This window comes from Saccopteryx leptura, chromosome 5 (genome assembly GCF_036850995.1).
Source record: "Saccopteryx leptura isolate mSacLep1 chromosome 5, mSacLep1_pri_phased_curated, whole genome shotgun sequence".
In the NCBI taxonomy this organism is placed as follows: domain Eukaryota; kingdom Metazoa; phylum Chordata; class Mammalia; order Chiroptera; family Emballonuridae; genus Saccopteryx; species Saccopteryx leptura.
This window is the reverse complement of record NC_089507.1, coordinates 86547480-86691658: the sequence shown is the minus strand read 5'-3', so window position 1 is coordinate 86691658 and position 144179 is coordinate 86547480. Positions and strand designations below refer to the sequence as shown.

At 35.9% G+C, this 144179-nt stretch overlaps 1 protein-coding gene across 1 annotated transcript; it reads left to right on the top strand.

The window, feature by feature from the left end:
• Nucleotides 1–53335: 53335 nt before the first annotated feature.
• TACR3 (tachykinin receptor 3) lies at nucleotides 53336–115783 on the top strand. The gene is made up of 5 exons (XM_066385096.1): nucleotides 53336–53891; nucleotides 76610–76798; nucleotides 79861–80011; nucleotides 112869–113065; nucleotides 115451–115783. The coding sequence occupies exons 1-5, from the start codon at nucleotides 53347–53349 to the stop codon at nucleotides 115761–115763; spliced, it is 1395 nt and encodes a 464-aa protein (XP_066241193.1). The 5' UTR covers nucleotides 53336–53346; the 3' UTR covers nucleotides 115764–115783.
• Nucleotides 115784–144179: the final 28396 nt, after the last annotated feature.

The window sequence follows — 144179 nt, the reverse complement described above, 5'->3', positions numbered from 1 at the left end:
AAGTGGAGAAGCCCTGAATCAGAACCCAGAACTATGTGACTTTAAAGGCTATGATGAGTGGCAAAACTTTGGATGACCTAAATCATCTGTGGGTTTCATAAGGATGTACATACCTGAACTTCATCCAGGGAATGTTGCCTTAGTGGGCCTGGATTGAAGCTCCATAGATCAATCTGGTAAGCAAACAACATTATATTTGTACTAGAATAATAAAAATGTGGGATAGACAGATCATGTTTACTTTGTTCTTTCTAAAAATAATTATTTTACTACTGTAATGTACCTAATTTGTTGAGATAATTGGTGCATATATCAAAGCCACATGTATGCAGGAAGAAAATTGTTCTGTATCAAAATAACAACTACAAATATAATAGTAAAAGCATTAATAGTAAAGTAGTAATATGTACACACATACACATACACATACTTTTCTGTTTTTGTACCAAGAATAATAAATACTATTACCTGTATGCATATGATAATATATTACATATATGTCAACATAGTAACTATAATTATATATAATATAATATTGTATATCTATAATATGCACATATGTAATAGGAAATATAAAATATATACATATATAAGTGTATATATACAAAACATATATAATTAGATACATATGTAACTGTTGGCATATATGTAATAGTATAAATATATAGTGTTACTAATGCATATATAATAGTGTAAATATATGTAATATTACACATTTTATGTATATAATAGTATATATACTATATCATATAAATATTATTCATTTAATATTCACAATAATCTTTATTATATCCCTTTGTTGAATTTCTATTTTAAAGTATATTTTTATCTGGAAATAAAGTGAGACATCTAAGAATTTAAATAAAAAGAGGTTTTTATCCAATTCAGAAGAAAAATAACATCTCATTTTGGACATACCAAAAATTAGCTCCTCTTGACAGTGTTTTTAAAAGTCAGCAGCTGAAAATAAGCACAAAATAAACATATAGTTTTTAAGGGATTTTCAGACCAGAGACTGGATTCTCATAGCCAGCCAAAAAACCATAGAGAGCCTATCACTAAAGGTGCTACTAAATAGAGGTGACAGATATTGACCATTCAGAGCAGCAGCCAATTACCTTTAGGCTAGCAACTACAGAGATAATTGGCTGTACAGAAGCAAGTTGAGAGTGGAACAATCTATTACAAATAAACTAAGACTGCACAAAAGAGACACTATATGGGCCCCAGACCTTCCCTGGATCCTGAATAGCCTCCCAAACCCTTCCACCAATATTCTACCTTTTCTCTGTATAGTCTTAAGAAAATCTACTTTCCTTGCAATGAATGAATTCTTGACATGGTATTGTGAAGAACTGGATACAAATTCTGGTTCTGTCACTTACTAGATAAGTGTCTTTAGTCAACTTGTTGAACTTTCTTGAATTTGATTTCCTAAATTGTAAAAGAGGAAAAATGTAAATTACCTGGTCCCAAAATTAAAAAGTTAATGTGAAAAAATAAAAAGAATTTCAGAAAAAGTTGTATCCACTAGAGACAAAAATTAATAGGATTAATAGCTTACTTTCAAACTAAGTGGAAGTAAACATAAATGTTTACTTTGGGAAGCCAAATGTGCCAGATTCCAGCCCCAGGGGGAATCCAGGGGACCCACAGGAAGAGACCACGTTGGCATGAAATGAATGAGAGAGCCAAATTCTTTTTCAGCATTCACTGCCAGGCATCTCTGCCAATCGCTAGTCTAGCTTTATTTTTATACGCACACACTAAGTTACAATCACATGGTATTCAGAATACATTGATTAATAATTGTTTTTGTTTCACTATGGTTACATATTTCTAGGCAACAGTTAATTCATTTCTATAAGCTATAAATCAGGTGGTAAGTCATTCTAAGTATAGTTATACAATAACTTGAGCAGCAACAACAATATTGGTGCAAACTTCTAAAAGGTCAGTATTGATTAATAACTCTATTTTATCTAAGGGTCTATTGTCTAGTCAAATTTTATTTGTCTACCATATTCATATACTAGTTAAGTTCTAACTTTATTTTTCTCAGAGTGTTCCACCACCTGCAGGTCAGGTATGCAAGAAAAAAGGAAAGTTTCTCTACTCTACCACATGAAAAGGCTAGGGAGGTAAAGTAATGAATTAAGTGAAGCCTGAAAGGTGCTTCTGTGTATAGTTACTGTTTCCTACCTATTCATAAGTCACTATCTATTTTTTCTAACATGATTAATAGGAAGGAATTCTCCTACAAACTTAACCCTTTTTGAGGGATATCATAGCTAGCCCCTTATGTTTACAGGCTTTTCTGTGGAATTCACACCCTCTGTCTCATTTCCAAAGAAATTACTATGAATCTACAGGGAAAGCATGGTGCTATTATCCCTGTGCCATAAATGATAGCACACACACCCAGAAAAAGGGGGATAAAATGCCAAATTAATTCAAAAAGTTAAAGGGGGAAGAATCGTTGCACCTTTTCTCTGCTGTGACTGTGTCAACCAGCAGCTGTTGATCAGCTTCTGACACAAATGTATAGTGGTAAACTATTCTGCAACTTGCTACTTATTTTATCTTGGGTAATTGCTCCATTTCTCTATATCTGAGGTTTGCCTAACTCAAGATTTTTTTGAATATTGATTAATATATGTAAAGTGCTTAGAAAAATACTTCATGAACAGTAAGCACTATGTGAAAGTTTGCCATTTTAATATTAACAGGCTTCATTTCTGGAGAAGTTATATCCCCAGAATAAATTAAATAAATAAATAAACATTCTTCCTTGGGGAGTATTAGTTTCTATACACCTAATTTTCTTAATATATCATCATTGGTATTTAGGATGAGCTATATATTTTTTTTATTTATTAAAGAAAATACTTTACTAAGAGAAATAATCAAATAAAGATAGTCCACCAAATGTCTTTTAGTGTATATATAAACATGGTTGAGTGAGGTTGTATGATTTCTCTTTTTAGGTTTATTTGTATTATGAATTATGGAAATGCCTTTCCACTTCTAAAATAAATTTCACTTTTTTGAGTTATATTACACTGGATTATGTTGTTAAGATATACATTTGGGATTTCAGTATCAATAAACATACTGAGTCTAATCTGAAATTTTCTTTTGGACTGTCTTTGTCAGTCTTTTGTATGAACATTGTGTTCCCAAGAGAAAATAACGTGGAAGGTTTTCTTCTATATACTTCTGTGCTCTATAAGTATTTTATTCACAGTGTAGTTACCAATTTTTAACAGTTTCAATGAACTCCCCTGTGAAGCTTTCTTCACATGCCTGTTTTGGGAGACTAGAGAGCTGAATATTTGATAATTTTCTTTACATTTTAAAATTTCTAGTGCTTTGTAATTGACTCATTTATTTATTTGATTTTCTGGGTTAAGGTTTAGTAACTTAAAATCCCCTGATACTTCCTCTATTGAATTCAGTTTTTAAATATATATTAGTAGAAGTAATTTCATTCTCTACACCATCCCTTTTTGTCATGCCATGCTCATACCACTTAGCTCCTATTCCTATACATTGTTTTATACACATAACTCAGAAACTTGAAATCTCCCAAGATGTGCAGTGTGGTCTACATTATGGATATTTTTTCTCATTAGAGTGACCTCTGCAATCTGTGAGATTGTATTTTTCATCTTATCTATATAAATAAAAATGTAAATGTTCGTTCGTTCAAAGTCTTAAATCTCCAAAAGTTCTTCACTGATTGGTTTGAAATTTTACAGCACCGCATAGCCTAGTACAGCTAGTTATAAATATATGTGATTATGCAATGCCAGCATGCACAGCATTAGTTAGATTCTCAAAGGAGTTCATGACCCAGGAAAATTTATAGCTGAGGGTTTTAATCTAGTTAAAGACATGGGTCATTCATTGCGTTAGTCCATTATTCAAGGCCTGTGTTTAGCTCATCTTTCCCATTATTCTCCACTCAGCCACTAGAGTTTTATCATCACACTCCATTTTTTAGCAGTCCTCAATGATTTTTTTATTGCTATGAACTTCTTAGTTCAGCACACAAGTTATATACTAATGTGATTCCTTTCTACATTTTTCTAGCTCTGACTCTTCACATGTAACCTTCTCTCTAAGAGAAACTATCCCATTTCATGGGTATGAGACTTTATATATGGTATTTTCTCTCTTAAAATATCTTCCCCACTAACTCATTCCCAAGTTAGTATTACTCATCTTCCCAAAGTTCAATTCTCTAAAAAGAATTTCCTCTTCCAAGTCTGAATAAGTTTCTTCCTTCAACATTTCCAAAGAAGTCTCTGCATATCCCAAACACAGCACCTCTCACACTAACATCGATTTGCTATGCATTTAATGCATTATACTCTGAGCTCTTCAAGGAATATCATATAATATATTTCACATTTTTTTCAGATACATAACATTACCTCATTAACTTTGGTTAAGTAAATGAGTAACTTTATTATAAACAACATATCTAATAGGAATTCTGAAAGTGAAGATTGCTCCTTTAGCTGAGGTGATCTGTAATGATTTCAAGAGACTAAAAAGCATGCCTCAGAAATTTTAAATTGTATCTAAGAGCCTGTCTACTACTAGCACATTCCCAGGCAGAAGCAATCTTGACCAGTGCTTTAGCAATGATAGTACTTCTCTTTTTAATTGCTAATACCTGGCTATAATGCAATAGATATGATCCTGCAGGAACCAGAAAAACTGAGAGTATGTCTTATTTTTTAATATATTGAAGAATATTCATGACATATGCTTTTCCTTGATTCTAATCTTCCAATTAAGAGTTTATTCCAAGAGTACTCATACTTGGTGGTATATAGTCATCAAATAGATGTCATTTTCCTATTGGCATAACCCTATGTAAATCAAATTGAATATTCTGTATGATTATTTTTCTCTGCTGTGCTCTATTTTACTTACATTAGTATGGCCTCTGAATTGGTAATATACTCACAGAGAAACAGCAATATCTTGTAATATATAGGAAACACTGGTCTTATTTAATGTTTGATATAAATTATATAGAAAGAAGGGAGGAGAGAAATGAAAAGCATTAACTCATAGTTGCTTCACTTTTAGTTTTTTTTTGTTTTGTTTTTTTTATCGATTGCTTCTCATCTGTGCCTTGATGTGAGGGTAGGGAGCTCAAGCCGAGCCAGTGATCTCTTGTTTAAGCCAGAGACCTTTAGGCTCAAGCCAGTGACCTTGAGATCATGTTGACGACCCCTCACTCAAGCTGGCAACCCTGCAGCAAGCTGGCACTCAAGCGAGGAGCCGGCACTATAGCAGGGACCTTGGAGTTTCCAACCAGGGCCCTAGGCTTCCCAGGCCAATTCAATCCACACTGTTCCTCCGGTCAAGTGCAAATTATTTTTCTTAAATTTTGAATATAAGATGACCCCTAAGAACATAGAATATATAATGTTTCATTGCTCATTTAATAATTGCTCACATTGTTGCAGGAACAAAGGAGCGACTCCTGGAGGACAAAGATGCTCGGACAAGTGCTGGAGGAAAGGGGGTGGAGCAGCATGGCCCAAATTAATGGCACAGAAGTAGTACTCATATTCCCCTAGTGGAAACCCTTTATGATTATAATTAAATAATCATAATTCGACCACCATTTATCATATTATAAATTTCAAAGATACCACAAACATGGATTATGAAGACATCACACACTGTAGGTAAATATTTTAAAACTCTACATTGCAAAGATACCGGAAGAAGAAAAACATACAAAATCTTCAGTTGATAAAACCACAAATTCAGATGATAGACCATCTTTCTTTACCAGTTTTAAAGAATTTAAGAATTTTCTCTTAAGTCTTTCATAGCATTTTATATGAATTATAAAAAATACTCTTTTCTTATTTTTCTTTTTGTGAGATTCCTGTTATGTTACTGTTTGTTCATTAACACTTAGAGAATCTACATTAACTAATACTTTTATTAGATGTGTTAACTAAATGATTTAAAGAAAATATCCTAATTTTTTCCTCTAATTTTCTTCTGTCATTCCCTACAGCCCAATTTACCTTTTCCATAATTATCAGCTTTTTAAAATTATTAAAACATAAATTTAATAGTATCACTCCATCTCTTAAGTTCCTCCCCAATCCTTTTAGAATAAAAGTCAAAATTTATGGCATAAAATTCAAAGCCCTTTATGTATTTAACTCTAGTCTACATTTTCTACCAGATCATATTACTTTCCAACCCACTCAGTGCTCCAATAATACCCTTGCTTCCATGAGTCTATACTCATCATATTTATTTTGCTGGGAATAACCTTCTTCATTACTTATCTGGGTAAATTCTAGTCATTTTCAAGCCTCAGTTCCAGTTTTCTGTCTCTAAAGAGAACCTCTCTGTTAACCAAAATAAAAGGCCAAATTGAGAGGCACAAATGTTTATTTGGGATCCAAAAAAAAACCGATCTATATAGGAAGCACTGATTCATGCAGAAACCCAGCTAGTATTCTGATTAGGAAGTGAATGCAAGGTATATTTATGAGAAAGAGAAAGAGACTAATCATGTGAATGGAAGGAATTTCTAAGGGTGTCAATAAGCTAAAGAAGAAATTTCTGTAGATGCTGATAAACTAACATAGCAAAGCTAATTCTAAAAAGAGTCTTTAAATTTCAGTTCAGTAGTCATAAAGTCTGCTTTCTTATTATCTTTGCAGTTATTTTCATACAATGCTGCTTTAGGTCCAGTGCATTTATAACATTCCAAAAGTTTTAGGAGTAAGATGTATAAGGTATCTTGTTTAAGTATTTTGAAGTGGATCTATTTATATTATATCCCCAGAAGTTAGTCATTTTTCATTTTTCATCTTCTTTGCTTTTCAACTCACAGTGCGTACTTCTATTACAATATTTTTACTGATGATTTGTAACTTTTATTGGGTCTATGTATCCCAATAAATATGAATGCATTGGTAAGCAAAAATATTAACTGCCACTGCCAAAAGCCTTTTTAAAAAGAAACAGTTTAATGAGCTTTGTGCAGGCTAGAAAGGGACCAGGTCCTGAAACCTAAAGTTAACCCACCAGCAGCAGTGCTAGGTGGAGAAGGAAACATGTTCGCCATCCTGGAGTTGACAGGAGTGTTATTATATTATGATTCAGGGAAAAAATTGTAAACTGTTTTGAATTTACATTGGCTTATGATAAGGGGAATAGGGTGGAAAGATGAAGTGGAGGCAGTGCTAGGTAGGCACACAGTCTGAATGAAGGGAATATTCACTCATTTTGATTGGTGTGGGCAATAGTCCTACAAGTGTATGCACCTGCAGGATGAGGTAGCATCGAGTGGTTAGCTAGTAGATGTTTAGAAGTTGATTCTAAACCCCAACATATATTTAAGATTGTGAGTATTCTTTCATCAGTTTGGCTCACAGTATTAAATGATTAAGTATCCTTCTTTCTTTTTCTCACTCTCTAGTCTCTGTGATTTAACATAAAATACCTCAAAATTGTTTCCTTGTCAGCTTCTAAAATAAGTATTTTGGCCTGTGTAAAACATACAGAGTGGGTGTTTTTTTTACTATAATAAGCACCATTAATATATATTGAATTAATTACTCTACCACCATGAAGCAATTCTTAGAATATTGGTGGCCTTAAAAACAAATTAGTAACTAAATCTATGTACCTGTCTTCTCTGACAAAACCCATCCTCAAAGATTATCAGACATAAAATATTATAGAGCTCAATTTATGAATTTTATTTTAGTTAGCCAATATAAAACTCTTAGGGTAAAATAGAAATATAACTTTCCTTATAGACAAAAGCCTTTGTAAGAGGAGAAAAATATTATAAAATTAATTTAAATGGTTTATGAATCTTATGAAGTATATTTTCTGTTTGAATTTAAAAATTTTTTTTTTCTAAAATCTTTTCCAAGGCCCTGGCCGGTTGGCTCAGAGGTAGAGCGTCGGCCTGGCGTCAGAAGTCCCGGGTTCGATTCCCGGCCAGGGCACACAAGAGAAGCGCCCATTTGCTTCTCCACCCCTCCCCTTCTCCTTCCTCTCTGTCTCTCTCTTCCCCTCCCGCAGCCAAGGCTCCATTGGAGCAAAGATGGCCCGGTCGCTGGGGATGGCTCCTTGGCCTATGCCCCAGGCGCTAGAGCGGCTCTGGTCGCAACAGAGCGACGCCCCGGAGGGCAGAGCATCGCCCCCTGGTGGGCAGAGCTTCGCCCCTGGTGGGAGTGCTGGGTGGATCCCAGTCGGGCGCATGTGGGAGTCTGTCTGACTGTCTCTCCCCGTTTCCAGCTTCAGAAAAATACAAAAAAAAAAATCTTTGCCAAGATGTGCGATATCATGGGATTTGTTTTACTCACCCTGTGGGAGTCATAGACTATACCCCTATTCAACTTTACATGCACACTGTGATGATATTTCTAACTGTGAATATCTGCTTCATGTTCACCTTTTCTATGCCTTGTTCACCACTGTACGTTTACCACAGCATGCAAGAGACATTAAATAAATACCAGCTGAATGAATGCAATATTTCAATGAATGAATGCATTGTGAGACTCACACTGGATCAATGCAAAACCGTTTTTTTCATTATTACCTTTAAAATTTGCTCTCTAAAAGTCTAAGATTTGCAGAACTACCACTGTCAGAACATTGTAGTTATTTAAATTGTGTTCAATGTCTGTAAAAAAAAAAAGAATAACTATGCAAATAACTTCATATTAATTTGAGATATAAAGTTCCTAATTCAGCAGTGTTTAATGAAACATTAACTAGAGCTTTATCAAATTTTTAAGTGCTTTAAATTATGATTTATTGTAAGTATACTAAATGATGACTCGCTTATTCACTATTATCAATACTGTGTTATTCCTGAAGGCCAAAGACATATTACCTAGTCTACAGTTTGGAATTCTCTCACTGCCCTGAGCTCCTTTTTCTTTCACCAGCTATCTCTAATGATTGATAGTAATAATCATTTTTGTTGATATTAGTCCACATGCAATACTAAGTAATAATTATGTTCTTCCCTTTTATAAAAGTATTTATAAAATAGTATTTGAAATGCTTCATTATAATGAGTTATTACTGCAAGAGGAGATAAAATTATACCCTAGAAAGCAAAGCATTAAGGAAATAGAGTTGCCATGGAGTGGGAAGAGGCTGAAGAAGACTGATAAATGAGTTCCCTGTTTTAATTTTCCAGACACAGCTAGACTAAAGCTTTCCACTTAAAAAGCAAGACTATTCTCACATGCATACCAAGGGGTACAACTACTTCTTCTTCACCCCCTACCTTGAACTTAAAATCCAAATGATATCCTTATTATCAGATCTAGAGAAAATGGGAGCAGAGAAGTTAATTTAAAATTGGTTATTCAAACAAATGTTTTTTTGGGTTTTTTTTGTTTTTTGTTTTTTAGGTGAGAGGAAGGAAGATAGTGAGGCACACTCCCACATGCACCCTGTCCAGGATCCATCTGGCAATCCTGTCCAGGACCAAGCTCGAATCAGTTGAGCTATCTTCAGCACCTGAGGCTGATGTGCTCCAAGGGAGCTGTCCTCACAAGCTCGAACAATTGAGCCACTGGTTGCCGGGCGGGGGTGGGGGGGGGGGAGCAGGTGATTGCTTTCCTGTGTGCCCTGAGCAGTAATTGAACCCATGACATCCATACACCAGCCAATGCACTATCCACCAAGACACCGGCCAAAGCCCAAACAAATGATCCTGTTGAAACTTCACAACTATGGATAACCACTATTTTCATTTATTGCTTGTCTGGTGGAAATAATCAAAGGATAAATTAATAATATTCTTTGTTTAAAATTTCTTAAATACGCATTGCTTAAAATGAAGTAAATGTAAGTGAATTTGTCACGCTATTAAAAATATGTAATTAAAAATGTAATTGTGTACTCTGATTTTTATTGCAAAAATGTATATCAGTATTCTTTCAAAACTTTGTCTTTGAATATAATTTCAATTTTTATTCTTTAGGTATCTACTAAGTCCTTGAATTGATGTTACTTATAAATAAAATATTCTAATTATATTTTTCCTCTTAAATATGTATATGATAATCGTTTCTCAGATTTTTCTTGAAACCATGTAGGAATACTAATAGTCAAAAAATGTAAAGAAAACTTGTAAACATATTCATGTTTTAGAAAAATAATACTAAAATATCTCACAGTCTCTGAAACAATATCACTTAATGCTTAGTGACAATTTTAAATTAATTTATGAGACAAAATAGCTACATGACATAAAACAGCCTTTTATAATCAGTGGTCAACATATTGTGTCATGTTGCAATATTTACTGTTGGAAAAGGAGCCAAAAATATAATCACATGATATCTTTTATCGGGCACTTCAGCTTAATCTATCAGAAATTTAATCAGGGCTAACTGTATTATTGCAGTGAATGACTGCATTTGATATTGTTTTCTTCTGTCTCCAACTTGCTTCATTTTTATGTTCTGTATTTAAATTCCCTTAACTTTATCCTTAGACTATATGAAAAATATTATCTTTATGATGAGGCTATTTTTGCTAAGTCAATCAAAGGTACTAATACCCGTGTAAGGAAACATTAGCTCACACACCAAAAGATATAATCAACTAATGGGTCAAAAAATTGGGCTTATACTAAATAAATGGTTTTATGCATAGCCTGATCTAGGTAAACACCTTTATGTGGTAAAATGTTATAATACACTTTGTACTGAAATTTTTAAATCTGAGCCTATAGTACTTTTATCAGTACTTCATAAATGAAAATATTTTCTTACTCCATGATTTAGTCTTCCAGTGGGATAAGTCTCTAGTCCCATAAATGTGCTTGAAAATGTAAATAAAAAGCAAATCAAAAAAATCAAATCTTTCCAAGCAATCTTCTCCCAGTTTCAGCCTAAAGTAGGTTGAAGAAGTAATTTCTTCTGGTCAGATAGCCTGGGTTTTATCCTGATGTTGCTATCCACTATCTATGTGATCTGAAACAAATTATTTTTCCTTAGTTTCTTATGCCCAAAATAGAAATAGTCCCTTTGAAATATTGTTTAATGTATACCTCATAAGTCTGATTGAGCTAATAAAAAAAACATGCAAAAAGTTTGGAAAGAGACTGGCACATACAAAGTTACCAATAAATTCTAGGTGTTATTATTTTTGTTTTTATTATTATTACCAATTTTTTATGTAATATATTTTGGTTGCTCATGATTAACTAATTTACCAGTATTTTGTGAGTTCTACAATTAGAAGTTAATGGATCATCTCTGCTTACTCTTGAAAATTACAATTAGTAAGTAGTACTGATTAATACTTTTTAGGCTCTGACCTTCATACTTCTTTCCTCAAGAGAGGGAAGGTTTCAAGGAAGTTGAAAGCACAGGATAATGGAAGACAAAAGAAAACAAAGTACAATCTAGTTGGATTTGAGCATCAATCCCTAAACTTAAGAATAATGTAGAGATGGGCTGGTTTTCAACCTTTTTACACTTGGGGACCAGTGAAAATAGAATTATTTGGGGGACCACTAAGGCAAAAATCACTGAGCATAAGCAAATTTGACTGAGATCATTGGGTTTATAATCTTCATACAACATGAGGAGGTTAACTCTTCTATGGACTGGCACGAAATTTCTGGCAGACCAGGCAGCAAATTGGCAGTTGAAAAACACTGGAGTACTGTCCTAAATTGGGAATTTAAGGAAATTCTCTCCCTTCTAAGCCTTGACCTGAATCTTTGAAAGTTAACTCTGAAGAAGAGGGTAGAAGGTGAGATGGTGAGGTATTATTATCCTAGGTGGAAGCAGCCTGGGCACTTTAACCGCAAAAGAAAGCTCTACTCTTCTGTGCATGACCTAACTCACAAGTTCCGCCCACTTAACATCGTGGCCTAATTAGAGCCTTCAAATCTGAACAATTTGTAACATTTCCTTTTGGCTAACAGCAGGGCTTGTGAGATGGGAAAGTAAATGTCCTTCATAGGCAACAGAAGACTATATACGAATAAAAGAATCATAATACATTTCCTGTTCCTTCCCTCCCAAGTTTACTATATAATTTAAGATTGTTTAAATTATTATTGCTGTGTAACAAAGTGCCTAAAAATTTGCTTATTTAAAACAATTAATTTTCATTTTCATGGATTCTATGGATGAGGAATTTGGACAAGCCACAGCAACTGTGGGTTCCTTTGTTGAGAGGACTAGATAACAGACTCAACAGCCTACTGCTGGAATCAACCTAAGGCTTATTTACGCTTATGGCTAGCACTTGATTCTGGATGACCCAGGGGACTTCAGCTGAGATTTCTATGTGCTTTCTTTTTTTTAATTGAATTTATAAAGGTTTCATTGGTTAATAAAATTATATAGGTTTCAATTGTACAATTCTATAATACATCATCTGTATATTGTATTGTGTCTTCACCATCCAAAGATTAGTCTCCTTCCATTACCATTTAAGCCCTGTTTACCCTTGTGTATGTGCCCTTACCCCCTCTTACCTCTGGCAATAATCATACTGTTGTTGTGTCTATAAGTGTTTTTGGGGGAGGTTTTTTGGCATTTTTGTTTGTTTGTTTGTTTGTTTTTGCTTAATACCTTCATCTACCTCACTCAGCTCTCCTCCCCTCTGACAGTTGTCAGTCTTTTCTCTGTATTTATGAGTCTGTTTCTATTTTATTTGTTTATTTTGTTCATTGGATTCCACATGTAAGTGAAATCATATGGTATTTGACTTTCTCTGACTGGCTTCTTTCACTTAGCATAATACCCTCTAGGCCTATCCATGCTATTCCAAAACTTAAGATTCTCTTCTTTTTTATGGCTGAGTAGTATTCCACCATGTAAATGTACCACAGATTTTTTTTATCCATTCATCTACTGATGGGGACTTGAGCTGTTTCCAAATCTTAGCCATTGAAAATAATGCTGCAATGAACATAAAGCTGCATATATTCTTTTAAATCACTATTTCAGTTTTCTTTGGATATAGTTCTAGAAATGGAATTGATGGGTCATAAGGCAGTTCTTTTTTAAATTATGGAGGAAAATTGACTGTTTTTACAGTGGCTGCACCAATTTCCATTCCTACCAACAGTGTACAAAGGTTCTCTCTTCTCTACATCCATGCCAACACTTGTTAATTGTTGATGTGTTGATGATAACCATTCTGACAGGAGGGAGGTGATATCTCATTGTGGTTTTAATTTTCATCTCTCTAATGATTAGTGACATTGAGCACCTTTTTATATGTCTATTGGCCATCTATCTGTATGTCCTCTTCGGAGAAGTGTCTATTCAGATCTTAGCTTATTTTTTAATTGGGTTGTTTGTTTTTTTGTGTGTTCAGTTTTATAAGTTCTTTATAAAATTTTTATAGTAACCTTTTATAAGATGTATCATTGGTGAATATGTTCTCCCATTCAGTGGATTGTTTTTTTTATTTTATTTTATTTGCTATGCAAAAACATTTTAGTTTAATGTGGTCCGATTTGTTTATTTTATCTTTTGTCTTTATTACCTGAGGAGATAGATCAGAAAACATATGATCACTTCATGAAGTCTTGACATTCTCACAACATGGTTGCCTCAGAGTGATCAAACTTCTTAAATAATATTTTAGTGCTCCAAAAGCAAATGTTCTAGTGACAACTTCATTATCTCTTCTAATATAACCTCTATAGTCATGCCGCATTGCTTCCATCATATCCTATTGATTGTAATTGACCCACTAGCTTACCCAGAATTCAATGGGAGGGGATGAGTAGAATGTCAAAGTCACATTGTAAAAGAACATGTAGAATAAGAAATATTACTCTAGGCACCTTGGTAAAATATAATCTGTCACAAACATACAACATTACAATGTAACAATAATAAGAATCATGTTAAAAAAACAAATTAATTATCAAATTTTGGATAATATACTCAGTGCATAAAGAAAGTTCAGAAATTGCCAATATTAGTGAAAACTATTCTAGCGGTAAGCTACCTTATGGAAGAGTCTGGGACTGATCTGAGCTTTAAAAGATATGTAATATGCTTTAACAATTCCTACTTTAGAAAAGAACATATTGCTGCCCAACTGATCTCCATTTTCTATTTAGAACTATTATGGTCTGCCAATTTTATTAGAATTAATATTTAATGGGTATAGAAGGAAAATATCTCAACATGATAAAGGCAATATATGATAAACCACCAGCAAACATCATATTAAATGGCACAAAACTGAAAGCTTTCCCCCTTAAATCAGGAACAAGACAGGGTTGTCCACTCTCTCCACTCTTATTTAATGTGGTACTAGAGGTTCTAGCCAGAGCAATCAGACAAGACAAAGAAATAAAAGGCATCCATATCAGAAAAGAAGAAGTAAAGGTATCACTTTTTGCAGATGATATGATCCTATACATCAAAAACCTCAAAGAATCCACAAAAAGACTACTAGAAAAAATAAGCCAATACAGTAAGGTCACAGGATACAAAATTAACATACAGAAGTCAATAGCCTTTCTATATGCCAACAATGAAACATTTGAGAACGAACTCAAAAGAATAATCCCCTTTACAATTGCAACCAAAAAATAAAATACTTAGGAATAAACATAACAAAGAATATAAAGGACTTATATAATGAAAACTATAAACCATTGTTAAGGGAAATCGAAAAAGATATAATGAGATGGAAGAATATTCCTTGTTCTTGGTTAGGAAGAATAAATATAATCAAGATGGGCATATTACCCAAAGCAATATACAAATTTAATGCAATTCCCATCAAAATTCCAATGACATTTTTTAAAGAAATAGAGCAAAAAATTATCAGATTTATATGGAACTATAAAAAACCCTGAATAGCCAAAGCAATCCTAAAGAAAAAGAATGAAGCTGGGGGCATTACAATACCTGACCTCAAACTATATTATAGGGCCACGACAATCAAAACAGCATGGTATTGGCAGAAAAATAGACACTCAGACCAATGGAACAGAATAGAAAACCCAGAAATAAAACCACATATATATAGTCAAATAATTTTTGATTAAGGGGCCAAGAACACACAATGGAGAAAAGAAAGCCTCTTCAATAAATGGTGCTGGGAAAACTGGAAAGCCACATACAAAAGAATGAAACTCGACTACAGTTTGTCCCCCTGTACTAAAATTAACTCAAAATGGATCAAAGATCTAAACATAAGACCTGAAACAATTAAGTACATAGAAGAAGACATAGATACTAAACTCATGGACCTGGGTTTTAAAGAGCATTTTATGAATTTGACTCCAAAGGCAAGAGAAGTGAAGGCAAAAATTAATGAATAGGACTACATCAGACTAAGAAGTTTTTGCTCAGCAAGAGAAACTGATAACAAAATAAACAGAAAGCCAACTAAATGGGAAATGATATTTTCAAACAACAGCTCAGATAAGGGCTTAATATCCAAAATATACAAGGAACTCATAAAACTCAACAACAAACAAACAATCCAATAAAAAAATGGGAAGAGGACATGAACAGACACTTCTCCCAGGAAGAAATACAAATGGCCAACAGACATATGAAAAGATGCTCATCTTCTTTAGTTATTAAAGAAATGCAAATCAAAACTGCAATGAGATACCACCTTACACCTGTTAGATTAGCTATTATTAACAAGACAGGTAATAGCAAATTTTGGAGAGGCTGTGGAGAAAAAGGAACCCTCATACACTGTTGGTGGGAATGTAAAGTAGTACAACCATTATGGAAGAAAGTATGGTGGTTCCTCAAAAAACTGAAAATAGAACTACCTTATGACCCAGCAATCCCTCTACTGGGTATATATCCCCAAAACTCAGAAACATTGATACGAAAAGACACATGCAGCCCCATGTTTTTTGCAGCATTGTTCACAGTGGCCAGGACATGGAAACAACCAAAAAGCCCATCAATAGATGACTGGATAAAGAAGATGTGGCACATATACACTATGGAATACTACTCAGCCATAAGAAATGATGACATCGGATCATTTACAGCAAAATGGTGGGATCTTCATAACATGATACGAAGTGAAATAAGTAAATCAGAAAAAACCAGGAACTGCATTATTCCATACGTAGGTGGGACATAAAAGTGAGACTAAGAGACATTGATAAGAGTGTGGTGGTTACAGGGGGAGGGGGGAATGGGAGAGGGAAAGGGGAGGGGGAGGGGCACAAAGAAAACTAGATAGAAGGTGACAGAGGACAATCTGACTTTGGGTGATGGGTATGCAACATAATTGATTGACAAGATAACCTGGACATGTTATCTTTGAATATATGTATCCTGATTTATTGTTGTTGCCCCATTAAAATTAAAATTATTAAAAAAAAGAATTAATATTTAAAAGAAAAAGAAAACGTTGATAATATTGACATTGTCAAATATAAGAGTAAGAACTTCTAAAATAGGCTAGGACATAGCTACTGATATAATGGGCATTTTTCCTAATATAGTTAGTGCAAAATTTTGTTTAATTATGAAAAGGAAAAAAATTATAAGTAGTTACCAAGTCCTGGGTTAAAGGGGAAAAAAAAGTGAAAACTATAAAGACTCCTCATTACAAAAACAATGAATGGATTTTTCCAATTTTTTGTTAAATACCTTTTGAACAATACCTTTTGAGTGTCTTTAAGTAACTTGGAAGGTAAGAGAAAAACATCCTGCCAACCTGGTCTGATTCAAAACAAATAATTCACTTAAAAAAGATAATTTTCTGGATATCAGTGCTAGAAATAGTATTCTTTCTTTAGAAACTTGATTTTATTTTCAAAAATTAATTTACTTTCAAAAAACCAACTTGTAATAAAGAAAACTATTGTGTGAAAAATTTTAAATATATTCAGTGCAGTGGCAAGTGTGTCATGAATTAGTAAAGTAGTAGTAAAATAAACATATTTTTTAGGTCACCAAAGGAGGGATGCATAAGGCCTGATGAATCTTATAAAAATTTATTTATGCATCTGCAAACAGAATGGGCTGAATTCAAAACGGCATCAGCCTTGAAGTTCTGGGGACTTAAGCTCTTATAGGGTGAGTGAGCAAGGCTAATCCAGGAGGTTAGTTTTGGCATGAAATTTTGGGGCAGGGTGAAGGGATATGCTCAGCTGGGAGGCTGGGTCAGGGAATGTGGGATATCCATCACGTTTGCTCAAGTTGAACATCACAGGCACTGCCCTGGTGCCAAATTACTTAAAGTTTAACCTGGCATAGTAGATTCTTTTTAGTAAGGGGCCCTGGACCTGAACCTAACATAGCATATAAAATAAAAATTGAAATTATATTTAACTTCTTACAAATCAAAATGCCTTACATTATAAATTGATATTTGTGTTTTGAATGGTTATGTTGTTTGCTGAACACGCATAAGCCACTGATAAAATGACTAGTCAATAGGTCATTTTGAAACATTGACTCTTCAACAGTCTGAGATTCATCCACCAAGATCTGATATAATTTTCTCTTGACCATTATAATCTTTGTTTATATGGTCAGTTCTGTTTTGCTCTTAACCTTCTGTCTTCCTTGTGCAATTACATCTTGCACTCTTCTACCTGGCATGTCTTGCAGCTATAAGTTTCAGCTATAAGTACTAGAGGCTTTGAATTCCTTTATTTTTTATTACCCAAATAATAGACTATTCACATCTGCAAACTCTCCTTATCTTTCTCACTAAGCAACCTCTTCTCATTCTCTTTCTTGTCTAGCAAGTACAGCAAAGTATTAAAATACACACTACCTTTTCTATTTCCTTTTTAAGTTTATAAAATTCTACATAAACTCTCTGGAAGCTATTTTTTAATTTTTAATAATCATATATAAAATGTAGTCCATTCTAATTTCATTCAGTCATTTCATGCATGACAGCCTTATATAATAAATTATAAAATGCTTCAATATTGATATATGGCATTCCTTTAACAATAATACTTAGCAAGTCATTACTTTGAACAGCGCACAAAAACATGGCAGAAATACATAAAATATACATTCTAAAAATTCATTGGAAAACGTTTAGTTTTAGCTCTGAATATAAAGCTCTTGAAAGTCTTTACTCCGATCTTTATAATAAAAAAAAGTTGGACAAACTAAAAAATAAATGACTTTGTTTTAATCCATCATAGAATTTGATGTCATAAGGAAATTGCCACCCCAAAACCTGGAGAGAGAGGAGCATCTAGAGAGATCTAGCAACCAAGATTAATTTACCTGAAGTAAAAGTTTATAGAAGCATAAAGTTGAAGAAACATATGGTAATTTTGATGAATTTTTGGAAACTGAGGATGGAGTAGCATAAGTGTAGAGATGTATATTTTGAGAAACACACTTTCACGGGCTTCCCCTCCAAAGAATCCTATCAGATATTTTTTGTATGGACCGAGAAAAGATCCCCTTGTGACTTTGTCAGGGTGAGAGGAAGAGTAACCATTGTGAAACGCCTTTAAAGCCTTTTCCAGAATAAAGCTGAGCGTCCAGAGGAAAGAACTTTGCCTGAGCACAATTCTGAAACCCTCCTACCTTCTTGTCTGATTTGTAGGGGGAAACTGCAGCAGACAGGGCTTTATGCTGCAGACAAGGAAAGGAGCAGGGGACAGAGTAAAAAGAAAAAGCTATCAACTAAGGAAGGTCATGAACACTTGTGAAGGCCACAGCCTGAGGCAAAGTCCCACTAAAAGACTGAAATTTAATCAAAAGATTATAAAAGGTTTTCCCTCCCTACTATGTGGCTATAGTTTACCATGATAGCAGATGGACTCCAGCATAATAAGAGTGATTAAAACTGAAAGAGTCGCAGAGCGCAGGCTCTCTCTGAGGAACAATACCAGAGACATGCCCCAGGACAAGGAAAATGACATAAACAAGAAGAGTAAAGGAATTCAAAGCCTCTACTACTTACAGCTGCAACAAACATCAACCACAGTTCAACTACAACAGGTGAACATAAATCCTCTCATTAGCAGCCAATTTATTTTATTTCCTGTTACTCAATACAACAAGTATAACTCTCAACAATCACAAAGTATTCAAAAATACAAAAAGAAACAATTGGAAAAAAAACACAACTATCTGAACTATATAGATTCAAGTATGACACACAATATGCTGTAGCTATCAGAGAAAAAGTACCAAATAATTATGATTAATATATTAAGGGTATGGGAGAGAGTCCCCTCCATCATCTCCAGGCTCAGTGATTCAAATGCACGGGCCTCAGAAAAAAAACTGTTATACCATGATTAAAGTTAGTTACAGTGAATTAAATCAGCAAAAGAAACGGTACATAGGCAAAGTTCAGGAAAAAATACAAACATGCCTCCAGGCGTATTCCCCCAAGAAGCCACACAGAAATGATATGTGAGAGCACATGACCATATTGCCAAACAGGGAATCTCACCTGAACCTTAATGTCTAGGTTTTTATTGGAGGTTATTCACTCAAGCATGCAACACCCACATGACTTAGCTATTCAGAGTCCCAATCCCCTTTCCCCAAAATGAACCACTACATATATATTAGAGCAGCTACAATACAAAAAGTTAACAATACACAATTGCTGGCAAGGATACAGAATGACAAAACCTTTCATTCATTGCTGGTTGGAATGTAAAATGGTACAGCAAGTTTGAGAAATAGTTTGATAATCTCTTAAAAAGCTGAACATAGTAATACCATGATCCACCAATGACACTCTTACGTACTTACATAACTGATTTGAGAACTCATGTTCACATAAAACCAACACATAAAGGTTTATAGCAGCTTTATTCATAATCAGCAAATACTGGAAGCAACCAAGATGCCCTTTTATAAGAAAATAAATCAACAAATTGTGAGACATCTACACAATAAACTAATATTCAATGATAAAAAAGAATAAGCTATCAAGCCCCACAAAAACATGGTTGAATGTAAATGCATACTGCTAAGTGAAGGAAATCAGTCTCAAACTGTCATGAAATTCCACTTCTATGATACTCTGGAAAACATGAACTGTAAAGGTGGTAACAGATCAGTGGTTGCCAAGGTTTTGTGGAAGGGAGATATTGTTATACTGTTTAGGCTATGATATGTAATGCTCCAATGCTGAACATGGGACACTCTGCATTTGTCTAAATTATGATAATTTACAACCATAGGATAAATCTTAATGTGTGCAAGTTTAAATTTAAAAATCATTTATAAGGTTAGAAGAATCCCAGAATGGAATTTAGACTGTGACAAAAAGAAATATAACTGTATTCAAAATATATTAAAGCCTCATTTATGATGTAGAAGAGAAAGTTCTGCACTAAGTAACTTTGGAAATAATTGAAGAGTGTATGTTTAAAGGCAAAAGAAACTACATATTAGCATTATACTCTAATTGGTACAAGCATTTTCTCACAAGGTCCAAGTTAACATTTCTGAAATTACTATACATGTATAATGGAATCAAATGGTTGAGTAAATTGATGGCTGATGCTTTATCATAGTTGGAATGGAACATTATAAACGAGCAAAGGGAAGGCTAAAAAAGACCTATTTAGTACTAGATTAGAGCTAAAAATATTAATATTAATACATGCTAAACCTAATAGAGGAAAATATGGATACATATAAAAATATTTGCAGATGTGGGTATATACATAGGCTAGTATTATATATACTACACACATGCTTCTTTTCTCTTTGCTTTGTGAGGGCCTAGAAAAACTAACAGCCCAATAGCAATGAATGAATTTAGAGCCTAGATTTCAGTTTCTAATACCATTCTCCAATCAAAAAAACAAGGCCCTTTGAATAAATGCTGATTCTTGAGCTGGGACAGAAATAATACTACATGAAGCTATAATATCCTATAGTGCTAGAAAGCTTTAAAAAATACTAAAAATAATAACAAAACAATGGCAATTTGTCAAAGGGATGCAGAAGCCAGCTGAAAGAAATCCCAAGGGCTGAAGCTGGAATAATCTGAGCAAGAAAATAAAAATAAAGTACATTATAACTCAAAGTACAAAATAAATATCCATGAGTCTATACTGATAAATGAGTAAATTTAAAGTGGTTAAACTTGACAAACAGGACCTTACTTAGTCAAATGATCACGGCCAACATCAACAATAATGTCATATTGATAACACGTAGCCTGGAGATTAGATGATGAGAATAGCCTTTATTTCTGTGGTCTTCTTCCCCAAAATACGTAACTTCAGTTTAATTATGGGAGAAGTATCCAATAAACCCACATTATGGGGCATTTTATAAAATACATTATCAGTAGCACTCAAAGCTGTCAAGGTCATCCAACAACAACAACAATAAAATCAAAGTCTGAGAAACTGTTGCAACCTAAAGAAGCCTACAGGGTATAATGCTTAACTGTATTATGGTAACCTGCATGGCACTCTGGAACAGAAGGAAAAAAACAGTCTTTAAATAAAAACTAAGGGAATATGAGTAAAATATCTACTTTAGTTTATAATAGTGTATCAGTAGTATTGCTTGACTAGTTTTGACAAATGTATCATTCTCTGGTAAGATTTTAATAGTAAAGAAGTGGTTATGAGATATATGTGAAATCTCTGCATTATCTTTGCAACTTTCCAGTTAATTTTAAACTATTCTAGGGAAAAATATTATTTTTAAATATTTACAATTATGAATTGATTATAGTTTAAAGGGAAGAAGAGGTAAATTCTTGTTTTAAACAAAGGTATTTTTTCTAGAGTGTCTTAAGAATAATCAGTATTTATTTTCATCAATATATTTATTGCCAAATGTATTTATTGTCAAAATGTGTATTCTTTATATCCTCTTGTGCTTACTTATAGATGTAGGTAAATTTAGGTACTAAAACTCCATCTTTGCTGTAATAATTCAGTGCATATCATTGATCCCATGATTAGTTTATTTTACCTCCGTTCGGGATGAGTGGTAGTTCATTCATACACTATTCAGGCTATCTATATTTAAAGCTAAGACAACTGATATCACAGCATGTGGCATTACCTAAAATTATACACCCATAGAGAAATCACATAAAATTAAAATTATATAACTTATTCTTAATTTGGTTAGGGAAACCATTTCTTATCTATAAAAAAATATATTAGTAGTCCTTATAAATTTGGATTTTATATATACTGATAGGAGTATCAATATATAGAGGACGAATCTTCTGGATTCTACAAACTATTTTTCACATCTTTTAAGCTAGTGGTCCCCAACCCCCGGGCTGTGGACCGGTACCGGTTCACAGAGAAAGAATAAATAACTTACATTATTTCTGTTTTATTTATATTTAAGTTTGAACGATGTTTTATTTTTTTAAAATGACCAGATAACCTCTGTTACATCCATCTAAGACTCACTCTTGACGCTTGTCTCAGTCCCGTGATACATTTATCTGTCCCACCCTAAAGGCCGGTCAGTGAAAATATTTTCTGACATTAAACCAGTCCGTGGCCCAAAAAAGGTTGAGAACCACTGTTTTAAGCTAATCACTATGTTGTAACAAACAAATGAAAGAGAAGCCACAGAAATTCATGAGGGAAATAGAATAGATGAACAAAGAGCAACCAATTGTTGAAAGAGAAAATGTACCTAAATCTAAGAAATAAGTCTAGAGAAAATTTTTTTTTAATCTTTTTGACACTCTTTCTCATCTCTTACCCTTATATTAAGTCAAGATTATAATAACACTGAGCCCTAAATATGTTCCTAACACAAGATCTGTGTGATTATAAATATAGTATCGCTTCTAACTCAACAATCTTAAAAAACAGGTAAGAGTAATGGCTCCTTTATACAAATTAAGAAATTGGAGCAAAAAGAGATTGAGTGATTTACCCAGAGGTATACAACTAATAAATAAGAATACTGAAATGTAACTGAGGAAGATTATATCAAATACTTTACATCTCTAAATGTGGGGAAATTGTTATGGCTTGCTATCTCTGTCTTCTCAGTAGTTTTTTCAATCTATACCCTACACGCTGTTTCCAACACTCTCTATCCACTGCCATTTACTGAGCTCAGGGCCCAATACCTTTCCTCCAGATTTATAATAATTTATCATCAGCTTTTCTCCACTCATCTCAACCTCCTTAAAATAAATGATTTGAGTTTATAAATATGATAAAAAATACTTGCAAGAATTATTTAATTTTTGATCTATTAAATATAATGTTCTTCAATATTTATTTCATTACAGCAATAATTATTTAAAGAATACACTATAGCTTTTGATCTTTTAATAACTTAATGATCAGTTATCTTGGTTACTGGCTCACATATTTAAAAGTGCAGTAAGTTTGTATGGTGCAAAAGGGACTCAGCTAATTGTCTAATGAACACATTACTTATGTGAACATAACCATTTGTTCTATAAAATTTCTAAACTGTCTTTCTGTTTCTTAAAATATAGCTCTGTTTGAGGTTCTTTCCTTTGAAATAAATAAATGCAATGAAAGAATATAATTGTCATATTTCATTAGGCAATTTGACATTAATCATTTTGTGTTTTTATTTTTGAGTTTGAATATATTTATTGTCCTGGTTTATCATATCTCCCTCCAAGAGCTGAATGAAGTAATTAAATAACACCTCTTTTAAGTCATATAGGTCCTAAGGAATCAATTTTATGATAAAGTAAACTAAAAATACCCTGGATATAAGAAATTATTTTTTTGGCCCTGGCTGGTTGTTTCAGTGGATAGAGTGTTGGCTGGCATGCAGATATTCCAGGTTTGATTCCCAGTCAGGGCACACAAGAGAAGTGACCATCTGCTTTTCTCCCTTTTTTCTCCTTGTTTCCTTCTTCCCCTGCTGCAGTCAGTGGCCCCAGTTGCTGAGGATAGGTCGGTTGGTCTGAGCGCAGAAGCTTCAGGCAGTAAAAATAGATTGGTACTCGAACATTGGCCCCAGATGGGGTTGCTAGGTAGATCTCAGCCAGGGTGCATTCAGGAGTCTGTCTCACTATCTCCCCTCCTCAAAAAGAAGGAATATTATTTTTTAAACTATGTGGTTTTGAAAGAATACTGACATGTGAATAGAGGCATTAAATAATGTGTACATTTTGTTTTTTGTGTGCATTTGAGCATCCTCTGATAATAGTTCCCTAAATTAAATATTACTTTGTGATATCAAAATGGTGATTTTTCTAACTACATTCTTTCTTATAATATGTGTTATTGGCATTTTTCTGTAAAGAAGAGTGTCCTGTCTCCCACCACTTTTTTTTTAGTATTAAAATGAATTTATGATTTAATATACATACTGTTTATTATTATTATTTATTTTTATTATTATTTTGATGTTGTCTTGGTCTAATTTGACCCCTCCAAGCTGACTCTCTGCCCTTTTGCTGATTCTATAATTTATTTATTTATTTATTTACTTAGGGAGAGAGACAGAAAGAGGTACAGACAGACTGGAAGGCATAGAGATGAGAAGTACCAGCTCAAAGTTGTTGACTGATTTTTTTCTCATATGTACTTTGACCAGGGGGCTTCAGCCATGCCAGTGACCCCTTGCTCAAGCCAGTGACCTTGAACTCAAGCCAACAACCATGGGCTTCAAGCCAATGACCTTTGGGCCCATGTCAGAGACCTTTGGGTTCAAGCCAGTGACCGCGGGATTTCAAAACTGGGTCCTCAGTATCCCAGGCCAACTCTCTATCCACTGCACTACTGCCTGGTCAAGCTAATTCTATAATCTTTGAACACTTTTCTTTCATCATGATAAGGTAGAAGTTTCACCTTGTAGTTTCTCTGTCCCAGTTCCGCAAGCTGTTAATTCTCTATTAACTTCTGTTTTTTGTTGGTTGGTTGATTGGTTGGTTGGTCTGTTTGTTTTTAGTGGAGAATGGTGTTTAGAAACTTGACCGTTATTTGTGTATGTTGATAGTAGAATATCATTGTTTCTTGGCTCCTTCAGTGAGCAGAGTTAGGAAATTAAGTCATAACCTCATACTGATACCACCAATTCAAACCCAACATTCTGAGTTCCCTCAAACTTTCTATCCTTTAATATTTGTACTTCTCATCTCTTACTATGAGAACCTTACTTATAAATATATTCAATCTTACAGTTTCCTGAAAATATATTTTTATAATTACACACCTAATACCACTAGTAAGAACAAATCTACTACAGTATATACAGTTTGAAATTTATTTGGTGTTGTTTTTTTTTTCAGTTCTTTTAGTTTATCTCACAAGGGTTTCCAGAGTCCAAAACTTTGAATCTTTATTGTTACTGATTCAGAGTTATTGGAGTAATGCCAGGGAGAAAACTGATAGAGTATATTTCTGAGTCTTATTTTCAAGATTTTCTATTAATGTTGTGAACTCAGTAGGCTCCCAAAACAAACAAATGAAGAAACAAAACAAAAAAGCCTTGCTTAAGTAAGCAAAAGTTGACTTCGTTAGAACCGAAGAATTTAAGTCAGGTTGAAACAAACCAAGTACCCATTGCAAAGCCAGTTAATATTCCCTAGTTACTCACATGCTTTTTTTGTTGTTCTAGTCACACAAACTGTTTTCTTCATTGTAAATTTCTTTCTCCTAATATCTAAAGTTAAATTTATGATGCTGAAGCCAGACTGCTGAGTTTGGACTATTCTCCTTTCACTGAAACAACTATGAGTTTTGTCACTTACCCACTTTTAGCCTGAATTTTCTCATCTATAAAATACTGATGAATGTACTTAATTCATAAAGTTGTTATGATGATAACAAGTTAATAAATGTAAAGCTTTAGAATAGTACTTGACACATAGTAAGTACTTCATAAATGTCACAAAGTATATTGTAAGCCACAGAAATGCTTGTGCTTTTCCATTTCCCTGATTCCTATTGAGCCCTCTCCTGGCATTTAATATATTTGTCTTTTAATATTATATTTCCTAACACAGTGTAGCTGCACCAAAAATATATATTGCAAAATTAAATTGTGTATTTGTCGATACAATATTTAATTTTCACTTCCTTTTGGACAGATTCTGGGTAATATTATTTTCAATAATACTGTTAAACTTAATTTAATTAATAACTAGACACAAAAGTGCTGTATATTGCTCTGGTGTTAGCCGTTAAAATTCTGTATCCTTGTAAACAGGAAAGGGTCTCATTTTGACAAATATATGACTGTAAATTGCTTACATCATTTGGTCTCTTCTAGGCTTGAAAAAGATGGCGCTAATAATCAGGTAGTTTTTACTCAGTTCAGTATCTAAAAGATGCCTTTTATGGAGAGAATTAAAATATTTTTATTGAAAATGACTGAACCAAATTTTAGTGTTTCACTTATATAGTTTCTATTGTGTATATTAAAATTAACTATGATGGGGTTCTTACATATTTTTTCTAGTCCCATAAACAGATTATAAGTCATTACCAATTATGTTCTTATCATTTTTATATATAATCAATGTAAAATTACACAGGGGAACAAAATTTTTGTTGCATCCACAAAAACACTTGTTCTTACCTAATTCAAGTGTGCTGATCTCAAATCTGACATTAGTTTTTCTCTGTAAGCTACATATTTTTTGCAATTCAAGATTTTATGTTTTCATCTTATTGTAAAATTTTCAACATTTAGTTTAACATAATGAAATAGAATGTCTTCTTGGGTATCATCTTTGTGAAAATATAATAATTTATATAATGCAGTATATACACTAAAATATATTATTGCATTATAATTTGTCTACAATTTCAAAATAAAACATATTAAAACACTTATTTTAATCATACAATTTGTGCAAAACTTATTTAAATTCTATTCAAGCAAACATTTGCATTTGTAGCTCTTGCGTTTGTGTACTTGCTGAGGACAATCTCGTTTGATGCTCCAGCAGTACCCTGCTCATCACTAACAGCTCCAAGATTTTCGGGAAACTTATTAAGGTGACTGTTCAGGAAGTGAATCTTATTGCTCATGTTACATGCAATGTCGCAAAAAGCCAACAGCATCCTTTGAACCAGAAGTTCATAGTTTTCTGCTTTTTTGTTGCCAAGGAAGTTCTTTGTAACTGCCACAAAAAACTGCCATGCTGCTTTCTTCTCCTTATTCATCTTCCTGGCAAATTCTTCATCACCTATGAGGATTCGAATTTGAGGTCCATTGAATACACCTTTTATCTTCTCAAAAGACAAGGCAGGAAAGGCAGAAATAATATGTTGAAAGCATTCACTTTCTCTATTCAAAGCCTGAACAAACTGCTTCATTGAGCTATGTTTGATGTGAAGTGGGGGGAAAAATGATCCTGTCTCAATTAACTACAGGTTCATTCACAATATTTTGCATCCCTACTTCCAGAGCTTCACATTTCAGCCACTCCTTCTGTGTCCAGTGTTTCTCCTGAGCTCAGCTGTCCCACAAACATAGAAAGCAAGGATACTTTGTGAAACCTCTCTGTTGTCCTAGCAGGAAATTTACCATTTTAAGATCCACACAAATGATCCAGTTATGCTCCTCATACTTCAGAAAGTTGAGGACAATTTTTAAGTCATTATAATCTTCTCACAGATGAGTTGAATAACCAATTGGAACAGCTGAAAATAGGCAATATATGCATGTCACAAATGATGAAATATTGTGCCTTTGACGTTGAAGTGTGTAACAGCCACATATATAAGAGAAGGTATCAGGACTATTCTTACATTTACGCCTACTCAAAGAAGCCATGATTCAATCTTAAAACAAAATAAGAGGATGTTTTTATCAGATAATAATTTTTTACACTTAAAAACAACTACAAGTATGTAAAAGTGATGTTTGTATAACATTAGTTGCCTTGTGGTTATGTCCAATCCAAGAGTCATTGCCTTTTAACTCCAATTTAAAAACCAATGCATGCCATTAACTATAACAAAAAGAAATTAATATTGTATAAAAACTAGAGCATGTACCAAAAACCGGATTTCAGATTTGGAATCAACGATGCAGAAATATATAGAAACAGTTTTAAAACCTCATACAACAGAAAATGAGAAAAAAATTGTTCCCAATGTTATCAATAAGATACTTTTATTTATTTTATCAAAGTGTTTGAATTCTAGTGTGTATTGTACACTTATTGCACATCTCAGTGTGGACTGACCACATTTTAGTTGAACAGTACAGATTTAGGGTCCTAATATTTGCCTAGCTTCTTACTCAAAATAAAGCCTTTAAGTACTGTTTTTTGTTTGTTTGCTTGTTCTGCCTATCTTTATTTACTAAAGTTTTGCTGCAGACTAAGAAATTATCCAATTCAAGATAGTTAATAAAATTATCTTTGTTGTGCTGAAGTTCTCTGCCTTCCTACACTTGAGAGTTCTGTCTAATACGTGCGATATCTGTGCTAATATTCAGTGGATGTTGTATTCTCTGTAAATTTTTTTTCCTGAATTTTTTGGAAAGAATTGATTTAAATAATTTTTAGTGGAAAACATAATGGCCCAATTCTAAAATGATCCTAAGAAATCCTTCTAAATAACACCATTAAATATTCTCCTAGTCCCTGGCCAGTTTGCTCAGTGAACAAGGCGTCAGTCCAGCATGTGGACATCCCAGTTTTAATCACCAGTCAGGGCACACATGAGAAGCGTCCATCTGCTTCTTTTCCTCTACCTCTCCCCCTTCTCTCTCTGTTCCCCTCCCACAGCCAGTTGCTCAATTGGTCTGAGTGTAGGCTCCACTGAGGACAGCTCAGTTAATCTGAGAGTTGTCCTCAGGTGCTAAGGATAACTCAGTTGATTCAGGCATTGGCCTCAGACAGGGGTTGGTGGGTAGATCCGGGTCAGGGCACATGCAGGAGTCTGTCTCTTTATCTCCCTTCCTCTAACTTAAAAAATTATCCTAGAAGAAAGTTAATTGGTATCATCTTGTAATAATTTTCTAAGAAGAATAAATTTGATTCAGTTTGAGCTCATGCAACTTCCAAATGTAAATTAATAATTTAGCTTTGTCATAATTAATCAAAACCCCTGGGTTTTGCTATGTACTAAACAACACCTGGACAGCCTCTTATTAGAATTGGTCATCATGACCTCTCTCATTTGAGACTACCAGGCTTTCCTGAGCAGTTGTTTTTAAACTTTTTAATGATGGATTTTTTTTCTTTAAATAAAATCTCTAAATATGAAATCTAATTTTATTTAAGAGAAAAATAAAACCTCAATTAACTTTCTCCTACTTTTGCCCTTAGTCTTCAAAGAAGTTCTCTATGGCATCCCAATGGTGGTTGAAAAACACAGTGAGAAAATAAATAGTTTAGAGTAAATAATAGTATAATTACACTCAAATTGTGAGTTAAGTTTCTCTCTTCATCAACTTAAAATTTACTGCCCATAAAGAGAGAATATTCATCCAATAGAAAATCTCCCAATAGCATTTGTAGCCACAGATGGTATTCAAAATAGATTCTAGCCAATAAAATACAAGATTAACCTATAATGCATGCTATACTTACATTTTATTATGTAATATAGCCACAAAAATCTACACTGAAAATCCTGAGTCATTACAGAAATAGAGTTTACATGGCATTACCACAAATTTCTTTCTTCCTGCTTTCTTTCTTTCTTTCTTTCTTTCTTTCTTTCTTTCTTTCTTTCTTTCTTTCTTTCTTTCTTTATTTATTTTGAGAGAGAGAATGATTTCTTGTTATAATAAACCAGAAATAGAAGATTCCACTGGAACTGAAACAATTGACAGAACATGGTTGAACTTTTAAAACTTTAAGGGAAATAATGGGATAAACATCAGAATTACATTCAGCATGGCTATCTTTTGACCCTTCCCCTGCAGGTTTCTGCCATAGTTTTCCCATTCTTTCTGAAGCTTCTGCTTAACCAAATAATGTTTCCCTCCCTACTGCAAGTGTAAGCTAACCTAATAGCACCCCTTTGTATATGATGCAAAGCCAAGAAGAAAGTTTATAAATTTTATTCCAGGATAGAAAGTATGCACACACACAAAACAGCTCATATTATGTAATGTCAATACACATGGTAGCAACTTTAATCAAATCAGAGCTGCTATTATGCATAATCTATTATGTGACACTGTAACTAGGTCAATGTTACTGATTTACTGTAATAAAATAGCAGTGTAGCAGAATGTATTTTTGAGCTCCACATTTTCTCAACACATAAAAAGCTATTAAAGTGATATAGAACAGAACTGTATCTCAGAAACCTAGGCATTTTTGTGGTATAGTTCTTGTTATATTGCTTTTCTGTGTTGTGCTTCTGAAAACTAATGAGAAAATACTGCACCACTGGAAGCAAGCTACCGTTACACTCTTTGGTGGTTGCTAACTACAATAGAAGCCATCACACACAGTAGTTTTTAAAATACTGTAAAAAATGTGGAGACAAAGTTGACTATAACTAGTGGCAAAGATAGCATGCATTCTGAGGTCATAGACTTTCTGAGAGCTTCAGGGACATTTATTACTATTTCTTTTCTTCATTATTTGACAGATGATTCCATTCAGTAGAGCTATTCTAGTAAGTTAACAGAAATATAATTTTGTTCAAAATATTGTTTAGATCCAATTCCATGGATCAAATATATCTTTACATAAATACTATCAGATTTTTAAAAATATCATTTAAATTAGTTTAAAAAATGTATATTCAGTTCATTTCCCTAAGAAAATATTGGGGACTATTTTTTTTTTACATTATGATATGAATTTAAACACACAAAATACATTTAAAATACTTTGTATGTATATTTTTGTTGTTCTTTGAAGCAAAAAATTAGAATACAGATACTTTATGTATAAATATTATATGTACAAGTTTATTATATGAAATCAACTTCTTATAAAAATATGAAATGTTTGCCTCTATATTGAATATTTAGCTCTCCTACATTCCTTGATGAAGTAATTAAAAAATAGTACAAAGTTTGTTCTCTGCCCTCTGGAATAATAGAAGCATATTCCAAAATTTATATTTTACATTTCATAATAAGCATATATTTATAAACAGAAATAGAAAGCTTACCTACAAAAAAAAACAAATAACAACTTTATTTTAGAATTCTTCTTTTATAATACTGGCAGCTAAAAACAATAGAATAGTATCTACACTCATTCATTCAATTGTGCAGGCCATCCGTTATCTCCTCTTACTTCTCAGTACAGTAAGGAGTTGTTTCAATTGCCCACTCTAAATTTTCATTTTCCACTATTTTGTGGATGATAAGATATATGTTTTTCAGTGCATTATCTCACTACAACTGTAATAAAATGCATTCCTTGATTAAATGCTATGTAAGCAGAAGGTCCAAATGAACTATTTTCTGCTTTAGGCATTAAACAGTGTTACTTAATGGATAAGTAAATCTAAATTTAGAATAAGTATCTAATCGAATCAAGACTTTTTGGTATCCACCTAGTGTCATGGGTAATGTGCCAATGTGATCTATAAACTATGGGTCTGCTGCACCTGTATATAAAAAATATACTATGTTTTACATAGTGTATATAAAATATAAACTATTCAGCTTATGGCTTCTTTTAGCTTAGGATGTTGCTATTGACAAACAACCAAATATTGTAAGATTCAAGAGAGTGAGATACGTAAATTTTCTCTGCCAGTCAATGCAGTGCTTGATGTCACCATGCCCACTCAGCTCATGTGTCTAAGAGACCACTTTAGAGAAGCCATCATGAGTATCTACTGGTTGATTTCAATTTCCTTCTGAGTATGGATGGCATTTTTTTCTGATGGGCATCAATATACCCTACTTTGAGTTTTTCCTTCTAAATCTATAGCATTTTCCATAATATAACACCACTGAGAATTTTTTTTAATCTCCAAATTATATAAGGTTTATTTTCTAAATACATTTTCAGTTCATTGGCTATTGCAGTATAAATGTTAAAAATCTATACCATAGTAGCATCAACCAGTCACAGTGCACAAGCTTTTCGGATTCAGTGCCAACCCTCCATTCTTCAGACATCTGTAAGCCATGTTGCATATTTAGCATTCTCATTTAACTAATTATTCGGAAAGCCTTGTTTAGCCAGAACAGTAGATAATTCTTCAGAAAAGTTTAATGTGGGACCCAAAGAATGGCAGAAACATGTTTTTAACACACAGTGGTTTTTCATGTTGCATGTGCTTAAACATAATCTTTCTACTTACCGAGGAAAGCGTCTGAGTACTTCCCTCCTTCGTTGCACGATGAGCTGATAAAGCACAGACTATAATAGGTATCTAAGGTCTCAATTTGATGTAGAATACCACATTAGCCTCTTCGAATGACTTCCCAATTAAAATGAAGCCAGAGAGTGTGGTGATTAAGACTGTGGGCTTTGCTCTGAAAGCCCCTGGATTTAAATCTTGGCCCTGCCAGTTAAGTTTCATATTACTTCTCTGTTAGTTTCCTCACCCATAAAATGTAAATGTTAATGATAATTATGGTCCAGGCATTTATGCTATAATGTCAGTATATATGTTCCTGAAAGACTTCCATTCAAGAAAAATATAGTTACATTTCTATTTAATTTGATTTTTTAATTGAGTTTATTGGATAACACTGGTTAACATAATTATACTGGTTTCAGCTGCCCACTTCTACAACACATCTTTGCATATACCATATTATGTGTTCACCCCTGCCAAGTCAAGTCTTTGTCCATCACCATTTTTCTCCCTCTATAACCTCCTTTACTTAAAAAAAATGCATGGCCCTGGCCGGTTGGCTCAGTGGTAGAGCGTCGGCCTGGCGTGCAAAAGTCCAGGGTTCGATTCCCGGCCAGGGCACACAGGACAAGTGCCCATTTGCTTCTCCACCCCTCCCCCTCTCCTTCCTCTCTGTCTCTCTCTTCCCCTCCCACAGCCGAGGCTCCATTGGAGCAAAGATGGCCCGGGCGCTGGGGATGGCTCCTTGGCCTCTGCCCCAGGCGCTAGAGTGGCTCTGGTCGCGACAGAGCGACGCCCTGGAGGGGCAGAGCATCGCCCCCTGGTGGGCGTGCCGGGTGCATCCCGGTCGGGCACATGCGGGAGTCTGTCTGACTGTCTCTCCCCGTTTCCAGCTTCAGAAAAATACAAAAAAAAAATGCATATAGTGGAAAAGGGATTAAAGACACTTCAAAAATGTATACAATTTAGTTACAAGACAAACGCTAACAAAAGTTACAATCAATGCCAGGGTCAGAAATTTTGGACTGCTGAAGCAGGTGGTTAATCATGACTGGCAGCAGCCTCATCAGATATCAAAATGCACCAACTTCTCAATCATTGCGTTATCAATGATTTGCCAATTTCTTTTCTGAATTGCCAATCACATGTGATCACCTATAGTAACTAGTGTTCTCTTTAGTTGTTGCGATACTGAGGAACTCCAAAAGTTCTCAGAAAAGAGGATAGAACTTCATAGGAAGAAATATAGAAAATACCAATATTTTGATCAATTGTGAAGTATGTCAATACCGTGAAAGCTACGAGAGTCATTTCTGCACACAACTGCTGACTCTCTATTGTGCAGGCAACCATGTAAGTGGCAGGTTGATAACAATTTGTTTGTAGAGTAGAGGTTGTATGTGCCTATGCAGCATCATTAATACCACTTTAAAGAATTATGGAACAAAGGAGAATTTTCATATTTATGACCATAGCTACTTTGTGTAAGTGAAGATTACATAGAGATCTTTTATGTATATTTTTAAAACTTATTGTCAATGGTCTTATTTTTCTTTAAATGTTTTGTGTGTGTGTGTGGCAGAGACAGGGAGAGTCAGAGAGAGGGACAGATAGGAACAGACAGAAAGGGAGAGAGATGAGAAACATCAACACTTCGTTGAGGTTTCTTAGTTGTTCATTGATTGATTTCTCATATGTGCCCTGACTAGGGGCTACAGCAGACCGAGTGACCCCTTGCTCAAGCCAGGGACCTTGGACTCAAGCTGGTGAGCCTTGCTTAAATCGGATGAATCTGTGCTCAAGCTGGCAACCCCAGGGTCTTGAACCTGAGTCCTTCACATCCCAGTTTGATGCTCTATCCACTGCACCACTGCCTGGTCAGGCTCTTTTAATTTTTGAATATAGTGGTACCTCGAGATACAAGTAGATCAACACATGAATTTCTTTAAGATACAAGATGCAACTCGGTTCGTATTTTGTTCGAGATCCAAGCGAAATTCCAAGATTTAAGTCGTGATTTGGGAAGCTGCCACTAGTTGGTGCGTTGGTGCATGGGTCCAATATCGGCAGCACAACACCAGCATCTCGTTCTTTCTCATGTGTTACCCGCAGAATCAAGTCAAATCTCGTGTGCTGTACTCATTCTTGCATCATTTTTGCATTGTTTTACTTTTTTTCTGTGCTATCATGGGGCCAAAGAAAGTGAGTGTAAAATACAGTGGCAAAAAGAAGAAGAGAATGATGTCAGTAGAAGTAAAGCAAGAAATAATAGGAAAAACATGAGTGTGGTGCACGAGTGATTGAACTGGCAAGGCTGTACGCCCACAATACATCTATAATTTGTACCATCCTTAAACAAAAGGATGCCATCAAAAGTGCAAATCCAGTGAAAGGAACTACAATTCTGTCCCAATTAAGGACAAATATCCATGAAGAAATGGAGAAGCTTTTGCTGGTGTGGGTGAAAGAGAAAGAGCTGGCAGGAGATACAGTGACAGAGACTGTAATATGTGAAAAGGCACGTATTATTTAAGGGGACTTGAAGAAGAAAGAACCATCAACCTCAAAAGGGGCAGCAGAAGATACGTTTAAGACAAGTCATGGCTGGTTTGAAAATTTCAAGAAGAGATCTGGCATCCACTCAGTGGTGAGGCATGGTGAAGCTGCGAGTGCTGACATTAAGGCAGCTGAGGAGTACATTGCACGTTTTGCTGGCTTATCGCAAAGGAAGGCTACATCCCCCAACAAGTGTTCAACTGTGATGAAACAGGACTGTTTTGGGAAAAAATGCCCCAGAGAACTTTCATCACAGCTGAGGAGAAGAAGCTGCCAGGCCTTAAACCCATGAAGGACTATCTGTCCCTTGCATTGTGTGCAAATGGTAGCGGTGACTGTAAAGTAAAGCCACTGCTAGTGTATCATTCCAAAATCCTCGAGCCTTTAAGACACAAGATTCTTAAAAAAAAAAAAAAATGCGGGTTATGTGGCGCGCCAATGCTAGGGCATGGGTTACATGGCAGTTTTTTATTGAATGGGTAAATCTCATCTTTGGTCCTGCAGTGAAGAAATATCTTCAAGAAAATAAGCTCCCAAAGAAATCATTACTAATTCTTGAAAATGCTCTAGCCCTCCCACCTGGTCTTGAAGATGACATTCTCAATGAGTTCAAATTCGTGAAAGTCCTTTACCTCCCACCCAACATGATTTCCATCTTATAACCTATGGATCAGCAGGTCATTTCCAACTTTAAAAAGCTTTACACAAAGCACTTGTTCTGCCGCTGCTTTGAGGTGACTAAGAATATAATTCTAACCCTTTGAGAGTTTTGGAAAGATCACTACAACATCGTGATATGTTTACGCATTATTGACTTGGCATGACAAGAGGTTACAAGAAAAACCTTGAACTCAGCATGGTAAGAGTTATGCCCTGGTGTTGTTGCAGACAGGGACTTCAAAGGATTCAAACCAGAGACCGAGACTGAGGTAGAAGCATTGGAGGAGATTGTGTCCCTTGGAAAATTGATGGGTCCAGAGGTAGATGAGGGTGACTTAAACTCATTGAGGAACATGAGGAGAACTGAGGAGTTGAAGGAGCTACAGATGATGCAACATACAGAACTTCTGCAAAAGAGTAGTAGTGAAGAGGAGGTAGAGTCAGAGGAAGTGATTCCTACAAGTGAAATTAAAGACATGCTGGCAATGTGGGAGAAGCTTTTAAGTTTCATTAAAAAGAAACACCCAGAAAAAGTTTCAACTTGTTGTGCTTCAGCACTTTTTAATAACACTTGTCACATTTCCGTAACATTTTAAAAGGCAGGCAAAAGCAAACCTCTTCAGATAGATTTTTATTCAAAATTCCTGTAAGTGAAAGTGTCAAAAGTGCAACCAAAAAAGCAAAAACAGGTGATGATTAAATGAAAAATACATAATGTTAAGCTTAGGTTAAGTTTAAAGTTAAGAAAGTGCATTTTTTACAATTAAGTTTTTGTGGTTTCATTTTAAGTAAAGAAAGTGCAGTTTTAGTTTTGTTAAAGCAATGGTAGTCAACCTGGTCTCTACCGCCCACTAGTGGGCATTCCAGCTTTCATGGTGGGTGGTAGCAGAGCAACCAAAGTATAAATAAAAAGATAGATTTAACTATAATATGTTGTCTTATAAAGATTTATTCTGCCATAAAGTACTTGGTAAGTAATTATTATTATATGCTTTAACTTGCTGTAACTCTTCTTTATAAATTTTATAAAGTAAAGGTACTTCCCTACTTTATGAATCACCATTACTGTGGAACTGGTGGGCGGTTAGAAAATTTTACTACCAACAGAGATACAAAAGTGGGCAGTAGGTATAAAAAGGTTGACAACCCCTGGTTTAAAGTAAAGAAAATGCAGTTTTAATTTACATTTAGTGTTAAGAAAATGCAGTTTTAGTTTACATGTCTACAGTGCCTTCCTCCCTCTCCCCTCCTCTGCCATTCACCTGTTAGCTACACTCATCTGTTTCCAAGGTAAGAATACAGTACTAAATAACACTTTTTTCTTTTATTTCATATATTTTGTTATTCATTGGTAAAGTATACATGTGTGTTTCTTAATTAAAAACATGTCTTTTTCATAATTTAGGATGATTTGGGGATGTTTCACAGGGCTGGAATGGATTAAATCTATTTCAGTTATTTTCAATGGGAGAAATTGTTTGATATACGAGTTGACTGACTTATGAGCTCGGTTACAGAACGAATTAAACTCGTATCTCAAGGTACCACTGGATTTTAAATGTACATATATATTAGTACAATTATGAAATAGATATAATTTGTACATAAATAAAGACACATATATTGACAGTACATGCTTTTTTTTTCAGCTCTTGATCAATAACTTTGTAGAATACTATGCTAGCCAGCATATAATAGTATAAAGATTAGAATGTAATTTGTTCCTCAGAGAGTTGGCTATATTTGAATTTTTAATTTAAATCATATTTATATTAAACCATGCCAAATGCTGATTATAGATTATGCTCTTAGGCATCGTCTTAGACTTTGAAGAATATTTGGGAATAAATAATATCCACAAATATTTGTGCACAATTATGAGCAAGTTTTACCTATTTACTCTTTAATATATTTTCATTATTGTGCTTATGCAGTGATCAGATTTCAAATAAAAAATTATACTAACCATAAATGAAGCTAATATAAATAAAAATATCAGCACCTTTGTACACACTAATTTCTAATTCTCCCTTTAAATGAGACAAAAAAATGTGTAGCACAGAAATTATATATACCAATCTCAGAATCCTATAAATGTACTGATTAGCTTTGATTCAATTAACAGAGAAGTGCTCTCCCAGGATCTCTTATTTTAAGAACTAAAAAGAAAAACTATTTAACTACTGTGCCCCACTCCAACCCAATTCAATGATTTTTAAATATTAAGTAATAGATGCTTTAATTAGTCTTGAAAGATTAATTTCTCTTAATTATGTCACCTGTCTCCCTTGAGTCAACGTGACAAATCCTTGTTTTTGTATTTAATCAATAATAATATGTCTGACCTACTATCATTTTTATTATTAATCTTAATTTATTGTATTAACATGAATTCAAGTGTCCCACTCAATATAACTCCCTCACCCCATCCCCTTGTTCCCCATTGTCCCCTCTCCTTCACTTCCTTTGGGATTTGCTGTCCTGTAATCTGTATCTCTGTGTTACGTACATATAATTTCACTAATCCCTTCACCTTCTCTGATCCTATCCCCTCATTCCTGTTTCCTCTAACTGCTGTCCCTCTAGTCCCTGTGACCCCACCTCTGCCTCTATTCTGTTCACTTTGTTCATTAAATTCCACATATAAGTGAGATCATATGATAATTGTCTTTCTCTGCCTGGCTTATTTCACTTAGCATAATAATCTCCAAGTCCATCCATGCTATCACAAAAGGTAAGATTTCCTTCTTCACGGTTTTTTTTCTTTTTCATGGTCACGTAGCATTCCATTGTGTATATGTACCATTGCTTTTTAATCCACTTGCCCACTGATGGACACTTGGGCTGTTTCCAGATCTTGGCTCTTGTAAACAATGCTGCAATAAACATGGGAATGCATATCTTCTTTTGAATCAGTAATTTTATATTCTTAGGATATATTTCTAAAAGTGTGATAGCTGGGTCAAAAGGCATTTCCACAGTGGCTGCACAAATCTGCATTCCCACCAGCAGTGCAGGAGGGTTCCCTTTTCTCCACAACCTTGCTAGCATTTATCGTGTGTTGATTTGTTAATGAGTGCCATTCTGACAGGTGTGAGGTGGTATCTCATTGTGGTTTTAATTTGCATTTCTCTGATGACTAATAATATTGAACATTTCTTCACATGTCTATTGGCCATCTGTATGTCTTCTTTGGAGAAGTGTCTGTTTAGTTCTTTTGCCCATTTTTAATTAGATTGTTTACCTTCCTGGTGTTGAGCTTTAGAAGTTCTTTATAAATTTTTGTTATTGACCTCTTATCAGATGTATTGGCGAATATGATCTCCCATTGTGTGGGTTGTCTTTTTATTTTGTTCATGGTGTCTTTTGCTGTGCAAAAACTTTTTATTTTGATATAGTCCCATTTGTTTCTTTTGTCCTTTATTTCACTTGCTCATGGAGATAAATCGGCAAAAGTATTGTTACAAGAGATATTGGAGAGTTTAGTGCCTATGTTTTCTTCCAAGGTGTTTATAGTCTCAGGACTTACATTTAAGTCTTTTATCCATTTTGAGTTTATTTTTGTGAATGGTGTTAGTTGTTGGTCTAGTTTCATTTTTTTGCATGGACCTGTCCAATTTTCCCAACACCATTTATTAAAGAGACTATCTTTACTCCACTGTATGCTCTTACCTCCTTTGTCAAATATCAATTGACTATAAAGACATGGGTTTATTTCTGTGTCTCTGTTCTGTTCCATTGATCTATATGCCTGTTCTTATGCCAGTACCAAGCTGTTTTGGTTACAATGGCATTGTAGCATAACTTGATATTAGGAAGTGTGATACCTCCCACTTTATTCTTTATTTTCAAAATTGCTGAGGCTGTTCTTCCTATCCATGAATGTGGTATACACTTCCACTTGTTTATATCTTTCTTGATTTCTTTTTTCAATGTCTTATAATTTTCTGAGTACAAGTCTTTTACCTCCTGGTTAATTTTACTCCTCTGTACTTTAATTTTTGTTGTTGTTGCAATAATGAAGGGGATTGTTTCCTTAATTTCTCTTTCAGACAATTTATTGTTGGTGTATAAAAATGTTACTGATTTCTGAATATTAATTTTATATCCTGTCATATTGCCAAATTTATTTATCAGGTCTAGTAGTTTTCTGACTGAGTTTTTAGGATTTTCTATGTACAGTATCATGTCATCAGCAAATAGTGATCTACTATCATTTTTTACTTGAATAGAATCTCTTCTTCTCATACACAAAAAGTAAACAAAGGCTGTTACTAAAATTATTTTTAATTCATTTATGCAAATATGTTTTTGTTTCTTTGGAAAATTTTATTCAAAGTACTTGAGGGTAAAAATGCAAGTGACAAAATTATTATCACAATATAATTCTATGGAATTACATCATACATACATTCAATTTTTTAAAATTTTAATAACTACACTTAGGAAATAAATAAGGAAGGAAAAGGAATGAGAGGCAGGGTAAAAAATTAGAAAGTAGGATGAGAAATAATTTATGTTGTTTGAATAACACACTTCCCGTTTTCTTGACTTCACATAGCTCCAGAGGAGCAGGAGTTGGGAGACATAAATCTTTAATTCAGTTATCTTCAGCTCTCTCTTGAAAATTTTTTTCAAGAATAAGTATGATTCTAGTGTTTAAATGTGCATTTCACACAATTTAGACTCTGAATACAATCTAGTACTTTACCTAGTGCTAAACTGAAGAAACCACAATGTATTTCAGTTTAAAGACTAGCTAGTCAGTACCTTAGTGCAGTGGTCCCCAACCTCCTGGCCGCGAACCAGTACCTGTCCTTGGGCCATTTGGTAATGGTCCGCAGAGAAAGAATAAATAACATATTATTTCCGTTTTATTTATATTTAAGTCTGAATGATGTTTTATTTTTTAAAAATGACCAGATTCCCTCTGTTACATCCGTCTAAGACTCACTCTTGACGCTTGTCTCAGTCATGTGATACATTTATCCATCCCACCCTAAAGGCCAGTCTGTGAAAATATTTTCTGACATTAAACTGGTCTGTGGCCTAAAAAAGGTTAGGGACCACTGCCTTAGTGTGTGTGCATTATACAATACAGGTAATATAAAGAATTCTCAAGAGTAATTTTGTTGATCTGTTCTTTTGCATAAAACTATAATAGCTGATCCCCATGTAATCTGTGACTATGTTGAAATGTGTATGTTTAGAAACATCGATAGGATATTTATCACATCCGAGTCATCACTGTGGCTCACACCCAATTCTAGTCCATGACATCAGTATTTAAACCATAGCTACTTTTCTCTGTCTTTGTTGTCCGGGTTTTAATTCCAAAGAGATTATCTGTTTATTTGTTGGTTTGCTTGCTTGTTTGAAGGTTTGTTGAAGTATTGTTTTTCTACAAAACACTCATTAGTGCTACAAGATCTGCATACCCCCTCCATAATTGAAAATGTATTTCTGTTATCTTTATGTTTGAAAATGAGGTTAACGGTATAAAATGATTAGAACACACTTTTTTTTTCTATTCTTAGGGATTCCTCAACCTTCTTCTAGCAGGTAATGTTGCTATGTAAAATTCCAAGACAAGCCTTGGCCGCATAGCTTCATTGGTTAGAATGTCGTCCCAAAGTGTAGAGGTTGCTGGTTCAATCTCCTTTTGGGGCATATACAGAAACAGCTCCCATCTTTCTTTCTTGCTCCCTTTTTCTCTCACTGAAATCAATAAATACAAATTTAAAAATAAATAAATAAATAAAATTCCAAGACAAGATTGATTTATTAATCTTAAGATGATTTGATGTTTTTCGCCTATTACATATAATATATATTATTTTCATAGCCAGAGGTCCAGTGGTTGAGTAACTTCACTTGAATATATCTTGACTTGATTCTTTTAAATATATTTTGATTGTGGTATTGTAAATATTTCTGAACTTGTTTTTAAAAAAATGATTTCCTGTTTTAGGTACAATTCATATAACATAAAATTTCATGTTTTAAAATTTGGGGGCCCTGGCCAGTTGGCTAAGTGTAGAGCGTCAGTCTGGCATTTGGATATCCTGGCTTTGATTCTCAGTCAGGGCACACAGAAGAAGTGACCACCTGCTTCTCCATCCCACCTCCTCCCCTTTCTCTCTCTCTCTCTCTTCTACCACAGACATGGCTTGATTGGTTCAAGCACATCAGTCAGGCACTGAGGATAGCTCATGGAGCCTCTGCCTCAGGCTAAAAATAGCTCAGTTGCAAGCATGGCCCTAGATAGGCAAAGCATCAGCTCTAGATGGGGGTTGCCAGATGGACCCCATTTGAGGCACATGCAGGGGTTCATCTCTGTCTCCCCTCCTCTCACTTGAATAGAGAAAAAAATAATTTGGGGGTAAAATTCACCATTTTAATCTTTTTAATGTATATAATTTAGTGGCTTTTCATACATTCATACTATTGTGCAACCATCACCTCTATCTAATTTCAGAACATTTAAAACATATTCTTCAAAGAATGGGATAAAAGCCTATTTTGAAGATACCAGGATTCATATTTTGGTTATCTTCAAATCATTGACTTTTATGCCTTTATATTTATGATCTTCTAAATATACATACTATAGTTGCAATATACATCCTTGGACACAATGTACATCATTGGACACATACCTGAATTTCTGTTTACTTCCTCAGACCAAATCACTATGAGTGAGACTGTTGGACACAAAGAATAAGATCATTATTAAAATTCTAGATATATTAGCTTTTGTAGCTACTTCTACTTAGTAATTTACACCACATCATACAGGGCTATTATTTTAAGAATGCTTATTATTTTGAAGTGAGGAAGAGTGCACGGGAAATTTACCCATAATCTCTTTACTCATTGGCCCCCAGCCAGTGCTTGATTGTAATACCTATATACAACAGATTTGCTGTCATTTTCTAATAGTACTTAAGTTTTGTTTAAGGATGAAGTAATACCTATGTCAGTGTACTGCCTAGAACAGGGGTCCCCAAACATTTTACACAGGGGGCCAGTTCACTGTCCCTCCGACCGTTGGAGGGCCGGACTATAAAAAAAACTATGAACAAATCCCTATGCACACTGCACATACCTTATTTTAAAGTAAAAAAACAAAACAGGAACAAATACAATATTTAAAATAAAGAACAAGTAAATTTAAATCAACAAACTGACCAGTATTTCAATGGGAACTATGCTCCTCTCACTGACCACCAATGAAAGAGGTGCCCCTTCTGGAAATGCAGCTGGGGCCGGATAAATGGCCTCAGGGGGCCGCATGCAGCCCGCGGGCCGCAGTTTGGGGACCCCTGGCCTAGAAGAATAAATTTTACATAAGTAGCAGTTAGTGTTAATTAAATTAAATGTAACCACTTTTTAAAAGGTAGCCAATGAAATATTTTTATATTATCTGTTCCTAAGAAAAAGATAGAATATATTTAGAAAAACTCTATATTAGGTTGCATCAAAGCATGAGTTCTTTATCATTTTTAATCCTAGAACAGCACCTAGCATATAATAGGTGCTTAATAATTATTTTCTGATTGAGTACAATGTTGAGTAGCTTCTCTCCATGCTACTGCTGAAAGTCTCTCATCTTTATAAAAGACCCAGAAAAGAAATCTCATCTTTTCAACTAAAGCTTATAAAAAATATCTGTTTGAAAAAAAAAAAAAGATCTGTTTGTAAATACCTAAACTTTTAAACATTTATTATGTTTGCTTTTTCACAAAAGACAGAAATTACACCATAGGAATAAGTTATGCATTCAAAACATTTTTTTCATTTTATAAAGTTATCACTATCCTTTTTACCTAAGCTGTAGGTCATTGTGTCCATATGGAAGTAGTGAAAAGAGCAATAACTATATAGATGACAACTCATCCTATGTGATAGGAACATTGAAACTGAATCACAAAACAAAATGATAAAAATGAACCAAATAAGAAAGATTGATTTTAGGTTTTTTATTAAATTAGTATTTTTTAAGGAAAGATCATTGTGATATGAAATTAATTTATTTCTTTGTATCATCTACTAGAAATCTGTAAAGACCTTATTATAGACTCCCTTCCACAAGTGATTCATTTGGAGAAACCAGGAAATCAACTATATTGCCAGATGATTTAATTTCTTACAGTCCAGTGAATATATTAGAATTTTATACATTTTCTTTAGTAAGACTTTGTAAAACCCTCTCAGTTAACTGAACATAACAATCTTTTTAAAAGTCACTGCTTGAAACTTAACTATAAATATCTAAATTGCATTTCTTTGACTGAAATTTGTTAAATATATATAAAAATAGGATATTACTAGCAAAACTGGTAAATAAATTTTAGCATATATTTTTTCCATTAATATGTAACTAGAGAGGATGAGAGAAACATTTCTATTAAAGTTACCCAGTAATAAAAAGGAATTGCCATTCCCAATTATATACTTTATATAAAAGAGGAATTAAAATTGAAGTATTGTGGGTCTTTAATATGACATCTTATTACAAGAAATGAATGTGGTATTCAAATACTGTGTGGGTAAATCTAATGAATACATAAAATTCTGCCATTTTAGTAAGTAAATAAGAATATTTAAGCATCTGTAGGTAATTACAAACCTATGCTCAAAATAAAATCTAATATGATCTTCTGTGAATCCAGTAATAATAATGGAGAGTATTAACCTCAAGGTCTCTTCGGTAAGAAAAACAGACCAGTATATTTCTTCTTAACATAATTTAAAACACAAATTAACTTAAAAAATTACCATTTGCAGTACAACATAAATTACAAATAACAAACCAAATAAAATAAACTTTCTTTCTTAAAGGTCATACTTTAAAAATCAAATGTGCTCTAATTTAAGGTTATTAATTCTATATTTTATATAGAAAGAAGAATTGATCTTCTAAACATCTAATCATTCCACTAACATGCAATTGTTATAGGTTCTCTGCTAGCTGGCTGAATAAACCTCATATTCAGCTCTCAAGTGTCTCATAGTTTAATGGGAGAGACATACGGGTAAATCAGTAATTACAGTATGGTATAAAATGAGTTAAGCTAATGACATAAACACAGTACTATAATGAACAGCCTCATCATAAAAAACTTCTCCAAAAAGGCAATAATTAAAATAAAATATTTTTAAAAGGTAGTAAACATAAAACATTAAGAAGAGCAGGGTGTTTCAGGAAGAGGGACCATAATTGTGAAGACATAATGTATAATTGGAAGACTCATCAATAATTTCAGGTAGTTGAAGAGACCAACCATGCCAGGGGGAAGTAAAAGATAAAGAAGCAAGCAGGGTCCAATACTGATGAACCTTGTTGCTTTCACTGAAAAATTTTTGGCAGGGGAATCATTGATCTAATTTATGTTTAGAACAATCTCTCTAGCCCTGGCCAGATAGCTTGGTTAGAGCATTGTCCTGAAGAGCAGAGGTTGTCGGTTTGATCTCCAGCCAGAGCACATACAGGAACAGATCGATGTTTCTCTCTCTCTCTCTCTTCCTTCCTCTCTTGCTAAATTCAATAAATAAAAAATTTAAAAAAAAATCTCTCTAAAGCATTGTAAAAAATAATTGAAGTACAGTGCTGACTGAAATCCACAATGGTCTATTCATCAGCGTAATTCATTATGAGCCTGTCACAGAAACCACAGGAAAAGTAATAGAGATTTGATCTAAGAAAGTATCAGTGGGAATAGAAATGTGAAAATTTATATAAGAACTTATAAGAATGCTGAATCTATTCTATTGGAGTTGCTAAGTGTTTGGATTTGTGGAATAGGGGAGAGAGAAATGCAAATAAATCTAGAATAAATCTTAAGTTTCTAGTTTGGGTAACTAAATTCAGCCAGATTTATTTTCTTATCTACATGGGAAGAATGGAAAGAATGAGTTTAAAACTTTGAAGATTAATTGAATTTGGGGCTTGGAGAATCTGAAGTGAATGTAGGACATCTAACATGAAATATCCAGTGGGTAGTTGAGTATATGAGCCAGGGGAAGTAAATTTGGTAGACTTCATGACTAATGGTAGCGAAGACATAAATTCGCGTAAAGTGGCCATAACAGGGAGAATACACAGCGTAACAAAAGCAAAGGATCAAGAACGAAATCTTGGAAATACCAACTATAAATGGTATTTAGAAGTAGGGAAACCTCAAAATGCATTGTTTGGATGTAGGGAGAAAAGAGAAAGAAGCAGAGAGTTGTTCTTGGCCTGGCAGAGAGATAGAAGTTGAGAATGAAAAGTAAATAAAAATGTTGCAGGTAATATTGTGGGGTAATGCAGTGATGCTATAGCAAAAACTTAAAATGGGGAACTGGCTTTGAAACTGGGTAATGCATAGAGGCTGAAAGAATTTTGAGGCACATAATGGAAAAAAACAGATTGCTTTGAAGAAACTTTTAGAAGTCTGATTGTTAAAAAAGATCTGGTGAGAGCTCAGAAGAAATAGATTATTAGAAACTGAAAGAAAGGGTATCCTTGTTATAAATTTGACTAGTATTTTGCTTTGGAGTGGAAAGTAAAACTTGTAAATGATGAACTTGGATATTTAGCTGAGGTCATTTCTAAGCTAAGAATGGAAAGTGAGGTCTAGTTTCTCCTTGGGGCTGTAGTAAAATTCAGGAGGAAAGACATAACGTGAGGAAGAAACCGTTAAATAGAATACAAAAAATTTCTGAAGGTCTATAAATCCTCAGACTGTTCATTTTTCAAAAGATGAAAATGTTGTGTCTTGGAGAGAACACCAAGAGTATGGCTGAATGAACTATTGTTGGAGTGAGACACATGTGATGCCTTGATCCAATCATCCATTTCAGCAGAAACACTGCCATCCTGTCCTGAAGAAAACAGAGGCAATACAAAATAAATAAAGGTGGATATATTTCTGGAATTCTATAGGGAAGAAAAAGGAAATGAGACCCTAGGATGGTGTTCTTTCAAGAAAAGGGAAGAACAATCCTAAGTATGGCTAGGAGGTCATTAGGATGTCACTCCTTGGTTCTAGAGGATGGGACTACCACTTTCTTGAGCCAACAGTGTGGGGCCACTTTGGGCTAAGATGAAGGGACCACCACAAAGGACCCAGAAACAGAGGCAAGTGGGATCTTCACAGACCCAGAGAGGACAGACCATCCAGTCCTAGAAAATAATTTTCAAGCACTTAAATCTAAACAGTTTCTTCCTGTTTGGTTGTAAACTTACTTTAAACTAGTGACCCTTTTGTGTCTTACATTATCTTTGTTTTTGAGTGAAAATGTCTACTCTGTGCTGGTCCTACCATTGTGTTTTGGAAACAGATAGCTTATTTTCTAGTTTCATAGATCTATAGATAGAAAGAAATTTTGTGGCAGGATGGAATATGCCTATAGTCACACACGTATCTGATTTAAATGACGAGACTTGGGACTGTTTGAGTTGATATTTAAATAAGACTTTGGACTTAGACTTGATGCTGGAATGGGTTAAGACTGCTGGGAACACTGTTATAAAGTGAACATATATATTTTACATGTTGGAAGGACATGAATTTTGGGGTATCAGAGGGCAGACTTGTGAGTGCAATCTGCCCCTCTCAAAATATGTTCAAGCCTAAATCACTAGTCTCTGTGAATGTGACCTTATTTGAAAATTGGATTTTTAAAGATGTAACAAGTGAAGGTGAGGAATACTGGTTTGAAGTTGCCCTTAATTCAACGAAGATAGTCAGTAACCAACAAGAACTAACTATTAGAGAGACATGAAACAGATTCTTCTTCACAGTCTCCAAAAGGATCCAATCTTGTCTGCAGTGTGATTTCAGACTTTTAGCTTCCCAAACCATGAGAAAATAAATTTCTGTTGTTTTAAGCCACTCAATATATGGTAATTTTAATGACAGCCCTAGGAAACTAAGACATATGACAAATGCTAATGCTGCAGGGAGGTCAGGAAAGTTAAGTATGGAAAGTGGTTAGTTGGTTTAACATGCAGGTAATGGATAGGACAGTGAATTGACAGAAGAATATTAAATATTTAACTTAAGGATAATACTAAGAGTGAAGAAATAAAAATATTGAATTTATATATCTTATTAAAGAAGCTCATCTAGGAAAAGAAGAGAGATAAAAGTGGTAACTAAAGGGAATGTGGTCAGGAAAGGGCTATTTTAATATAAATTTTTAGATATGGTTAATCCTAGAAAAAAAGAATGGGATGTTGAAGAGAGAGAAAAAATAGACATGGTTGAAAAACCAAGTAGCACAGATGAAAGAATGGCTTTTAAGGAAAGATAAACCACTTTCACAGACACAATAACATGATTAAAAAATGAATGAAATATACAGAAATATGAATTTTTTGGCTTATGATCTTAATTGTGTCAGATAAATTGGAGACAACATAATATGCTGAGCATGAGAAGAAAGATGGAAAAAGGAAGAATATTAAGGAATAGTTGAAATTCTTGGAAATGGTAACTGACCGTAGACTCACGTGGATAAGGTGTCTACAAGAGAGTAAGAATTTTTAGGGAGCATCTGTCTACATGATTAATGGAGATGTGTAATTGTTGAATGATTGATTGATTGCCAACAATACTCAATAGCCAGATTGTAGTCACTCAAAACTACGAGGATGGAACTAATCCAATAAAATTGCAAAACAAGTATGATGGAATAATGAAGAAAAGAAGCACAAACAAAAGTCACAGTATAGACTATCGGTATATGAAACTGCTGAGAAAGAAAAAACTCTCAACATAATGGGAAACTACAAACATTGACACTAAGTGTGAAAGAACTGTCCAAAAAAATAAATAAATAAGGTTGTTTTTAGAGACTGGAATTTTGTCAAGCTCTTCTTTCCAAAAATAACTCCTCCACTGGCAAAACTACTTGAGATTCTGCTTTATTATGCTTATTTTGGGGAAGCCTGTTAAAATAAGAGTATAAAATATTCCAAACTGTTTCTCTGAGTTGTTAGAGAAGAAAAAAAAAATACATGACTAGTATCCATTTTATTATCATAAATTGCTAGCAAAATATTGGAGCACATTACTAGAATGTATTCTAAGAAGAAATATGAAGAGTGAATAAAATTTTGAAGAAATGTAATCTATTATGCATAAAAGATAGGTAAACACTTCTTGGTCACTAAGAAAAAAACAGCAAGCATTTACATAAATAATCATAATTTGCATTATACTTATGCTGTCAAACCAAGATTTAGTCACTATTATCTAAAACTGATTCAGTCTCCTGGGGTGGCACTCTTGGCTTACTTGCCAGCACCCTTACAGATTTACATAAGCGCATACCCTGGCACACTCCCAGCCTTTAAATGTGAGAGTATAGGATCTTCTCTTAGAAGCACTCGGTCAGTTACTATTTCCTCTGACCTTCTCTTTCTCTGCTCAGCAGTCCATGGCTAAGGCTTTCAGAGTTCTTATGAAAAGAGAAAGGGAATGAGAAAGAATAATTAAACCAGCAGAGTAGGCTCAAATAAGAGCAATACTCAGATTCTGAAGCCACAATGAGCAGTTATTTCTCAAATTCTCTTAGTCAGGAGCCCTTCTCCTTAGCCTTCCTGTATCTCTTTTTTTATTTATTTTTATTGATTTTAATTTATTGTGCTTACATAGACTCAAGTATCCCACCGAATATATCTCCCTCTCCCCAACCCCCATGTTACCCTTGTTACCCCCTCTGAACCCTCCCCCAATGCCTGGGTTCCCTTCAGGATTTGCTGTCCTGCTCTCTATAACGCTGTTATCTTTATTATATGTGGCTTGAGTGTCTGTTTGTCGCCGATAGCTTATTGGTTGCTTGCGTAACTGTACTAGCCAATGAGGTGAAGTTGCCACAGCATTCAAATAGTCCCACCTCCTGGCATGCCATCTCACAAATTGAGGTTAAAGATTGGAGCAATTATTATGCTGTTAAGAAATCTTAACACCAGAAGGGGTCTTTGCAATGGTACAAGACTAGAGGTTCTCCAATTGAAAAATAATGTCATAATAGCTAAGTCTTTGACTGGCTCCTCTAAAGGTGAAATGAATGTCATTCCAAGAATTGATTTGGCTCCATCTCAAACAGGGTTGCCATTTCAATTGAGACATAGACAATTTCCTGTAAAACTTGCCTTTGCTATGACCATCAATAAGTCTCAGGGCCAAATGCTTAAGCGTGTTGGCATTTTTTCACCTGAGCCTGCATTTGGACATGGTCAACTTTATGTTGCCTGTTCAAGAGTTCATGAAAGAATGGGCGTAAAGTTAAAAATAATTGATGGTCCTCTGCAAGGTGAGCTTAAAAATGATGGAAAGATTTACACAAGAACTGTTGTGTACAAAGAGATTTTTGACATGTGAATTAACATTTTATTATTTAAATTACCTTTATTTATTGAGCTAGCGGTGGCTCTTAAGAAATGTACGGCCAGTGGTTTCCTTCATTGCACTCTACTTTAAGCAATTAAGCAAGTAGAAGGGGGAAACCCCGTGGGGCAGTAAGCAAAGGGGCATCCTTGCTGCCTTCCCTGGGTAATTCAGTTTGAATTAGCAGACACCTTTGCACAAATCATTTTAATTACAATTTATAATATCTAGAACAGCGGTCATTTTGTATGACCGCCGGGCTTTCTAGTGTATATATAATTTCACTAATCTCTTTCCCTTCTCTGATCCCATCCTCTCCTTCCCTTTCCCTCTGATCTCTTTCCCTCTGGTCCCTTTCATCCTGCCTCTACCTCTATTCCATTCCCTAGTTCACATTGTTCATTACATTCCTCATATGAGTGAGGTCATATGATATTTTTCTTTCTTTGCCTGACTGTATTATACAAAGTGAAATAAGCCCTTATCTCTTAAACCTTCCCATTTTTTCAAGGTGTAAGCTTCTGGTAAGCCTGTCTGACTTTTTGGCACTTGATTTTATTCTCACAAAGAAATTTTTTAGAGAAGTTGACAGAATCTAGAATCTACTGACCACAGCATCCTTCCACTCAGTCACACACTACATTTTTCTCTTTACAATTCTATTATTCATAATACTTGCTTGAATGTCAAAAATACCACTATACTGCAGGCTCCAGGAGGACAGGGTTCATATCTGATTGGTTCATTGTCATGCACCTAGTGCTTGGCACAGCTCCTGGAAAGAAATATACTTAGTTTATACCTGAGGAATGACTGAAGCAATGAATGAACAGTGGCTACCGTTCACTACTACTCTGGGAGGCAGAGAGATTCTATATAAGGCAAATCTAAAAGAAAAAGCATGACTTGAATTCCTTTCTTCCCTAGCAAGGAGAGACCTCTTTAAGACCCTTGTATTGTAATTACTTCTAATTTCATCATTATCACTTATTTTTTGTCATATCATCCCCACTCATGTGTAAATCCAAAGAAAACACAATCACAGACTTATGATACTCTGTATGGATGAGTAAAGCAACAGTGTAAACTGAACGGATTTCTATACAACTGAGCAATTTCAAAACTTGAAACATTTGAGCAAGATATGCATAATTACCAAACTACTACAATGACCCATTTTATAATTTTGATAAATGGTGCATATCATACAAAATTTTTTTTTAATTTTCCCATGACTTCATTAGGGAAGAAAGAGGCTTTTATTTGTAACTTAAGTAATTTTTAGATGATGAATTGCCAAAAAGAAGTAATTTGCCTTTAAAAGAAAATGGTTTAATTTAAAATTAGTAAGCATAAAATGTAAAATATCTATTAACTCTACCTATGATTTATCATATACTTTCACAGGCTTCTTTAGGAAATAATAACCCTTGGTAATTATTACTTTCACATTCATTTACTTTGAAGCAGGGTTGTGTCAATGTAATTATCAGATTGCCTCAAATTTATTTATGTGCTACTGTTTTCATCATTAGAACTATAAAAAGGAAAACACTAGTCATTACCAGTTACCCAGGGTCTATTTGTGTAATAATCATTGCATTATTTTTAAAGAATATATTGTGAACTGGGAAACTGAACAATACAGAATATTCACAAATTAGAAGTTAAATAAGTAAATCAGAAAAAAACAAGAACTACATGATTCCATACATTGGTGGGACATAAAAAAAAAAGAGACTAAGAGACATGAACAAGAGTGTGGTGGTTACCAGGGGTGGGGGGAGGGAGGATGCAGGAGGGAAGGAGGAAGAGGGGAAGGGGGAGGGGGTGGGGCACAAAGAAAACTAGATAGAGGGTGACGGAGGACAATCTGACTCTGGGCAATGGGTATGCAACATAATTGAATGACAAGATAACCTGGACATGTTTTCTTTGAATATATGTACCCTGATTTATTGATGTCACCCCATTAACATTAATAAAAATTTATTTAAAAAAAAAAGAAGTTACCTTCTCTTGAAGAAAAAGAAAACCAAAAAATCCTTGCTGAGATTTATTTTACCTGAAAACATTTAAATAAAGTGTACAAAGATAACAAGAGAGAAGTAGCTAACATTTATTAAAGTCTCCATTTTGCCTGGTGTTATTGAAGAAATTCTGTTGAAACTACACATCCTTATAATTATCCTGTAACTTAGGTATTTAAAATTTTTTCATTTTCAAATGAAGAAACTGAGGTTCAAAGATTTCAAGTGTTTTCAGGAAATTGCTAAATTATGTTTAACGTGAAATTGCACACCTGCCCCTAAGAATTTAGGAGAGCATAGCCTTTGGAAAATACTGATTAATGACCTGTATGATCTAAGCACAGATACTTGCTCTAGCCCGCATTCCACAATGCACTGCAGCTCACCTGCCCGCCTGTTCAGGACACTAAGGATATCGTGCCCATCTTCATCAGTATGTCCTCATGGTCAAGCCCTGAGAACCAAAGAGCCAAATGTGCACATCTGTATAACCAAGTGTATGTAGTCAGATTGCTTAAAGGATATGTTTATCCCAGAGAAATAAAGAAATACAATTCTTGTCATTTTTCAAGAAAATACATCTCGGGATTTCTTTTTTACCCTCTGTGCCTTCCGGCCTTCCAACCGGAGCAGAGCCCTTCAGGAGCGATCATAGTGTCTCAGTGCGATAGAGATAAAGGAAGAGGGGGAGACACTGGAAGCAGGAGCGAGAGTAAAGGGATTTGAGAGGTGGTAACAGAAGCACACATGGAGAGAGTGAGTGAGATTCCACCGCGCGCGGCCAGCTGTGCCCACAGCCCGCCGCGGGCCACACCCACACACTTTCGGAAGAATCCCGGGAGATGTGCTTCCGATTTACCGGTGAGTGGTTTAATTGGTTTAGAAAAGAGCAGATAAATGTCCTCGGTAAATGTCTTGAGAGCAGAGACGTCAACAAAATATGTTGAAGTTAAAAGAAGAAAAACAATCTTGGAGAGATTTTAAATACCTCTGAGACAGTGCAGCCCTTCCTTGAGCACTTCCACCCGCCAAGCTCCAGCTGCTTGGCGAATGAATGAACTCAGAAGGGCGGAGTGTAGGAAAGGAGAGCAATCGCGGCCTGAGAAGGGGTTGGTCAGCTCCGCGGTCCCCCACGACGTCACCAAAGCAGGGAGCTATAAGAAACCATACAGTGCGCCGCAGCCCGAGAGCCTGTGTCTAGCTGGTGCGGGGAGCTCCCGCCCGGTCAGACCCAGAGGTCCCCGGGGGTGACAGCCCCTGACATCTCTCTTCCCAACGATATCACCCTGCCAGCCTACCAAAGGCGCAAACTTCTAGGGGCAAAAAAGTGGCGCTGCGCTCCCCATCCTTACTGGCTCAAAGCATCCCTTTACTATCAAGGGGAACAGCAGTTCCTGCGGCGCTTCCAGGCGCTGTTGAGAACCTCCCAGCAGCCAAGAAACGGGGAGGCAAGGAAGAACTTTAGGGGACGCGGCTAGGGCTGGCAGCGGTGCGCGGACAGATCCGAGGCTGCAGACCCAAGGCGATGGCCTCTCTCCCCGCAGTCACGAACTGGACGGCCGGTGCAGGAGACGCGGGCGCTGACGCCGGGAACCTGAGTGAGGCGCTCGCGGCTGGGGCCGCTGTGGGGGCTGAGGCTGGGTGGCTGCACCTGCTAGCCCAAGCCGGCAACCTGTCCACCTCGTCCTCCACGCTGGGACTGCCCGCGCCCTCCCCCGCGCCTTCGCAGCACGGGGCCAACCTCACCAACCAGTTCGTGCAGCCGTCCTGGCGCATCGCGCTCTGGTCCCTCGCGTACGGGGTGGTCGTGGCCGTGGCGGTCTTCGGGAATCTCATCGTCATCTGGATCATCCTGGCCCACAAGCGCATGAGGACCGTCACCAACTATTTCCTCGTGAACCTGGCTTTCTCCGACGCCTCCATGGCTGCTTTCAACACCTTGGTCAACTTCATCTATGCGCTTCACAGCGAGTGGTACTTCGGCGCCAACTACTGTCGCTTCCAGAATTTCTTTCCTATCACAGCGGTGTTCGCCAGCATCTACTCTATGACGGCCATCGCGGTGGACAGGTGAGGAGAAAACAGAGAGGAAGAAGGGAAAGGGAGAGAGAAGAGCCGGGCAGGGGGTAAGGTTATAAAGGAAATGGTGATAAGATGGGTTTGATGAAAGGAAAGGGTCTAGCTAGGAGTTCTTGGAGAAGAGAGGTCACAAACCCATTTGTAGTCCTCCAGGAACTAAACCAGCTTCTATTTCTATGGCCTCTCCCACTCCCACCCTAGCCTCCTGACCCCCACTAAGGGCATCTAAAGAGACTGAAAGAAGCGGACGAGAGAAATGGGAAAAGTCCAAGCAGGAGAAAGTTAGCCAGAAACACAATACTAGCAAATTTTCTCAAATAGCTTCAAACAACTGCAGTAAAATTTGTATCTCTGTAAAATATACCCTCTGGCTTTCCATCTCTCTGTCAGAACTTATTCTCTCAGAGGAATGGATGAACAGTCACCCTCCACCCTTCCTTCCTCTCTGGTTCACTGGTCCACATCCCCACCTACCGCATTCCCCGCCCATGTTCCAGGGGCAGCACTCGTGTGGCCTCCCAGATATGGAGAATCCTTCCATCAGAGATAACGAACTCCCCCCCCCCCCCCCCCCAAGATTGACAGCAGCCAAGAGCTTCCGTCTGGGCTTAGATTTCACTTCCAGTAATCTGCCAGGCTACGACCTGGGTAAATCCCACGCCTCAGAGATTGCATCCAAATCTTTCAGATAACGAGCAACAAAAAGACCAAGAAATAAATGTTTAGAAAGCAGACTGACAGCTGTTAGAGGGGAGGGCACCAGAGAGGTGAAAAGGTGAAGGGATTAAGAAAAATAATAATAATAACCTCAGACACAGTCAACAGTATGGTGATGACCAGAGGGAAGGGGAGTGGGAGGAGGAGCAGAGGGTAAAGGGGATAAACGGTGATGGAAGGAGAGGTGACCTGGGTGGTCAACACACAATACAATATGCCGACGTGTTATACAATTGTACACCTGGAATTATATAATTTTATTAACCAATGTCACCCCAATAAATTCCTAAAAAATTTAAAAAATGAGACTGATTTGTAGCTGTTTAAGGTAACTTTTTAGATTGTTCCCTCATCTACAGTGGAGATTCTGAGATGCTCAAACCACTTTTAAAATGCTGGATAGACCTCCAACATTTGTTCTCATAATTAAATTTACACTTTTCTGTGTGGGCTTGCTTTCTTACACTGAACATTATAAAATATACATGCTGTGTTAGGATAATTATAAATCCCCACTTATTATGGAAGCTGGTAACACTTTATTTCAACATTATGGTGGGGGAAAAAATGAATGACACCAGTTGATTCCAGTCCCAATTTTGTGACTGGCAGCAGCATGGAGGATACAGGGGGTGATTTCAATTTAACCGCAAGCCTCAATATTCTCACCTGTGGAAAGAAAGGAGCACTTTTTTGACATTAGCAAGCCCACTTCAAATGAAAATGAGGCTTAATATTAATTCTTTCTAAGTTAAGCCACAATTATAAGAGAAAAAATAAGTTCTTTCAGTAAGTCTATCCTTTGTGTTGACTATATTGAAATAGTGAGCACACAAGTATTGATAACATCTTTAGAAATTGTTTTGAATGCCAGACTCAAAGGGTTAAAATGAAAAGGCAGTGGTTAATTGCCACTAACTAGGAGAAATAAGCACAAAATCACAATCATCCTTTTACCCTTTTATCTCTGATCTTCCACATGTGTCTCAAACCTTCATTTTGTGGAGAGAGAAATAAGAAGACATATCAAAATCAGCCGAAAATTGAGGAACAGATAAAATTGCTTCTAACCTTGCTCTACCACATAGAAATAAATGTTGCTTTGGTCCAAGCATCTTCTTTTTATATTTTGTCTTTGTTTATTTCTCTTTTTGTGTGTGTGTCTTTTTTATTTCTTTTTAATGTTGTGATCAGGAAAGGCATTAATATATCATGTTATAAAGTTCTCACAATATTCTCAAAATTTTAATGATGTATTATGAAATGTGATGAAAATTTTGTAAGAAACACTTTCTGCTAGCATTTATACAAAATCTGAAATAGTCTTGGAGTTATTTTAATGGCTAATATAATGCTATTTCACTACACTCACTGGTTTGAAATTAATGAACACCACTTTACTAGAAAACATTCAATCACAAAAACTATGCACAATTTATGGAGCATATAATTTAAACAAAACCTGAAGCATACTCAATTCAGATACTGAAAATCTTTTTAAAAACTGTCATTTAAAGGATTTTATTTTAGCAGACAAAAAAAAACAGAAATAAAGAAAAGCTTGTTTAAGATATATCTTTTAGATTCAAATACTGTACAAATACAACATTTCTTAGAACTCTCAATAGTTTATCAATGCAAGGAATCTATCGGTATTGGTATCTTGTCAAAAATGAACTGAAAAAACTTGCAATTGCAGTTATTTTATAGATTTAAGTTTGCAAGGTTGACCCTTCTGACGATGTTCAGGTGAGTCATGGTGCCTTTGTTTATGACTGCCTGGGCTCCTTGCCCCATATAGAACACAGTTATCACTATGTTCACAGAAATGATATTTTCTTGTATAATTAATGCTTTATTGAAATAACCATAAAGATTATTTAGTCCTAATTAGTTTTTATTGATAAAGAAATATACCATGTCAACACTCAGCTTATTGAAATGTGAGTGTTTTCTGTCCCCATTTAATATAAACCGAATCCTCCCAGCTGGAAATGGAAATGGAAAGCACAGGTCACTCTGTCCCTCTACCTAAAGTTAAAAGATCCTCTGAGCTTAAAGACTACTTCCTCTTTGATTCAGACACATCTGGCTTTCCTTCAGCTGCAGCAAAATGCTTGCAAGTGCTTATGACCTTAGAAATTTTAGACTTGAGAGGATGGTAGATACTCCCTTCATGAACACCTGTATTTTACAAATGGAGAACTTCAAGCCAGTGCTTACACATTTTGTTGAGCAAAAGGCATTGACTTTTCCTTGAAGTGTTTGCTCTTCATCCTGTACTGGGAAAATTGCTCATGTTCTACTGCCACTTCTTAAAATACATACAATTTTGGTAACATTATAAAATATTTGAATGTGAGGTCACAGGTTCTGGTCTTATCCTGAAACGTGTTACCTTCTGCTTTCTTGGAAATTCTTGCAGAACTGTGTCTTTATCGGTTAAGAAACCATCTTTCAGTTCTCCATAGTTCCGTTCCTTCTTGCCTGATAGACTACTTCACCATCCCTACACACACACACATACACACAAACACACACACACACACACACACACACACACACACACTGGAACTGTTTGCCAATGAAGAATCACTTTTTCTTTCCACCATCCTCTCCAAATTTGCCATTTTGAAATGTAGCATTTAAATATAACATTTAAAAGATACTACACTTTCCAGGATCATGCAGTAGAGCCAAGATTCAAATCACTGCAATCTAATCCTAAATCCCTGCTCTCCTAAACATCTTCACTATTATGGCTCCTAAGAATTGTGATGAGTGCAGGGTTTAATTAGACAAAATTCTTCCTTCAACTAAAATAGAATTTAGGACTTTTAATGCTATATAACTTATATGAATATATAACATACCTTACATATATATTACCTATATCTTTTTTTTTCTTGACAGAGCCAGAGAGAGAGCCAGAGAAAGAGATAGATAGGGACAGACAGACAGGAAGGGGGGGAGATGAGAAGCATCAATTTTTCTTTTTTTTTTTAGGATTTTCTTAAAATTTTATTTTTTAATGGGGCAACATCAATAAATCAGGATACATATATTCAAAGATAACAAGTCCAGGTTATCTTGTCTTTCAATTTGTTGCATACCCATCACCCAAAGTCAGATTGTCCTCTGTCACCTTCTATCTAGTTTTCTTTGTGCACCTCCCCCTCCTCCTTTCCCTCTCCCTTTCCCCCCTCCCCCCGTAACCACCACACTCTTATCAATGTCTCTTAGTTTCACTTTTATGTCCCACCTACATATGGAATAATGCAGTTCCTGGTTTTTTCTGATATACTTATTTCACTTCATATAATGTTATCAAGATCCCACCATTTTGCTGTAAATGATCCGATGTCATCATTTCATATGGCTGAGTAGTATTCCATAGTGTATATGTGCCACATCTTCTTTATCCAGTCATCTATTGACGGGCTTTTTGGTTGTTTCCATGTTCTGGCCACTGTGAACAATGCTGCAATGAACATGGGGCTGCATGTGTCTTTACGTATCAATGTTTCTGAGTTTTTGGGGTATATACCCAGTAGAGGGATGAAGCATCAATTTTTCATTGCAGCACTTTAGTTGTTCATTGATTGCTTTCTCATATGTGCCTTGACCATGGGGCTACAGCAGACCGAGTAATCCCTTGCTCAAGCCAGTGACATTGGGTCCCAAGCTAATGAGTTTTGCTCAAACCAGATGAGCCCATGCTCATGCTGGCAACCTCAGGGTCTCCAACCTGTTTCCTCTGCGTCCCAGTCTGACACTCTATCCACTGAGCCACCATCTGGTCAGGCTATATGGTCAGGCTATATTACCCAAATCTTAATTGAGAATGTAGATGTTAGAAAATTATGAATAAAATAAATAATATAATAAAATATTGTCATTTTTATTCATTTATGATGTGTACCACTCAATATATGGGGATATTAGAAAATAAAAAATTTTCATTTCTAAGAACATTTTTGAGATTAAGTTAGAAAATCTAAGAAGTTTCATTAACATATAGTAAAGGTCCAGTATTGATTGGAATATTTAATTAAAATGTTTAAGCTGACACTTAACTATTTCTTACCTGAGAATCATAAGTAATTTAATGTTTTATTTGATAGTTCAAAAATATTAACAAAGATAACAAAAAATACTTTATAAACACAAGAACACACCTGACATGAATAATCACTAGGTGAATTACTTAATCTTATTGAAATAAGTTATACTTTTTAGCCAAATAGAAATTAATCTTATATACTACTCTTTGTTATTTAATTTCTTTAAGAAAATTCTTTTCTATAAATCTAACTATTATGCAAAGTAGTCACAGAACCTCTATTTCTTTTGCAATTTACCATGTTAAAATAAAAAAGAATACAGTCATAAAAAATTGTGAAGCCTGACTCTTTCTCCAACTAATTGCATACAAATGCATGGCTCCATTTTTCATTTTTGAATAAAGAGCTCCAATTTTCTTTTATCTAATTGGTTTTCTTCTGGATTATAAAGACACGTAATAATTTATACAATAAAGAAGGTAAATATAAATGAACGAAATTATGTAAATGTACTGTGATAAATGTTATAACACTGCTATAACTATATGAATATAAACGCTTTGGTCAATTTTTTGAACTACTTTATCAGTCTTTAGTTCTAGTACCCTGAGTCAATGTTCTCATTTCTTTCTACTTTAGAGAAAGCCACTGCCCATGTAGTTGATATTCATTGTTAGTGTTATAATAAGACTTGACTCATTTTTTAGCCCAGATGATGAACTGGATGAGTTTAGCCTAAGATCAATTACTTTCCTTTTCCTTTTTTTGCATAGTAGTAACTAAAACTATATTTTAGAAAACATTATTTTTAGGAAATTTATATGAATTATTGGTACTTTGTACAATTTGTAGCTCTTATTCAAGGATTGAAAAAATCAGGCCCTGGCCGGTTGGCTCAGCGGTAGAGCATTGGCCTGGCATGCGGGGGACCTGGGTTCGATTCCTGGCCAGGGCACATAGGAGAAGCGCCCATTTGCTTCTCCACCCCCCCTTCCTCTGTCTCTCTCTTCCCCTCCCGCAGCCAAGGCTCCATTGGAGCAAAGATGGCCCGGGCGCTGGGGATGGCTCCTTGGCCTCTGCCCCAGGCGCTAGAGTGGCTCTGGTCGCAGCAGAGCGACGCCCCAGAGGGGCAGAGCATCGCCCCCTAGTGGGCAGAGTGTCGCCCCTGGTGGGCGTGCCGGGTGGATCCCGGTTGGGCGCATGCGGGAGTCTGTCTGACTGTCTCTCCCCATTTCCAGCTTCAGAAAAATACAAAAAAAAAAAAAAAAAGAAAGAAAGAAAAAATCACATATTTGAACATAATATCAATTCTTCCAAGTCTCCAGGCATATACATATAAGTGTGGTAACATTAATATGAATATTCCATTATTTTAGTCTATAACTTTTACTTATAAACCATTTCTTTCTATTCTCCCAATTATTTTAAAGAGTCCCTATGGAAGTCTGATAAGAGTTTATCAGTATCTTTAGCACTCCCATTCTCCCCACCACACCCTGGCCAGAATAAGAGAGAAAGGGAGGGAGAGAAAGAGGGAAGAAGAGAGGAAAAAAGAGGAAAGAAAGAAAGAAAGAAAGAAAAAAAGAAAGAAAGAAAGAAAGAGAGAAAGAGAGAGAAAGAAAGAGAGAAAGAGAGAAAGAGAGAAAGAAAGAAAGAAAGAAAGAAAGAAAGAAAGAAAGAAAGAAAGAAAGAAAGAAAGAAAGAAAGAAAGAAAGAAGAAAGGGAGGGAAGAAGGAAGGAAGGAAGGAAGGAAGGAAGGAAGGAAGGAAGGAAGGAAGGAAGGAAGGAAGGGAGGAAGGAAGGGAGGGAGGAAGGAAGAAGAGAGGAAGAAAAGAAGGAAGGAGGAAGGAAGGAAGGAAGGAAGGAAGGAAGGGAGGAAGAAAAGAAGAAGGAAGGAAGAAGGAAGAAGGAAAAAAGGAAGGAGGGAAGGAAGGAAGGAAGGAAGGAAGGAAGGAAGGAAAGAAGGGAGGGAGGGAGGAAGGAAGGAAGGAAGGAAGGAAGGAAGGAAGGAAAGAAGGGAGGAAGAAAAGGAGGAAGGAAGAAGGAAGAAGGAAAAAAGGAAGGAGGGAAGGAAGGAAGGAAGGAAGGAAAGAAGGAAGGAAGGAAGGAAGGAAGGAAGGAAGGAAGGAAGGAAAGAAGGGAGGGGGGGAGGAAGGAAGGAAGGAAGGAAGGAAGGAAGGAAGGAAGGAAGGAAGGAAGGAAGGAAGGAAGGAAGGAAGGAAAGAAGGGAGGAAGAAAAGAAGGAAGGAAGAAGGAAGAAGGAAAAAAGGAAGGAGGGAAGGAAGGAAGGAAGGAAGGAAGGAAGGAAGGAAGGAAGGAAGGAAGGAAGGAAGGAAGGAAGGAAGGAAGAAAGGGAGGGAGGGAGGAAGGAAGGAAGGAAGGAAGGAAAAGCAATTTCAATGTTTTGGTACAGTTTCTTGAGAGGAAGAAGGCATATCCTATGCCATATTTTCGTTTTGGGCACATTGCATCCAAATCTGCAAAACTCAAAAGTTACAAACTTTTCCCTCTGCTTGAAATATTTATATTTGTGATGTCTATTTGTATTCCAAACAGAATTTGAAAAAATTATCTTGTGCCTTACTTTTACACAATTTCTCCTTTTCCAATAACACAATTTACAGAATCATTAACCTTTAAATTACAATAAATGGTAACCATACTAATAGATATTTAAAATGTTAGCCTTCTACTTGCAACTCTCACTCCCTGGGGCTCAGCTCTGAACCATCTGTCCAGAATGATGAACTATCCATACTTCTTCCTCACTGTGACTCATTACTCTGAGCATAAATCAATGAGCAACTTTTATTGAAAATTGCTCACTGGTTGATTAAACAAATGCTGCAAACCAGACAACTGGGTGTGTAGCTCCACCACTTCATTAGATATGGTCAGGGTCTGTATGCCATTCTAGACTCAGCAGTATCTCTAAAATATGAGGAATTTTTAGACCATGGATTTAAGTCTGATATAATTCTATATGTGCAATGAGGTTGATGTAGATTTGATTAGCTCTAAATTATGAAACTTTGGGTAATATTATTTTCTTTTATATTTTTCTTTTTATGATTATCTACAACAAAATGTATATTTTTTACTTGAAACAAAAAATAAATTTTTAATTAATTAAAGTTCTAAAGATGAATGGTGGTGATGATTGCACAATGTGAATGTACTTTCTACCACTAAACTGTACACTTAAAATAGTTAAAATGGTAATTCTTATGTTTTACTACAATAAATTTTTAAATATTAGTTAATTAAATAAATACTTTTTAAAATCCCAATAATGACTGAAATACATGCCAAACAGTTTGGACTTCAGAAGGGAAGAACTTGATTAAAATTTACATAGATATTTTTGTAGTAAATGTTTTGTAGCATAATTTTAAACACATTTTATATGCTGAATTAAAAATCATAAAGACAACTCTGACAAGAAAGTACTATTAACATGGCCTGACCAGGCAGTGGTGCAGTGGATAGAGCATTGGACTAGAATGCGGAGGATCCAGGTTTGAAACCCCAAGGTTGCCAGCTTCAGCATGGGCTCAGTCATCTTGAGCAGAGGCTCACCAGCTTGAGCAAGAATTGCTGACTTGAGCATGGGATCATAGACTTGACCCCATGGTCGCTGGCTTGAGCCCAAAGGTCGCTGTCTTGAAGCCCAAGGTCACTGGTTTGAGCTCAAGGTTGTTGGCTTGAGCCTAAGTCACTGGCTTGAGCAAGGGGTCACTCGCTCTGCTGTAGCCCCCTGAACAAGGCATATATGAGAAAGCAATCACTGAACTAAGGAGCTGCAATGAAGACTTGATGCTTCTCATCTTTCACCTTTCCTGTCTGTCCTTCTCTCTGACTCTGTCTCTGTCACAAAAAAAGAGAGAGAGTACTGTTAACATTATAATTATTTTATAAGCTATAAAATCTTTTTTCAGAAATTATAAAAAGATATTTCACCTATTTAGTTTGTAATATGACATAGATTTTTTGTGTGTGTGTGACAGAGACAGAGAGAGGAACAGACAGACTGGAAGGGAGAGAGATGAGAAGCATCAATTCTTTGTTGTGGCACCTTAGTCTCTCAGTGATTGCTTTCTCATATGTGCTTGACGGGGGGCTACAGCAGACCAGGTGACCCCTTGCTCAAGCCAGCGACCTTGGGTTCAAGCTGGTTAGCCTTGCTCAAACCAGATGAGCCCATGCTCAAACTAGCGACCTCGGGATTTCGAACCTGGGTCTTCAGCATCCCAGTCTGATGCTCTATCCACTGCGTCACCACCTGGTTAGGCTGACATAGACTTTTAAATGTTCACTTAAGTCTCCTATTTTGAACTTGTATTATCATCTGTGAGTATTTTATTTTATTTTACATAAGCCCACTTATCAAAGTTATTTAAAATTCTCTTTTATACATACTTGGAAGTAAGGAAAATACATATATGATTATAATACTAAGCAGTAATGGGCTCAATTATGTTTTGGAGCTGATTTTTACTGGCTAGAGGAAATCAATTGTGCACATTTCTTCCTATCTTTTTACCAACTGATGCTACTTCGTTAGCTTGAAATCATGGTAGTGGTACTTACACAACAGAAATTTGCTAACACTAAAAGTCAGGAGTTTTGTTTTGTTGGTTTTTGTCTGTTTTCCTCAGACTGCTTGTGGTTAAGACATTTACCAGCACATTACTCATTATTTGTAGTCATTCACTCAACAGATATTTAGTGAGTAGTACCTTTTGATTACTAAATATTGTATAGCTATGGAGCACACTGAAAAAAAAATAGATATAGCCCATATCCTAGTGATACTGTAATTAAGCTCTTTAGCTTGAACCTCTCAGTTGTATTCCAGAATCCTAAAGCCAACCACCTACATGGCTTCATCCTTTGGAAATCTATTAGCCATCTCAGACTTTACATGTCCCAAACTGAGTTTCTGACATTTCTCCAAAACTTACTCCTCCTTCAGTGTTCTAAGGTAAAAATGTGAGCCTCACATAAAAATTCTTGGAAGTACTGTATTCTTGACTCATCTCTTCTTTCATATACCATACCTTATCTATCAGCAAATGTTATTATCTCTACTTCCAAAATATATGTAAACTAATCACTTTTTAAGATGTCTATTGCTGCTTTCCTAGTTCAAGCCAACATCATTTCTCACCTAACTGGTTACCCTACTCCTACTCTTGTTCCTCTTTAATTTGTTCTCAATGCACTAACCAGAGTGATCATATTGATAATGAGATCATTATCCTACTCACTACTCCACCACTCAGCTTCACTATCACTGGTCCCCTCAATTTCATCAATATAGTAGGAATGCTTCCACCTCAGGAAGAGTGTGAAACACTCTTCCTCCAGATGGTCATGTTACTCAGTCCATGAATTATTTCTAGACCCTCACAACTATTTTATCATATGTCACCTTCTAAAACTAAATAATTAGCTCATCTAATATATAATTATTTTTACGTCTTCTTACAGCAAAGAAGAAAGACCATTAAAATAAAATTAACTTACACTTATAGGTTTGTTGTAAGAAGACAGAAAAGCAACTCTTACATAGAAATGAATAGTTACCTTTTTATTTCTTTATGTATTTCATGTGTGAACTGATTACTGTCTAAAATGGTAGCTTGTCATTTTCTATCTATATATTCTGTTTATTTTTCTTCATTCTACTTACTACTATCTGTTTTGTTTACTACTGTATTCATAGCATCTAGGATAATTGTCTGAATATATTTGGAACCCAATACAAATGATCTTCCTGTCATTCTCTATCATTGAATAATCTGTGTTCAAATTACCTTAGTAAGATATCATGAAAATATAATGTAAAATTAAAATTTAGATATTAAAATAGCCTTTATTTTCCAAGTTTAGAAGTTATCTATTACCTACTTTCTACCATTTGCACAGTTAAATAAGCATTTACACTATTACAACTTAAATACCCAGAGATTTGGATATCCTCTGGTTGATGTGCACCATCATCTCTATGAGTTTAAGAATAATATAGTGGAACTACTGCATGCCATTACTTACTTTAGAAAGGAGTTTGATATGGTATACATCCACATTACACAAAAATGAAAGGAACTAATTCCTAGCACACCCGATGAACTCACAGTCTCCAAGCATAACATTAAATATTTTTACTTAATCACTGAATCACTGAGAATGAGTTGCCCTAATTGAAGCTGCATAGATCTCATTATTCAATACTTCCATACAAGAAATTGTTTTAAAAGGAGAGATATAAAAGAGAAATAACCTGTACTCTAGTACCCTGATGGAATAGGTTTCTGTAGAAGAGCTAGAGACAATAGTAAAAGAAGTTTTTTTTCATCCCTAGATCAGAATGTTGGCATAAACTTATTTCTTTTTCCATGCCAATCACAAATACTTAAAAGCCACATTAAATAAGTAATTTTTTGTTTGTTTTTATCTCATTTACCACTATCACTGTTTCTCCCCCCATGTATCAATTTCATATTATACAACATTGTTTAGGATAATTTTTTTGTAGTTTTCTGAAGTGAGAAATGAGGGAGGCAGACAGACAGATTTCTGCATGCACCCAACCGGGATCCATCTGGCATTCCCGCCATGGGGCGATGCTCAACTCCTCTGGGGCATTATTCTGCTGCAACCAGAGCCCCTCCTGAGGTAGAGCCCATAGAGCCATCCTCAGTGCCCGGGCCAACTTTGCTCCAATGGAGCCTTGGTTTCAGGAGAGGAAGAGAGAGACAGAGAGGAAGGAGAGGGGAAAAGGTCAAGAAGCAGATGGGAGCTTCTCCTGTGTGCCCTGGCCAGGAATCAAACTTGAGACCTCCACACCCGGAGCTGATGTTCTACACTGAGCCAACCGGCCAGAACCTGTTTAGGATCATTTAAATTGTATACTGAGCCTAACATTATCTGTCTCTTTACAGACATTGTGTTATTTAATGTCATTTTAACCTCATAATCATACTCTATTTTTTTTATTATTTCTGTTTAGCAAAATTAAGAAAACTATTCTTTGAAAAAATTGTATATGTGCTAAAGTTCTCATTTATAAACGATTATTCACTCACTATCTGTACAAACATTCAACAACCATTTGCAGTCACTATTCAACAATCATATTGACTACTATAGATACTTTTTAGGTGTCACAGAGCACAGAGAAGAATAAAATCAGCATCTCTAATGAGCTAAAATCAAAAGTGAGAGCGTAAGCTGCTGGAGCTCTGAGGAGGTAAAAACTAAGTGGACAGAGAGAAGAAAAAGACTCCACAGTGAACATTCTGTAATCTGAGTGGAATTTAGTTGTAGAATTCAGTTGTAGGACTTTAGAGTAAGAGAAAAATCATTTCATCAAAGTAACTTGCATTTGAAAAACATGAAATTGTTAAAGGATATTTGGGCTGGGTCATTTCCATCTTTCAGTTCAGATCTATGCTCTACCTATTCCACTATTTTTTCTGCCCTCTCCTCACCTGGCTTACTGCTTCTATGGACTAACTAACTGCATGGATGGTGGGTCCCTTGCTGTTTGGCCTCTTATTGACTTTGCCTAATGGGGGACATCTGGTGGCAATGTCAGGAAGAGAGGATAAAAACTTCAGGATATATCTACCACACTTTCCTTTCATAATTGCTACAACTTTGCTACGCCCAACTGTATCCCTATCTCTTGTCAAGAGCTTCCTTCCTAAGGGCCTTACCTCCTCATTTTTGTTGATGGGATCTTTTCACTCTTCAGGGTTGGGGTAGGGAACACCCACCCCTTGCTATTGCTAGTCTTATGAACATTCTTTTCAAGTTGGTTTACTTTAATCATTTGTAAAGTGGGGCTTGTAAAAGTCTTCTTTATCAAATTTTGTAAATTAAACTCTCTTCAGTCTTCTTATCTAAGTGTGCCTTGTTTTTCCAGGAGCTGTGACTGATATGATATAGTAAATTTGAGGAAAATGTAAGATACTTAGTGTCACTGTAGTAAAAGATATGTAGAATCGCAGTTAAACCTGTTGGAAGTGAAGAAACAGTGAAATATTTAAGAAAGAGCACTTTGAAAACACGTGAAGGAAGCGGGAAAAGAGCAGCCTCAGAGAAACCCATGATGATGGTTTTCAATAGTTCAGGCACTGATAGTTGGAAGGGAAGGAAAGAACATATTTGTTGATGTCAAAAACTGGGCTGATAAGATTTATGATTGTGCCTGACCAGGTGGTGGTGCAGTGGATGGAGCAGTGGCCTGGGACACTGAGAACCCAGGTTCAAAACCCTGAGGTCCTTGGCTTGAGTGCGGGATCATCTGGCTTGACTGTGGGCTCTCAAGCTTGAGTGTGGGGTTGCTGGCTTGAGCCCAAGGTTGCTGGCTTAAGCAAGGGGTCACTTGTTCAGCTGGAGCCCCCCAGTCAAGGCACATATGAAAAAGCAGTCAATGAACAACTATGCTGCAACGAGAAACTGATACTTCTCATCTCTTTCCCTTTCTGTCTGTCCTTGCCTATCTCTCTCATTCTTGCTAAAAACAAAACAAAACAAAACAAAACAAAAATGATTTATGATTGTGAAAAGAAATAAGAGAAAGGAAGAGGTTCAGAATAACATATATGCATATGAATAATATTTACAATGAGCACACTCAGAGTAGTATTAGTTTTCTAAGAGTAAAATAATCTATATCAAACATAAACATTTTTTTCATTATTTTATTCTATTTTATTTATTGTTGAAGTCAGAGGAGGGGAAGTAGAGAGACAGACTCCTGCATGTGCCCTGACAGGTATCCATCCACTAACCCCCATCTGGGACTGATGTTCAGAGCTATCCTCAGCACCTGGGGCAGATGCTAGAACCAGTCAAGCCGCTGGCTATGGGAGGGGAAAAGAGAGAGAAGGGGGAGAAGGAGGGGGAGAGAAGCAATGTTCCCTTCTCATGTGTGCCTGATGGGATCTAGCCCAGGACATCCATATGCTGGGCTGATGCTTTATACTCTGAGCTAACTGGCCAGGGCTTATTAGTAATATTCATGTTTCTTCTGAAGTCATTCATACTGTAGGAGAGTAGATATAAAATTATTTCCACTCTTTTATAGAATTCTTTTTTTTAATTTTTTTTATTTATTCATTTTAGAGAGGAGAGGGAGAGACAGAGAGAGAGAGAGAGAGAGAGAGGAGAGGCAGAGAGAGAGAAGGGGGGGAGGAGCTGGAAGCATCAACTCCCATATGTGCCTTGACCAGGCAAGCCCAGGGTTTCAAACCGGCAACCTTAGCATTTCCAGGTCAACGCTTTATTCACTGCGCCACCACAGGCCAGGCACACTTATAGAACTCTCTTTAACGTTTCTATGAGTTAAGAAAAATGTCTGCTAGAACTATTAACTTGCAGTGTCAAACATAATATGTAGCTTATTTAATCACAGGCATAGAAGGTATATAAAAAGAGAAGCCAAATAATTATAAGGGGAAATTAATAGATGAAAGAGAATTTTGGTTCCATACTATTTGATATATGAGTCACACTTTAGTACTCTGCAAATTACACAAAATTACAACAGTTACTTTGAACATATACAGTTTTCAACATAGCTTGTCCCCATCAATCTACTTTCTGTCATAATTCTGATTATAATTAATTTTCCAATAATCTCCCTCTGAATAAATTTGAAATCTCAAAGTTGTGAAGGAGTCTACCTTCATCTACTTAAATAATTCATAAGAAATTTATAGTTTTTAATCACCCAATAAATCCCTGAGTACTTCAGCAACAGAGAAAAAAAGTCTTAATACCACCAAAGACAATCCATGTGCACCCAGAGAGTTGTGACTTATCTTTCTCCAAAAACTGAGCCCTGTCCTCTATAGCAGGGGTCGGGAAACTTTTTGGCTGAGAGAGCCATGAACGCCACATATTTTAAAATGTAATTCTGTGAGAGCCATACAACGACCCATGTACGTTACGCATTATGCAATAAAAATTTGGTGTTGTCCCAGAAGACAGCTGTGACAACCATGAACCACCCGCAACCATGAACATGAGTGGTAGGAAGTGAATGGATTGTAATACATGAGAATGTTTTATATTTTTAATGTTATTATTTTTTTTTTAAAGATTTGTCTGCGAGCCAGATGAAGCCATCAAAAGAGCCACATCTGGCTCGCGAGCCATAGGTTCCCGATCCCTGCTCTATAGTGATCTTATACACTCTAATTTCTGTTCTGCACTGTAGCCAGCAAGTGTCCTGAGTCTCTTATGTTTAAAATTTTTACCTTCTTTACCCACTTATTATTATATAGCATGACTATTGATCCTACCTGAGGGTTTCTTTACTTGTTATTCTCTTTAAGTCCACTTTGAGCCATCTCTTAAATTTTCTCTTTATCTAAAAACTCTTCCCCTTATAAAATAAAATAAAACAAAACTAAATTAAATTTCTCTTTTATTGTTATGAAAAGGGGCTTTGTGTGCTTATTACCTTATATACAAATAGAATATCAGGCCCTGGCCGGTTGGCTCAGAGGTAGAGCGTCGGCCTAGCGTGCGGAGGACCCGGGTTCGATTCCCGGCCAGGGCACATAGGAGAAGCGCCCATTTGCTTCTCCACCCCTCCGCCGCGCTTTCCTCTCTGTCTCTCTCTTCCCCTCCCGCAGCCAAGGCTCCATTGGAGCAAAGATGGCCCGGGCGCTGGGCATGGCTCTGTGGCCTCTGCCTCAGGCGCTAGAGTGGCTCTGGTCGCAATATGGCGACGCCCAGGATGGGCAGAGCATCGCCCCCTGGGGGGCAGAGCACAGCCCCTGGTGGGCGTGCCGGGTGGATCCCGGTCGGGCGCATGCGGGAGTCTGTCTGACTATCTCGCCCTGTTTCCAGCTTCAGAAAAAAGAAAAAAAAAAAAAAAAAAAAAAAAAAAAAAAAAAAAAAGAAATAGAATATCATATATAGTTATGTGTACAACACACTGTTATTTGTAGTAATTTGTTTTATCTCTATAAAACATTGAATACTAGAAATATTTACAGGTAAATTTGAATGTTAAATATGTTTTGATAAAGACATTACTTCCACAAGATAATCTGCTAAGAGTTCAAAAATATTTCATAGAGATTTAAGATCTTATCAAAATTAAGTTTAATATATGATTGATAACATAAAATAACTGTGAAAGCTGTGCTTTTGAAGTGATATGTACAAGGTTATATATCTTACATTAATTTCCTGTGACAATATAGAGATGACAATGGTAGTAAATTGGACTTCAAAAAAAGTGATCTAAAATTTTATAATATCTCATAAACAAAATAATCTATTATGTTCTGATTTTTAAATTATCAGAGATAGTAGTAGCAGAAAATAATCTTTAGAAGTGTTTTATATTGTCAATATAGAAAACCACTTTTAAATTTGTTTTTAAAATTTTGAGGAGAAATTATTTCATGTAATGTTCACCAATTAGGTAGCTTATTTTATATAAATCATTTTATAGTTACTATAAATAATTTGAATTTAAAGATTAAAGGATTCCTAGATAAAATACTTAGAATCATGTATAGAATGTAGTAAACATTTAACATGTCAATAATTATTGCTTTTATTGTTAAAAAACACACTAAATTTATATTCAACAGATTACATTGGTGAAGTCATCTCAATACTTACATCTTCAGCTCATTTGATTCTTCTGCTTTTTCCTCTCTGTGCTATAGAGAAGCTAGCCTTCAGTTCTTCAAATACCTCATGCTTTCTTCAACCTCAGGACTTGCTCTTCCATTTTCTCTTCAAATCCTGCCTTCATTCTAATTAATTCTGGGAAGCCACACTTAGTGGCTCTTCCATCATTTCCATTAATACCACAGATTAGGTCAAATTTTCTATTTTATGCTTTATATTACTAGTACATCTTTTCATGACATCACAGTGTACACAATGTAGACAATTTTATGCCGCAGAATTCCCAAAGTATTGACCTAGACAGACTAGCCTAATGAGGAAGTGGAAGACTAGGCTAAACTTCTCAAGAGATTGAGAAGTGACAGGATCACTCATAGTGCACGTGGGGTTTTAGAAAATGACAGAATATAAGGTGAGCATAACAAAGGGAGGAAAGCCAAATTTGGAACCATAAAGATGAGAAATGATAATGTATTCTTTCTTCTTCCCCAAATGTATAAATTCAATGAAGTTTTGAAATCTAAAGTGTTTTCTATAACTGGCTGTTTTTGTGGAAATCAAGTGACAGTACAATTTTGCATCAATGTTCACACTATGTGAGATGAATGAATTTTATATAGATCTAAGAATAAAAATGGGGCAACAAATAAGTCAGGTAAAATTTTTTTTTAAATCATGAGGAAGTGTGCTAAACTCACATAGGCCATTACACCAAAGCTCCAAGGAAAGTTTAACCTAATATCCAAGAGGCAATGTTGTCCTAAATGACAGTAAAGTAATATTCACATATTTTCTGATTATTTTAATAACATATTTCTTCTGCATTAGACTCTGTCTCTACAAGATTAAAGATAACATCTTCTTTTGTTTATTAATATAGCCAAATAATGCCATACCATTCTAGAAAATAGCACTTAAGAAATAGTTGAAAATAAATACTTGATATTTATTAAATAAGTGTATAAACTTCATTGCTAACTTTAAATTGAAAGTTTGTACAATGAAAAAAAAAAAACTTTCACTATTCTGATGCTTTATTCTTTAAATAAAAATTTTCTCAGCCCTGGCTGGTTGATTCAGTGGTAGAGCATCAGCCTGGCGTGTGGAAGTCCTAGGTTCGATTCCTAGTCAGGGCACACAGGAGAAGCGCCTATTTGCTTCTCCACACTTCCCCCTCTCCTTCCTCTCTATCTCTCTCTTCTCCTCCCACAGCAAAGGCTCCATTGAAGCAAAGTTGGCCCGGGCGCTGAGGATGGCTCCATGGCCTCTGCCTCAGGTGCTAGATGGCTCTGATTGCAGTGAAGCAATGCCCCAGAGGGGCTGAGCATCATCCCCTGGTGGGCATGCGGGGTGGATACCAGTTGGGTGCATGCGAGAGTCTGTCTGTCTGCCTACCTGCCACTTCTCACTTCTCACTGTAGAAAAATACAAAAATAAAATAAAATTAAAAATATAAATTTTCTCAAATGTCAGTGTAAAAATTTTATTTATATAAATAAAAAAATTTGAGTAGCCTAACCAGGTGGTGGCTCAGTGGATAGAGAATTGGACTGGGATGAGGAGGACCCACCCAGGTTCGAAACCCCAAGGTCACTGGCTTGAGCACAGGTTCATCTGGCTTGAGTGTAGGTTCACCAACTTGAGCACAGGGTCGCTGGCTTGAAGCCCATGGTCACTGGCTTAAGCTGAGGATCACTGGCTTGAGCAAGGGGACATTGGCTTGGCTGGTGTCCCCCGGTCAAGACACATATAAGAAAGCAATCAATGAACAACCAGTGTGCCACAACTATGAGTTGATGCTTCTCATCTCTCTCCCTTCCCATTTGTCCCTGTCTGTCTTTCTGTCTCTCTCTATAAAAAGAAAAAAATTGGAAAAGTGACCACATCAAAGATATAAACTTCTTTAAAAGAAGAATAAAGTACTGACATTTGTGTGAGTTTATACCTAAGATTCAATCATTTCTTTTCAGGGTCCAGAGGATGTTTATCTGGATGAGCTTAAACAGCCATTTTCCTCATGCCTACTGTTGAGCAAGTTTTTATTGCTGGAGAGAGTCACAGAATAAAAATACTAATGCCACAGTGAATTCCTAATCACCAATTTCAAATTGGTCTCCAGCAATTCCTGGCTATTCTACCCACTTCTTTGGCCAACTGGCTCTCCCTTTCTGCAGTATTTCAATATTTTCTTTATTTTCCTCAGACTATTACCATAATTCAATCTCTAATAGCAAAACTCTATTTCAAGCACCAATCATCACTCACCCAAACCAAAGCAATAGCCAGGCAATTTGTTTCCCTACTTCCATTCTTTCTATCTTTCACTTCATTCCCCAGACTAAAATCTGATTATCCTCCTTCTTTGATTGACACCTCAATTACTTACTATAAGACACAAATCTATAGCCTGCATTACACCTTTGTCTCAAACCATGTTCCCCTTTCACTATCTGTGTTTCATTATGGTAGCCTTTAATTACTCAAGTATATAATGCTTCTCTCACTCTGACCCATCCTATTGGTTTCCAGGGGCTGCTCTGACAAAGTACCCACAAACTGAGTGACTTAGAATAATAGAAATCTATTGTTTCACAGTTCTGGAAGCTAAAAGTCTGAAATTAGGGTGTTGGTAGGGACCATGCTCCTTCTGAAAGTTGGGGAAATATCCTCCCTTTCCTCTTCTTGGTTTCTGGGGATTTGCTGGCAGTCTTGGCATTCCTTGATTTGGAATACCTCCCTCAATCTTCCATCTTCACCTGGTGTTCTCCACGTGTTTCTCTCTGTATCCAAATTTCTTTTGTACCAATCATTGGATTAGAACTCACCCTAATAACCTAATTTTAACTTGATTACTTATATAAATACTATATTTCTAAATAAAGTCACATTCTCTGATACTAGGAGTTAGAGTTAATATGTCTTTTTTAAGGGGATACAATTCAACCAAGTAAAATTCACCATTAACCCAGGAGTTTTTCACATGTTGATTGTTCTCCAAGAAATCTTTGCAACCCTCACCCCTCTGCCACTTGCCTCGTCACCCTTCAAGCTTTCAACCAATGACCTTTCTTAGGAAAGACTGATTCACAATATAAATAGGTTTCCCCAGTGAATGTATTCATGTGACCATATATATATACCTTGCCTTTGTAACACTTACCACATGTGTAATTTTACATTTATTGGTGATATTATGTGATTAATATCTATCTACTTCACTAGACTGTAAGCTCTGTGAAAGTCATCTTTCCTCCCTGTTGTATCACTAATTGTATCACTAGAATACCACAGCAGGCATTTAATAAATGTTTGAATGAATAAATAAATAAAAACAGACCATAAATGACAAAACTGTCAGCTTGAAGTTTTAATATTTCTACTTTTATTAAAGTATTAGAACATAAATTGTTTCCATATAATATTCTCTATCATTAGACTAACTGGCTAAAAAAAATCTACAAGAAATCTGTAGTTTATTTTGAATTATCCATGCTACAGTATCAGCACAGGATTCTCACCCTGTTCATGACACTCAATTTCTCTTTGAGTCTCAAAATATCAATTGTTAAACATCCATATTGCATTAAAAAAAGACTCTAGAGCAAGCAAAACCCAAAAGATCATAATAGAACTTGAAAATATTCAGTTCAGTAAAACAAAATTTATTGATAAGGTGATATGGCTGACTCTGGAAACCCCAAAAAACAATTCAAGACAGTGAGAAATATTACAGTGATTTATGATCAGCAGCAATGGAACCCAAAATGCTCAACTACAACTATTACCTTTAAATGTTTGACTTTTATGTTATTTTGCATATGAATGCTTTTGCATTACAAGGCAAAATGCAACTTCTGATTCTTTGGGAGGCATCTACCATATATATTATTCTTCTCTTTCACAATTTTTTACATAAATGGTTTTTTTCAAAGCCATCATTTGTATTCATATGGAATTTATTTATTTATTTTTTACAGAGACAGAGAGTGAGTCAGAGAGAGGGATAGACAGGGACAGACAGAAAGGAACGGAGAGAGATGAGAAGCATCAATCATCAGTTTTTCATTGCGTGTTGCAACACCCTAGTTGTTCATCGATTGCCCTCTGACATGTGCCTTGACCGCGAGCCTTCAGCAGACCGAGCAACCCCTTGCTGGAGCCAGCGACCTTGGGCTCAAGCTAGTGGGCCTTTGCTCAAACCAGATGAGCCCACACTCAAGCTGGCGACCTCAGGGTCTCGAACCTGGATCCTCCGCATCCCAGTCCGACGCTCCATTCTCTACACCACCGCCTGGTCAGGCTCCATCCATATGGAATTTGAAGACTGGCAGAACTGGTTTAGAATTCTAGCTCTTGACAACTGAGTCATTTTGAACAATTTACTTAATTTCTTTAAGCCTCAGTTTTCTTCTCTGCAAAATAAAAAATAATATTATTTTACTAATTGGATTATTCTGGATTAAATATAAATAATGTATTTAATAAATTGCCTTGTTATGATTAACAATCAATAACTGTTGCTATTATCTTCATCAACATAAACATGAAAGGTAAATTTTAAAGTTTTAATTTTATATTCTATGATCACTTTATTTTCTTAAACCAAAGTTCTGTTTTCATAATTGTTTTTATATCCAACATTCACTTTTACCTATTTACTGTTATGCATAATAAATTAAGAATATTTTCTTTAAGTAAATTACAACTAAAGTTAATATCATGAAAAGTGTATAGATAATTCCAATACATCTACTGAAAATTAATTCTGATTGATAATTACAAAAGCACAGCCTGACCAGGTAATGGCACAGTGGATGGAGCATCAGACTGGGATGCAGGCAACCCAGGTTCGAAACCCCGAGGTGACCAGCTTGAGTGCAAGCTCATCTGGTTTGAGCAAGGCTCACCAGCTTGAGCCCAAGATTGCTGGCTTGAGCAAGGGGTCACTTGGTCTGCTGTAGACCCCCAGTCAAGGCACATATGAGAAAGTAATCGATGAACAACTAAGGTGCCACAACAAAGACTTGATGCTTCTCATCTCTCTCCCTTCTTGTCTGTCTGTCCTTATCTGTCCCTCTCTCTGTCTCTCTCTGTCTCTGTCTCTATCACAAAAAAAGAATAAGAATAATAATTACAAAAGTACAAATAAACAAATTTAGTAAGATATTTTTATTTTGAAATATTTATTCTTGTTAAAATGTTCTTGACCTAAATAACACTCATTCTTTGATACAAGTGTTGCCTTTGAAAATTTTTCATAAATCAATACATATTTGAGAAACACAAAATGGCCAACACTAACAATAAAAAAATTAAATAATGTGATTTATTGATAGAAATACAAAATTATAGTTAATGTGTTGTACATTATTTTCTGCTCTATTAGCCAGAATTTGGCAATATCACTAAATTTAAAACCAGAATTTTATTCTCCCAGATTTAGTGTTATTATTTTATCAGGTGAATAAAGCTTGACATTGGTTACTATATTCAGAGAGGTAACAATTTCCAAACACCTGCATTCTAAAAATCATGTATAAGTGTGTTCTTAGAGCCTCAAATATATTTTAATAAAAATTATATATAGTTATATGGATAGACACTATGAAGCTTTTCATGATGCAGTATGAATTCAATTTTAGAGGTAACGGGAAGTCATAACCTCATTCATATTTATTTATCTTTATCTGAATCCTGAACTTGTCTCTTCATGCTTTTAGATGGAAATGTTGATGATATCTTTCATAGAGATTTCTCATCTTTGTTAATCATGTAGGTATTATCCATATTGTTTCTAGAATTTTCTTTTAAAAATTTAAACATACAGAAAAAAATGGAGGTCTTGAGGTACTGAATTTATATTTTAAGCACTTATTACTCACTTTTCCACTTTATTCAGCAGACATTTATGAATTCTGAAAATGTGCAAGGCACAGCAGCAAATAATCAATACCTTTCACTTATATTATTTCTATTGATCTTGACTTCTCCTCCAAGAGGTGTATATTCTTATTTCTATTTTAAAAATAATAAAGCTGAGGTTCAAAAAGGTTTAAAAAGTGACAGAATAGAATCTGAACTTCGATTTGTCTGATTCCAAAGACTGTGATAATTATTACTTTATGCTGCATCTGCACAAGCAAAATCCTTATCAACTTGTTTACTGGAGGAGAGAGAACCCTGGCCACTGAAACATCTCTGAAACTATTTTTCAACTCTGTTAACAAGAGAATGACAAAATTGTTTTGTTTGTTTTAGGTATATGGCCATTATTGATCCCCTGAAACCCAGACTGTCTGCTAAAGCAACGAAGATTGTCATTGGCAGTATTTGGATTCTAGCGTTTTTACTTGCCTTCCCTCAGTGTCTTTACTCCAAAATCAATGTCATGCCAGGCCGTACTCTTTGCTATGTGCAGTGGCCAGAAGGTACCAAACAACATTTCACGTAAGTTAATTCTCCATTATGATTTCCAATTCAATTTATTGAACACTTAAGGATCTGTCGTTTGGGAGCAACAATGAAATAAGACATTTTTCTCAATGTCTCATACCTTACTTGAAAAAAGAGACATGTAGAAATATTATATTACAATATGATATGGTCAATAAGTTGATGTTAGTTACAAAGATTTATAATTGGAAAAATGTAATGACTTCTATATGGGGCAGTTCTGAAAAATTTCCTAAAGTTGGTAAGTTCATTGGAGATGAAAGCAGTGCCCAAAGGAAGGCAGGATTGTTATTGATTGAGAAATGAGTGAGAAGGGAGGAACTAAAGCCCAGACATGTAGATGCTATTTTAAGAAGTATGGCTGGCCCTGGTTGGGGGCTCTATTGGTTGGAGCATCATCTCCATTGCACCAAGGTTGCGGGTTTGATTCCGGTCAGGGCACACAAAAGTCAGCCAAAAATACATAGAAATAAGTGGTACAACAAATCAATGTTTTTTCCTCTCTTCTCTTCCTCCCTCTCTCTCTAAAATTAATAAATAAAATTTTTTAAAAATTTAAATAAGCCTGGCTGAAAGGAAGGGAGTCTGGTAGGTCCTTGGATGTGTTCTTTTGTTTTACCATTAAAGAAACTTAAACACTAGGTTGAAAAAAAAATAGAAATGTTATATGATAGAATTTGACATTTCATATTTTGGACCGACCTTAAAAAAAAGTATGAAATACTGCCATTTATGGCAACATGGGTAGATCTAGGGAGCATTACATTAAGTGAAATAAGTCAAATGGAAAAGGAAAAGAACCCTATGATTTCATTCATATGCAGGATATAGAACAGAAAACAATAAATAAACAAACAAAACAAGTAAACAACTCATAGACAAAGACAACAGTACTATAGTGCTTACCAGAGGGCAAGGAGGAAGGAGAGGTAGTCAGGGGTAAAGGGAATCAAACATATGGTGACAGGAGATTTGATTGGTTGGTGAGCACACAATGCAATACACAGATAATGTATTCTAGAATTGTATACTTGAAACCTATATAATTTTATTAATGTCATTCCAATAAATTTTTTGAAAAGCAAATGGAAAAAAATATATATATTTTTTGCATTTGTTTTTTTATTCTGATCATTTAAATATTATTTCAATATAATTCTTATTTAGTGACCAGTTCTTTTTCATTTAAAAATAACAGCCCTGGCCGGTTGGCTCAGTGGTAGAGCATCAGCCTGGCGTGCAGGAGTCCCCGGTTCAATTCCGGGCCAGGGCACACAAGAGAAGCGCCCATCTGCTTCTCCACCCCTCCCCCTCTCCTTCCTCTCTGTCTCTCTCTTCTCCTCCCACAGCCAAGACTCCATTGGAGCAAAGTTGGCCCGGGCGCTGAGGATGGCTCAATGGCCTCTGCCTCAGGCGCTAGAATGGCTCTGGATGCAACAGAGCAACGCCCCAGATGGGCAGAGCATCGCCCCCTGGTGGGCATGCCGGGTGGATCCCGGTCGGGCACATGCAGGAGTCTGTCTGACTGCCTCCCCATTTGCAACTTCAGAAAAATACAAAAAAAAATAATAACAATAATACATGCCTGACCAGGCAGCACAATGGATAGAGCATCGGACTGGGATGAGGAAGACCCAAGTTTGAGACCCTGAGGTCACCAGCTTGAGTTCAGGGTCATCTGGTTTGAGCAAAAGCTCACCAGCTTGGACACAAGGTCGCTGGCTTGAGCAAGGGGTTACTAGGTCTGCTGAAGGCCCACAGTCAAGGCACATATGAGAAAGCAATCAATGAACAACTAAGGTGTCACAATGAAAAACTGATGATTGATGCTTCTCATCTCTCTCCATTCCTGTCTGTCTGTCCCTATCTATCCCTCTCTCTGACTCTCTCTCTGTCTCTGTAAAAAAAGAAAAAAGAAAAAAAGAAAAATAACAATAATCACATATAAATCATTTTTTAAAGCTGTCATTGACAACTCTGCTCTACCAAAAGTCCAGATTTTTTAAAATATTAGAAGCTTTTATTGAAGAAAAAGCAAGGAGCAGTTTTTAAACTTTTCTACCATTATTTATAAATCTTAATTGTATAATAAAATCAAGTTAATAGTAAAATTTCATTGTTTGTTGACTGAATAATACTTTAATACTTAATAAGCTATCAGGAAACAGAGAGGCAAGGAAATTTAAGATATCCCTTATAAAATAAATAAATAAATAAATAAATCCCACACGCAGCATTGAGAAGATTAGCATATCAAACTCTTGAATCTTGAATTACTTTAAAGCCTTCTTAAGACACTTGGAAGCCACACAAAAGTTTATATAAACACTAGTTGGTCTGTTACATTTTTGGTTACCCTCTATTCCTCCCTTCTTGCCTCCTATAATTTTGATGGAAAGCTATGAAAGTCCAGAATTTAGTTTGATAATAATACTGTCCAGAATTCATTGTGATTGACATGTCTGCATATTATTCACCAAATTAATAATCCAATCAAATATTCCATGACTTTGAAAAAATACATGTAAATGTCTTTATCTAATTTTTAAAATCACAAATAGCTTTGTGAATTAAATGTGGCTCACAGTATTTGGTAACATGTTTTTCATTTGCATGAAAAACAGTTTATTTCAAATGTGAATGATGTGATAGGAATGTATACATAGATTTACATAGAAGAAAATGTCAGTTGATTATTTTATTTCGTCCCATCTCTTTTCCTCTGATGATACATTTAATTAGGTTAGCTCAACAACTACCAAGCAGAGGAAAAGCATTTATCCTGAACTTCTAAGCAAGGGGGAAGGGCAGGTGTAGTTTAAATGAACACTGCAGTTCAGCTATCATGTGTGAAGATTGACAAAGATCAATTGGTAGCATTTGGACAACTGTAGTTGACAATAGCATGCTATGTTAATGGATTTGTGAAATGAGGACTTAGAGAAAATGTGGAAATATTCTTTGGCACTTTCAATTATGATTTAAAATAAAATGAATTCAAATTCTATTTTATCTCAATATGATCTTCAGTATATATTTTTTTGTATTTCTTTCAGTTACCATATTATTGTCATTCTATTGGTGTACTGTTTCCCATTGCTCATCATGGGCATCACATACACGATCGTTGGAATCACTCTCTGGGGAGGAGAGATCCCAGGAGATACCTGTGACAAGTATCATGAGCAGCTAAAAGCTAAGAGGAAGGTACTGTTCCTTATAATTTACCTAGCATTTGTGTAAATTTTGGCATATCAGAGAGGGAGAGAAACCTACTTATGCTTTGATTCTACTTTCTTTTCATCCAATTTTTCTACTTCCTTTTTGTCTTCTATAAGCCACTGATTATGTGCAATATCAGTCTGTAATAGAATAGTCACTTCCCTACAGAAAGACTTATTACCTTGTACAGAATATTCTCAACTACTTCACAGAAACCTTTTGAAATTTTACTTTGTGGAGTCCCAGTTGACTGTATTTCTGCAGTTTTAGCTATCTTTGTTCTTTATTGAACAAAATGTCTCTGATGTACTCTATAATCTTCCAGAAGTTTCTTGATCTCAAGAATGGCATCTCCCTTAGTATGTGCTATAATTTCCTAATATCCATTTATCTATCCCACCTTCTCTACCTTCCTAACACTTCTCCTTACTCCTTCCCTCTCTCTCATCTAGTTTCTGTACAAACATCATGTGTCCAACTAAAAGATTAGAGTTGCATTAATGCTCTTATACAACTTATTGGGTGACATTATAAAGGCTATTTCTGAACATCCACATTAAACAAGAAACACTGTAAAGTTATTATATTGACATTTTACTGGGATTTTTATTAAGATTATTTTTAGACTACCATTATGTGACTCAGTGAGTGATATTTTTTTATAAATTTGTACAGTTAGAAAGAATCATGGTCATCTATTCCAGCCTCTTCTCATGTACTTAATGAAAATCTGAGAAGTTTTTCCAAGGATAAGAGTCATACTATTATGCCAACTCCTATTTATTTTATACTTATGGTTTATTTATTTATGTAGAACTACCAACTACATGGACACTTCTCTTAAAAAACATTCAACAATTTTAAAATCCCTTACCTACAAACATACACATCACAACCATCAATCATGTTTTAAAAATGTAATGCGGAAAATGGGTTACATTTTAATATTAATGTTTTTCCTTCTGTTATTTACAAATAATGGTAGACAAGATTTATGTTTGGTTAACAATTTATCATGCTCTCTAGTATTTGGGAAAAATAGTACACATAATCTTTCCCACATCAACTTACTTATTTCAGCCTGTAATATCTATATAATTTTATTTTAATTATCTTGCAAAAATAACACTTTAAAAATGAAGTGCACAAACAACCAAATTATGCTTTTAGCACTAAAGAAAGAATCCTAAAACCTAGGAGAATATTAATAACTTGGTTGTCTTAAGTGAACAGTTTCTCTTTCTCTTTTGTAATTTCAACTCTCATTTTGTAAGATCTTGCTCATATTGAAAGATGCTCTTTGGGGGAATATTCTCTTAATAGCGATGTTTTAGGCAGCATTATATTAAATGACTGATGTGATGTTTTATGTATTTCAGAATAATTTTTGCCTATCAACCACTTAGTTTTCTGTCTTTTGTTTCTTATTGCTTTAGGCATTTTTAAAGTTTTCCCCTATTCATTTCTGGACAAATTAAAATAAGTATAGCAATTGTAAATTATAGTTATTTTTTCATATACACATATTTTTCTAGCAAGAAATAAAAATTTAATGAATATCCTTTTTATTTTTGCATTGAGTTCTGGAGAGAATAATAACAAGACTGAATATTTCTGTCTTTACCTCTATATAACTGATAAAAGTAAGGTATAAATATTTCCTACTTATTTCATTAAATTACAATTTTAAAGTATAAACATCAATTTAAATTGAGAGTGTGACCCTTCTAAGTTATGTCTAAAAGAAAGGTATTTAAATTTTTTAGTCCACGTGTCTTTTTCTCAGATTGTATTCCAAATTAAAATAATACAAAATGACATTTATGTCATGGACTTCTCATAATAAATTATCAGATCCTTATATTTTTTTATTTATTTTAATGAGAGGAGGGGAGATAGTGAGACAGACTCCCACATGTACCCAAACCAGTCCCCCTGGCAACCCCTGTTAGGGCCAATGCTCGAATCAACTGGGTAATTTTTAGTGCCTGAGGCTGACATGCTCATACTAACTAAGCTATCCTCAGTGCCCTGGGTGGATACTAGAACCAAGCAAGACACTGGCTGCAGGAGGGGAAGAGGGGGAGGGGGAGAGAGGGGAGGAGAAAAGAAGATAGATACTTCTCTTGTGTGCCCTTACTGGGAATCAAACCTGGGATGTCCATATGCCAGGACAGCACTCTATCCATTGAACCAACTGGCCAGGGCTTATTCTTAGATTTCTTTTACAGTCACTAATTAGTATAACCATCAGTAACACTCATTTTTTCCCTAAAATTTAATATTTCAAAATTAATTTCTTTTTTTATCTGAAATTAAAATACTGTCTGGTATGGTTTGGAATAGAGTTATTTCTAGTAATCATTTATGTATTAATATGTCTACTTAGGTCAAAGATATAAATCATAACTTGGATGGGCCATTTAATTATATTCTGTCTCCTAGAAAATACATCTTTGAAATTACAGATTTGACTTCAGGGATAATATAAGAAAGTTTTGATTATAATAGTGCAAATTTATTCTGTTAGGAAAAACAACAATACAACCAGTCTTCTAGTAATATAAGAACAGTGAATGTTGATTGAGATCCTAAATACACATAAACTTGAATAAAAAAATTAAGTCAAATCACTGAGAAGATCTTTGCAAATATTGAGAAGCATTGCTTCCATTTCTCTTTCACCCACAATTTTTAGAAATTGTGTTTAATTTCAAACCTTGTTGATTAAAATTTTCAAAGAACAGACAGTAGAAATAAATTACATGTCTAAGGTATTTAGAACCTAGCATGTCTAAGAAAGTAACTACTATGAAACTTTCAGATCATTAACCATCCCCACTTCATCTTTACATATGCCCTGCCTAAGTATGTATATGGTTTGAAAATAATAGTAGTGTCTTAGCCAGTGCTAAATATTAAAAAGATAAACTATTAGTCTTGAGAAATAAATTAATACCTCTGGAAATATTTTCTTATTAGAGAAATTAGACTGTTGAACCTGATAATCAGAATTAAAGTTCTGTAACTTCAAACAGCTTTCTAAGCTCTCAGAGGCAACTGTAGGATTGACTAACATTTCAGTCACATGTAGTTAACTAAACTTTCAAAAAAAAGTGTTAGTAAGCACATTAATAAACTATTTTTTATATAATATATTATATCATTTTAAAGCACTTTGAATACCGCATAACACAACCAAAGATATCCTCAATTTATAGTAGATGGTCTAGGTTTTAAAATCCTGTATGTTATGTACCCATTGGCTTTAAATATGTCTATTTAAATATGTATATTGAATTAATAATGTCCCTTTAATATACCAAAGTGATTAACTTAAGATTCCCTGCACTTTAAATGAGAATACCTTCAGACAGAAGCAAAATATAAAATATCAATTAATATTACACCATCCACAAGGCCTTGACTAAGTGCTATTTTTTGTGGTAACTTCTTAAAATTTTTGCCAACACTCTCCTTCAGGAAATGTGTAGACTACTATAGGATTCATATAAAATGCATTTTCAGTTTAAGAAATCTATTCCAGAATGATCAGTCTTATTAAAATCTAAAATGTAAAGAATCCCTTGTCTGACTGCTATTCTAGATTAAAATCAAATACATTGTAAGTAATAAATAAGTAAAGGGTACTAACAGATCTTATATTTAGGATGTTTTGGTAAAATAAGTCATATATGCTCTTTAATTTTTTTGCCTTGACAATATTCTGTTTCCTTAAGTATCTAGAAGTTAGTAAACCATAGATACTGACTCATAAGCCATTGAATACTTAAGCCAGAATCTTGTCTTTACTAAATCCATACCACTACAATTCGAACTCATACATTTTGGAAACAGAGATTTGCCACCCATTTCTGTTAGTATTCTCCTAAATTAAAACTACTTTCTTGGCAATTTGGGCAAAAAAAAAATATGTAGGGACATTCTCTAATAAATAATATTGAAATTCATGTCAATGATAAAATATATCCCAAAATATATCTGTGAGTCTGCTGGCATCCTGGAAAAACTATCTAGAACATAAATGCATGAAGTTCAGTAATTAGCAAGATGGGAAGAAAATAAATTATGCTAATTAATAGATGAATGAGTTGGATAGAAAACATACTAATATTTAAATGATTAAATTATTAAAATTATCATTATGAAAAATAAACTGCAGCTAGATGAGAATGAAAACAATGAGAATAGTTATATCAGATCAATTTCAATTTATTCATTAAAGGTTATTTTTTAAAAGTTTCTATTGCTCTCAGAGTGGAGAGGCGGAAAGGGACTAGGTGAAAGAAGGTGATGGGATTAGCCAAAATTCATATGTATATAAAACATATAGACACAGAAAACAGAGTGGCAATAGTCAAAAGGAAAGACATAGGGGGCAAGGTGGAGGCAGACGAAATGAGTAGGAAATTGAAATGGAAAAAGACTTTATTTGGGGCAAAGAGTGCATGACTGCAGTATGCCAATGGTGTTATATTGAGTTCTGCACTTGAAATATGTGTGGTCTTGTGCATCAATTTCATCCCAACTAATTCAAATGTTAAAAATTCAAAATAAATGAAAATAAATAAATAAAAGTTTCTATTGTGGAATTACCATAGACAAAATTTGTCTGATATCATGAAAAATATTTACAGTCTACTGATACCCTTATAAATCAGGTAAAAAAAAAATGAACTAGTTGTAAATTGTATTACTATTGATTGAATGCAGACACTCCATGTGTGCTGAAGAAGAGAATGATGTTGATCTAAATGAAGCTTTTGAGGGGTATGCTACAGAGCTTTTACCTCAGTATTAATTTGTTTCTATTGATTAAGAACAAAAATATCCATTCTGTGGCCATTAGTAAAATTCTAGATCAGTGGTAGTCAACCTGGTCCCTACCGCCCACTAGTGGACATTCCAGCTTTCATGGTGTGCGGTAGTGGAGCAACCAAAGTATTATATAAATAAAAAGATAGTTTATATTAAGTTGTTTTATAAAGATTTATTCTGCCAAAGTTAGTGAAAATCCAACATAAAGTACTTGGTAAGTAATTATTATTATATGCTTTAACTTGCTGTAACTCTGCTTTATAAATTTTATAAAGTAAAGTTACTTTCCTACTTTATAAATTACCATTACTGTGGAACTGGAGGGTGGTTAGAAAATTTTACTACTAACAGAAATACAAAAATGGGCAGTAGGTATAAAAAGATTGACTACCCCTGCTCTAGATAGAGACAAAATATTAGATGACTTAATTAGGAACTGGGAAGGTCAAGAGCCCAGTGCCATGTGCATGTTAGGTTGTACATGCTATAGGGCTGTAATGGGGAACCTTTTTATAAAAACCGCCCATTTTTGCAGTGCTGGTCAACCTGGTCCCTCCTGCCCACTAGTGGGCGTTCCAGCTTTCAAGGTGGATCAATGGCGGCTCTGTTTGCTCTTTGGTTGCTCCACTACCTGCCTACCATGAAAGTTGGAACGCCCACTAGTGGGTGGGAGGGACCAGGTTGACCAGCACTGCAAAAGTGGGCGGTTTTTATAAAAAGGTTTGCCATCACGGCTATACGGTCTAGAATTCATAGCTAACAAGAAAGAATGAGGTCTTATATGTCAAAGATCTGTATTCTAGCTCTTGTCCTATCTAGGTGTGATCTTAGACAAATCTCTTTAACTTTCTTAGGCCCTGCATACTGAAAATCATGGAGGTTTAAAGGACCTTTGGAATTATAGTTCTGTGGTTCTAATGCCCAGCATTATGCGTTTTACACAGCAGACACTTAATTCATGCTCGTCTTTCCTCTTTCTCCTGCCATTCTCTATCTTTTCAATGAGAAAAACCTAAAATTAAATGCAGAATTCATGTCCAGACATTTATATCTGACTCTCATTTTACTCTTTTTAGTTAATCAAGATTTGTATTTAAGATGGTTGTAGATTTTATCAAGATTTATAGTCAAGATAAATTACATTAAGGGTAAAATCAATTTCCAAGGAGTCTAAAGTTTCTTGTTTACTTTCTAGTTTTATTTTGAAAAGAAATATAAATGGTAAATTTTCTATGACTATATTTAACCAAAGTAACAACAGCAGCTCAACCAAAAAGGAAACAGTTACTTTCAATTTTTCAGATTTAGCCTATAAACCTCTTACTCTTGGAGTAGTATTCATTAAAACAAGGTGAATCAAGAATTTATTAGCACATTTTCTTCTCTGTCTTAATATTTACATCATAACATGTTATTAATCTGAATCTTTGCTTCATAGTTATCTTTTCTTTAACTACCTAGCTTTAGCAAATAAAGTAATACAATATTTATGCATTTTTTCTGAAAGAGAAGTCACTGCAATATTAGCAGTGGTAAATGTTCAGACTAATTGATAATCTGCTGAAATGCTGACTTTGTGAAGGAACTAGAATTTTTCTGTCTGACATCTTCCCTATAATCAATTATTTAATCTTTATGTACTTCATTTACCTTGTTGTAATTTAAAAACCTTGATATTATCTATATAACTTAGATTTTAAATATTAATACATTATGCAGGTGTACAAGCTTGTATATAATGCAGTGTGGCTTACCTTTTTTTCCCTGCATTTATGACGCATTTCCACTGATTTCTATGCAGCTTTCCCCAATAATTTGTTATAAATTATTTATATCATTATCATAAAGCCACATAGCTCTTTAAAAAATCTTTATATTTTAAAAATACATATCTTTTGTATTCTGTGTTCTTTTAAAATTGTATATTATTATCCAAGTATAAAGCCAACATTCCAATAGCAGATTTTCCAAGAAAACAAATACAAAGAACCATAAAATATGTTTGTAAGTCTCTGTCACATATCACAACCTATCTCCTCAATAAAGAAAAATGTTGTAAACCTTTATTTATATAAAAGTTTATGATTATTTACCAACTATTTTTCATGCAGATATTTTGAGAAAAGTATGTAGTTTTGCAGATAAATCAATAAACAGTTTTAAAACATATCTACTTTTTTTTTTTTTTTTGTATTTTTCTGAAGCTGGAAACGGGGAGGCAGTCAGACTCCCGCATGCGCCCGACTGGGATCCACCCGGCACGCCCATGGGGGCGATGCTCTGCCCATCCGGGGCGTCGCTCTGTGGCGACCAGAGCCACTCTAGCACCTGGGGCAGAGGCCAAGGAGCCATCCCCAGCACCCTGGCCATCTTTTGCTCCAATGGAGCCTCGGCTGCGGGAGGGGAAGAGAGAGACAGAGAGGAAGGAGAGGGAGAGGGGTGGAGAAGCAGATAGGCGCTTCTCCTGTGTGCCCTGGCCAGGAATCGAACCCGGGACTCCTGCACGACAGGCTCTACCACTGAGCCAACCGGCCAGGGCCCATATCTACTTTTTATATTTCTGAATTTTCAGAATATGATAAAAAATTATCTATCCATTTAGGTCTTTAAAAACCTCATTTTCTTAAAAGGAAAAGAAGTAAATCAAAATGAATTTTAAAAACCCTGAAATTTATGATATGAATAGTATTACCATGAAATACTTCCAATTAAAACTTTTAATGAAAACTAACAGCCATGTATTCCCTGTCACTAACTTCTGCCGTACTCCAGACTAGATCTGCAATCAGCAGTGTCTTTCATTGATTGCAAATACCATGTAATTTAAAATCCTTGATTAAATCTTCTCCAAGCTCTGTATGTGTGACAGTGGATCAGAACATTTTGAAAAGCCTGGAAAAGTTCCTGTGTGTTTCATAACAGTAGTACTTGAAAAGTGGAAGTGTTTACCTCTTTCCAAAAGAACAGACCGCACTTTAGAAGGACATATCTGCTGTTTCTGAATGCTTGCACTCACTTGAAATGGTTTCTGTATAAATTATCCATTAATATTTCTCATTCCACAATTACAAGTGCAGGGAAAACTGGAACCAGGTTCAGGCATTCTGGATTTTTGGCAGGAAAATGAAGCTTAGCATGTGAAACCTGTAACATGTTACAAGTCAGTACTTCAGGACACATGTACACACAAACACCCATAAGTAGTATCAATTATTGTAGATTTTATAAAATTTCTAAATAGATAGATTAGATTGAATCACACTTCTAGTATTTCATAATGTGTTTGTTATTTAAAACTTAGATCCATCTGAAGTTTATTTATTTAAGTTGTGGGATGAGACTCCAATATTATCTTCTAGATACTTTCTGTTTTACCTACTAACATTTATTGACTAACCCATCTTTTTCAACACTAACTTAACCTGTTTGGCTGTTCATGTATTATCACCATATTGATTAAATTAATGGTTTTATAATATATTTTAATATCTTTCAGGGCAACTCTCTACCCCTATTTACTCTTCTTTATTTTTTCCAGAATTTTCTTAGATACTCTTACTTATTTATTTTTACATATAAAATTTATAAAAAATAATTTTGCCTAGTTAAAATTTTTATTTATGAAATTAAATTATATGTATTAACATTGAGGGAAATAGACAATAAATATTTAGTAAAGGAAATATGTAATGGATTAATGAGTGGATAAGTAAAAGTCATTCTTTTATGTAACTCAGGTTATTGAATATAGTGACTAGAAGCAGCCTCAATAGGTGTGACAAGTCCAAATGCTTCCTTTGGCACATAGGTTGGGCAATATAACCTATCTGAGTCTCAGAAAGGTTACAAACCCTATAAAAATGAAATGAATAATAATGCATACTCATGTAGTTGTATACAGGTTAAATGAGACAGTACATGTCAAGCACTTCAAAACATGCCTAGAATTTGGAACTGACCTCAGTAAATAGTACCTATTACTTCAAGCAATTTATTGTGAATATATATGCTAGTACTGTGAAGATCAGAAAGTCAGTATCTTACCTATTGAATTTTCCTGCCTATTATTCCATTATACATCCTGATTTACTCTAGATTAGCACTTTCCATTAGAAATTTCTGCAATAATGGAAATGGTCCCTATCCAGACTGTCCAATGTAGTAGCCATTAACCACTTGGAGTTAAATATTGAAATAATATTTCTTTTCTTGAAAAATTTTGATGAGAGTTAATCAAGATAATGTATGTTAAAGTATCTGGTAGCTAATGCTCATAAATATGCAGTTCCAATCTGCACTTACTTTTGTCTTTTAGTGAGACAAAAATAAACTTAATTATGATCACTAATAATAAGAATAATGCTTGTGATAGCTCTATAAAAACAACTAGCATTGATTGTGCCTATTAATGTGCCAGTTACTTGATTTAGGTATGTTAGTAGATTAGCCAGTTGTATTCTGACAAGCACATGAAGAAGATACTATTGTTATTTTCATTTTTCAGATGAAGAAAGAGTCACTGAATGGGTTAAGTAACTGACTAGTATATTAATAATCCAGTCAGGATTTGAAACCAGAATGTCTGACTCTAGAGAATGTGTTCTTAACCTCTATATTATATTGATCATTTCTGATTTTGTTCAAGGGTGGGTTGGAAAAATAAATAAGATAAAGAAAATTCTTAGTTATTTTTCTATTTGCTTAATTACTAGTCATATAATTAAATTATATTATTGTATAAATTGTTAGTCTATTCTGAGTTTAAAGAGTTGTGTATATTAAACTAATAAAAATAGACATTTTAAGGAAAAATTATTTTCCAGTACCAGCAGTCAAATTAAAATTCATTTCCAGTACCAATAATCAACTTAAAAATTGATTCTTAAAAAATTATTTACTAGTAAATTAGAACTGTATGCAATTACCAAAGTGAGGGGATATGTATTTTAGATATATAAAAATGTGAACTAATATAAAATCTGTTTTTAATTATTAAAAATTGTCAATTAACTTACGAGTTTGCTTGTTTTAGTTCAAATGAGTTTGTTTTTACATACAAGGCTCCCTTTAAAACATACTGAACAAAATCAATACACAAAAACTCATTAACAATTTTCCTTAGTTAATATAATACCCTAAAGCATATGGATGTTAATTAATGGTTTTATGACATTAAAGCAATTCCATAATAATTACATTGTCATTACCAAATATCAGTAGACAAATATAAATACATTTTTTTTTTGTATTTTAAGAAAATCTAGATGTGTTAAGCCAAATGAACACAACATTTGTGTGTGCCTGAGAGAAAGCATTATCCTGTTTGAATCACAACTTTTTTCTGGGTTCAGTCTTATTTGTAAAATGAAATGATTTGAATTAGATTACTTTTTAAGTTCCCTTCCAACTATAAATACCCATCATAGAGACCCATAAAATATATATTCAACATCTAATGTGTATCATGCATTGTACACAGTGATTATAATTAAGCCTTATAAAATCTGATAAAAAAGGATATATTTCAGGACAAAACAAAAATTTTAGTGGGCAACCTCATAGGAAATTTTCTAATAGATTACGTACCATTGATTTTGTTTAGAACCAGTTTTTCCTTGTACCTTTGATCACACAGAAGTAACCAGTCACTAATATTATATTGTTGTCTACAAGTGATGGATTATGCAGAGAAGAAGGGATGGGAAGACCCACTCTTAAGGTCAGTTCAGCATGGAACTTAATCCACTCAAAAATAAAATGTATACTTCTCCTAATCTATGACTTCAGTTCGTATACTGCTTTCTCTCCAGTCTCAGACACCCTTCCACCTAATTCTTCTCCTACCCCTGGCCTTATCTAGTTGGGGGTGTTAGAAGGTGGAATTTGCTCCCTTACCCTTCTTGATTTCTTATTGTTAGACTAATAATAAAATTAACACAAGACAGATTAACAGGAGAAAAACCAACTAATTCCACAGGTATGGAAGAGGATAACATTGATACTCAGACAGTGATTAAAAAGCAGATAGATTGTATATCTTTTTAGAAAAAGAAACAGTATTGTCAGGATTTGGTAGGACAAAGAAACTTAGGTTTGGGTGATCATTAGTGAAGACCCTAAGCAAAGTTTGGGTTGGAGTAGTAAATTAGTACAAAAGTGAAAAGGTTTCTTTTTACAGGGTTCAAAACTAGTTTGGAAGATGTGGTGAAAGAATCCCAATTCTGTAATCTTTTATAGCACATAGACTCACAATAATACTCTGGGATAAATAAGAAAAACTTAAAATAATCATCAGTGGGTGGTAACTAATTAGATATAAACACTGAGGGAGAAAAAATGATAAATTCTATTTGAAGACTCAATTGCATGCAAAAATTGGGGCACTATTGATGGGAAATAGGGCGCTTCTGAGAAAAATAAAGCAATTTTGATGAAGAAGATGAATTCATTTTAAGGGGATATAGCCAAGCGGAAATGGCTTGTATGCAGCTGGAGGTAGTTTCTAGCCAAGAGAACACTTACTTATGCTGATGAAGACAACAACTGGTGCTATTAATGCAGGAAACATTTCACACTTCTGTAATGTGTGATCACAGCTGGATGCCAACCCATTCTGTCCTCTGATTAGAAAGTCTCATAAGAACATTCTATCACTCCCTCCAAATGAGATAATAGGGAATCTAGGCACACCATCTACTGGGTATCATTAGCCCAAATTCCTCTTCTTACCTCTCAATGCTCCTTCCTCCCTCTCCACATACCCAGCCTCTGGAAGCACAAGTCAGAGAAGCAGAGAAAAATCCTGTTGCCAGAACTGCCAGTTTCTATTTCTATTTATTTCATTCTTTCTATTTTTATTATTTCTATTCCTCTGTTTGTCTTGAACATTTTTCTTCTTTTTCTCATTCCTAGCTGGCAGTTAGCCATGGAGCCCTTTTCACTCTTACTTTCTACTCTACCACTTTCTTCATTCTTGCCTTAGTGGAAACAATTTCTGTTAAAATTATTTCATCTTTCCATTTTTACATAATCATTGCAACAATGGACAATGCCATCTTTTAAAGTGCCTAGCATGACACCTGCTTCCCCTAACATGATGCCTATAAGTCACCCTTACTTTTTTGGTTTTTATGATAGCAAGTTCCCAGTCATCAGCTGTTTGAGTTAGCATGGTTTATGTGACCAAGATTTTAACTAACTTCATGTATATCACTATTTGTGTGTGTGTGTGTGTGTGTGTGTGTGTGTGTGTGTATCCTGAATGAAAAATGTGAGTTTTATTAAGGATTTTTAGATTGATTCTAAGGGAGAATTTGCCTCTCAGAGCACAAAACCCCTCCTCTGGCATTTCTTTCAAGCCGCTCCCAGACAGTGGTGTTTGTCTCTCCTTCCTCATGCCCTCCACCTTTCCTGCTTGTAGTCCCTCCTTGATACATTTTTCTGCTCCAGAAGGATGATTCGCCCACAAGTTTTCAAGACAAATTTAGTACTGTTCCTACAATTCAAACTGTATAGCACTATTCTTATAATTGAAATAATTCCAAACTTGCAAATTCCCATCTACATCCATTACCTTTCTCAGCAAATGAAATATACTTGGTATACTCAATTTCATTCTCCCTTAAGTCAGGAGAGCTTATAAATCATAAAATAAAGCTGTTGTTTTCTGTTACACTGTGCTGCAAAAACCCTTTGTGTACATGATTCTAATTACTTACTCTACGTCTTTGTAGATGTCTTTCTGCCATTGTTTTCATATTTATTTCATTTCAGAAAAGAATTCAGGGACATTTCTCTCCTACTTTGCTTAGGTAGTAGAACCCAAAAGTACTATAAGTCTCTGTTCTATATGCTTTACGCAGCATATTTCCAAATTTATGGATTTTTGAAATCACTTGTAATCTTCCCAAACCAATCTTTAATCTGTTTTTGTTTGGAAATATTTATTGGTGAAATAATACATTGTGAATACTTCTCACCTTTTTATTCTCAGGTATTATCCTCAGATTATTTCTGCTTCGTTATTTCATTATTCTCCAACATGATCTGGCAGCATTTTACAAATCTCTGAAATAGGAATTTCTAAATCCTTTTGCCATACCCGAGTAAGTCCAGATGAGAATGATTGTCACTGACACTTTAAAGAAACACAGACATGCTTCACACATTGCATCTGTGAAGGAAAAGAGCACCTTAAAGGAACTAAAAATGATGGACAGAATAGTAATCACATTCCAAAGGGAATAGGAACTCCAATATTAATTAGAAAAGAAAATGATCTTTTAAATGATACCCTGCTGATTAAAAAGTAGAAAATCAAGTAGGGCCTAGTCATCACAGTGCCTCACTAAAAATTGAAAACTGATTTTTGGTGGCCATAAATTTATATGCCACAGTTAATCCAGCTTGAACAAGATAGAGTGTTTTATTTTATAATATAATTTCATGGAAAACTAGAAGGTACCATTTTATTCACTTGTCTGAAAATACAAGCCAGGTCCCACCATTACACCAGTCTACCTTCAAGCCATAAAATTTCACAAGGCATCTCCGAGAACACTTCATTGCCAGACCGCAGATATTTTAATAGGAAAGGTTATATAACAAGCCCTAACTCCAATACCTTGAGCAAACAAATAAGTCAACTTACATTATTTAGGGATGATCTGTAATACATTGAATAAGAATACCCTAAACCTTACAACTCAGTTTCTATTTCTATACTATCTTCCTATAAGACACCTTAGAATTTAGGCAGTTTATGAAGATTTTTGCCCTCATCTTTCTCCGGTCCCATAGCCTAAGAGGAGAAGCATAATTCAGTAATATTTGCTACAGGGATTTTATTTTTTAATACATATAAGACACATAAATGGCTGTTCTATTACATTCTGTGATGACAAACCAAAAGAAATTTTGCCATAAGCAAAAGGAACCATTTTCTAGTATATAAAGTATTATACATACATACATACATACATATATGTGTATACATATATATACACACATACACATATACCACATATATACATTTTAAATTTTGGAGGAAAGTTACAGAGTTCCTTTCTTTGGGTGATTTAACAGCATATGTCAGACTCTTATTTCTGACATGTTTTGCTTTGCACACAATTATTCTTTTTTTAAATTTAACTAAGGTCATATTAGCTGAGTAGAGGAAAAGTATATAGTAAAAAATTATTTACATTACACTATTATATGAGGAGAGTAATTTAATCTATTTTGAATCCTTTTTCTAAGAGAGTTGTAGGTATATTCTAATTTGCCATTACCCTCAGTTGAAAAATACTGTGCTTTCTCCTAGAAGGCAATTAAAATACCAGAGGAGCATTTAAATTTGCAGAAGGTTGGTTTTGTACTTTTGTACTTTGAACTATTTTGGTTTTTCTGTTAGTTGTAGGGGTAATATCTTAACACTAGGGATAATAGTTGCGCCTAGGGCCTAGACATTCTAGAAAAATCCCAAGATGTTTTCTGAGTGAGACTCTCTAGTTTGGTGAACTCAAACTCTAAACTGTCTCCCCTCTGAGAAGGTGCTTCTAAGATCTCTGTGCCCTTATAGGTTTCCAGGTGTTGTTCACCTGCTGAGCTGCTCATAGCCTTGTCCCATGCATGTGCAGTGTATGGAAAGCCAAGGAATTAGAAGTTTGTCTATTTATAAATCTCATTCAGGTTATATGGCCTCCACTTCCAACCTACTTTTGAATACTCTTCAGTGCCATGAAACAATTTTATTATTGTTTATATTGAACATTTTTCCATAGCTTAAAGTTGTTCTTGGGGAAAATATTATTTTATTACATATATATTACATATATGTAAATACACACCTATGCATGTGCCTGTATATGTCTATACATCTGCAAAGTACTCTGTATGTACTACATTGTACTATATACAATATAATATCAATATATGCTTGTGTATATATACTTGTATTATTATAAGCAAACTCTAATACACTAATGTTTCTGATATAAGAAAGATCTTTATAATATGTTCTGTCCTTTTTCTTTGGTTGCATTTTTTTGTGCTATACAGTGATGTACAAACTTGTACTAATGCTTCACTTGTAATTTAGAATTCTCCAATATCTTATCTAGGAGTTTCCTCTAGCACAAGTCACTATTTTCTGACATTACTAATTGAACTGAACCCATAAAATTTAATTTTCTGGAACACCTTTGATTTTCCAGCCATATTATGGGAAGGACTTAAATTTGATGTTTTAAAATATATTTTTGGAATTGTTAGAACAGAGAATAGTTCTCTTTCCCAGAAATTATTCATGCATCTAAACAAATAATTATATAAACAGATTATTTTTTGTTCTCAGATGAACTTCCAACTGAAATTTTAAATACTCATAGAAAAATATACTGAGATTATATGACTTGGGTTAATTTTATTCTCTATATGTTGCAGCTAACATTTAAGTAGCCATCAGAGTCCAAGTATTTTTTAACTTTTAAAAATATTTCTGACCTTTCTATTGTTCAGTTAATATTTTACTAAAAAAGTTTCACATTGTTAATTATGTTGCTATAAAACTAAAATAAATAGCAAGAACAGAATATTATTATTCTTTATTTTTCTATGGTAATCATATTAATGGCTTTTTTCCCTATAGTAAACTTTTTAAGGAATACCTATTATCTTGTTATTTTCTAGAAATATGTTATGTTTGAAAAGTAACAAAACCATTGTGGCTATGAAGTAATAAGCTTGTTACTTTTTAAGTAGTAGTGGAAAACACGGGTTTGATGCCACCTCTCTCTCTCTCTCTCTCTCTCTCTCACACACACACACACACACACACACAGCACAGATTATGATTTTTAAAAAACAGCACATTTTAAAACTTTTTTGTGCACCTTCTATCACAGAATTTGACTTATTTGGCTTTCCAGTACCTAAACTTCATTTCACTCATTGTTCTAAGCCTACCACAATAGTCTCTCTTTGCCTTTACAAAGTACATTTATAATCACTTTAGGTCATGGTGCCAACAATTTAAAATATGCTTATAAGCTAATCAGAATTTGGGAATGAAGTAGAAGTGAATATATCTGCATGCCTTGAGTATTAATGAGCCTATTCACATTCCTATTTAAACCTCACAGTCCCCTGCATGATGAGCATTCTTGTCACTTCTTTATTAATAAGATTATTGACATTCAGAAAGATTAGGTCATTTCCTCAAGGTTGCATAGCTATTTATAAACAGGGCCAAAATTTAAATCGATGTCTTTCAGTCTAGTGCTCTTGACACTACAATACACTACTGTGCAATGAAGACTTCAAGCTTTGCTCATACCTATCCCATAAGGTCATGTGCCTAAACATATGCCAATCAGCCATTTTATAAGCCATTTAAATTCTTTGTTTCAACATGAAATAGAGCCAACTTAGTAAAATCTATACTTTAAAATATCAGGGAAAGAATTCCTCTCAACAACTCTCTAAATAAGTTGTGTGTTTTGTGTCTCTCCTAGTTCGGAATCATTTTTCCATAAGTCAATGGTCAAACAGTGAATTATGAGATACACATACACACACACACACACACATATCAAAAAGAAACACTTTCTGGAAAATATCAATAGATAATTAACAACTCAAATGGAAAGTCTAGAAAATCATAGAACTAAAAATATTTATAAATGAGAATTGATATTGTAATATCTTACATTTATTACTGTGGAAAACTCAATTGTGTCCCCCAAAATTTACGTGTTAAAGCTCTAACCTCTGATATGACTATATTTGAAGATACAGCCTATAAGGAAATAATTAAATTTGGTCATAATAATGAAGCCCTGATCCAATAGGAATGGTGCCCTTGTAAATAGAGACACCAGAGAGCTCACCCCTCTCCAGCAACACACAGAGAAGAGGTCATGTGGCACAGCAAGACGCTGGCTGCCCACAAACCAGGAAGTGAAACCTAACCAAAAAGCAACCTTATTGACACTCTGATCTAGGACTTCCAGCCTCCAGCATTATGAGAAAATAAATGTCTTTTATGTACCAATCTATAATATGTTGTTATAGCAGCCTGAGCTAAGACAGATATTATTATATTTTTAGCTATTAAAATATAATTATAGTTTTGACAGTTTTCCCCATTATTTTACATAATATTTATCCTAATGCTATGAGATTAGTTTCATCTTACATATAAGAAATCTGAGATTTAAAGAGACTTAATAACTTGTATAAGATCACACAGATAGATAATTTGCTAGCAAAGTTGTAACTAAAATTTGTAGCTTCTGGCTCTTCTTCCCCTCATCTATTGCAATACCATACTTTACCTATATGAAGACTTTTGTGATCAGTACTCCCTAACTGTTAAAAATATGATCAATGTTATAAACCATATTTCACAGTGCAAACTTATTCATATATTATTAACTAATTAGTTCTGCAATATAGAGAGAACATAAAGAGAAACTTTGTAATGTTCTCTCAGTAGCCTGTATGAGTTTGAAGGTGTATTTTATCCAAGATATCATAGCCCAATAACATATATGAGAATGTCAGTTACTCCGTTTTGAATTACCCATTACCGTATCATTCATGTATTTATTCATTCGTTTATTCAAGGAAGGCTATCTGGTGCTGCATGTATTTTTCTAAACTCTAGAGATACAGGGTAAATAAAACTGAAATGCCCAAGGCCCCCAGAGCATTTGCACCCAAGCGGGGCACAGACACACTCTAGGTTAACAAAACAAGGACCAGTTGTGCTGCGAATGCTGAAAGAAATAGAGAAATATGAAAAAGAATAATTGCAATGAGGGTCACCTTTAAACAGGGTGGTAGGAAATACCTTTTGGAGATGATATCATTCTAGCTGAGCTTTTATCAGGAAGCACAAGTAAGACAACAGAGAGCTGGAAGAAGAGTACCCCTAGCAGGAAAGACCACAAGAGTAGTGCCTGGAACAGAAAAGGGATTGACGTGGTGAAGGATCAGAAACAAGAGCACTAGAGCAGAAAAATAAAGGGCAGAACACATACTGGGTGAGACTGGAGAATAGGGCAGGAGAAGCAAAATACAGCAAAAGTTTTGAGCAACAGTAAGATTTGATTTTATTCCAGGAAGTCATTCTAACCATTCTTGAGAAGCAAAGATTAATTAGGTGGTTACTGCAATTATTCAGAAAAAAACATAATGATGCTTTCTTAGAGGTATAGCAGTAGAGATGGCAAAGCATGAAAATTAAGAAATATTTTGGTGAATTGGCCATCATGATTTGCCTAGATAATGAATAGGGCAATGAAAATGAGGAAATGCAAAGAAACAAGCACGACTTCTAAGTGTCTAGCTTCAGGTACTAGATGGATAGTGATACCACTTACTGAGATTTTTTTTTTCTGAAATAATAAATAGGCTTGGGGTGGGGAGATAGACAAGGGAAGGAACTTGTTTAAACATGACATCTTGAGACATCTTTGAGACATTGATCACCTATCTGGGAGACAGTGGTAGCCTTAAAGAGTTGTTTCTTTTTTAAGTTTTACCTTCTCATCTGCCATTTGGCTAATTTTCTGGAGTGAAACAGCAGCTGTAATAGGCCAGAAGGTAGAGCTCAGGGGTGTGGGAAGCCCAGAGGGTGCTGCAATCGGAAGAGAAAGACACAGTGTTTTACTCTCATTATTCCTAAAACTAGGAGAGTTCCAAAGCTCTGCCATCCTCTGAGGGCACACAGGGAAGGAGCTGTTCTTCTTTTATGATTTGCAGATTTGCAGTGCCAAGAACACTTTCTATTTACCTATACATGCAAGGATAAACAGAGTCTGGAGTTGGAAACAAAATAGAAACAACCCTCAGGAAAACCAACTGCTAGAAACAGGATAATGAAGTAGAGGACATAGAATAAGCTGTACTTTGTGAACTGAACACAAAAGACAAGATCACTTAATTATGGCATAAAGATTATGAGACCAAATAAGTAGTTTTTAACATTTTAAAATGTGAAAGAGCCTGACCAGGCGGTGGCGCAGTGGATAGAGCATCGGACTGGGATACAGAGGACCCGGGTTCCAGACCCCAAGGTCGCCTGCTTGAGTGCAGGCTCATCTGATTTGAGGAAAAGCTCACCAGCTTGAACCCAAGGTCGCTGGCTCCAGCAAGGGGCAAGGGGTAACTCCGTCTGCTGAAGGCCCACGGTCAAGGCACATATGAGAAAGCAATCAATGAACAACTAAAGTGTTGCAACACGCAATGAAAAACTGATTGATGCTTCTCATCTCTCTCCGTTCCTGCCTATCTATCCCTCTCTCTGACTCACTCTGTCCCTGTAAAAATAAAATAAATAAATAAACATTAAAAATAAATAAATAAATAAATAAATGTGAAAGAGTAAAGAAATATATCAAATGCAAACAAATATACAAAACACCTAAGGATCATGAGGGGAAATATATCACCAGGTTAGAGGAAAGGTCTAGATTAAATTCATTAACTTCAATAATGGAGAATTTACTGTACTAAGAAGAATGTTTTGTTTACATTTACTTGCAGAATCAGCCTCTTCTATGTCTTGACACACGATTAGAAGAGAAATACGTACCTATTAGATTTTTTACTATAATTGAAACACAGTGAGGCACTTCCAAATTGCATTAATCCATACAAATTGTATTTATTAAATTGTACAAATTGTACATAAATCAAATTTTACAAATTGCATTCATTACAGTCAGGTAGGCAGTACACATAACACATATACTCAGTACCTTGCACATAACAGGTCTTTAACAAATTTTAGTTTCCCTTTTGATTTAGGAGGAAACTTTCTTTCGTTTTTACTTTTTAAAGTGTTACTTATTATCTTCTTTTCTGAAGATAAAATAAATGTATTCACAAGTTACTATCCCTTCCTGAATTATTCATTACAATAAAAAGCAATTTCCTTCTTTTTTTTATCATTGCTGTAGCTATTTGGGGAAGAAAACATAGGTTATAGAATATATAGTTTGACTCAGATTTACCTTCAGGTGTAAATAAATCTACACTGACATACTACTACACTCTACAACAATAAGGTTGTGTATGAAAATAGTTTTTGTAGCCACCATTGAAATGAATGCAATGAACAATGCAAACATGTATCTATTTTTATTAGTAGCATGTCAAAAGTCAACTCAAGAGTATAATGAAGCCTATGTTATTGTAATGGTTAATTTTATGTTTTAGATTGACTGGAATTCTATTGTTTTCCTTTGTTTTAATTTTGAAATTAAATTTAATGGGGTGATAATGGTCAGTAAGAGTACCTAGGTTTCAGGTAAACATTTCTATGGCATATAAATGTTGATTATGTTGTATACCCATCACCCAAAGTCAAATCATTTTCCATCAGTGTATATTTGTCCCTCTTCACTCCCTCTTACCATTCTTCCCCTGGTAACCACTGCACTTTTATCTATGGCCATAAGTCTCAGTTTTATATCCCACCTATGTGTAAAATCATACAGTTCTTAGCTTTTTCTGATTTACTTATTTCAATCAGTATAATATTCTCAAGGTCAATTCATGTTGTTGTAAATAGCACTATGTCATCATTTCTTATGGCTGAGTAGTATTCCATTGTACATATGTACCACATCTTTTTCATCCAATCCTCTATCAAGGGGCACTTCGATTGTTTCCATATCTTGGCCACTGTGCATAATGCTGAGATAAACATGGAGGTGCATGTGTCTTTATGTACCAATGTTTTCAAGATTTGGGGTAGATACCCCATAGAGGGATTGCTGGGTCACATTCTGTTATTTCCTTGCCAAGTCTGTGACTGCCTTTTCTCATATTTTTTCCAATGTTTTGCCTCTATCTGACTTCAAAATGTCTGAGGTACTCAGGGCTTGTTCTTGACAACCTTTTATTCTTCATTCTTTGAGTAGTTTATCCCCATAACATTAAATACATATTATCTATAGTCACTGACTCTAAAATGTATATTCCAAATCAATACTCCCTCCGTGAGCGCTAAGTTTAAACAATCAGATGAATACTTATTTGGTATTTATCAGGTATTTTAAAGTTATACAAAACTTGTTTCTGGGTTTAGGTTTTCATATTAAAAAATGTAGACTCTTCTTACAGTCTCAGTCTTCTTAAATTTATTGAGACTTGTTTTATGGTCTAACTTGTGGTCTGTCTTGGCAAATATTCCATGTGCACTTGAAAAGAATGTATATTTTGCTACTTTGGGGTAAAATGCTCTAAAAATATAAATAAAATACATTTGATATAATGTGTTACTTGAGGCCAATATTTTTGTTGTTGATTTTCTGTAGGGATGGCCTATCCCTTGATGTCAATTTGGTGTTAAGCTCCCCTACAATTACTGTATTACCATTGATCTCTGCTTTATGTCCATCAATATTTGCTTTATATGTTCAGGTGCTCCTATGTTTGGTGTATAAATTTTATAAAGATTATATCTTCTTGGGGAATTGATCTCTTTATCATAAAATATCCTTTTTCTCTTGTTATAGCTTGTATTTTAAAGTATATTTTTCTCTAAACAAGTAATGCTATCTTTTTTGTTTTCATTTGCCTGAAAAATCTTTTTCCATTTCTTTACTTTCATTCTGTGTGTGTCTTTCAATCTGAATTGGGTCTCTTATAGATAGCATATATGGGTCTTGTTTTCTTATCCTTTTAGCCACATTGTCTTTTGGTTAGATTTATTTGAATTTGAAGTAATTATTGATAGGCAAGTAATTATTGCCATTTTATTATTCATGTTTATAATCTTTTTTCTTCTTTTCTTCTTAAAGAAGTCCTTTTAAAATTTCTTGTAATACTGATTTGGTGATGAAAAACATTTTTTTTTTACCCTTCTTTTGTCTGGGATGGCTGATTTGTTTTTCTATTAGATTTAGTAAAGAAAATAATAATCTTAAATATTTTATATTTATGCTGATTCAAAAAGCAATTATCAACACTAATGAAGTCAACATTGCTTGCACGTCCAAATGAAACACATCCCTGTTTAAAGTATGTAATTGGCCCTGGCCAGTTGGCTTAGCGGTAGAGTGTCGGCCTGGCGTGCAGGAGTCCTAGGTTCGATTCCCGGCCAGGGCACACAGGAGAAGCGCCCATCTGCTTCTCCACCCCTCCCCCTCTCCTTCCTCTCTGTCTCTCTCTTCCCCTCCCACAGCCAAGGCTCCATTGGAGCAAAGTTTGCCTGGGCGCTGAGGATGGCTCTGTGGCCTCTGCCTCAGGTGCTAGAATGGCTCTGGATGCAACAGAGCGACGCCCCAGAGGGGCGGAACATCGCCCCCTGGTGGGCATGCTGGGTGGCTCCCGGTCGGGCGCATGCGGGAGTCTGTCTGACTGCCTCCCTGTTTCCAGCTTCAGAAAAATGAAAAAAATAAATAAATAAAGTATGTAACTGAAAAAGAAATAAAAAATAGAGGTAGTTGTTACTTGTTTTTTTAAGCAATTAAAATATGAACACTGACAAGATAAAAAGCCAACTACAAAAGTATCTTAAGATTCTGACTGCCTCAATATTTCAGCCTACAATATATTAATAACATTATATTTTAAAAAGGATGTTATGTCAACATATAGCAAGAGATGAAATCTGTTGTTCTCGCAAATACTGTCTGCCTAGCCCTTTTCCCCCGGCCAGACACACTCTCAAGGTAGCAGATCTCTTCTTTCAACTCCTAGTAGAGAGAAGAAGGCTCTGCCAAGTTGTCAGTTAGGCTGGCAGTAGAGCTATTTTCTCATTTACTCTTTCTCCCCCAAATAGGTAATTGATACAAAAATTTTCCTGAGTCTTTCTCCTCTAAGACTGTCAAAGGATCTTAAACCCGAACACCTACTATTTATTTGAGACTAAAATAATTTTTAAACGTGCTTTTTGGCTTCTAGGTATAATAAATATTTGAGATGATCAAGGATTTATACTTCTTTTCCATTTGTTTTGAAACATGTCCTACATATATGAAGATTTTGGAAGTAAGAGGCACATAAAATATTTGAAGTACTAAGCCCCTATTTCATAGTTTCAGTGCAGATAAATCTGTCCATATTCATATAGCATTAGATAAGCCAAATTTCAACTTCAAGTTCACTGGCTTACTCCACCATTTCAACTTGTTTTTCACTCACCTTCCTACTTTAGGAAGATATCTCATCTCACATAAAGGTCAAATTGGAGGAATAAAATTCTCTGACTACCCTTTGCTTAAATACCCCCTGAGCATGCTAAATGAGAAAAAAGCAAGGCTATTTCTAAGGACCTTGAGAAACAGAATGTAAACAAAATGAACCCTGGCTAATTAAGAATTAAAATACCAAAGAATTCTAGCTCTGAACTTGCTTTTGGGATTTTGAGAAATCATTATATTGTTTTTGTTGTGATTTTTTTTTCCATAAAATGGAGAAATACTGTGGTCAAAGGTTTGTCATGAAGATTAAGTAAGTTTATGTATAGTCACAAGGTTTTTAAATGAATATAAAAAGCACTAAGCCTTTTTACTAAAACCAAACAGAGACACAACTACACTAACCCATTCATCAGTGTTGCCCACAGATGCGTCCACTGGCTTTGCCTTTCTCCAAGGACAATGTAACTATCAGTGCTATGCTCCTTTGGTGGTTCTCAAAATGAGTGATGAAACTACCTAGCCAAAGCATAAACTGCAGCCCTCTGGTGTGCTGAGCACTGTGGTCTGCAGCATGGAGCCTATATCAACAGAAACTAGCCCCATGAAGGGAGGCGGGAGAAGATGAGGTAATAGAAGCTTGGAAGGGAGGATAAGAAAGTCCTTAAGTAGAAAACAGAAAAAAAAATTGAAAATACTGCTGTCTTTTCCAGAATTTATGAGAGAAATGTGAAATGCAGAATCAGGAATAGACTCCTTAATACTGTTCAGTTATGATGTAACAACACAGCCTATCTCCATAGAGCAGAAGACAGTGGTCCAAAAATTTCAAATTCCATTGTCGTTACCATATTACCTTCTTGCAGTCCATTATGAACGGTTGTTTTATATTTTTTCCATATGCTGTGAATAGTATATTTTCATTATATTTTTGTATTAATTTTTTAGATGTATACCCTTAAAGTAGACCACATATTTTTAAACCTTATTTTGGCATTCCTTCCCATTCTAATATAATAAAAGCCTCAAAAATAATTTAGTCCCAATATTTATATGTGACAATTTCTTTCAAAATATTTTTGTGAAAATCAGTCTTGATTTTTTGAGTACCTAAAAAACTGGTAAATAAATCTAGTTCTGGTATTTTTGTAAATTACAAAAGCTGTTCTCTGGTTATTTTCTATTTTAATTCTCTTCCTCTAAAAACGAACAAGCCAACTCTGCTCCTTCAAAGATAAATATCTAAGTGTGGTAACAAAAAAAGACTTATGCTTCAGTAAAAGGGACCATTGTTCAGTCTAAATTCAAGTGACAGAGTAAATTGGATTTTTGAGTTGTATAACAGCCAAAAAGCATATATCACCTCACTCAATCAAACTTTCTGTGGTATGTGTGTGTCTGTGTATTCTTTCTTTCTTTTTTTTTCTTTTTTTCTTCCTTTTCCAAGTGAGAGGAGGGGAGATAGAGACACAGGCCAGGGCCATGTGTGCATTATCTCTGTTGCAAAGGAGTTGTAATAAAAAACAGTGGTTGTGAAAAAGACCATATATAACCTAAGAGAGGCTCAACTGTAGGCCCTGGCCAGTTAGCTCAGTGGATAGAGTGTCAGCCCACTATATGGATATATCAGGCTCAATCCTCGGTCAGGCCACACATGAGAAGCAACCATCTGCTTCCCTTCCCCTTCCTCTGCTCTTTCTCTCTCTTCCCCTTCTGCAGCCAGTGGCTCAATTGGTCCAAACGTCAGGACCAAGTGCTGAGGATAGCTCAGTTGATTCAAGCATTGGCCCCAGATGGGGGTTGCTGAGTGAATCCCAATCAGGGTGCATGCAGGAGGCTGTCTCTCTATCATTTCTCCTCTCACTTGAAAAAAATATGAGAGGTCACTAATTAAAATAGGGATCATGGTCTATCCTTTACATTTCTGAAAGCAATTTTATAGGCAATTTATCCACTCTATAAATTTCAATTTTCACTGGAAACTTATATAGTATTTTATGTCCTACTTTGGAGAAATAAACCATATAATATATTATCCTCAGCATTTCAAACATTGTATCAGCTTTCTCTGGCTGCCATAACAAAACACTATAGAATGTGGTTTAAACAATAAATATATATTTTTTCACAATTCTGGAGGCTAGAAGTCTAAGGTAAGATGTTGTCAGGCTTGGTTTCTTCTCAGGCCTCTCTGCTAGATTTGCAGACAGCTGAAATTCGCTATCTTCACATGGTGTTCCTTGTATGTTTGTATCTTAATCACCTCTTCTTTTAGGAACACCAGTCATATTGTTTTGGGCTCCACCCTAATGACCTCTTTTTAACTTAATTACCTCTTTAAAGACCCTTTCTCCATATATAGCTACATGTACTGGGGATTAGGACTTCAATTCATAAATTTGAGGGTGTGGCATCATCAAGATCATGAATAAGATGTTCTTCCTCATCTTTCCACTCAACAACAACAATTTGGCATCCATCCACAGACAAAAGTGCCTTAGGGGAGCTAAGGCATCCAGGTAGGAGAGTGTGAAACCATGGTTCAGGCCAAGAATGAGAAAAGTCATTTTGAGAAAACAGGCCTATACCAGTAGGCTGACTCCCAAAAGACTGTCCTGGTTATAGACTGAGAATCAGATCCGTATACTTGAGGACATGGCTGCAGCCCCTTCAGCTTTGGTTCTGTCACCAGCATCATATGCCAAAGGATCTGGGAGGAATCTGCCCCACTGGGAGTTAGGTATTAGATACAAGACCTCAGTCCAGCTCTGAACCCTGGTGTGGCCTGTGAATGAGATCCAGCCCCTTTCGGCCATCATCCAAGAGCCCCTGAAAAACACTGATTTAGACACACATCCACATTCCAGAGAGCTTGTGCAGAAGATTAGGAGTCCAGCATAGAAGCTCCAGCATACTGCTGGAATAAAAACATCTGAATTTGGATGCACAAAAAACCCACACCACCTCTCCCTGAAGGCAACACAGCTCAGTATCAACGTTTCTCCCATGGGGTCAGTAGAGCAAGTGAGTGAATGCCTGCTTGGCTTTCCCAGCTGTGTGGGGCACTGCCAAAGAGGGCCATCTCTCTCTCTCTCTCCCTCTCTCTCTCTTTGTCCAGGGCACTGAGTCCCGAGCTGCATAAATAGGGGTTGGTGAGAAGCTGGGAGGACAATAGGCAAGGCTCTGAACAACACATATCAAAGGGACTCAGGTCTACTAACCTGTCACAGAATCCTGGAAGCCAGCCCATAAGCCACTGGGGACCTTGCTTACAGACCCTCAAACTACCCAGTTTTAAGATGATACATTTTGGAAAGCTAATGTACAGCAGGATGACTAAAATTAACAATATTGTATTATATACTTGTATACTTGAAAGTTGCTAAGAGTCTTTTTTTTTTTTTTTTGAAAGAGAGAAAGACACAAAGGGCGGGGGGGGGGGGGAGAGATGAGAATAATCAACTCATAGTTGTTTTACTTTTGTTGTTCATTGATTGCTTCTCATATGTGCCTTGACCAGGGTGCTCAAGCTGAGCCAGTGCCTCCTTGCTCAAGCCAGTGACCTTGGGCTCAACCCAGCAAGCTTGGGTTTCAAGTCAATGACCTTGGGGGCTCCAGCCAGTGACCTTGGGATCATGTCAATGATCCCATGCTCAAGCTGGCAAGTCCACATTCAAGTCCACGAGCCCACACTCCCACTGGCGACCTCAGAGCTTCGAACCGGGGCACTCAGTGTCCTGGACCGATGGTCAATCCACTATGCCATCACCAGTCAGGCAGGGATTATATCTTAAATGTAGTCACCACAGAAAAAAACAACAGCAAAAAAACAAAAAAGCATGGTAATTATGTGAGTGAGGTGATGGAGGTATTTGTTAACTAACCTTACTGTGATAATCATTTCATTTCATGATATATATATACATGTATAGAATTATTATATTGTATATCTCAAACTTACATAATGTTACACACCAAGCGTATCTCAATAAAAATAGAAAAAAATTAAACAATAAAAGAACTTTATACACTTAAAAAAAAGAATTTTGAGGGAACACAATTCAGTTCATAATAAGCCACTCTAAATTTTTCTCTCTAACCTTAATCCCGTAACACCAGTTTTTATTCCCTCTGCCTTAATGTATTTTTTTTCCCATTTCATCTTGTCTTGCCTTTGATGACTGCATCCCTTCCTTTTGCTTCAAGTTTCTGTAAACCTAAAATATTGTGCTCTCAAAGTTGAAATTTTCGATAGAAAAATGAAATTACTTTAAAAATGATACATAGCCAATGAAACAGAAAGAAGTAGAGTCCAAACACAATTCCACATGCACATGTATATACACATACACATGTCCACACACAGAAACACTCACTGCTTGGGCTTGACATACATACTAATACGTACATTGTTCTAAGCTAATGTTAATTAGTTGTGTATCTTAGATTTGGCAACAGTGTCAAATTTCTTGGATAACACTAACACAATATGCCTATACGCTCATTTAATTCTGAAATTACTGGCAAAATTCAACTCATCTTCTGGAACATTGCACACTTTTTTTTTTTTACAAGTGTTACTACTTAGTTCTTATTTTCTCACTGGGAATAAAGAGTTTAAGAACAGTCTTTGATGCATCAAAAACCCAACCTAAATATCCCAGGAAGTGGTGATTTAGATTTTGATGCTGTTTATTAAAGTTTTTTTTTTCATACTTTACTTTTGAAAATATCTTTATTTGCTAATATGTGGTTAAAATAAACATGCCTATAATTTTGAGTTACAAAAATATAACAGTCAGTTTGAGAATATTTGGGCTGACAAAAGATATAGAGAAGACATAGGGTATGTGTGGTCCGTGGATGGTTCTTCTGGATATATTCACTGAGGAAATTCTAATCAAAACAAGTTTCCTGTCATATAGACTTGACCATTTCCAGTTTAGACATTTAAAAAGAATAACTTCTGCCCTGAAGACTATGACTCTTGTTTTTCCTGGTTGGCAGTATATAATTTTATTTCCTATACTGGTTTTCTTTTTTCTTTTATAACCAAAACCTCAAAATCATCTCTCTTGCATCCATTTAGCATGACAGATAAGAACAACTGCAGGCATTCCAGTCTAACCTGTACAGGATACAAACGTCAACTGTTTCCGGTTTGTTTGTTTTCATGTTGATGCATGAAGACACCCAAAGCTTCTTCTCACTAAAAGATGACATTTATTTCAAATCCTGCTTATATTGATATGATTAAAGCAAATATTTAAGGAGATATTACTGTAAGTGCTATATCACTTTCATCCCACCTCCCTTATTTTTCCTACTAGTAACTTTCTGTGCCAAGGACAATGGATGGCCATAATGTCCATGTTATCATAGAAAATAAAACCCATGGCCTCAGAAGCTGGATTAGTCTTTCCACTTCATGAATATCCAATATCAATCAATCTTTAAAAAAACTAAAGATTTTCATGTATAGGGCACTTCTTATTTAAAAGTCAAGGGGTTAGGGAGAGGAGGGACTGGGCGTCATCATTTAATGGGTATAGAGTTCCAGTTTTACCAGATATAAAGAGGTTTGGAGATGGATGTTGGTGATGGTTACACTTAAAAATGGCTATGATAAATTTTATATTACACATCTTTATCACAAAAAAAATTGAACAAATGTCAGGGACTGTTTTTTATCATATCTCTATGATGAAATAATTTTTATCTAATTAGAATCAAAGGAAAGTCTCAAAAGTACACTTTATTTTACTATATCTGAAACTATGAAAGTCACCAAAACTATGCTAGATATGAGAAAAAAAAATCTGAAGTTACAAATAAAGATTATCATACTGATTGTAGATAATTTACCAATCTGGCAAAACCACTCTTTCTCAAGTAGTATTTTCCTTCTTTGAGGCTGTTTGCTCAAAATAAAAACACAACCTTTTGAACTTGGTTAGCCTCCCGAAAAGTAAGGTTTTATATCTACCATTTAATCTGCATCTTAATTAAATCATTAGCTATTATTACAGTGCAGACAGAAATTAGTTGTGTCTTCTCTACCTCCTTTTCATTCAAATATTTCTATCAAATTTATTTTTAAATTCCCCCTTCCAGGAAAAGTCTAATAAGTAAATAATAAAAGCCAGTCTGGGATTAATAGATTAACCTTTTTTCTAAGATTTTCTTTTTTCATTTGACTAAATTTTCTTAAATTTAATTATAGTTGTTATACAATATTATATTAGTTATATTAGCTTCAGGTGTAAAACAGTGATTGTACATTTTTATATCTTATAATATGATCACCCTACTAATTCTAGTAATCATCCATCACTGTCAATCAATCTTTTTTTTTTTTTGTATTTTTCTGAAGTTGGAAATGGGGAGGCAGTCAGACAGACTCCCGCATGCGCCCGACCGGGATCCACCCGGCATGCCCACCAGGGGGCGATGCTCTGCCCATCTGAGGCGTTGCTCTGTTGCATCCAGAGCCATTCTAGTGCCTGAGGCAGAGGCCACAGAGCCATCCTCAGCACCCGGGCCAACTTTGCTCCAATGGAGCCTTGGCTGTGGGAGGGGAAGAGAGAGACAGAGAGGAAGGAGAGGGGGAAGGGTGGAGAAGCAGATGGGTGCTTCTCCTGTATGCCCTGGCTGGGAATCAAACCCAGGACTCTTGCACACCAAGCCGATGCTCTATCACTGAGCCAACCGGCCAGGGTTTCAATCGATCTTAATATCAATTTACAATAAAATTTGTCAAGATATGGTGACAGATTTGAATCACCTCTATCCCAATTTTTATCTTACCTAAAAACTTAGAGAATTTCAGGGACTCTACCAATTTTCCTGCTTAGCATTTGTTTCCTGTCTGTGCTAATGCCATCATCCAACATGTCCAGTCCCACACAGGGGAACTGCTCACAGCATTTGCACATCTATCATTGCTCATGATTTGTGCTTCAAAGTGCTCTTTTTCTCTACCATTGTTAGAGGGACAGGATTACAATTTCAATTGAGTGATTTGAGCATTTCACAACGAAGACAATTTTGTTCACCCAAGAGCTTGCATTTGCATTTACATCAAACCTGAGGTCCTGAGTTTGATAGCTTAAATCACTCTACAAGATTTTGTGAGCAGAAGTCTAACGTTAAAATGTAATTATAGAAATAAATAAACTTAAGTATAACAATTGTTTCACTGTAAACAATCCTTTCGCTTAGGGTGGTCTAGATTTTTTTTAAAGAAAATCTTCTAAAAAGTTACTGAATGTTTTTGCAACAAGGTCCTTAAGACCATATATATGTGAATAATAAGTTAACTGATATCTCTGTTCCAGATGCATTGTAACTTAATGAAATTCTTCACATCCACTTTAATGTCCCCATGTTCTGGACTTCCACACTGATGACTGGAAGTCATTTAAAAAGACTCCGATAGCCTTTGTAGCTCTTCAGCTATTCAATTCATGCACTGGGACTCTGTCGTCAGTCTGTATAAAAACATTGAAATGAGCTTTTATGTACATTTGTTGATAGTGTATTTAACATAGTAGCCTGAACTATTCATGTTATCATAGATACTTTTTTCTCACCCTTAACAAGGGAAATTTCAGAATCAAATATAATGCTTATGTTTTCAAAATAACATTAGTTATATTGTTGGTACACTCATGCTTTTGCCTGAATTTGTTTGCCTAGAAAAGGGAAATAACAATAAATCTCAGTTCATTTTATATCGGAATTATTTTAAATTTGGAAAACAAATAAAACCAGTAATTAATATGTTGGAGTAAGATCATGGCCATCACTTAAACAGCTATATGTCTTTTTATTTCTTTTTGTATTCACTTTTATTTATTTACTTAAAGAAATTTTGAGCACCCATTATTGGTAAAGTTTGGTCTATAGGCCTGAAATACCTCAGTAAACAAAAGCAGCAGAAAATTGTTGCTCTTTTATATTCTACCATAAAGAGACACAAAGTAAAAAAATAAACACAACAAATAGACTAAAGAGCAAGCTAAGGGTTTAGAGGAGTACTAGAAGGACAGATTGCAATTTTAAATAAGTTGGTACGAACAGGATATCATACAAAACGTGGGAATTGTGCAAAGGCATGAAGGAGATGAGTGTATTGGTCAGAGGCGATGTTAGGGTAAGAGTATTCCAGAGGGATGAGCCGGGGAGAGTATCTGTGGACAGGAGTTTTTTTGCCAGCTGTGTTAAAGAAACAGTGATGTTCACACATTCAAGAAGGAAAAGATCAATAAAATCATTTCATTCAATCTAATATCTGCTGAGCCTACAGTTAACATGCATTGAGTTATTCTTGCTTATAATAGATTAATAAATTCTCATAAATATTTTCAATTTTATTTACTCCTGTTTATATTTACCACATCTTTATGCATTTTTGTAAAACATTTACTTTTTTTTTTTTTTTTCTGAAGCTGGAAACGGGAAGGCAGTCAGACAGACTCCCACATGCACCCGACCGGGATCCACCCAGCACGCCCACCAGGGGGCGATACTCTGCCCATCTGGGGCATCGCTCTGTCACGACCAGAGCCACTCTAGCGCCTGGGGCAGAGGCCAAGGAGCCATCCCCAGTGCCCAGGCCATCTTTTGCTCCAATGGATCCTCGGCTGCGGGAGGGAAAGAGAGAGACAGAGAGGAAGGAGAGGGGGAGGGGTGGAGAAGCAGATGGGTGCCTCTCCTGTGTGCCCTGGCTGGGAATTGAACCCAGGACTTCCACACGCCAGGCCGACGCTCTACCGCTGAGCCAACCGGCCAGGGCCAAAACATTTACATTTTTATTACATTGTAAACTTATTCCAGGATAAGGAATCAGTCCTACATTTGTAATTGCTCTCTATGTTGTTTTCTAGATCCTAGGAGTCTGAGGTTTAAATACTCTTTGTTTCATGAATCACAGTGGTCAAATCTTTTGGTCCGTGACTCAGTTCCCTAAAGTAGAATTAATTGAAAGCTAATTAATAAGTTGTTAAATATGTGAAACATTGTATAAATGTAAATTAAAATAAAATATGGCTCTTACTTGTATTCCACAAATATAGGAATAAGAAATAGGCGAGTTAAAACACAGAAATCTGAACACAGTTCTTCAGATGTGCTCTTCAAATGCAATTTACAGAGTCTTGAGAAAAACAAAAGACTTTACATGACATAATTAATGAGGACATTCTGTGTGCTATTGACTAGAAGTTTTAGCTCTGGTGGCTAATTTCTATCAGCTCAGTACTAGTCACCAGGATGGTACAATGATGAGGTCCTTGAGAAAGCTTTGCCTTCCATATTGATCCACTTCATGATTTGTCTAAGCATCACACTTATGACGCTTAACTTTGCCAACTTTTATTTGACTCTTCAGCTTACAAACGACAAGTCAATACATAAATAATGTATTTTCATAGTCTTAAGGTGTTGTGTTGGCCATTTATATCAAGACTCTCTAGTTGTATTCTGACCTAAATGTGGGTAAGTCTCAAAATTATTTTAAGATATTCTAAACATTATTTCTAAATTCCTAAAAGAACTATGAACAAATTTAGCAGGCTTATTAAAATAAATTTGTTTCAGTTTGATTTAGTGCCACCCCTTTCACTCAGGAAAAGACAGAATGGTGACACAAATATGTTTACTTAAGACTTACCATAAGCAACTGTCCCTTTATTAGCTCCCATTTTAAAAATATATTGACTATTTCTTAGGCATGCTATATATTTAACTGTACTGTCAGGAAAAGATGATTTGCAGAAAACTATTGTAAGTAATGTATTTAATGACTTAAATTTTCCAAAAATGGCCTTTTCCTTCTTCTCTTCTAGGTTGTAAAAATGATGATAATTGTTGTGGTGACATTTGCCATCTGCTGGCTGCCCTATCATATTTACTTCATCCTCACTGCAATCTATCACCAACTAAATAGGTGGAAATACATCCAGCAGGTCTACCTAGCAAGCTTTTGGCTGGCAATGAGCTCGACCATGTACAATCCCATCATCTACTGCTGTCTGAATAAGAGGTAAAAAGAAAATTACCAAATGCTAGTTTCTTGTCACTCCTGCCTTCACTGGAAGCGTATAATGTTCTTGATACAAATTTGATATGCAAAAGGAAGGGGAAATTTAAAAATTCACTGAGAGAGCACAGAGCTGGATATTTTTTTAGACTCTCCCTTACTCTATAAAATATATCCCACCTTAACAATTGCATCCTCAAAATAATGTTCTTGGAGGCTCTAACAGGACAGTTTTTATATGGGCCAAATTCTCCCCCCAAACCTTTCCTGATTTTATCTGCCAAAGAATAAAAGGAATACCTTCACATCGAAGAAAGTGAGTTGAAAATGTGCTCAGGTCCTCAAGAATTGATACTTCACTGAAATGCACAGGTGACGGCATATGTAATTGCACTCTACTGAATAGGACGTTTTGTAAATAAACTTCTAAATAGAGGGTGCTATTGTGAGTATGATAGAAGCAACAGCAAAGCAAGGGGAAATCCAGTCAGCCTTCCTGCATAATGACATCAGTGAGCAAAAGAGGGTATAGCCTCCTTGGCATGGGGTGTGAAGAAGGTGAGGTGGTCAGCAAAAGCTATTTTTAAAGTGAAGTTTGAAAAAAAATAGGACTATTTACAGTTAAATTTAAGGCTGGGGTAAAATGTAGTTTACAGGTAAAAATACCTTGGTTGTAAGATCAACACATGGATGAGTAGGGTAAATTTCATAGGATTGATATTTAATTTCCTTAATAAACCAATGTGTTCTGAGCTACTTTGGGCACAGGTAGAAATGGAACTTTAACTACATGATCTCTCTTTCCAATTGGCCCTCCATCATACCATACCTTAAGTTTGTTAAACACTTAATTCTTACTTTCTTTTATTAATTACATAAGCTGTATACTGTTGCATCCACCGGGTATGAGAACAAACGTCGGAGACTTTCAGGAGTTAAGATGTTACTTTATTGGCCAGTTTAACCTGTGCAGGGGTGAACTCCCAAGATGTCCGGAGACACCGTGCTCATGAGGAGCTGGAAACGGAAGCCGCGCCTGGCGCTTACAGCCAGGTCCTTATATATCCTAAGTGAGCAAGCATACTACAGAAGCAGATGTGGCAGTTTAGCTATTGGCTAGGGAGGTCGCACGTAGCATAGCAACAGGGGCCAGCATAGCAACAGGGGCCGGTTTTAGCTTAGTGGCGAATTTCAAACATAAACTTCTGATAAGGGTCTCTGGCCTTCTTTGTTCTCAGCCTCACGGGCCATATCAGTACTCCTTGTTCCTTTAATGGTTACACTCTTTGGCAGCCCCAGTATATCAGTACTCCCTGAATCTAACATATACCAATTTAAACCACCCCGCTAGCAGTACATCTGGTTTTTTTTGTTTTGTTTTTTTGTTTTTTTGTATTTTTCTGAAGCTGGAAACAGGGAGAGACAGTCAGACAGACTCCCGCATGCGCCCAACCAGGATCCACCCGGCACGCCCACCAGGGGCCACGCTCTGCCCACCAGGGGGCGATGCTCTGCCCCTCTGGGGCGTTGCTCTGCCGCGACCAGAGCCACTCTAGCGCCTGAGGCAGAGGCCAAGGAGCCATCCCCAGCGCCCGGGCCATCTTTGCTCCCATGGAGTCTTGTCTGTGGGAGGGGAAGAGAGAGACAGAGAGGAAGGAGGGGGGGGTGGAGAAGCAAATGGGCGCTTCTCCTATGTGCCCTAGCCGGGAATCGAACCCGGGTCCCCCGCACGCCAGGCCGACACTCTACCACTAAGCCAACCGGCCAGGGCAGTACATCTGTTTTTAATCAACTCCATTTAAAGGTCTACAAAGCCAAGGATTTTTCACTTTTACATATGATTTGATCAAAACCATCAAGATGAGAGAGCATTTGAGATCTTGTTTCCTTGCATATGTTGTTGGTTTGGGTCAAATAAACTCACAGAAATTTTTTTTTAATCAAGTTTAGAAATTAATTCTAACATTAAATAAGGCTTTAATTTATAACTGTATTATGACTAAAAAATCTGTTTTGAAAAATGTCATCTTTAAGTGCCTTAACTGGCAATACGAATTCAATTTTACTTATGCAAATGTATACAGTTATGGAAGAAAATTTCTACACTGTTTCTTTGGCATATGGATACACTGGCACTGCTTTTACTCATTGATGACTTGCTTCTCACTGATGGGAAATTAAGATTCAAATCAAACAAAAACTTAAGAGACTAGTACCAATACTGCGGCATAAATTCTAAGAGTTTGACTAGAAAATCAAATTCAAAAACTGAGTTGTCTGAAAAGCCTTAAATTATGTAGGGCTTTCTGTGGCATTTGAAAGAAATTTCCCTTTGAAAACAGTATATTTTGGGTGTTTTTTTTTAACCTGTGGCCTCCTTCTCCTCAGATTTCGAGCTGGCTTTAAGAGAGCATTTCGCTGGTGTCCTTTCATCGAAGTTTCTAGCTATGATGAGCTGGAGCTCAAGACCACCAGGTTTCACCCAACTCGGCAAAGCAGCCTCTACACTGTAAGCAGAATGGAGTCCATGACGGTGGTGTTTGACCCCAGTGATTCCGACAACGCCAGATTCAGCCGGAAGAAGAGAGCGACTCCAGGAGACCCAAGCTTCAGTGGCTGCTCCCGCAGGAATTCCAAATCGGCTTCCACCACTTCAAGTTTCATAAGCTCACCCTATACCTCCGCGGACGAGTATTCCTAAACCCACTTCCTGCGGTGGCAGGGCAGTGTGAGGCTGCCACGGCGCCAGCCAGCCCCTCCTGCTCACGTGTCAGTCCTCCCCAAACAGAAGGCTGGTGTGTAGGCAGTTCTGCTTGAGTCGAGGAAGGCAGGGTATAAATCCAGACAACAAAACCGCTGTTAGGATATTTGCCGCCCTCACAACTAAAACGGGCTTTAAATTTAGTCTTTGAAAATTCTAAATCAGTATATATAACAAACAAAAATATATCTGAAAAAATCCTTATAAATGTTTAGATTTTCTCACTTAAAAATTGCAAGATGCATTTGGGAAACTACAGTGACTTGTGATTTTTCCAAAAGATGTAAGAAACTTTAAAATACAATGTTGTGAGTGAATAATAATGAAATCTATATAAAATAAAGCAACTTCATCTATAGCTATAAACAGAAAAAAAAAAAAAAGTTAAATGACTATCCTCCCACTAGAATGATGGAAAAATAGCCTGAAAGAGTAGGACTTAATGAAAACTTATGCAAGAGAAATTCATTTTGTAGAATGATTTAAATTTTTTAATTTAAAGGTTAATATTTAAAAATTATTTCCTTGAAATGTAACTGAAAAGGGAATCTAATCAATTATTAAGCAGCTACATGTCATTCTCTTTATTTTTTTTTCTGAGAAAGTAGCTCAAAAGGAAGAAAATAATCATTTACTTTTTGACCATTACATATTTTATATAGTGCCAATCTAAGAAATAGTCAAAGTTGGACCTTAAAAAGACAAGTAAATTACTATGATCTTCTACATTTTAATTTTTCATATTTACAATTTTTTTAAATAGGTAGATTATAAAATACTAAACATGCCTTCTAATGAAGAAGGGAAGATTCCCATTTGTCTCTGAAACAGGCTATCAAATTTAGGCAAGAATTAAAAGTACTAATTCAAAGTTATGATGCCAAACAGGAGCATCTGCCAGCTCCAAAGGAAGATGTATTTCTCTATAACCCAAGGAAAAAGTTTAAGTTGAACATCAACTTTATAAATTGCAGAGACCTCTTCTTCTCCTCTCTTTGCATTGAAGAAAGCAGCAAGGGCTAAGGGAAAATATCAGAAAATGTATTTAAAAGTAAGTCCTTGGGGGAAAAAAGTCTATGTACTGCCTATGTGTACTAAGATACATATAAGTAAATCAGGCAAGGTGTAGAAAGGTGAATGAACTATTGCAACTGAAAGCCAGATTGTAGGTATGAACACATGACCAGCAAACAATTGTATGGTATACTCCTTCCCACAGAGAGAGCTTTGCTTGTTTGCTTAGATATTTCAGAACTGCCCCCCCCCCACCAAAAGAAATAAGATAATGGTCCCAAAGAAGCATCTTTTTACTACAAGAAAAAATAAACTGCCACATTTCTGAGAGCATACAAAACAAGGTACACCATTAAGTGTAAAATTTATTCCCAGATGTCAGTGTTTATAAATCTTACTTTCTTGAATTAGAAATTCTGCTCAAAAAAAGCAAAAACTTTTTGAGAATGTGGACATATAGTACAAACTTCTCCTTTAAAATATTCAGTTAGATTTTTAAAGCTATTCAGCTAAAATTATTACCTATAACACTTTACAGGATTGTTATGCTTCCATCAGTAGAAACCTGACTATTTGAAGAACAAGATAAAAGCAATTATTCAAGAGCAAATCATGGTCTCTCACTACCAAGACATTAAATTTTCTAATTCTTCTCTTTATTTTGAACCCAAAGCCAGAAATATCTAATTGTCTCAAAGTGTTAAACATCTAAACAACCCCACCATATGTGTTTAAGCTGAATTTCTTCTGATTACACCAATAAGCAGACACACATACAAACATATATTCGAGTGTGCTGACGCATAAATTTTCATGTTTGTAAGAAATTCAAAGAACTAAGTTCAAAACAATGCTGAAATAGTAAATAATCATTACAGAGTTGCCACGATCGCTCAAAAAACTCTATGAAGTTTGTATGCATGCGTTACATAAGTAAATGTGTTATTTAGTATCTAATCATTGAATATATTTTTAAATGGTCACTCCAAAAATTGTAAATGCTTATCATACAATGTGAAAGTGTCAGGAAAATTTACTAATGATTATGGGACTAGCGTTAATGAATCTTCTTGAAACACGGGACCATGCTCAGCTGTAGAATGCAAATGGAAAGTGTGGCCCTCAGATCCAATGCAGTCAGCCACCACCAAAATACATTTGGAAAGCAACTCTTGGCCTTCACACATGTTAGGGAAATTCATTAGAATTTGCTAAAAACAGCTAAGGAAAAAATTGCTCCAATCAGCTGTTTTGTTTTCTTTTTTTTTTTTCTTTTCTTAGTGGATTTGCTATTTTACATACCAAGTATCATCCTTCTAGCATGACAGAAATACCTGAGGCCCAGAAAGTATCTTTTTAATATATTTTAGAACAAATTGACACCAATCACTCCATATTCAAGACTCTTAAATCAAGATTAATAAAACAAAAATTTTTAAGTTTAAAATCTGAAAAATGACAATGAAATAAATGAATATAATATAAAAGAGATAAGATTTTATCCCTTTTCTATGAATTTTGTCACTGAGAATTATAAAATAATACACATAGAAATCGGCTTCAGTGGGTGTCTCTTTAAATAAAACTGTCAGTGTTTTCATATTTTTCAGAATTTGGAAAAACTTGCATCCATAATTCACCCTATCCTTTGATGTTAATGTTCACTGTGAAACTTTTTTATTGTTCACAGGCAAACACTGGCCAGAAACACAAGGCAGATAGTTAAAATGTTCTAACATTTTTTTAGATTTAGCTCAGCAAAAGAAAAATACACACTATTTTGAGAGAAATCTAAATCAAAAAGCCTTGCATTGTTTTAAATATTCTCTTTTTGAAAGACAAAAATGAAAAAATAGTAAACATTTGTATTTTCACTGTTTTGCATCTGAAAACAAAGCATTTTATAAATTACTTGCATGGGAAAAAAATTAAAGCAAACATAACATAAGTGTTTTAGAATCCCATGTAGCATCACCTGGTTTGTTAGTTGCTGGTAGCTCCCTGTGGTGCTGCATTATTCTGCCTCCCAACTTCATGATGGTGATATTTCTGACCCAGCAGCCAAATTCATACTCTTTTCCAGATCCTGCCAGTGTCTTATAAACAGAGATTCTGCCAACTTCAGAGTGAACTTCGCTCTTTCAAAAGCCACAGACGAATTTTGAGAAGCTTAGTATCATACCTCAGAAGCACAAAATAAATGTGAAAAATCAATGCTGGCCAGCTCATAATTTGAATTTGCTTTTTGTTAATTCTAGTTTTCATCAGAAAACTTTTGATTAGTATCTGATAAGTTATTTCATCATCTACAAAGGCAGGAGAGTTATAACAATTGTTCACACTTTTAACAGTAACAATTTGAGTTCCTGCTCACTGTAGCTAGTGTGCCAACAGTTAAGGTAATTAAGTATGACACTTGCTATGTAGAATAATAAGATTGTAAAATTTCCCTTAGGGCCAAGCAGAAATGAAAAGTAATGTCCAGTTCTGTGTAAGGTCAGTAATTACGTGTTGTAAAATAGCTTGGTGAAATTCTTTGTATATAAGAAATAAATGTATATAAAGTTTGTAGCTAGTGAATAAAGTATTTTCACATTGTGGCAATTCTACTGAAGAGGTTTAATACAATCATACTCTGCATATGTGGTATATGTAATAGATTGTCTTTCTTTTTTTTCTTAAAAATATTCAAAATAATATTAAATGTAAAAGCATCCCTAATATTTTTTTTCTGGCTAGCAAAACATGCTATGGAGGGTCCTAGCTTGTCTAAGCACACTCACTCAGCTATTCCTCAAGACTACTGTGCTTTCTTCTGTATTTTTTCTCATAAAAATGAACAGTTTTCCTAAATTCCCTTGATTTGAAAAAAAAAAGCATCTATGCAGAGCAAAGCTGTCAAATGCAGAATAATATTTTGTGTGGCTAGCAGGAGCAGGCAAGCTGGAATGCAGCGAAAGGTGCATGCCGTTGAGCACAGAGCATGGCATTTCGGAGCCATGGCACCAGAGCTGTTCCCACCCATAGGCTTGAATTTACCTATGAGCCCCACCACCTGTCAGCTGGGAGACCTGGGCAAGTGATTCTCTGCCCTGGGCCTCTTTTAACTCCTCAATAAAAAAGAGAAAATAATCATTTCTTCACAGTGCCAATGTGAGGATTGAAAGCTTTGGTGCATAAGTGGGACAAGGCAAACATTAAATACATGTCCAAAAACATCATCAGTATCGTTGTGTGCATGGGGAGAACACTAAATAAACCCTGACCATTCTGCCCCCATCCAGAGCTCTTTTTGAGGGGCAGATACAGCATTATAACATCCTATCACTTAGCCCCAAGCTCTTTTCAGAGCTCTCACCAGATTTCTGGGAATTTGCTATCTGGTCCTCGGCCCTGAGTAAGGAAAGTTATACAGTTAGAAATGACCAATCCACATATGAAACTAAGCTCAACTTTTAGGAAAGATACAGCCTTTTTAGGTTAAAAAATAAGAAGAAAACAAATGAGAGTGGGAAAGTGGAGTGAGTTCTTCTCAGCTTCCCAAGGCAGCATCGCTGGCTGCCCGCCAAGGGCCCATCCCCCGAGCTCTGGGGAACACGCACATGGCAAAGTCCACGTCGGGTGGCAGCAATGACCCACACTGTCTATGCACTTCCGCCGGTTACAAGGACATCTTTCTTGATTCAGTTCCTCAACCCCACTCAGAGACAAGGCAAGCATCCCCTACCCTGTCACACCAGCTCATCATAAAGGGAAAGAGAGAGAAAGAAGCAGGACATTTTTACCAGCCTACCAAACATCCAAAACATCAAGAAATCTTCTAGGCTCTTAAAAGATACCTAATGTTCTACTACGTCATACTATATCCATTGCTGAAAACCTGGTCCAAGCTACCACCATCTCCTGCCTGGATTGTTGCCAATAGCTTCCATTCATGTCTTCCCTAAAGTCAATTCTCAATAACACAACTAGAGTGATTCTTTTAAAACAGCATCTCACCATCTCACTCATCTGCTCAAAGTCCTCTCATGGCTTCATAATGTGGCCCTCCTTACTGTTTCTGCTGGTTTCTCTCATGTTCAGTTGGATCCAGGGAGCCATCAACATTGCCTACTTTCTTGGCGTGCTACATGTAGCCAAGCATGGCACAACTTCAGGACTCTGGTACTGCCTATGTTGTCGACTGTGATATTTGCATGACAAAGTCTGTTTTCTTCAAATCTTTGCCCAATGAGGCTAATCCTGATTACCTTTTTGAATATCACCAATCCTCACTTACACCCAAACCATTCCTCTTAATATCCTATTTTGCTCTTCATTTTTATAGCATTTCTCATTTTCCAGAATACCGTATAATTTACTTATTCATTATATATATTACTCATACCCCTGAATTGATATATAAGCAGTATTAGGGAATGAGATTATTAAATAATTATTAAATGAATGAATGAATGAGGTTTTTTTAAAAGGTTTTATTTATTCATTTTAGAGAAGGGGGGAGGGGGGAAAGAGCAGGAAGCATCAATTCCCATATGTGCCTTGACTGGGCAAGCCCAGGGTTTTGAACTGGCGACCTCAGCATTCCAGGTTGATGCTTTATCCACTGTGCCACCACACGTCAGGCCTGAATGAATGAGTTTTTATGTGAGGTATAGTAGAGTTTGAAGTGCTTCATATATCCATTATTTCTCAGTGTCAAAGTATGTCAGATATTTTCCAACTGTATCACCACCAATCCCCTTCTATACCTCTCTTCTCATAACACCAGAGCTGGAACTTGATGAAATCCACTCTCCAGATTTCCTTGTTGCCTGTGTTTCTGTTAGGTTCTATAATGGGAGTCACTAGAAGAGAATCCGACCATAGAAGGAGAGAAATTCTGGTAAGTGACATTCCAGAAGTAGCAAACCTTTTACGCCAACCACTGGCTTTCTCCAACACCCCAGCACTAGCTTTCCATGCACCCTTCAACATAACGGTAATAAATGCACTGTGCCCCTTAGCAATCAGATTACCAATCAGACTACATTTTCTCACCTGAAGGCCTACAACACCTTCACAGAGACACAAGCACCTGCCCAAGGGGTTCCCTCCTCTGAATTTTCAGTCTAGCAACATCTTCCCTTCCTTTTCTATATCCCAGAACTACATATAATAACTACTTCTTTGCAAGTATGAATCTTTCAGCTACCTCAACATACTTTTTTTATTTGCTCTCTCAAATTTCTAACATTTATAGGACCAAAATCTTGGCTTGAAATACCTAAGATGATTTACCTTTTTCTAACTAGACCTCTGACTGATATAGTACTTTCTACGGGGAGTGGCCACAGGGGATTCTGGTTTAGTTTAATTATGTCCTTGGTCTTGAACTATCTGATCTCCTAATCAATGGAGAATTAGTCATTAATAATCAATAGCATGCAGTATCATTATGAATAGTTATATTGCCACTTATGGCTACTTGGAATGAAAAGCTTATAAAGCAAGACTTTGGAAAATGAGATGGTAGCTGCACATATCCACTGCAGCATTATTCATTACTGCAATAACTGGTGAAGGGGGGTGTAAGAAAATGGTTGCAGTTTGGCTTGCTCATTTGTTTTCAGCTGCAGAGCCATAATACCTGATGTAACCAAGGACACATAACCTTGTACCCTGTCTTAATATAAACACCATATGTAATCAAGGACACAGCTCTTGGCCAAAAGCCACTTTTATCTAGGCAGCCCATAAGAGGCTGCAGGCACTTGCCCCCTGAGCAGTTCCTGGAGTGTTTTCTAAGGGAGAAGTGGTTCTTCTCCTGCCTGCTCACCCGCAGCTGTGGGACTGAGGCAGTTTCTCCCTGTTCACCTACCTACCACTGTGAGAAGCAGCTCCTTCCCCTGCCTGGTCTCTCATACACCCTATGAGACTAAACAGGAATGACACACTGCCCTCTGGCTCCATATGTGCTCTTTGGTCTGACTGAATCCAGTGTGAACCTGCAGGGCCTCAACCTCCTACATTAGAGGGAGGTAGTGGTATTCCTGCTAATATCTACACTGAAAAACTTATTAAATGCAAATTAAAACTAAATTTAATTCTAAGGAACATAGAGACCAGAAAAAGAAGCTTTGGTCTTCAGAAGGAAGTCAGATACCATGAAACACACCAACATAAACATAATGGAAGTACAAGGAGAGAAGAGAGAGAAATAAGCCCAAAAAAGTATTTTTTAATAATAATGACTAAAAACTTCTTAAATTTACTGAAAAATAAATTAATTACAAATTAGTGAATTCCAAGTAGTATAGACAAAAGAAAATCCACATCCAGATACCTCACACTAAAAATATTGAAAGCCAAAAATTAAGAGAAAAATTCTATATACAATGAAAAATGACTCAATAAGGAAAAATATATAGTAATCAAAATAGACTTTAAATAAAACCTAGACCTGACCTGTGGTGGCGCAGTGGATAAAGCATCAACCTGAAAACACTGATGTCGCTGGTTCGAAACCCTGGACTTGCCTGGTCAAGGCACAAATGGGAGTTGATGCTTCCTGCTCCTCTCCCCTTCCCTCTCTCTCTCTCTCTGTGCATCTCCCTCTCTCTCTCCTTTCTAAAATAAATAGAAAAAACTATTACAAGAAACAAAAACTTTATATATTGATAAAGTCTCAACTCATCAAGACAATATAACAATTATAAATACATAAGAACCTAACAGTCAGAAAATATAATAATTTAAAAATGACATAAATGAGGGGAGAAATAAACAGTTCTGCAATAATAGTTGGAAACTTTGATACCTTATTTCTTATAAAGAGCAGAACATCTTGGGAGATAATTGAAAAAGAAATAGCAAACATGAAATACACTATAAATCAACAAGACCTAACATATGTATATAAAATTCTCCACATAACAACCACAGAGTACACATTCTTCTCAAGTGTACATAGAACATTCTCAGGGGCAGGTTACATGGTATATACCACAAAATAAGTCTTGAAATTTAAAGAAATTGAAATTATCCAAAATATATTCTCCAACAACAATAGAATGAAGCTATAAATTAATAATGGAATGAAAACTGAAAAATCTACAAATGTGTGGAAATTAAACAACCAAAAGATCAAAGAAGAAATCACAGAGAGATTAGAAAATAATTGAGATAAGTAAAAGAAAAATGCTTTCCAAAACTTATAGAATGTAGAAAAGGCAGTGCTCAGAGGGAAATTCATATCTGTCAATGGCTATAGTAAAAGTAAAACATATTTTAAATTAAATACCCAAAATTACACATTGCAAAACTAGAAAAAGTAGAGCAAAACTAAACCCAAAACTAGCAAGAGGAAGAATATAATAAAGATTAGAGCAGAGATAAATGAATTAAAGAATAGAAAAATTATAGATTCGACAAAACTAAAAGTTGATTCTTTGAAATGATCATCAAATTTGAAAACTTTTAGCAAGACTGTCAAAGAGAAAAGATGCAAATAACTAAAATCAGAAGTGAAAGTGGGGACATTAACACAGAATTTACAAAAATAAAAATGTTTATAAGAGAATACTATAAACAATTGCACACCAACAAATTAGATAATCTAGTTAAAATGACAAGTTCCTTAAAATACACAAATTACCTAAACTTATGCAAGAAGAAATAGGAAAAACAACAACAAAGAGAAGATGAGGACAAGAAGGTTTCAATGGTAAATTCTACCAGACATTTAAATAACAGCAATCCTTTTCAAACTCTTCCTTAAAAACAGAAGAAGGCCTGACCAGGCAGTGGCACAGTGGATAGAGCATCTACTTGGGATGCTGAGGACCCAGGATCAAAACCCCGAGGTTGCTGGCTTTAGTGTGGGATCATAGACATGATCCCCACGGTCACTGACTTAAGCTCAAAGGTCTCTGAGTTGAGCCCAATGTCGCTGGCTTGAGCCCAAAGATAATGGCTTGAGCAAGGGGTCACTATTTCTGCTGGAGCTCCCTGGTCAAGGCACATATAAGAAAGCAATCAGTGAACAACTAAGGTGTTGCAACTGTGAGTTGATGCTTCTCATCTCTCCCCTCCTGTCTATCCTCCCCCCTCTAAAAAAATTAAATAGAAGAGGAAGGAATATGTCTTAGCTCACTCTATAAGGCCATTATTAACCTGATATCAACAGCAAATAAAGACATCAGAAGAAAAAAAATTAGAGACCAGTGTCCCTTATGAATATAGATAAATTCACACATGTATGGCCAATTGACTTTCAACAAAAGTACTAACACCATTCAATGGGGAAAAATAGTCTCTATAACAAATGGAGCTGAGAGAATCAGATTTGACATGCAAAAGAAATAAATTGAAGCTTTACCTCACAGCATATGCCAAATTAACTTATAATGCATCATAAATATACATATTAAAAAGCACAAATTCTTAGAAGAAAACAGAGCTAAATCTTCATGACGGTGGAATTAGAAATGGCTATGACACCAAATGTACTGCTCACAAAAATTAGGGGATATTTCAACATGAATATAAAGCAATAAATCCCCTAATTTCTGTGAGCAGTATACAAGAGCAAAAAAGAAAAATATAGTTAAAATGGACTTCAACAGAATTAAAAATTTTGTACAGCAAAGGACATTATAAAGAAAGTGAAAAGACAACATATAAAATAAAATATTTGCAAATCATATGTCTGATAAGGGTTTACTATCCAGAATATATGAAGAAATCCTATAACTTAACAACAAAAAAACAAACAACCCCATAAAAATGGAATACACATTTCTCCCAAAATGATATAAACGTGTCCAGTAAACATGAAATGGTGTTCAATATTATTAGTCACTAGGGAAATGCAAATCAAAACCATGATAAAATACTTTACATCCACTAGGATAGAATTTTGAGTTGAATGTGGATAAATTGGAACTAAATTAATTTTAAAATGGTGTTGCTGCTGCGAAAAATAGTTTGGCAATTTCTCAAAATGCTAAACATAGAGATATTACAGGACCTAGCCATTCCACTCCTAAATATCTACCCAACATAAACAAAAACATATGTCCACACAAAACTCATCCACAGATATTCATAGTAGCATTATTCATAATAGCCAAAAACTGAAATCAATCCAAATGACTATTCACTGATAAGTGAATAAACAAAACATGGTATTATTTGGAAGTCAGTAAAGTGAAATTGAGTATTGATTTGTGTTACAAACATGGATGAACCTCAAAATTATTCTAGGTGAAATGTGTGTGTGTGTGTGTGTGTGTGTGTGTGTGTGTGTGTGTGTGACAGAGACAGAGAGAGAAACAGATAGGGACAGACAGACAGACAGGAAGTGAAAGAGATGACAAGCATCAATTCCTCATTGTGGCACCTTAGTTATTCATTGATTGCTTTCTTATATGTGCCTTGACTGGAGGCTACAGAGGAGCAAGTGACCCCTTGCTCAAGCCAGTGACCTTGGGCTCAAACCAGGAGCCTTTGGGCTCAAGCCAGCGACCATGGGGTTATGTCTATGATCCCACACTTAAGCCAGCGACCCCGCACTCAAGCCTGGTGACCCTGTGCTCAAACCAGTGACCTCGGGTTTCAAACCTGAATTTTCTGTGTCTCAATCCGACACTCTATCCACTGTACCATCACCTGGTCAGGTCAGAGTAGGTGAATTTAATAGGAAAGAAAGTAGATTTGCTGTTGCCTGGTTGCCTAGTGCTGGAGGGGAGAGGGAGTAGAAAGGGATACTCACTGCTACTGGATGCAAGTTTTCTTCCTGGGGTGATGAGAATGTTTTAAAATTATTATGTTGGCTTCACAATTCTGTAAAGATGCTAAAAGCCATTTCATTGTACATTTTAAACAGATGGACATTTTATATTCATAAAACTAAAAAACAAAGATTAGGGATTTTGGGGCCCCGCCTAAGTATGTGGGCTGGTTGCCAATCATGTGATTAGAAGGTTGAACTATCAGTCTCAACCTAACCTTGAGAAGGGAAACGATCTGGAGATGGACTCACTTGCCAATGTCCAATGATTTAATCAAACAAGACTATGTACTGAGGCCTCCATAAAAACCCAGAAGGATTGGTTTGGAAGAGCTTCTAGGTTAGTGAACACATGGAGGTGTTGGGAGAATGGTGCACCCAGAGAGGGCATGGAAACTTCCCTCCCCTTTCCTATATCCTATCCTACATATCTCTTCCATCTGGCTGTGCCTCAGTTATATCCTTTCATAAAAAAAAACTGACAATCTAGTAAGTTAAATGATTCTCTGAGCTCTGTGAGCAACCCTAGCAAATTAATTGAACATTTATAGCCAATCAGTCAGAAGTATGCATAACAACCTGGACTTGCATTGGCATTCTGAGTTGAAGGGGGTGGTGTAATGCCAGTGGCTGAGGCCAGGCAGATCCACATTGGATTCAAGCAGATGGTAGAGAAATTGCAAACCCGAAAAGCATTGGGCCATTCCATTTCAAAGAGTCTCGCTTTTGCTCCATGTTTTATAGGACATACTCAAGCTCACTCCATGCTCCCTGGAGCTTTAGCACAAGGGAATGCCCTTGTTGATCAAGCTACTTAAAAGAAAATTATTTGGAGCAACCATGACAGATCGAGCAATTCAGTCTCATACTATTCATCACCAGAACGCTGCAGCCCTGTGTAAACAGTTTCAACTTTCTCAGGAAGCAGCACGGCAGATTGGTAAATCCTGTCCAAGGGGTCCTATACTACAATCTGTCCCTTCATTTGGAGTTAACCCTCAAGGACCCCTACCAGGACAACTTTGGCAAATGGATGTTACTCATATACCTTCATTTGGCAAACAGTCCTATGTCCACGTTACAGTGGATACCTATTCTGGATTTATAGTAACCTCTGTCAGAACAGGAGAGGCTGCTAAGCATGTTATAGCTCATTGTCTGTATGCATTTTTCTATTATTGGATTTCCTAAACTAGTTAAACTGACAATGCTCCTGCATATGTAGCAAAAACATTTACTGTATTTTATCAAACCTTTCGAATTATGGATATTTCTTACAATCTTTACAGTCAAGGTATTATTAAAGTGTACCCAGCAAATATTTTAAGGTCAATTTAAAAAAACTTAAAAGGGGGGAGTCATACCCTGGAACTCCTACGGGTCTACTATATCATGCTTTTTACTTAAAAAATTTTAAATTTCTTTTGAATGCTGATGAACAGGAGATGCCAAATCTTTTTCTCCTGCAAACTTTTACCTTCTTTTATTTGGTCCAGCTAATAACACTGTTTTGTCTTTTTCCATATAGCTCCAGATATATGGAAAAGGTTTATATAGGCAGATGGGGATCCTCAAACACCTCAGTGAGATCTTCTGAGCATAACTTTTAAGATACCAAGAGGCTGAAAAAGCCTAATAGAGATCAGGTGAACTACCAGCTTTTAGGATACACCCTTAAAGGCTCCAACGCCCCAAAGGGGTCTCATAGGATTCCATCTGGGTCCTGCTTCAATAGTGAATAGGAAGGTCATTGAGCTATAGCCTGCCAGGCTTATATGCCTTTGCTGTGAGGAAAACAGCACTGAAATGTAGGCTTCCCCCTCGCTCCTCTAAGGGAGGGTTCAGTCTCTTCCAGCCCTGCTCCAGCCACCTATGACCTAACCTTCCCCAGAATGCTGGGGTTTGCCACTGAAGGCTGAAGGTGTCCAGGGCCATCGGCCCCATCTATGACATTGTGGATGAGCCTAGGATATTTATTCCAAAAAGCAGGTAAGCTGATCTCATTTGCAAAAGGGCCACTTAACTGTCTTGCCTGAATAGTCAGGTTTTTTCTTCTTCCCTCAAAGATCTCTGTTGTGGGTATTGATAGTCCTATTTTCTGCTGCTTTGTTTAATATATAGTGTTTCCTTTATTCCTCCTACCTCAATGCCCCACTCATATTTCAGGCTGGGACCTACTCCTAATTTAGAGCTCTCTTTCCCCCTTTTGCCAACTTCTATTATGAATTTACATTTGCCACCCAGCTTAGTGTATCCCAAGGTTCTCATCTGGAGTCGCAGAGCTCCAGAGAAAAGCAACCTGGCCTCATCTCTCCAGGCAGAGGAGAACAGAAACTCCATCTCCACACATGCTGCAGATGGCTTTTCAAGTCTACCTGAATCATTACCAGCTAGAAGCAGCGGTCATTGGGACTTGGACATGAGATGCAAAGTATAGAATTGTGACAACAGGCCCTGGGCCGTTGGCTCAATGGTAGAGCGTTGGCCTGGTGTACAGGAGTCCTGGGTTCAATTCCCGACCAGGGCACACAGGAGAAGTGCCCATCTGCTTCTCCACCCTTCCCCCTCTCCTTCCTCTCTGTCTCTCTCTTCCCCTCCCACAGCCAAGGCTCCATTGGAGCAAAGTTGGCCCGGGTGCTGAGGATGGCTCTGTGGCCTCTGCCTCAGGCACTAGAATGACTCTGGATGCAACAGAGCAATGCCTTAGATAGGCAGAGCATCGCCCCCTAGTGGGTGTGCCGGGTGGATCCCAATCGGGCACATGTGGGAGTCTGTCTGACTGCCTCCCAGTTTCCAACTTCAGAAAAATACAAAAAACAAATAAACAAAAAAAAATTATGACAACAATTTCAGTGCCATGCAGACTTTTCCTGGATGTGGACTTTTCCTGGACTCCTGCTCCTTGTGACAGCTCCTAATGGACTGAACTGGGTTTGGGTTGCATTTGCAGGGATTTTGAATGGTGTTGGTGCCAACTTGGACTTGAGGAACATGTTAAGGACACTACTCTTTTATGGATTCTTGCTGTATTGGCCAAGAGTTTGCTTAAAGGCTTTAATCACTGTAAAAAAAAAAAAAACAACCGAAGACTGGATAAAGAAGATGTGGCACATACACACTATGGTATACTACTCAGCCATAAGAAATTATGACATCGGGTCATTTACAACAAAATGGTGGGATCTTAATAACATTATACGGAGTGAAATAAGTAAATCAGAAAAAAAAACAAGAACTGCATGATTCCATACATTGGTGGGACATAAAAACGAAACTAAGAGACATGGACAAGAGTGTGGTGGTTATGGGGGGGGGGGGAAGGAGGGAGAGGAAGAGGGGAAGGGGGAGGGGAGGGGCACAAAGAAAACTAGATAGAAGGTGATGGAGGACAATCTGACTTTGGGTAATGGGTATGCAACATAATTACATGACAAGATAACCTGGACATGTTTTCTTTGAATATATGTACCCTGATTATTGATGTCACCCCATTAAAATTAATAAAAATTTATTTATATAAAAAAAAGAGTCTTGCTTTTGAATCAGTGATATGGTGTTCTTGGGATATATTCCTAAAAGTGGGATGGCTGGGTCAAAAGGCAGTTCAATTTTTAATTTTTTGAGGAATCTCCATACTGTTTTCCACAGTGGCTGCAACAGTCTGCATTCCCACCAGCAGTGCAGAAGGGTTCCCTTTTCTTCTCATTCTCCTCAGCACTTATTATGTGTTGTTTTGTTAATGAGCACCATTCTGACAGGTGTGAGGTGGTATTTCATTGTGGTTTTAATTTGCATTTCTCTAATGATTAGTGATGAGTCTCGCAACAGCAGGGGAGCACACAGACAGTAAAAACTGCTTCTCAGGCAAAGAAACAGCAAAAATGGCCCCTTACAGTGGCAGGCAGGCGATCCACCATCCGCAATCCTCCCGAGCACAAGCACAAATACTCTTACATAGACTAGGCATACACACCTCTGCCATGAGCTCACGCACTAATCAGGCAAAGTGCTTGCAGCTGGTGTACCAGCAAGCAAGCCTAACACAGCCATTTTCCCAACAGGTGGTTAGAATCCCCAATGTGTAGATGGTGAGTCAAAAGCACAGGTTACAAACTGAGCTTTCAACTGGTGTCTGAAGTGGGGGTTGAGGTGGAGGGGCAGTCTTTAAAACTAAGCCCTTTACTTGTGAAATATAATGCTATCTTTGGGTAGATGATGTCAGAATTGAATTGAATCAGTTGAATTCTCCCCCCTCCCAACTCACACATGTTGAAACTGGGTCTAGGAATACAAAAGTCCCTGAAATTGAACATAAGAATTTCCTCAGAAAATCCTAGCACACGGGAAAGATTTACCCCAGATTCAAAAGCATGCTGAAATATGCTTCCCATCACATAACAAAAAGTAATCCACTGATTTAGTGTTTTTTAGTTGCAAGTAATAGAAACTAATTCAGGTCAATTTAGCCAAAGAAATTTTATAGAATACAACATATTGGGGTTTTACAAAGTCTCTTTGAGAGCTCAAAGAACAGGCCTGGGGCAATATGCAAAATAACACCTCAGAACCCTTAAAGTAGCTACACTGCTACAGACCTGCTGAGCATACTCACTGTGACTGGCCAACTTTCATCACCAAAACTAGACACCCAGTGCTGCTGCTAGAACTGCTGCTGCTATAGCCTCTGGAAATTGGATGCTGCGGCCACCACTGCACCACCCTTATTGGAAGGGTTCTCCTGCATCTCTGCTGCTTTGTTTCATCAGCTTTCAATTCAAAGCACAGGTTAAGGTGGCTCCATCAGATGGGTGCATTCTAGTCTGTGAGCTCACCCTTAGCTCCAAAGCCAGCTGAAAATAATTATTGGATTTTGCGCTTCTAAAATGAGAGGCAGGATCTACCTCATAAGGTGGAAATTCCCTAAGCATGGGCAGTGATATTCAAAAAGAATGGCAGATATCTGTTTTTGGTGCTTTAAGTAAAGAAAATATATCTAAATCTAGATATTATGAAGATGTCTTTGGTTGGTAGAAACATAGATAACAATTTTGCATTTGTGCATGTGTTAACCATATTTTTTTGTGTATTTTTCTGAAGTTGGAAACAGGGAGGCAGTCAGACAGACTCCCGCATTCGCCCGACCAGGATCCACCTGGCATGCCCACCAGGGGTCAACGCTCTGCCCATCTGGGGCGTTGCTATGTTGCAACCAGAGCCATTCTAGCACCTGCCATGGAGCCATCCTCAGCGCCTGGGCCAACTTTGCTCCAATGGAGCCTTGGCTGCAGGAGGGGAAGAGAGAGACAGGAAGAGAGGGGGAGGGGTGGAGAAGCAGATGGACGCTTCTCCTGTGTACCCTGGCCAGGAATCGAACCTGGGACTCCTGCATGCCAGGCTGACACTCTACCAATGAGCCAACCAGTCAGGGCCAAACCATATATATTTTTTTATAATAAACAGGTACTGGGTAAGTAATAACAGATTTTAAACAACTTTATTATGAGGAAAAGAGCAAAGCTTTCTGTTTTATTAAAGGAGATTTATCTAATATGCCAGCTGCATATGACTAACACGGGGCATTGCAGACCCAAATTGTGTGTGCCAAATACATCTCAGAGGCTGGTTATATACCCTTGAACCCACACAGGCTGGAGGAGCATGACATCATGACACAATTATTAGCAAGCTTACAACGTTTAGGGGATTCACAAAAACAGTAAAACTTTCAAGGTAATATAATCAAAGACATTTAGTGGCTATCTCCCCTCCTTTGCCTGGAGGTATGTTACTCTCAGGATTCCAGGAATGGGGGGGGGGGGAGGAACTACAATCAATGTAGGGTGGTATGTAAATTCTTTGTCTTATTGAAAGAGAAGAAGTTCCTCAGACAACCTTTATTCTATAGTTAAAACTAAATGACCCATTGTCCTTGCAAGCCAGAAACTTCTACATTCTTCTCCCTTTCCTCCCCAAAGGAAGGATGGGACAGAAAAGCCTGACCTTTCTTCCTAAAATATCAATATTAATTTTGCAGCTTTCTGGTACCTTACTACACCATGACTTGCAAACATGAAAAACAATAGCTACAGGTTTGTAGAGGTTAGATATTTATCTATTGTTAGACAGATGCTATCACAATTAAGTGAAATTAACATAACTACTGTCTAGAATTCAGGGGTCTCAAACTCGCGGCCTGCGGGCCGCATGCGGCCCGCCCACCAATTTTGTGCGGCCGCAGACTGGCCCGCAGACTAATCCACGAAGTTTGATTAGTCTGTGGGCCACACAAAATTGGTGGGTGGGCCACATGCGGCCCGCGGGCCGCAAGTTTGAGACCCCTGGTCTAGTTATAATGTCATATTTATAAAAGCACTATATAAATTAAAAAGAAATTCCTGTGTCTGACAAGCCAAACAAGCAGTGATGAATGGCCTAATCTAAAGAAATTGAACCTCTGCCTGGTTTGAGATATCAGGAAAGGTTAAAACCTTGTTAATTAACTCTATTTTTTATTACTGTTGGGCAGATAAAATATATTATGCTCTCTTTGTTAAGGATGGCACTGCCCACGTGGAAGCCCGTCATCCAGGTGATATTAGTTGCCCTTCTTTCTTGAGATAAGTTTGATTATATTAATGTGTGTTGGGGGCACGCTGTGGGCCCCCTTGTAGCCTGGGGCTTGGTTTCAGGACTAAGCCTTTCCCATCCTTTTTGATGAGGGGTGGTACCCTCTCATGAGGAATCCCATTATGCTTCAGATAGTGACTTTGTATCAGAGACTTCCTTGTTTGTATATTGGATTAAAGGTTTTAATTTCTACACTATAAAGTGAGGCAGACTGGGAGCTTGCTCTCTCTCAGTTCCTGAGATTAGCATTAGAGGAGAGAAAAGAAAGGCCATGTGGAAGAGAGGAGAGGCAGCCAAGATGGTGGAATGCTAAAGGAGAATCCAGTTAGTGCAGAGTTTGTGCAGAGAGAAGGAGATGGGGAACAGAGGTGAATAAGGCTAGTGAGCTAGAAACCGTTGATTCTAGGAAACTCGGATAAGTCAGTGGCTTTGGGAGCCCTGAATGGAAAGGTAAGTGTTTTCCCACTGTGTGTATTTCTTGCCCACCAGCTGCAAGCTAGGATTAAAGGTAATGGCCCACCAGTTATTGGCTCTGTTGTTTCATTGTCGTCTGTGCGAAACTAATGCGAACCTGCATGGGCCAGGTGGCTGTGATGGTGGCTGCAGCTACTGGCTTTACAATTAGCAATGAAACTTTTTTTTAAGTGTATAATAAAAAGTTCACAGTTTATTCTAAAATGTAATGAAAGCCTATAAAAAAGGATTTTTGTTTATGAATGAAAAAGCATCAGAATATTGTTCTATGTTCTAAATCAGAATTTTTATCTGTACTAGAGAGCACAATTGTAAGGTTTCCTCTTCCTCCACCCTCTAAGTCTCCTAAGAGTGAATCTGTGTGGGTAACTGTAAGGCCAGTAGCCACGGCAACCATCACAGCTGCCTGGCCCATGCACATTCACATTTGATTCGGACAGACGGTAATGAAACAACGGAGTCAAGAACTGGTGGGCCATTAGCTTTAATCCTAGCTTGCACTCAGCGAGCAAGAAATACACAGTAGGAAAACACTTCCCTTTCCATTCAGGGCTCCCAAAGCCACTGACTTATCCGAGTTTCCTAGAATCAAAGGTTTCTAGCTCACCAGCCTTATTCATCTCTGTTACCCATCTCCTTCTCTCTGCAGAAACTCAAAACCTTTAATCCAATATACAAATAAGAAAGTCTCTGATACAAAGTCACTTATCTGAGGCATAATGGGATTCCTCATGAGAGTGCACCACCCCACATCATGCAATCAGTCAAGGGTATGGGGAAAAGCTTAGTTTTAAAACTAAACCTTAGGCTATAACCACCCTGCCTGCTTACAGCCTGTACCCCACACCCAATGCAAACTATAAGCAAGCAAATATATATATCAATTTACAAACTTATTTGACCAACAGTAGCCCTAGGGTGACCTAAGGGGACCAGTGCCTTTTCATGAATTTAACCATTGAGCATGTATTTATAGACATGGTAAGGAAAGCAATAAAACATGCAAAGCTTCAGCATTGTGTTTCTAAAAGGCAGGCTCAAAAAATATATGACCCTTTATTTAGTAGAGCAACATTAAGACTTAGATATGCAAGTATAATGAGAGACAATTTGATGAATGGTTAAATGAAGTGATTTCAAAAATGCAGTCATGCCTGACCTGTGGTGGCGCAGTGGATAAAGCGTCGACCTGGAAATGCTGAGGTCGCTGGTTCAAAACCCTGGGCCTGCCTGGTCAAGTCACATATGGGAGTTGATGCTTCCAGCTCCTCCCCCCTTCTCTCTCTCTGTCTCTCTCTCCTCTGTCTCTCTCCTCTCTAAAAATGAATGAATAAAATAAAAAAAAAATTAAAAAAAAAATGCAGTCATGATAGCAACAAATTCTGAGCACCCCAGAAGCCACTGAAAATCTGAATTAGACAAGGAGAAGCCAAGTGGAACAGATCTAGTGATGGTCCAGAAGGCACCTAGAAATCAATGAAGAGTAGTATGAGGACTTTAAGCAAGATAAACTGAGTCAAAAATGTTGAGTACTAGGGAAAAAACCCAGGCATCTCAAAGACAATTTTCTATACTTAAATTATGTTTATACAGTCAAAGAATTGATGCTAAAATGAAAATCTTGACAAATATGACTGATTACTAAAGAACAAAAGGATTTGGTGAAAATTAAACTTCCTCTACTTACATAATAAAGACACAAGAGCAACCATTCCCTAGCCAACACACTTTATCATTTCATTGCAAAGCTTTGAGATCCAAGTTCAGGTCAGAATAACACTGTTACTTTACTCATGAATAACCATCTAGCCCTGACCAGTTGGCTCAGCAGTAAAGCATTGGCCTGGTGCATAGAAGTCCCAGGTTCAATCCCTAGCCAGGGCACACAGAAGAAGCACTCATCTGTTTCTCCACCCTTCCCCCTCTTCTTTCTCTCTATCTCTCTCTTCTCTTCCTGCAGCCAAGGCTCCATTGGAGAAAAGTTGGTAAAGGCGCTGAGGACGGCTCCATAGCCTCTGCTTCAGGTGCTAGAATGGCTCTGGTTGCAATGAAGCAATGGCCCTGATGGGCAGAGCATCACCCCCTTAGTGGGCATGCTGGGTGGATCCCTGTCGGGCGCATGCAGGAATCTGTTTTTCTGCCTCCCCACTTCTCACTTCAGAAAAATACAAAAACAAAACAAAAAAAAATAGCCACCCAGACTAATGTGATATAAAAATGTGAAATTTGCCTCTCTACTTACCAAGTAGACCCTGTAACTACTCAGGAATTCCATCTCATCCTACCACATATCTTCATGTTGCATCTCACTCATCCCATCCATCTAGCACCACTCTGGCCAACTCAAGGTCTGCTTTAATCTACCTTCACATTATCCCAAGGTGGGTCTGCAGTACTAACCAAGGGAATGGCAAAGAAATAGTTGTCTGCAAACTCAAAAGCTTTAAGAACATGAGGGACAAATGATTCCTTTGTGCTACAATTTAAGGAAAAAGGTGACAGCATGGCAAACAGATGCATGATGAATTTACTAAAGTTGAAAGCTTTACTACCTCAATACAAAACTGAACAATAGTTTTAAAGATCAGATGTGTCATTCATTTAAGGACAAAAATTAAAAATAGCCCTTATGAAAGTAGAGTCAATTCAAAGTCACTAACAAATAAAAGTAATTTCTCTTGAGAATTTGACTTTTAATGCCAAACACATATTTGCATTAGCTTAAGTAATAATAAATTAAATGTATGATGCCTAAAATGTTTAATATCTGAAAGTTTATTTTTCACACAAGATCCAAAGAGAGAATTCTTGCTCTTAAAGTATGTGGTTCTCCAGTACAGAGTGAATGAACAGAGCTCTTACCCTCTGTAGGTTCAGTATCTTCAAAACCCAGCTTCCAATGCGAATCAAGGCATGAGTAGAAAAGTTTGGGTACACCTGACTTCTAGTTTTATATTCCACTGACAAGAACTAGGCATATGGTACAACCTAAATGGGATCGGGAGCCAGAGAAATAAAGACCTTGGCTAGGCAGCTACTTCTCAGTAACAAGTTGCACTATGGGAAGGCAGTGTACCCCGCCATAGAAATATAAAATGCCACCCAGGACCTGCATACAATTCAAAGATCCTGATATCCCAGTAGTGTGCAGCCCTCTCCATCTAACCTGGGTGGGGTTGCTTATGGTTCTGCAATCTATGGTCTAAAATGACATGTCATCTCCCATACTCCACCAATATACTGTGCTGAGAACAGACAGAATAAATATAATTACAAACTCAAATTCAGAAAAAGGAAGAAGGGAAAGCACACAGCAAGCAATGGTCCTTAGCAATGATAATATTCTAAAAAAAGAAGGTATTAAAAATACTCCTTATAAGCACACAAAATAATCATTACACTTATTTTTTTTACCAATTATGCAGATGTTTTTCTTATTATTCTGGCCTGTAATTCACTTACATACTGAAAGGTTCTGTATTTTCTTAGGTGATTAACAAATATCAATGTCATATAAATATTGAAGAACAAAACTTTTAATATAGATTTAATTATTTTAGAAAAATGTGTTTTCAGATTTTATAAATATGCATTAAAAAGATTTTACAGAAAGTATCCTTCATTGACCTTGATTTTGGAAAACGTCTTTCAGATTTGGAACTCCAAATATATAGTGAACCAAACTCAAGCAACGGCTTTGAAAGTTTTTTCGACCCTGAGTATGACAACTAAAGTGCACATGCCAGAAGTTCTCAGATTGGGAAACGTATCACCCACCTTAAGTTCAAAGAAATGCTGCTTCTCTGACCTAACTTCTCTCAGATTCTGCCTTCTGGTTTCTCTTAGGAAACAAAGGAACTTCTGCAAATAAGAATCAGCCATTTCCTTTTGTGCCTTTCACACTCCATAGAGACCTTGGTGAAATATAAAATGTAGCTCATCTGCCTCCTATGATAACAGAATAACAGACTATTAAGGACAGTGCTTTTTAGATAAAGGTGTAAGCAACTGAAAACATTGAAACATTATATAATAGCACTGCTGATACTCTTTGATGATAACATGAAAGTTAATTGCTCAGAATGGGTTCAGACAATTGTAATGTTTCAGTTTATCATTAGGATCATTCTCAAAGAATGTGAATGTTTATATAGAGTCTTTCAGCATGGAATATTCACAACAGTCCATAATATGATTACAAGGACATAAGGACTTATTTTTCAATTTATTTCTCTTATTTTTTCTGTATCCAACAAAAATCATTTGTATGAAAGCAAGAGAAAATCATGTCCAATATTGTCATAGATTTTTAAGTTAACACATTCATTTCAGCAAATAAAATTCATCACCATCTTGAATCAACCCATACTCTTTATTACCAATATAATAAGCTCTTAGTCTACACTTTTAAAGTCATGTATGACATTAATTTTTATACAACCCTATGAAAGAGAGTATTACCCCTATATTTATTTGTTAATTTTATAAGTAAATTAAATTAATTTAATAAAGAAATTAAAACACAGAGATTTTAAGCATCTTGCCCAAATCACACAGTTTGCTACTTGTGAAACTAATCTTTGAACCCAGGTAGTTTGACTCCAGAAGCTCTTCTCACCTTTGACTAGTATTTGTGGGATTCAGCCACATGAACTTCACAAAGTAAAGGCTATACAAGGGGTCCTCGGGTTACAACAGTCTCAACATACGACATTTCGAGTTTACAATGCTCACTCACATAAAAACTTTAAAAATTTGAGACATTAGTGTTTTGGCTTATGGTGTTAGCGTTATACTTACAGACTACATGGGCAAACTAGTTTGGAAGAGAAGAAGTCATCAACCTTGAAGACTAGCCTGTAACAATTCTTTAAGAAGGTGAGAGGCCTGCAACAGATCCTGTACCCTCTACATCAGCTGCTTCTGGAGATGAAACACCTGTGGTACAGGTAGAACCATCTCCAGCATCTCCTGCATGTTCCTTAGGCAATCCTGATTCACCTGACCCAGTATCTCCAGCACCTTCTGCAGGTTCTCCTGCCTCTCCAGCTTCCTCGTCCCAACAGGTCACTCTCTCCTACCTTGCAATGCCCCAGCCAGTGTAAAAGTGAACCACAAAAATAAAAGTAAGGAATTCTTCTTTACACTCATTTTTTCTGTTACTACAGTACAGTGTACAATACAGTATATTTCTGTCCTTTTCCTTTTTCTGAGGCTTAGTTGTATTTTTATGTTCTAGATTATGATTTTACAACTATGTTAGGATAGGTAAGGGACTTAGGCTAGTAGGGTGTATTTTAACTTACACCAAAATTCGGGTTATGTCACAGTTGTAGTAACAGAACTGCCGTAACTCGATCCCTTGTATATATTTGTGTCACTAATTCTGACACATCAGATATTTTAATCTTTAAAGTGTTGCTACTATACATTTCATCTGTAGTTTTTAAGCTGATGAACTACTACCTCCAAATATTTCAAAACATGCACTATTTTTAGAGACAGCCCTTACCATTTACATGCTAATATATTTTATGAACTCTTTAGTTATTCTGATGAATTCTTATTATTGTTAGAATAAGTCCTGGTTCTCATTCTAAGTCTGAGGCTGTCTCAGGGTTAATTCCAAATCAGGGCAGGTAAGTAATGTTAATGAAGTTCAAAGAAAACTAGAGAAGATATTAGCATACTGGCAAAATAGCACCTTAGCTTTCTACATAGAAAACAAATTATTCAAGAAATTGATAAACATGTAATCAGAACAAGGATTGTTATATAGTGATTTTCTTTTATTGGTTTTCTCTGTATTTCCTTGGAGAACAATTCTTATTTATGACTAAGACACTGTTGATTAATATAGTAACTATCCTTGTTGGATCTATCTTGTTGAATTCTCAAAATGCTAAGCCCCAGTTACATTTGTAAATAAATAATTTCACTGCAATATAAAAAATGATTAAAAATATATTTATAAGGTGCCATGGGAACAGACTGGGGAGAACAGCTCTGTCTACCTGAAAAATTAGGAGGAAGGAAGAGATGGATAGAGAATAATTTTCTCAGAAGAGATTACTCTTGAGCTGAATCCTGAAGGATAAATAGATATTTTACAAAGAAAAGAAAATGTCAAGCCTAGAGAACAGAGTGTACGGGGGCAAGAAGGCCTAAATAATCTACACATTTTTTCCACTAACTGCTAAGTTACTTTCAAAGTTAAAAGTAAAGAAAGCTAGTGGTACATCACTAGTCAATACTAAAATTATCTTGAGGTCTGGCAATGACAAAGAATAAATTACTTCTGCCAGACAGTAAGTTACCTTTGATAGTATCAATTTAGATTCACACAAACCTGGAATTGCTCACATCCTCCCTGCATTCTTCTTAGGATCTTCCAGCCATGCATCAAAATCATATGAATGAACAGAAATCTGATTAAAAACGATCAAGGCCTTTCTTGTCTGTAACATTTCAGATCAAATGCAGTATGCAGTGTGTTTGCTGAATCATTATAAGCAATAAAAAAAACACCTTTTTTTTTTTTTATTGTTACACTATTTGTACCGGATATTGGAGCTATTGGGTACTTTACAATTTATTTTGATTTGGCACCATTAATGCAATCATTTTAATTTCAGGAATACTTTAATATGAAATATTCAGCTTTGTTTTATTACCATTTAACATTTAAAACAGATGTTTTCACTTCATGTCTGAGACTTAGTACTTCTTAAGGTCAGGGATAAATTTAAGGGAAAAATGAGGGTAAAGGAAGAGTGGAAAAAGAAAAGGCTTCAGGGGGAGCCAAGAGAGATCTAGAGATGGAGGACGGAGTGACATCAAGGTCAGAGGGCATCAAAGTTGGAATGAGGGTTATGTTTGGAGTAAAAGTAATGGACACATGTCAAAATGCCCTGCCTCAGAATGTTTTCTACTGCTCATGAGTTTACTAATACTCAAATCCATGGAAAACGGAAATATAACTATGAGGCATTATTCATTACTAGCAAAATCTTCTCATACTGGTCATTTACTAATATATAACAGATATATGCTATATAAAATTAACAAAAATAGAGGTGATAGGTGGAAAGATAGAGAGACAGAATAGCTTTAATACATAATCCTTGAAATTATTATAATACTTTGATTGCTCTCATTTCAGTCATAAGTGAAATGGCAGGAATTTATTCAACAATAAGGATAAGAACAAAACCCATTCCAGCTGTTTTTATTTTTTTCATTTTACCATATTCCTAGAATAGCTTATTGGAATAATTTTGTCTGAAATACTAGTATTGCTGAATTTATTATTGGCTTCTATGTTCAACTTCACCCTTTAAAAATATATTCAAAATTTGAACTGTAATTTTGACTTAAAATATAAATATTTATTATTCACTCATATTATACCAGGACTTGTGCCACTTGAAATATTAAGAACAAAATAAGAAACCACAACTTCATAGAATTTATAGTAAGTAAAGAAGACAGTACTCAAATAATTACACAAATATGCATTTAATTATTACTATGGAAAAGTTGTGAAGGAAAATTTTACAATGAAGAGGCATAGCAGGGAAACATAACCTAATCTGAGAAACCAGGGAGAATTTCCTAAGAAAAACATTTAAAGGGAAACCTAAAGTGATCCTACTTGAGATCAACCAGGAAAAAAATTTTTTTAAAGATTATTTTTTTCAGGCAGAGATAAAAGTGAATGCAAATACTCTGAAGCAGGATGTTGTCTTGTGTAACTAAAAGGCTAGCAAGTTTCCAACACTGAGGGATTGGGAGAAGAGGAAGGCAGGGCCATGTGGTGGTGGTATACCTCTGCCTGTCGTGACTTCTTAGATGGTAAGTATTTCCCCTATTACGTAAAAAACATCCTCACAAATTCCTACATCGGCCTCTGAAAGAGAGATAAGGCCAACTTCCCACGGAAGGTGAATCCATGTTTATTTACTTATTTACTTGTATTCATGTGCCTTAGATTCTACAAAGGATTCTTGTTATTGCTGTCATCATCTTCATTGAACTCTGAATGATCATTTACCTTACGAGACAACTCAAGAGCATTTGTCGCAGATGATCACTTCCTTCTTGAAATGTTTCTCTTAGCTGATAACACTTCAACCCTCCTGGTTTTCTTCCTATTGTACCATCTATTCTTTCTAGTGTCTTCATTGTCTCCTCTCTCAATGTAGAAATGTATCCAAAGCAACACCCCAGGGGCCTTCATCTTCTCTATGTATTATATACTTTCCATCCTGGCCCATGGTTTTAAGTATCCATTATTTACTAAATTATTACCTCTGATTCTGACTTTTCACAATTCTAGATATGTATATTCAACTTGACATCTGCTCTTAGAATCTTTGCACAAGCATCTCAAACATAATATGGATAAAAGGAACTTGCTACAATATAAATGATACTTGACATAATGCAAGGATTTCCCCCTGTATACAAGATCTAAAATTTAAAGCACTGCCTTGACATCTTTGAGCTTCACAGGGTCCCAAAAGTCTGGCTGTGAGTTCCACTGCTCTTTCCAGAAATGCTTCTACCCAGTGGGGAGGGTTAGTTCCTCTATCAGGACCCTACCTGGTCCTCAACTAGCAGATTCACTTCTCCTGCTACTACAAGGCCTGCCTTCCAAAGTTCCTTTTGGTTTACTTTGCTACCAAATAAATCATTTGTATGCACTTTTCCTGATCTGTGAGAACACATGACTAATAAATTGTTGTCCATCTCACTTGCCTAGTGTCACATGTTGTATTTTTTATCATCTTTTATGAATTATGATATAATAACCAATGAGATGAGTAGGAAGTGTCATAATACCCCCAAAATTAACCCTTCCTCTGATCTATACTGTGCTACCATTCAACAAGTTGCTTAAGTCAATAAGCAAGCTATCTTTGATTATTTTCTTTCCCTCTTAACTCTTCTAATCAGTTTGAAAGTCCTGCCAACTCTGCCTCAAAAGCATAACCCAAAAGTATCTACTTCTTTCCAACTGTATTACCTCTTATGGGTTAACTAACATTATCTCTCTCCAATGTTGCTATAGTGACACCTTAGCTGGACTCTTAACCTTTCCTCTTACCATGAATAGTTCATTATTTACACAACAGCCAGTTTTTAAAAACTCTAGTAATTTTCCACCACACTTGAAACAAAATATAAATTCTTTTCGCAGATTACAAAGTTTTAAATAATTTGATTCTGCTTGCCTTCTGTATTCACCTTGCCTTACAATTCACATTATTTACTGTTTCCATCACATTAACCTTCCTCTAGTTGTGTCAGCATCATTTATTGAAAAGACCATTATTAGCCCCACTAAATTAAAATGGCACTTTTTTTTTATAAATCAAGCAGTTATATAAATATGAGTAGGTGTTTTTCTGGTCTCTATTATATTTCATTGGTCTATTTGTTTACATTTTCCAATACTACATTATCTTAATCACTATAAACTTATAGTGCATTGATATGTAGTAAAACACCTCCAATTTTTTTTCTTCAGGACTGTCTTGACTATTCAGGTTCCTAAAATTTTGGGTTAGCCTGTTGTTTTCAATAAGAAAATTTATTTAGCCTGACCAGGTGGTGGCACAGTGGATAGAGCGTTGGACTGGGATGCCGAGGACCCAGGTTCGAGACTCTGAGGTTGCCAGCTTGAGCACGGGCTCATCTGGTTTGAGCAAAATCTCACCAGCTTGGACCCAAGGTCGCTGGCGCTTGCAAGGGGTTACTCGATCTGCTGAAGGCCCGCAGTCAAGGCATATATGAGAAAGCAATCAATGAAAAACTAAGGTGTCACAATGTGCAACAAAAAACTAATGATTGATGCTTCTCATCTCTCTGTTTCTGTCTGTCTGTCCCTGTCTATCCCTCTCTCTGTAAAAAAAAAAAATATTTAAATGAGACTGCATTAAATATAAGAATAAATTGAGGAATATTTATATCTAAATAGAGTTTTTAATTATTCATAAGTTATGTTTTCAGATGTATTGATAGTATCAATTTTTAATTTTATCTTATAATTATCTGTTTCTGGTATATAAAAGTAAAATTGATATTTATATATTGATCTTGTATCTAAATTATCTTGCAAATTCACTCATATGTTCTAAAATATATCTAAATATCTAAAGATGTTTTTTGGCTAGTCTACAAGTAGAATCATATTTGCAAACAATGACAGTTTTATTTTTCTTTTCTAATTTTTTAACATTTAATTCTTTTTCTTACCTTTCTGTACTTTCTAAAACTACAATAAAATACTGAATAGAGGTCATGATAGTAGTCATATTTGTTTTGCTCCCCTCCCAGAGGGAATGGCATAGTCACCCCTGACATGTTTACTATAGAACCCATGTGATTACATTGGGCCAATGAGATAACAAATGAATAAATAGATGGATGGGAGATGGATTGACTACTACACCAACAAACAGAAT

Excerpts from the sequence above, each read along its gene's own strand:
- TACR3 (XM_066385096.1), top strand. The coding sequence starts at position 53,347 with ATGGCCTCTCTCCCCGCAGTCACGAACTGGACGGCCGGTGCAGGAGAC. Across the intron at positions 53,892-76,609 it reads ACGGCCATCGCGGTGGACAG|GTATATGGCCATTATTGATC; the intron begins GTGAGGAGAAAA and ends TGTTTGTTTTAG. Across the intron at positions 80,012-112,868 it reads AGCTAAAAGCTAAGAGGAAG|GTTGTAAAAATGATGATAAT; the intron begins GTACTGTTCCTT and ends CTTCTCTTCTAG.